The following is a 121,896-nucleotide window of genomic DNA, read 5'->3' on the forward strand; positions in this document are numbered from 1 at the left end:
TGTTTCGGTTCGTTTTCGATCGGGTCTGTTTTCTCGATATCCCTGTCTCTTTATCAACCTGACAAATAGTCATTTATACATTATACATTATACATACTTATTTGCATTAGAAACAATGTGATATGAACTTTTTTCATGAACCCATAAACTAAGTCCGATATCTTCAGATCAGTCCATCAATTTATTATTGAAGTAAGACGTTTTAACTGATCAAATCATACAGTGCTACCTCTAATTCGCACAGCTATATTACCAGTGATTCCGACTTTAAATACCTCAGATTTATACAACTATCATGATTTAATCTTCTGACTACATGTCATAGCATCATTTTTCATTAGATATCATTGTTCTCGTCATGATACTGTTTCATGCACCTGTGTAAATATATATATATATATATCGGACTAATGTTGCTCGCTAATAATCTACACTACCCATCAAAAGTTCGGACTCGCTTAAAGCACTCTTCATATGTGTATATTACATACATACATGCACGCACGCACACACACACACACATACACACACACACACGCATACATACATACATACATTTATACATACATACATACATACATACATACATACATACATACATACATACATACATACATACATACATACATACATACATACATACATACATACATACATACATACATACATACATACATACATACATACATACATTATGTCTGTGTCTATGTGTGTGTGTGTGTGTGTGTGTGTGTGTGGCTACATTGAAAATGAATTTCTCCACTATCTTAGGGAAACCAGCTGTAAACCTTAGCAGATGTATTATGTCAGGATAATGCACAACGCTGCTGTAAAGCAAGTGAACAGCTGGTTTTGGTGTAAACTTTTGTCAAGAATTCGCCAATTTTCAAGGTTCAATTTTTTACAAATTTGTTTTACAATACGTCAGTTCATGTGCAAACACTACCTTTAAACAGTATGGATGGTTTAGCGAAATCTGTCAAAGGCCATTCATTCCTTCTTGCTTCGTCAAGACAGCTCTGATTTATACTTCTCAAAAAAGAAAATTGTTATCTATTTATACACTTATGGTTCAGTAGTACAGGACAGTCATGAAGAAAACATGAATGGACATTAACGGTCCAATGCTGCAAGAAACTGTGCTTACAAATGACAGGTGTTCCAAGGTCAAGGTCCCAATGCAGTCATTTTCTTGTGTGGCCACCATTAGCATCAATGGTTCCTTGGCATCGGCGTCCCATAGACTGGACCAGATTCCGGATGAAGTGTCTGGGAATGAGTTGGTGCTCTTCCGTCCAGGCCACAAACAGGGCAGGTAACATCTGTGGCTGAGGGTCACGCTGTCGCACACGACGATCCAATCCGTCCAAAAATGTTCAGTAGGGTTAAGATCCGGTGATCGTGAGGGCCAATCAAGAACCTGAACGTTGTTCTGGGCAAGGAAGTCTCTGGTTATTTTTGCTGCATGCGGCCGAGCGTTATCACGCTGAAAAATGACGTTCTACCGGTTTATGAAAGGAAGGGACACGAGGCCTGATGATTTCCTAAAGTCGAGCTGCCAAATTGTCCTAGAGCTGAATGACATCTGTGCTGCCACTGTATGAGACTTCAGCCCAATCCATGACACTGTCACCACCAAATCTGTCCTCTTCCGGTACAAGGTTTACGTTACGACGTGCTCTTCCGTCGGGATGTCGCAGCATGTAACGTGACTCATCGCTGAAGATAACAGTTCTCCACCTTTGCAATGGCCATGGAAGATGTTGGCGACACCACTGCCTGCGTTGTTGGCGATGTTGACGTGTAAGGACAGGTCCTCACAAGGTCTTCTGGAACGAATACCAGCCCCACGTAAGCGGTTCCTCGCTGATCAAAAATTGTTCTGAGTCCTGGCACTACCGATGTTGTGGAGGATGCTCTGGTGAACCAGCAAATGTCGAGCGGGCGTGGTCACACGGGGTCGACCTGACCTGGGCCGTCAACGTGTTGGCCCTTGCTGCTGGTAGCGATGCCAAAGTCTTGCTATGGTACTCCACAACCTCCAAATGACCAATTGCATTGTTGAGCTGAGCCAGAGTAAGTCTAGGCATGACTTTAACACCAAATTTGAGATCGTTAACTGTCGCAAGACCCGACTTTTATTGGAATTGATGCATAGAATGGCCATGCAAAAGAAAACGCATGAATTTGTTCACGTTCACAATTTATTGTATTTATTGAGGTATGTTTTGGCGAGTTGCCCTCAATGACAATAGATTCAAATGCGGAAATATTCGCAGACAGCGTTTGCCATAGATATACTGATTACATAGACACCAGTGATTCAAATTCGAAAAGTTACATGGAAAAACACTACCTTTTTTATTATTATTTTATTTTAATGTTATATTCTAATTTGTTTTTTGAGTCGTTATATCATGGTGTGAAAGATAGTGTTCGTTCTATATGTTATATGTGCTAATGATTACTATTTCTCTATTTCAAGGCTGTGAGGTGTATGGAACACGAATGATGAACTACAGAGGGTACAGAGTGACGGCACGTACCACCACGACATTCTACGGCGTTGCTAAGCGGTCCTGTACCAGAAAATGCATTAGAATTGACATGTTTACATGCATCAGTTACCAGTACCAGTCCGTAATGCGTAGGTGTCAGTTCTACGCAACATCCTGGATTGATATCCCCGAAAGCAAACGCGGCAAGAACTCCACAATATGGGTCTATGCAACGAGAAACTGTGCTTAAAAAGCCGTCAGAGGTACGGGTACGGCCACAAGCTCATTTCCTACATAGAAAATCTTTTTGAATCAGATTCCCATGCGCTTACTTGAGTATGCTGTTACGAGAGTGTGATTTCTGCAATTTGCATTATCACTGATTACGTGACATTCATCACTTGGTTACAGTGTTTAGAGTTTTGTGTGTGAATTGCGGTTTTACCTTCACATCATATATGTTCAATGGCAATAGTACCTTTAGCGGCAGACCTTCTTGATAGCTCTCCAGTTACCTGCCCTTGGCAATCTATTGTTTACTTCCTGTTCGCGGGCACCCGTGTCGAGCCACCTCCTCGTGGTGGGTGCTAGTAAAGCTAAGAGCTCGCCGACATCCCCGTTGGGATATTTGGTCCACCAACCCCTTTGCCGTGGGTTGCGGCCCTGTGCGGGATCCTGGTGGTTGAGGGCAATAGGGGCTTGCAAACGTGCTCCTGTTGCTCAATACACCACTTTGGCCCTGACTTCGCCTAGACGGGTGGTCGAATGGGCCCGGTTCGACCAATCGGCTGGTCATGCCAAGCCCTGTGCATGGCGTATATATATCATTGCACAAATTTTATTTGGATTTTTCCTTTCATTGAGCTTTTCTGATTATACAATGCATTTTTGAAGTTCTGAACTTTTGCCTAGAGTCTTATGCCCAGAAGGCGGTGGCTCATGGGCCAATCTGGTAGATTAATTATTTCTAATTCTTCTGCTGGAGTATATCATCCGGGTATCCTTGGTGCTGCAAGCTGGATGCCAGCTTGCTTTAGCATTGTCCTTGTGATTCTCCGTGGTGGGTGGGGAGCTCGGATGACGAACCATATTACACTAACCATGGCTTATGAAACTCCAACAAAAAAACAAAACGTCCACTTGATATTGACCCTGTTGATACTGACCATAGACCGTCTATATCGATTGAGTATTGGCCACGTTTCATTGTGATTGAGACTCCTGACAAGACACCTTTAAAGTTGAACCCCTTTGCTGTATCCAAAGGTATTCAAGGCATTGCTGGGGATGTGAAGAACATCAGACGCTTACGTTCGGGTGCCCTACTAGTCGAGTGCGGGAAAAAGCAGCAAGCAACAAATCTGATGAATATTAAATCTTTCGTGGGCATTCACGTCACAGTTTCTGCACACAAAACCTTGAATACAAGTAAAGGTATCGTGAGAGATCGAGATCGATTGTTTGATGACATGTCGGAAATTGATATAGGATCTGAAATGAAGGATCAAGGTGTACTATATGTCAAGCGCTTTTCAACTCGCAGAAACAACTAAACCATCAAAACAAATACATATCTGTTCACTTTCTCATGTCCAAATGCTCCGAAATCAGTGAAGGCAGGCTACTGCAACATACAAGTTGATACCTACATCCCCAACCCGCTCAGGTGTTTTAAATGCCAGAAATATGGACACGGTGTAAATACTTGCACATTGTCTGTTGTGTGTGCCCACTGTGGTGAGAAAACGCACACAACAAAAGATTGTGACAGTGGTTATAAAAAATGCACCAATTGCTCAGGCGACCATTCCTCATTTTCTAAGCAATGTCATATTTGGAAAGAGCAAATGGAGATCAATAAAATCAAATTTACTCAAAATATCTCTTTTTCCGAGGTCAAAAAGAGATCTGATCTTCCAGACAGTTATGCTTGAGTAGCAAAAACATCATCGGGATCTAACTCCAAAACAACATCAACCACAGGCTGCCAAACTACCTTGACTTGGGTAAATTGCGATTCTCCACAGCTTTTGTACCCAGCTATATCATAACAGACTGAGGAATCACTTCCTAGTACCCCAAAGTCTTCTTCTGATCACAAATCATCATCTCAGTCACATTCGAAGTCTCAATCGACATCTGATAGTCAACAAACGGTGAAAAGTAAACCGAAGCCAAAGCCTGATGCTTCAAAACAACAACGTGGTAGAGCTCCTAAAGGGACCAAAATTCAGTTGTTCAATAAATATGGGTCTCTTGAAGACATGGACGTTTCTGAAAACGTCCATTCTAGGGCACATAGCTTGTCGCCCTCCAAAAGAGTGCGGGGTAGATCCCCAATAAATCCCCATAAAAGATAGTTTATTCCAATAATTTTCTACAGTGGAACTGCAGAGGATTGAGGACTAATTTACATGAATTACAGCTATTAGTCCAAGATTTTACACCTTCAGCGTTATGTCTCCAAGAGACATATTTAAAACAAACAGATACATTTGACCTTCGTCAATTTAATAAATATCATTGTTTTTCACCTCCGGGTGATAGGGCCACTGGCGGATCATCCATTCTAGTCAGACAAAACGTTATTCAAAGCCCTATTTCACTTAATACTAATATGCAGGCTGTTGCAGTGAGAATTAATTTACATGTAGCATTTACGCTATGCTCTCTTTATATTTCGCCGTCTTTGACGTTTGCCAAAACTGATCTTCAAGCTCTATATGACCAACTCCCGAAGACCTGTATTATAATGGGAGATTTAAATGGGCACAACCCACTCTGGGGTAGTGTAACTACAAACACTAAAGGTAAATTGTTGGAGGACTTGTGTTTTGACAATGATTTATGTATTTATAAAGATGGTTCCAACACATATTTACATCCTGGTACAGGGACCTATTCTGCTCTTGACTTGTCATAGACAAATTCAGAACTACTAAATGAATTTGAATGGTCAGTCCACGATGACCTCTGTGGAAGTGACCATTTTCCTACGGTATTGAAAGCTGTAACTCCATCCGATGTTCCTCCATCATCAAGGTGAAATTTTAAAAAGACTAACTGGGCTTTGTATGAAACATTGTGTGCTGAAAAGCCTAAACCTGAACGTTTTATTGACGTACCTGATGCTATTAAATGCTTTTCTGATGAAATGAATTCCATAGCTGATGAGTCTATACCAATTTCCTCTGCAGTTCCACACATAAGAAAACCATGGTTCAACGATGAGTGCAAACAAGCTAGGAAGGCAAGGAAAAAAGCAGAACATTATTTCCGTCGCCATCCTATGGTGCATAATTTAAATAAATTTAAAATTTTAAAGGCTAAAGCGCGGCGTACTTTTAAACAGAACAAACGCCAATCTTGGCAAAATTATGTATCCAAAATAAATTCTCGGACACCTATGTCCAAGGTATGGAATATGATCCAGAAAATTAAAGGTAAAGGTACTAAATTTACTGTCCATCTTCTTAAACATGGAGATAAAGTACTTACCGATAAATCAGATATCGCAAATACACTGGGTGAAACCCTTGCTAAACACTCTTCCTCTTCTAATTATTTACCTAAATTCTAGCAGTATTTACCTAAATTCTAGCAGTATCAAAAACAACAAGAAAAGAAAACTATTAATTTCAACTCAGATAATGGGGAAGATTATAGTGAAACGTTTTCTATACATGAGCTCCATACTGCTCTTGATCAAGCTCATGATACTGCTACAGGAGCTGATAACATACATTATCAACTCCTGAAGCACTTACCAGAATCCTGCCTTGAAACTCTCCTAAATATTGTTGATGATATTTGAACATCGGGTAACTTTCCTCCATCATGGCGTGACGCCATAGTAGTACCCATACCTAAACCTGGACGTGATCATACCGATCCATCCAATTATCGGCCGATTTCGTTAACTAGCTGTGTTTGCAAGACCATGCAACGCATGATAAATAATCGACTTGTTTGGTACTTGGAAACAAATAACCTTCTAACTGATATACAGTGTGGTTTCCGTAAAAACAGAAGTACTGTCGATCACTTAGTGCGTTTAGAATCATTTGTTAAAAATGCACTAATTGATAAACAACATGCTGTGTCTATCTTTTTTGATCTCGAAAAAGCATATGACACAACCTGGAAATATGGTATTTTAAGAGACTTTCATGACTTCGGGTTGCGAGGTCGTTTACCTCAATTTATAGCCAACTTTTTAAATAACAGACAGTTTCAAGTTCGAGTGGGTTCTACCCTGTCTGATCAATACAATCAGGACCAGGGTGTTCCACAAGGCAGTATTTTCTCTGTCACACTTTTTAGCATCAAGATAAATAGTTTATCAAAAGTTTTAAACGATTCAATTGATGGATCGTTATTTGTAGATGATTTTAATATTTCTTGTGGGAAAAATATGCATACTATTGAACGGAGCTTTGTTTAAACAAAATTAATAAATGATGTCTTGAAAACGGCTTTAAATTTTCTAAATCCAAAACTAATTGTATACATTTTTGCGGAAAATATAAGCCACATAAGGACCCTGAACTATCTCTAGATGTCACTCCCATGAAAAGTTGTAAAGGAGGCCAAGTTCTTGGGCCTAATCTTTGACTCACATTTAACATTTCTGCCTCATATTAAGTCGCTTAAAACTAAATGCCTGAAGGCTCTTGACTTGTTGAAAGTTGTTTCCAACTCAAAGTGGGGAGGGGATCAAGCAACCCTCTTACACCTATATCGATCACTGGTCCGTTCGAAACTCGATTATGGCTGCATCGTATATGGTGGAGCCTGCAAAAGCAACCTTAAACTTCTTGATTCTATCCACCATCAAGGTCTAAGACTTTGTCTTGGGTTTTTCAGAACTTCACCTATTGATAGTCTCTACGTTGAGGCCGATGAACCATCTCTTACTCAACGTCGTATGAAATTGTCTCTACAATACATTACTAAATTATATTCTAACGAATCTAACCCTGCCTATAACTGTGTGTTCAATCCGCTTTATAAGGATGTGTATAACAAAAAGTCTTCTCTTGTTCCACCTCCGGGGCACAGAATTAAACCATTTATTTCTTCTGCCGGCATTGAGCCGGAAAGTATATCGCCTTCCCTTCTTCTCTCTTCTCCTCCTTGGCAATTGGTTAGGCCACAAGTTGACCTAACATTAACATCATTTAAATAATCAGAAACAAATGACTTACAATATAAACAAGAATATCATCAATTAAAACATCAATATATCAATTACAAACCCTTATTTACAGATGGATCCAAGGACGGTGCCGCAGTGGCTTGTGCCACTGTCATTGGATCCAGAACAATATCGTCTAGATTACCAGATAATAGTTCTATTTTTAGAGCAGAAGCTAACGCCATATTAACAGCTCTTAAATATATCCAAAGACACCCTAAACGTAAACAATATAAAATCTATTCCGACTCTCTTTCTTGCTTTCAGGCTATTAAAAATATTTCTTGTAAACATCCACTTTTAATTGAAATTATAGAATTGTATAATGAACTTGCAACTGGCCAATACGACATCGTCTTTTGTTGGATACCCAGCCACGTGGGCATTTCTGGTAACGCAATGGCAGATCTTGCTGCCAAGGCATCAATCAACAAATCTGTGACACCACTTCTTAGTCCATACACTGATTATAAAGCTATCATTGGATCTTATATCCGTGATCTGATGCAGAAGAAGTGGGACACCCAAGTGAGTATCAATAAATTACATGAGACAAAACCTTACATTGGTTATACCCACTTGGGTTGTCAGTCCAGATCTGAAGAGGTTATTTTACGACGATGTCGTAAAGGACACACTAGATATACTCATTCATACCTGTTAAAAGGTGAGGATCCTCCGTTTTGTATCCCTTGTGATGAGAGAGTCACGGTCAAGCATATTCTGCTTGACCGTGTTGAATTCACCATCACAAGGGATATGTATTTTACAGTTAAAACAATGAAGGATCTTTTTAGCAGCGTTAGTTTTCATTTAATTATTGATTTTTTAAAAGAAATTGATTTTTTATTGAATTGTGAGCAATATGTTTCTGTAAAAAGATGTATTTTAATAATTGGTAGTTTGGATTAGTTACTAGAATTGTTAGTGGCTGTACCCTCAAAGGGGCTTAAAGTAATGTAAAATTATTGTCCTCCTGAGAGGGTACGTAAGTCCAAAAACATACATAGTAAATTTAAGTCTACCAGGGTTTTTAATCATAGTATTCGTGTTGTTTTAATTTTGGCTAGCATATTGTACACTCGCCAACGGCTGAAGGGATGGTGTAAATCCATCTAGGGTCCATGTAGGTAGCAAAGGTACTGTAAGTCCCCATGGTCCCTAGTATGGTAGTCTGCCTTCAGTTGTTGGCGATCTATAGCCTGATGTTATAGTGTATTGTCCAAATGGTAATGCTGTTTTTAACTTTCCATGCTAGTTTTAATTCCATTTGTGATATTCTAGCTGTTTTACTGTCCTTCGTTGACAGGTTTTATAGTAGACATATAATTGATTTTGATATTAGTTGTTCTCGTCACGATATGGCTGAGATATTGCCGATGTGACGTAAAATATTAACTCACTCACTCACTCCTGTTCGCGAATGTTCGGATTAAATGGCTTTGTTCGAATGTTCCGACACTGTGTCAATATATATGAAGGCTGGTTGTTGTGTTGACGCACACACACGGACTTAAACTCGGAAATACTGGAGTTGTGTGCCTTTGCCTGTCGTCGACTGTCAACAACATCCGACCTACACCCTACAGGATCCGGCCTGGATGCTCTGCGTAAACAAGCTTCATTTAGAATTTCTGCTCTCGCTGTAAAATGCCTAAATTCTGGTGATTTAATATTTGCCGTGCGTGACCTGTTACCTTAGCCTTGTGACTCAATTGCATTGTACTAGAACGATCGAGTGAGTTTAACGTCACATCAGCAAAATCTCAGCCATATTGTGACGATAGCAAAACATTTTAAAGAGTACAAAATGTCGACGATGGACAGTTAAACAACTAGAATATCACAGAACATAAAACTTGCATGATAAACTGAAACAGTATTATTAAATAAGACAAGACAATGTAAAACACGGGCTATATATCACCAACAACTGAAGGTATATCACCATACTATGATCCATGGGGACTTACATTACTTTTGCTGCCTGCATGGAAACTAGCTGGGAGGACAATAATCTTATGGTACTTCAGCCTCCCTTAAGGATACCGTCACGAACAATCTGAGGTATATACACTTCCTATCATAAAATATTTATCTATGTACAAATCAGTCGATAAATGGTGGGGTTTTTTTTCAAAAATGCAATAATTATATGAGAACCTATATTATTAAAAAGATCCTTCGTAGTTCGTGAGTGAAAATGCTTATCCCTCGTGATGGAATATTCAAAACAATCAAGCAGAACATACTTCTTTCATCACAAGGGATACAAAACGGAGGACCTTGGCCTTTCAATAAATATTCATAAATATTCATTTTGTGTGGAAAAGTACAACATCGTCGCATAATGACCTCTACAAATCTGGACTGACAGCCCAAGTAGGTGTTATCGCATCTAATTTATTAATGCCTACCCGGGTGTTCCACTTCTTTTGTATCAGGTCAGGGAAGTTCTAATGCTTGCTTTGTAATCAGAGTATGGGATAAGAAGTGGTGTCATAATTTTCTTGAGCGCAAAATCAATCAGTCATTCCCAGAACTACCAACATGGCTGGGTAACCAACAAAAGACGATGCATTGGCTAGTTGCAAGATCATTACAAATTTCTCTAAATTGTTTACATGGTTGTTTATGTTTAGGATGTTTCTGAATATACCTCAGTGCTGTCCTTTTTGTTTGTTTGTTTTGTTTTTTGTTGTTGTTTTTGTTTGGTTTTTTTGGGGGGGTGTTTTGTTTTTGTTTTTTGTTGTTTTTTTTGGTTTTTTTTTGTTTCTTTTGTTGTTGTTTTTGTGTGTTTTTTTTTTGCTTCAGCTGTGAAAATGGAGCTGTTATCCGATATTATTAAAAGGTATTTTTCTGGATCTAATCATAATGGCACAAGCTACTGCGCCACCCTCCTTGGACCCATCTGTAAATAAAGATTTGTAATTGTTATATGTACTTTTTATTTGATTATATTCTTGTTTATATAATTGTTATTCGTTAGTTCCTGATTTTTAAATGTACTTAATGTTAGGTCAACTTGTGGTCTAACTTGTTACACCTACTTGGGTTGTCAGTCCAGATTTGAAGAGGTCATTATGCGAAAGTGTCGCATTGACCATACTAGATAATATGCTCATGAATATTTATTTATGAGAAGATTCTCCGTTTTGTATCCCTTGTGATGAAAGAATCACAGTCAAGCATGTCCTGCTTGACTGTGTTGAATATTCCATTACAAGGGATAAATAATTTCACTCACGAACTACGAAGGATCTTTGTAACAATAAATCGTTCTCATTCAGTTATTGCGTTTGAAAATGATTTGGATAAATGGATAAATATTTTATTATAGGAAGGTTGAAATAGTAAAATTATTGTCCTCCGGAGGGGTACGTAAGTCCACAAACATTCAAAGTAAATCAACACTTTCCACATTTTTAATTTTTTTTTAGAACACCTGTCTTTTTAATGAGTGGCTAGATTTCCTAAATTGCTAACAGTTGAAGGGATGATGCAAATCCAGCTAGGGTCCATACAGGGGGCAAATCTATTATAGGTCCCCATCGTCCCTAATATGGTGATCTATATTCAGTGTTTGGTGATGTATAGCCCGTATTTTATATTATATATTTATATGTTTTCCAAATAGTGCTACTAGTCTTAACTGTCCACACTAGTTTCAATTATATCTGTGATATTCTAGTTGTTTTACTGTGATTTGACGACAAGTCTTTTTATAATGTAAAGATATTTCTTTTCAATATCAAACACGTTTTCGTCACGATATGGCTGAAATATTGCCGATGTGGCGTTAACTATTAACTCACTCACTCACTATTCCAAAAGCTTACCTTTGGAAGGTTGTACCACCCCAGAGTGGGTTGTGGCCATTTAAATCTCCCATTATAATACAAGATTATTTCGGGGGATTTTAAAGTTCAGTCTCCAAAAGCTAAAATACACATAGAACATAATGGTAGCTTAACATGCAAAGTGAGTCGGACGGCAACTACTTAAAGATTACAAATAAGTGTAATTGGGCTATGGATAACATTCATTTTGGCTAGGATTGAAGATCCTTGGTGGCTCTTTCACCCTAAGGTGAGAAATAATGATAAGCACTGAAATGCCGTTGGTCAAAAGGATCTGTGTGCTTTAAATAAGTTGCCTGCAGACAGAATGCTGAACTAATAACAGTAATTCCACTAGTAACTAGTAACTGCGATTCCACTGTACTATATTGTGGGAATAAATTATGTTTTCGGGGGATTTATTGGTGACCCATCCCGCACTTTTTTGGTGGGCGACAATCTATGTACCCTGCAATGGACATTTGCGGGCACGTCCATGTCCTCAAGTGATCCATATTTGTTGTAAAGTTTCATTTTATTCGCGGACCATTGGGGGCTCTGCCACTATGTTTGGTTGAAGAATCGGGAAAAGGTTTACTTTTGTCTTTAGTACTTTGTTGTACGTCACACACCAATTGGGACCTTGTGGTAGACTGAGAAGACGTATCATGATCACGATTTGGCTCTGGTTCTTCTTGAGACGTGCCAGGAAGCAGCTCGGCGGATTGGGTAGATACTGCAGGTGCACAAATCCCAAGACCCAGATGATGTCTTCTTTTTTGAAGCATACGTTTCTGTCAGTTCTTTCAATCTCTGGACACCCTGTTTTGCTTCAGAAAAAAACTATTTGTTTTTCTACATCTGCTGTTTCCAAATCGGACATTCGTTTGAGAAAGACGAATGGTCTCCTGGACAATTAATACAGTTCTTATTACTACTGTCACAATCTTCTGCTGTGTGTATCTTCTCACCACAGTGAACACACACAACAGACACTGTGCAAATATTTACCACGTGCCCATACGTTTGGCACTTGAAACACGTCAGTGGATTCGGAATACGCGTTTCCACTTTGACGTTATAGTAACTAGACTTTATTTAGGAGTAGTTGGAGTGGAGTAAGAAAACAAATAGGTGTTTGTTCTTTTTTATCCCATCGTGTTTCCGGTTAGTGAAACGTTTTATGTATAGCAGACCTCGCTCCTTCATATCTGAGGCAATTATCAATTTCCAGCATATCAGGAAAAAGGTGGCCGTGGTCTCTCACTATACCTTACAGGTGTTAAGCGTTCGGTGGGCAGAGACTGATACAGTGAACGCTGACAAAGGATTTAGCTGACAGGGGGTTAGTTGTATGTTGTCTCTTACTACATTCCCCAAACGTTTAACATTTGTAACATACTCTGTTATGCCTCGTATGCCTTTTGAAACCGTTACGGCAAAAGGGTTCAGCTTTAAACGAGTCTTGTCAACTGTCTCAAGAACTATAAAACGTGGCCAGTAGTCAGTAGGTGTGGACGGTCTTTGGTCATTAATATCAGGATCTGTGTAGAGAGGACGTGGGTTTTTTTGCTGGGAATAGGGGATTCAGAAGTCATGGTTAGTGTTTAATGATTCATCATCCCAGCTGCCTACCCACCACATCACAAGTATCACAAGGACAATGCTAAAAACAAGTTGGTCTCCGACCTGCAGCACCAAGGATACTCGGGTGGTATACTCCAGTAGAAGAATTATAGATAATTATAGATAATTATAGTTAATTATAGATAATTAATCCTCCAGATTGGCCCAGTGAGCTACTGCCTTCTGGGCATAAAACTCTACATAAACTCAGAACAACATATTTCAAAACCAAAAAAGGTTTTATAGGAACAATAGAATTAAATGATAAATATATTTATAATGATCCATGTACGGGACTTAGCATGACCAGCCGATTGGTGAAATCAGGGCCAAAGTGGTGTGTTAGGCAACAGGAACACAGTTCCAGACTCATGTTTCCCTCAACCTCCAGGACACCTTCCTCCACCGACGCAAGGACACAACCGGCGGCAAACGGGTTGGTGGACCAAATATTCCCCCGGGTCCACAACAGGGGTGTTGGCGAGCTCTTAGCGTTACCCAGCACCCACCACGAGGAGATGGCTCGCCACGGGTGCCACATTGTACTAGAAATCTGTATTGTGATTTGTTGTAACTTAATCATTGTTAGCACAATATATTATTCAATATTGTAGACTTGTCTGTGTTATATTTTGCTTGTTCAAAGGGAATCTCTTATACCTTTTGTCAGGGCAACCGTAACAACGTGTGGACGTGTGTGCCTTCACCACAACAAGGAAAATATGTAAATCATCACAGAAGAGCAGCCCATCACTGAATCTTGTATAATCCTTGACAACCTATACATTCACATGCTGAATAATGTAACATACAAAATGCTGCCTTGATTGTAACTGGCGTCATCTGACAGGGAAGAACAAACGCTTACTTCAGAGAGTAAAAATTGTACATCGTGTTGGCAACATTGCAATGAAAACAAGTTGAATAATATTAAACGCCTGTCTACAAAGGACAGCGAATCACACTTGAGTATCACTCTTTAGGTATAAAACAAATCAATGCTTTATGAAGAATATACTCAAGGTAAAAGTTAATGTGACTGACTTCAAGTGAGATGTGTTTCCTAATGGCACATTTTAAACTTTTCTGGCGGACACATGCTAATGAGGTCACAGTGAGTGGTATAACTGACGCAGTCAATAACGTGTATGTCCGCCATGATCATGGAGGTATACTTGACGTCTTTGCCTGATGAAGGAAAACAAGACTGTGTAGAGACCACTGCTGGAGTTCGTAGTGAAGGTACCGTCAGTCCCCATGGTCCTTAGTATGATGATCTATCTTCAGTTGTTGGCGATATGTAGCCTCATTTATATTGCACAGTCCTCTCGAGTTAAACTGTTTTAAATCTAATTCCTAGTTTTACATGCCTGTCTGTGATCATGTAGTTGTTTTACCGTCCTTGTTGACAGATATTTACCATTTATCATTCACTGTTGTGTATAAAATTGATTGGCCTCGTCATGATATGGCTGAGGTACTGCCCATATGACAATAAATAAACTCTAAGCGTTACTAGGGGATTTGGTGAATGTCCAAATGTCCATTTCGTCGCCGACGTGTTTGTCAAGAAAGGTAAAGCTCCGGGTTATAGTAGCATCAATATTTCTATCGACAGGTAAATAATTTCGAAAGGACTTAGCAATATCCCAGCTATATGGCGGCGGTCTGTAAATAATCGAGTCTAGACCAGACAATCCAGCGATCAACAACATGAGCATCGATCTGCACAATTGGGAACCGATGAGATGCGTCAACAAAGTTCAGTTAGCCTGACCACCCGATCCCTTTATTCGCCTCTTACGAGAGGTCATAGTCGCCTTTTATGGTAAGCATGTGTTGCTGAAGGCCTATACTACTCCGGACCTTTTCACGGCTCTTCGCTGTCTGGAGAAATAGGATAGACATTATTTATCCGTTGCTCCACCACTAACCTCTGTGTCAACTGCTGACAGAGATGTGGATTAGGGTCCCTGGATTTGTTTTGATTTGTTACCTGTGTTTACTATTTATTCATTTGTTCTTCAATAGTTCCTACAGTGAGTGAGTGGGAGGGACGCAGTGTTGTCAACGTGATCGTGGCTGGTTTGCTGGCTCAAGACTCGATTATTAGCACACAACTCTCTATATTGCAGCATATATAGCAGTTAACTGGTACCCGATAGAACGAAATGCTGATGTTGATGCACCACCCACTAGCGACAGAACGACTTAACCATTATTTTTATTATTATTTTCACTGACTGAGCGCAAGGTCACAGCGCAGGCCGCGACATGATGTCCGTGTTGTGACCCTGCCTGTCTGAAATAATACTGGGGTAGTCGGTTCGTTGTTGGTACACTACGTCTAAATCGGGTTTCCATGTTAAACTGCTTCCGGGTAACACCTAACTAATACCCTTCCAGCAGTGTAACGACATTGACAAAATCATTGAAGTTCTGTCTAACAAATTTAACATGTAGCATGTTGTCATACTTTGCTTTTATCATCAAGTATAGCTTGCAAGGGACCACAAGGAGTGTCTAGGGACCAGAAGGAGTGTGTAGGGACCATAAGGAACGTCTAAGGACCATAAGGACTGACTGCCATAAATTCGTGGATGGGAGAGGACCGAGATCGGTGAGCTCAGTTAGCAGACTTCATCCATGTCACATCGATCTGGCATTATGTGGCCAAAACATATCCCTGGAGTCACAGTGTTTCATCATATCGTAAGTGCTATCAGTATCTAAATTAGGGACGCTTTTCCTGGATGGGGCGGTGGGGTAGCCTAGTGGTTAAAGCGTTCGCTCGTCACGCCGAAGACCCGAGTTCGATTCCCCACGTGGGTACAATGTGTAAGGCCCATTTTCTGGTGTCCCCCGCCGTGATATAGCTGGAATATTGCTAAAAGCGGCGTAAAACCAAACTCCCTCCCTCCCTCCCTTTTCCTGGATAGGCATATAGACACTGACAAAATCGCCATCAATATTACGATTCTGAAAAACGTAACATGCCCTGTTGTGTCATACTTTGCTTTCACGATAAAGTATGACATGCTTCGTCAGGGGACCATAAAGAGTGTATACATTCGTGCAAGCCTACAGACTGAAAGTCTAGAAGTCGATGACATCCGACCACCAGAACCTACTGCCATATATTCATGACTGAGAGAGGATCGATAGCGGTGAGCTCAGTTATCAGACATGATCCTCTCTTCCTTCTATCAGTAACTGACACATACATATATCAGCAAATATACATGTAAAACATTTAAAATTGTAAAGAGCAGCAAGTCCATTATAGCATTATAAGTAAACACGGTGTAGGTGTCCCAAATGTCAGACAAACATATAAAGTAGATGTAAGTGCTTTGTTAATTTCCCAGACTCATTCCAAGTAGAGACTTCCCAGTCATCTCACAAGGTTAACTGTAATCGACTAATGTATTGCACACAATCAGTTACATACAGTTTGTCGTGCAGCACCAGCAGAATAGCTTCTTGTCTCATGATAATTTCTTGTTTGCATGTCACATCTATCTGGCATTCTGTGGCCAAGAGTCATCCCTGGAGGCTTTGTCTGTCGTTATGCAATAAAAACTATCAGTCTCTATAATTAGGGACGGTTTTCCTGGATAGGTTAAGATGCCAAGACGTGGGACATTCAGGCTGGAGTTCAACAGCAGTTTTATCTCAGTTGCATACATCGCTTTAGACCAAAGTTATGCCTGTCGTAATGGTCATGGTATCTTGGAATTTTGTTTAATCATCGGATGTTTGGCTCTGTTGTATATTTGTATCCCTCATCAACAATTCGTTGTTCCATCGGATGGTGAATACATGTATTCTCTGAAGCACTGACGTTGTGCACCACTGGCAAAACAATCGCTAGTTGATGCGTGATGCCTGATATTGATCTTGTATGATTTTCTACCCAGCGGGAAATATAACTTGTCTGATAATGTTAAAAACTGAAAATCCGATTTCATATTTTATGAATCGTAAAAACAATTGCTATGGCCACTACTTTCATGCATAGCAATATATGTCTACAGAAGGTAATGTGAATCTAAGTGAAGTCAACACTTAACATCCATGAAATTCCAATCCTAAATTGCCTGTAATAGTTAAGATCGAGCTAACGCTGTGACCACTACGCTACCCCACCGCCCCAAATCCAGTTTAGAATTGATCTTCATCAAGCCATGCTCGTCGTAAGAGGCAACTAACGGGATCTGGTGGTCACATGTCATCGTGTCGACATCCCTATTGAAACAGTTTGTTGACATTTAGACTAAACACTGAAAACATTTAATATTGACAACAGCAAACATCTTTTAACGTGACAATGAGAACAATCTCAACAGGTGTTAAATAACAAAAGTGATATTTTGTCTCGGAGTAGAAGGTAATTATCGTAAAAATGGACAACCTTCTGTTTACATGTTAAGATCCAATGTTATTGTGTTTAGCCTAAAGAAGAGTGTGTTAATCGAGACATGAGGACAAGAGGAAAGTTTCAAATCACATCAAGGGCAGATCGCAGGTAAAACCGTATTTAATCCATAAAATAGACCCATATATCAACCGGATTTGAAAACTGCTGTCTCAGCAAATGAAAATCATAACATCCAAGCAAGCACGTCCAAGAATGCTTAAATGGAGCAATGTGACTTTTTTGCAAATATTAAGTAGTTTGTTAGTACGGGAGTGACAGAGTTAGTCCCTGTGTGATTATGGCATAACCTACAGAAATGCTTTATCGACCCTGGTTTTTCCTTATTGGAAATGTCATGTCGACTTATTTCAGTGTCATAGAATGACATTTAATTAACTAAGAAACGTGATGTACATTTAGCATTTTTATTCAAACTAATCCCATATAGAATAGTTACATTGCCTGGATGAGGAAAACTAGAGATGGTCGGCTTGTTGCCAGTATGCCGTGTCTCTACCCCACCGTAAAACTGTGGCGAGGTATCACAATCGTTGCCCTGAGAGAACAGCATGTTTTTAATTCCATGTGGACATCTCTTTGCATGCCGTCCAGCAGTACAGCATCATCAAAATCAAAATCAACACTGAAAGTCTATGAAGACGGTTCAACTGTTTTAGAGGCATTTTAGAAGTTGCTGAGCTGAAGGTGACGGAACAAATTTTATGGATGATCAACTTCTTTATTTTCACAATAGCGACGTTTCGGTATGGATTCGTATACCGTTTCCAAGCATATGGGAGGAGAAGGTGTAACAGTTTATATATAGGTACATGAGATGTTGCTGAGGAGATTGACAATAACAACAACATAATTGAGGAGATGAGAACATCAAAGGATATAACTTGAGTTGTTGACATAACCAGTAACTATTGTGAAGCCAGGGGTGGGGGATTACAGCGTTGGGGAGACCAATTAATAGAGGATTAGTGACGGAAGCCAAAGATTAATTTTTCTTGATTAAAGTGTCGAATTGGTTAGGTAGAAATATATCTACCTATCCAATATATAAACTGTTACACCTTGTCCTCCCATATGCTTGAAAACGTTATACGAATCAATACCGAAACGTCGCTATTGTGAAAATAAAGAAGTTGATCATCCATAAAATTTGTTCCGTCACCTATGAAGACGGTTGGCATCGGTCGATGGTTACACTCACTGTTACAACTTGGTGGTGGCGGCCTGTATCTAACCGTGTCTGGTAATGGCAATCCAGTGATCAACTGCATTAGCATCTGTCTATGTACCTGGGATACGATGACGTGTCATCAAGCCTGACCACCTTGATCTCGTTGGTCATCTGTCAGTTGCTGATGATCAATGTCAACCCGGATCTTCACGAGTACAAGCAAAATCTACAGATAACTGTCTTTACATAGGTTTTTCAAACTGGAAAATCGGATTTGAATTTCTTTGATAGGAAACATGTAGAGGGTCGACTTCATTGGTCGAGTGGTTTTTGAGGTCAAGATGTCATTCCTTGTTTGATAACAGTGTTAGTACCTACACCGAAACGACCCATTCACGACAATAAAGAAGCTGACAATGCATGCAACATCCATACATTGAAAAGATCAATGGATTATCAAGAACCAATATGCTCTCAAATATCGTCAAGGAGTACGGAAGAAAGTTTTCCTGTGAGCGGAAGTAGAGGCCTTAGCAATTTTCTAAAATATTCCTGATGAAATATCGAATCCGATTTTCAGTTTTTGTCTTAAAAATCACATTTTGCCGCTAGGCATAAAATCATATTACACAACCAATTCCACGCACCACGCATCAACTGTTCTTGCGAGTTGTTTTCCAGTGGTGTGCAAAGTCAATATTTGAGAGATGCCATATACATGTATTCACCATCTGATGAAGGAACGAACTGTTGACGCGGGATACAGAGGAGGTGCAACGCAACACAGAGCCAAACAGCCGATAATTAAACACAAATTCCAAGATCCCTTAACCATTAAGGCAGACATTATTTTGGTCTGGAATGATTTATGCAGTTAAGACAAAAGTCTTCTTAAACGACAAATTAGTTCAGTGCTGCACGGCGTCCATACTTCAGATATTCAATACTCCGATGGAGGACAATGTTGACGATGAGGGATGTAGAGGAGCCAACCAAACCACAATACAACAAAACATCAATGATTCAACACTAGTTCAAAAATACCCAGCCCATCAGTCACCTGAAGAAGGGACAAGAATTAGCCCAGAAACGTCGTGTTACACAATAAAGTAGAAGTTGCCATCCATACTCTCTTCTTATATATTCACCAACTTCTAAATACCTCCCCAGGGTCTCATCAAGATAAACATAAATTAACATTCTGGTCTGAAGTGAGGTATGCAATCACATAAACTGTGTCGAAGGGATGGTGTAAATCCAGCTGGGGTCCATGCGGGTAGCAAAGGTACTGTACGTCCCCATAGACCCTAGTATGATGACCTATCTTCAGTTGTTGGAAATTCTATAGCCCATTTTTATATTGTATTTGTCTCTGTAGATAACTGTTTTAGAATTAATTACCCGTGAAGGTCCCGGGTTAGAATAGGCCTTCAGCAACACATGCTTGCCATAAAAGGTGACTATGCTTGTCGTAAGAGGCGACTAACGGGATCGGGTGGTCAGACTACCTGACTTGGTTGACACATGTCATCGGTTCCCCATTGCGCAGATCGATGCTCATGTTGTTGATCACTGGATTGTCTGGTCCAGACTCGATTATTTACAGACCGTCGCCATATAGCTGGAATATTGCTAAGTGCGACGTAAAACTAAACTCACTCACTCACTCACTCATTTAGATTTAATTACTAGCCGTAAATGGATATCCGTAGTAGTTGTTTTCTGTTCTTCGTCAACAGGGTTTTAGTTTCTCATATTCTTGATCTATAATGTAATTATTACTTACTACAGCTTTCAGCCTGTGTTTTATATCGTATTGTCCTCTTTAATTGCAATGTTTCAGCTTTCAATGCTTTTTTTATGTTCATATCCGTGAGAGTCTAGTTTTTGACTGTCCTTTCCAGACAGGTTTTTACCTTTTCAATGTATTGGTAATATTGGTATAAATAAAATTGTTTTCGTCACGATATGGCTGCAATGTTGTCGATGTGACGATAAATATTAACTCACTCACTCACTCACTCACTCACTCACATAAAACTGTTACTGGACTAGCCTAGATGTCCCACTTCTGGGCATGTCACTATCTTCCAGGAATCACGTAAACGTTGCGTTGTTCAGTGATGCACAACGTCAATACTTCAGAGGTCCTGCTCCCGAATCGCTCGCGCATCGCTCACGCATCGCCCAACGGAATAAGGGACTGCTGACGTGGGATATGGAGAAAGTTGACCTCAAGCAAACCATAACACAACAAGACATCCATCATCAGACAACCCAGAACGTCAAGGTAGACATAAGCAGGGGCGTGGCTACCTTTATGGAAACTAAAACCTTGCTTATACATAAGTGCTGCAGAAAATGTTGGACAACCCTCAAAACTATTTAAACATCTTTGCATCTTTGCACCTAATCGGGCTTACTCGAATAAACCTGACTTGGTACGCGCCTGACAAGATATTGTTCTGGTCTGAAGTGCTGTATGCCATGACACGAAATTGTTCTTAAACTCCAGTCTGGATATCTTACTTCTTGACAAGCTACTCTCTGTCTGGGGATAACATCCCTAATATTTGAATACTGAGAGCATGTATTGGATGGAGATACACAGTGACTCTGGGGATATATATATGTTTGGCCACATAATGACAGTTAGATGTGACATGCAAACAGGAAATTATCATAAGACAAGAAGCTATTCTGCTGGTGCTGCACGACAAATTGTATGCAACTGATTGTGTGCAATAGTCGAAAGCCTCTACTTGGAATGAGTCTGAGAAATTAACAAAGCACTTACATCTACTTTATACGTTTGTCTGACATTTGGGACACCTACACCGTGTTTACTTATAATGCTATAATGGACTTGCTGCTCTTTACAATTTAAAATGTTTTACACCTATGTTTACCTATGTATGTCTGTGTCAGTTAACTGAGAGGAAGAAGAGAGAATCATGTCTGACAGCTGAGCTCACCGCTCTCGATCCTCTCTCAAAATATGCCAGTCAGTCCTGGTGGTAGGATGTTAGGATCTTAGTCCTACACTTTCAGTCTATAGGTTTGTACAAATATATACACTCTTTATGGTCCCCTGATGAAGCATGGCATGCTTTATAATAAAAGCAAAGTATGACACAATACGGCATATTGATTTTGTTAGACAGAATCGTAATATTGACCTATGTTTACCTATGCATGTCTGTGTCAGTTAACGGAGAGAAAGAAGAGAGGATCATGTCTGATAACTCAATGAGTCCTGGTGGTCGGGGGTTAGGATCTTAGTCCTACACTTTCAGTCTATAGGTTTGCACGAATGTATACACGCTTTATGGCCCACTGATGAAGCATGTCATACTTTATAATAAAAGCAAAGTATGACGGCATGTTAAGTTTGTTAGGCAGAATCGTAATATTGATGGTGATTTGGTCCATGTCGTTACACCGCTGAACAGGTATTAGCCATGACTATTCTTGGCAGCCACTGAGATACCCGTCGCAGTTTACATGGATACCCGACTACTTATCAACAAAGAGCGGACTTACTTTATTTCACTGGGCAGGAGACAGGGTAATAACATGTTCCATCGTCTTACGTCATTTGGTATGACGTGGTCGAGCATTGAATAGCCAAAGCTACAAGTCAGCCACTACAAGGTGCTGCGCTCACTAAAATATTTACTACCGGGTACCCATTAGCGGCTAGGTTCCATGGTACACAGAGTCAGCAATATTGCAACTGCGATCTGAATGTATAGTTTAATGTCTTAAGCAAACAAGCTGGATAGAGTGATCAGAGTAATGGAACAACGATGATACTTAGAAGTGGTGTTCCGATTACTTGAAATAATCGAAAATTGGTCGCAGTGTCCAAACGACCAAACAATCGATCGCATTTTCTCATAATCGAACACAAACGATTTAGTCTTTGAAACACTTTCCCAAGAAACATATTTTCGAAGTTAACAGGGTCTGAAAACGTCTGCAAACTCACTTCACTAACTGAAAAGTCATGACTGAATATTTCTATAAGACTTCAGGAAGTTATGTTAATGATATATTGGTCATCACTTTAAAGTAGCGAGATACATTATGTTATACCTATCTGCAATAACAACCTGGATAGGAAAATCTGAAAAATCACGCTAACCATTTTGTTCGATGAGTATTCCTTTAGTAATGAAGCTGTCATAAATTGTCAGATTTCAGTCAATAGCGAACAGTAGTAATTAGTCATGTCTAAGTCTGCGAAACTCAACACTTCCCACTTCCCACTCACTCACTGGCTGAGCCTTTAAAGAGTCGAAAGTGTGGCTGTAAGCACCAGTAACAAATCAACGCCATGAAATCAGCCAAGTCATTCATACCCTGGCACCCTTATCCTATCTTAGTCAGCGTGAGATAAGTTCGACACACAGTTTAGTGGTAGAGCAATAATAAAATATTGTCCATCCCATTTTCTCCAGACAATATAATATTTCAACCTTTTCCATTGTGGTTGTTAACGCTGTAAATGTAGCTCTCCTTCCTTCACAGTTCAACAGTTATTGGATTTCCAAATATCAGTCATCTGCAATAACATTGATATGACTTTATTTAGCTCATTTCACATTGTGTCAGATTTTACAAGTATCTATTTGATATCGTTCAAAATTTGACAGCCTGTGCAGTCCAAGTGTAACAAGTTGAAAATATGATTCCGAAAATATCAGGTACCAGTATATTTGGGACCTTCGAGTGCCAAGGTCGAGCGGCATTCTTGCCCATTTTCCCAAGTGTCGTGAAAATAATGATTAAACATTGAGTTATCGGTAATATTGTACACACTATCTGACATTTCAAACAGACAGCCAGACCAACTGACGACTGTTGAAAGGGAAGATCTCACGATGTAATCTCTGATGTGTAGAGATTATTACACTTCATTTTTCGTATCTTGCCCGGTATATCCCGCGACATCCGTATCTGACCGAGGGCGTCAGACCGAGTCTTGGGATAAGAATACAATGTACTGAAATTCAGGATACATTACAACTCTTTTAATCATGGGTACTTTCTGATAGTTCGTGGTAATCGGGGTCTGGCTGTGGATAATCTTGCTTGGTGTTTCTGTTAGAAGCGTTTTGGGTGTGGGTGTCCATTGGCCAGATGTCAAATAAGTTTAACCTCAGCTTCAGATAAATCGATGATTTGATATCGAGGAACTATTAACTGGAACCTCCTCCCACTGACTACCCTCAAGTAGAAGACCTCTTTTCACGGCTCCTCTCTTGTTAAGAAGTTGTTTGATCATGGTTTCTCTATTCAAGGTTTCAATAAAGCTTTCAAAATGTGTTACAAATAGTACCCGTGAAGATCCCGGGTAGAAAAGGTCTTCAGCAACCCATGCTTGCCCTAAAAAGGGACTATGCTTGTCGTAGGAGCTGAGTAACGGGATCGACACATGTCATCGGTTCCAGATTGCGCAGATCGATGCACATGCTGTTGATCACTTGATTATTACATACCGTCGCCATATAGCTGGAATATTGCTGACTGCGGCGTAAAACTAAACCCACTGACTCACTCACTGTTAAAGATGGCACGTGGAGAAAATTAATTGAGGCACCAGTGACAAACACTGTCGCCAGTGCAGTTCCCTATTTTGATTTTTTGTGATTTGTTTCAGGTGAACAGAGGACTAGTTCTAGAATATTTACCTGACGGGTGCCACCGGTGGGAAAGGATACGCTAAACTTTTGGCCAACACCAACTGTCATCACTATTTTGATAGTAATTAATAAACACATGCTCTGATATCGTATCTCATGGTGTCAGTCACTGGATTGTCTGGTCCAGATTCGATTGTCGTACACTACAGTATAGATGGATGCAGCATCAAGCAAGGACATGATCATGGTATTGTCAGAATTGTACAAGCGACTCATGGATGTGGAAAGGGTTTTGTTGTTTTTATTAATGTTTGTGAAACGAACACAGCACAACACAACACAACCCATCCCAGTGAAATGTCACACAATTATGAGACTGGCCGAAATTAGTTTCGAGATATGGATAGAAAAAATTCGAAAACTATGAAACGTAGCATCGTCGATAACATTTACTGCGGAGCAAAAGAAAGCACAGACTTGAAAACATGATTTGACTAAACAATTGCAGATGTTATCAGAGTTTTAGTTTAGTTTTACGCCGCACTCAGCAATATTCCAGCTAAAAATAGTCACAAGAGAAGTCTTGTATATAACATTTCAACCACTTCAAACATTTCCTTTTGCACGGCAGTACCCACAAGTCCAAACCTCCTACATTCTCCTACATCTTTAAGTTAACCAATAAAGATATAGACGCGTTATTCCATTACCCGAGGCCCCCGTCATATCATCAGGCTTGAAAATAGTCACAAGAGAAGTCTTGTATATAACATTTCAACCACTTCAAACATTTCCTATTGCACGGCAGTACCCACAAGTCCAAACCTCCTACATTCTCCTACATCTTTAAGTTAACCAATAAAGATATAGACGCGTTATTCCATTACCCGAGGCCCCCGTCATATCATCAGATAGAATATGTCTTACAAGTTCATATCTGTTGTTAAACCAGAAATATGACATTTGTACTCGATTGTGATTTTTTTTTCATTCCCGAAAGGCGAATGGTTAACTTTAACATTTCGGTTATATATATTTTACATCATGCTATATATTCACGAAAGAAATGACATGTTGTTGAAATGCGGAGTTTCCTATTTCTTTGAAATTGTTGATTTATTTTTCTGAAGTTTCTCCAATGCTATTTTCCACATTTAGTCCTTTGGGTTTGTTTGGCTTTTGTGTTCTTTTTTCAGTTTCTTAGTTTTGGTTTTGGGTTTTTTAACGTCAACCTAGCATCATCCAGTTGTCAAAAGAATAGCAAAAAAGCAAATGGCCCCAAAAGGCTTCCGTAGATAATGTGCCAGGAGGGATGAGTTTCAAGATTTTCAGGAAGCGTTTTTTCTGGGGTTTTTGTTTGTAACATATACATGAGAATATGATAGTTTAATACATATAGGAACACATAGCGCAAGTACGAGGTATAACTATAGGGTGATGCGTCAGTTCACCCACGTGTTCCAAAGATATTCTACTCAAGTAAAGTTGAAGAACACCCGATACTTTCCTCTAACGATTGGTAATTTGCCATGAGATGACAGGCTAACCAATGTAACACGAAAGAATCGGATATCCATTACCTTCTCCAAAGTCTTATGCATGAGATGTAAAATGAAATGGTAAAATACTCCTGTTTAAAACACAACTTTCGACTTTGTTTTCCACGAACTCAATCTCCTAAAAGCTAAAAACATGCTATTAATGTTTCTAAGAATCATCTCCTCGTGGAATTATGTATTAGAAATCAATCCACATTGTCCGTATTAACGAACATTTCATGAAAAAAAATAACATACGTGTTTTCTTAATTTATCGTCATTGCATGCAAGGAAACGATATATTCTCTGTGATTAGTTACAACATGTCAACCTTTTTGCCTTGAAAGTTCCAAAACCTATTGATCGCCCAGTATTTAAATAGACGGAAATGGCTGTGCGTCAGTGCGTCTGTACTTGGATCATACTTGGATAAACACGTGTGACACTCACAGAGTCAGTTGTATCTGCTCGTGGTTATTACTGTGTACCTTCTTCAAGTCACCTTACCTTCCAGTCTGGCTGTGGCTCAGTTTGCAGTTTTACAGACATGTGATGATCGTGTGTAGGCATTCTTCAACTGATCCTAACTTCCAGTCTCACTGGGCCTTGATCTGCACTCTTACAGACATGGGGCGGTGGGGTAGCCTAATGGTTAAAGCGTCCACTCGTCACACTGAAGACCCGCGTTCGATTCCCCACATGGGTGCAATGTGTGAAGCCCATTTTCTGGTGTCTCCCGCCGTGATATTGCTGGAATATTGCTAAAAGCGGCGTAAAACTAAACTCACTCACTCACTCTTACAGACAAACGACAATCGCGTGTGGACATTCTTCACGTCAGCAATGTCACCCTATGCAAGTACTTCTATGGTGGAGTTTTACCAAGTTTAAAGGATCGCCATTTGGTTTCCAGGATGTTGACACGATGGTCTGCATTATTTATAGACGCTCCCGCTCCGTCTCATCCTTTTCGACTTTTCGACACCGATATGTTTATTCCAGAATGAGTGAGTGAGTGAGTGAGTTCAGTTTTACCCCGTACTCAGCAATATCCCAGCTATATGGCAGTGGTCTGTAAATAATCGAGTCTGGACCAGACAATTCAGTGATCAACAGTATGAGCATCGATCTGCACAAGTGGGACACGATGACATGTTCCAACCATGTCAGCGAGCCCGACCACCTGATCCCGTTAGTCGCCTCTTACAACAAGCATAGTCACCTTTTACGGCAATCGTGGGTTGCTCAAGTCCTATTCTACCCCGGACCTTCACGGGTCTCCAGAAGAAATGTAGATGCATGTAATGTATCTTTATGAATGGCACTGGGGTTGCTTGAGGTCGATTTCTGATATGGGCACAATGTGTTTGCCAATTTGCTGTGATGTGGATGGAATCAGCGACACCACTTTACTCCGGACAATGTGCATGTGTGTGTTTCTGTGCGAGTGAGGTTATTTCTCTGTGTGTGTATGTATTTACCCTGTGTGCGTGCGCGCTGTCGTACTGTGTGCATGCAGTGTCTGTGTGTATGTATGTATGTGTCTGTGTGGGTGCTTGTACATGTGTGCGCGTGTGTGTATGCTCTTGTGTCTGTCTGTATGGTAATATCAGAGCTTCCAACCCCCCCAAGAAAATAAGCTTGAGAAGCCGGGGTCCAGGGCGCAGACCTGGTTGGGGGTCAGGGGGGCTGAAGAAAAGTAGTGTTTTTAACACCCTAAATGTCGGATTGATAAGCGAAAAATGAGTGAACAAGTGGCTTTGATTAATTTATGTTGAGTTTTTTAAAAGCGTGAGCTTATCAATGTCTGCCGTGAGAAATGCTTAAAAGCCGTGAATCTCAAGCCAAAGGCGTGAGAATTTTTCAGGTCTGTAATGCGTGCGTGCGTGCGTGCGTGCGTGCGTGCGTGCGTGCGTGCGTGCGTGCGTGCGTGCGTGCGTGCGTGCGTGCGTGCGTGCGTGCGTGCGTGCGTGCGTGCGTGCGTGCGTGCGTGCGTGCGTGCGTGCGAGTGTATATGTGTGATATTAACCACCACACATTCAGACAAATCTGAGTGACGGCCAAAAGAATTTAAGGATATTATATATATTTAAGGATTAAGTTTCATAGATTCCTGTCTCACTCATGATCCATTTATAGGGGGTTAGATCATTAGTTCTAGTAGCGTTCACGGGTTCTACTCCCCACATAGTGACAATGAGGGATATGTCTGTAAAATTGCTAAAAGCATCGTAAAACTATACTCAGTCACTCTCATTCAGCTCATATATATAACAGATATATACTAATATATGCCCAATCGCACACCTTGGTCAACCAAATAAGCTTCACTATATATGAGTGATTAAGTTAAGTTGTTTCCCCGTTGCGGTTTCTTTTAGTTTCCTTGTTTTCATAGAGGGTACGATTGACAACTGATTCTTCAGTCAGGGTTTTCTTTAATGGCGGCCAAAACTATACCTGTATCTATCTTACGATGTTATAAAAAGTATATACCAAATATAATCTCTATGATAAGCAACTATAAGGTAGACAAGGAATAGGACTCTCTAGCCTGTGGTCTTCTTGACATAATGTATATTACGAAAATAAATCTTAATGTTGTGAAGGAGTTTACAAGGTTGGGTTAACGCCATTTACCCTAGCTAACGCTTCAGTACAAAACAAAGAATCTAATCGTGGATTCGAACCCACGGTCAGTGGTCCCTTGGGCGCCTGAAAGATACAGTTGTACACGCTGAGACGACGCTTGTCACCCGCTCTCTTAGAGAGTATGTTATCGGGTATTTTACGACTGATTCGTTTGCCCGTGTCCGAGGTTTTTAAGTGAGTGAGTTAAGATTTGAAGTCACGTCGGCAGTAGGTACTTTTAAGAGAAAGAATAATTTACAGTTATACAGCACGCCAGTTTTCTTTGCGAAGAATAATTTGTTTTCAAAACAATTCATTACATTCAAAGCTGTGTTTGTTTATTCCACAGGACCCGTGAAGGTCCCGGGGTAGAATATGCCTTCAGCAACACGTGCTTGCCATAAAAGGCGACTAAGCTTGTCGTAAGAGGCGAATAACGGGATCGGGTAGTGAGGCTTGCTGACTTGGTTGGGAAATGACATCGGTTCCCAATCGCACAGATCGATGCTCATGTTGTTGATCACTGGATTGCATAGTCCAGACTCGACTATTTACAGACCGCCGCCATATACATGTAGCTGGAATTTGACTGACTGCGGCGTAAAACTAAACTCACTCACTCACTATTCCACAGCCCCAAAACATGTGGTCAGTCAAAATGAACTGTGCAATATCCATGAATTTCTATTTCCTGTAGGGATGGTGTGGTAGCTTAGTGGTTAAGGCGTTAGCACGTCAGGTTGAAGACCCAGGTTCGATTCCCCACATGGGTACAATGTGTGAATCCCCGTGGTGACAGCAGGAATATTGCTAAATGTTGTGTAAAATCATAGTCACACACTCTCACTAAAAATATAATAAAATCCCGTTTCTCAGTATTAATATATTGATTGAAGCGAATGTAAAATCACCGGTTTTCACCTGAAACATGACGTTAGCTATACTTCACCAATGGAGGGGCGAAACATAAGTTGTGCATTTAATTAAAAAAGCAGGTTTTGTTTGTTAGTAACGCTGTACTCTGCAATAATCCTGCTTCATCCTGCTATGCGAAAGGGTCTGTAATTGATCGACTCAGGACCAGACAATCAAGTGATCGACAGAATGAGCATGGATCTACGGCAGTTGGGATACGGTGACATACGTCAACCAACTCAGAGAGCCTGACCACTTGATCTTGGTACCCGACCCACAAAACGTTCGCAACGGTACTGCATTCGTGAGCCTACATAAGGCCTCTGGCCCGTATACGTAGTATTATACTGACAGGCAAAACATGGACATTGCAGACAGAGGAAAGCATTCAACACTGTGAAATTAGTTGACAGGAAGAATCAGACCTTCCTTAACGATAAAAAACAGGGTTGGTTTTACGTGGACAGATTCATCTTTTGATGATAAAATTCTTATACGTGTTTCCCTTGTAGGGTGGATCAGATATTTCTGTACTCCTTTCTTAAATCTTGAGCTCATGCTGTGGATGTGATGATTTATGCTACATAGTTCTTGTCTGGTGTGCTTGCTTATATAAATGATGTACAAGAACTGTATGCGTTTGTGGGGTGGCACGTGTTGAGTGTTTCTACAGGGACTCCATCATCTGCAGTTACTGCCCGTAACATAATCTTTTCATGGCCATATTTCGCAGCACGAATAACATAAAATATGACGTGAATATCGGCTTCTTTATGACAGCAGGAGACAAGTAAAGACATTCAGCAAATGTTTTGACAGTACCAGGTTTAAGCTTTTGAGGAGAGCCAGTTCAGTCAATAATTAAAGTGGTAGCAGTTGCATGGTTCTTCCGATATGGTTGAAGCACATACTTCTATATGTGCCAACAGGTCACAGTTTGCGCTGATGCGAAAGTATCCATTTTCTAATAGAGATGGTGTCTGCTTTTCTAAATTTCCCCGCGTGTTGATGCGCTTAATGTACATTCTGATAATAGTTCTACGTCGCTCTTTTCGCTGATTTCAGCTCTTCTTTACCCCTCTTTCGTCTTTTTGTAATCAATCTGAATTAATTAATACGTAATAGTTACTCGCTTCTGTTCTGGCCAGAAACTTTCCTCTGTAAAGCAACCAGTAAAGATCCTGGTTAGAATTGACCGTCTGTAACCAACACGTGTCGTAAGAGACGATTAATGAGATCGGGTGGCCATGCTAACTGACTTGGATGACACATATCGTCGTATCCCAACTGCTCATGAAGTTGATCACTGTCTGATCCAGGCTCGATTATTTATGGACCGCCTCTCTCTCTCTCTCTCTCTCTCTCTCTCTCTCTCTCTCTCTCTCTCTCTCTCTCTCTCTCTCTCTCTCTCTCTCTCTCTCTCTCTCTCTCTCTCTCTCTCTCTCTCTCTCTCTCTCTCTCTCTCTCTCTCTCTCTCTCTCTCTCTCTCTCTCTCACACACACACACATAGTCTGTTTCTCCCGTGCACACACACTAACGCTAGCACGCACCAACCCACCATGTATTTCCCAGATTGTCATATAACATACTCGGTTGGGTGGAGATAAGACACTCAGCGACAACACAGACCCCAGGTCCCAGATCCTTTGTTCGCATTTCAGCAATGCTTCTCCCCTTCTCTTGTGTCCTTTTCAACCCAATATATCAACAAAGCAGTGTTGATACCAACGGTAGTCACGTGACACAGATACGACTGCATGGCGTGTAGACGGTCCAGTCTTCACGTTTACCTTGGTGTCAATCAATCAAGGAAACGTGTGTATATCTTTCTCAACGCGACAATACAATAGTGAACCGAGATTGATAGTACCCCCTGTACATTTCCACCGCACTGCTATACATGCAGTGTGTGACACTAGGGGTCACACTCGTTATTCGATGAGACGTGCTTACCGTAAATTTCAATGAGATTAGGAAAATTTCAGAAAAATATCTCATGGGCGAATCCAGAGCTCCACAAACCACCTTTTTTCCCGAAAGTTCAGTAAATGGCCATTGAAACGCCCCTGAAAACGGTTGAAAATAAACTGTGCGCCGATATCCCTCCCTTTCTCCAAAAAAGCTGTATCCGCCCTTGTACTTGTATTTTATCTATGTCATTTTGTTTTTAGAACACGTTAAATTATCCATAAAAAGTTTCAGATAAAAAAAACGCAATTTTCGCATTTATTTTATTAGCAACGATACGATATGCATGTACTTCTTAGATCTCCAGCCGTTGCTAAGCAAGGCCATGGAATGTGAACACTGTTCAGAATATCGACTTTTTCACAAATGTTTACTAAAAAATGTCTGTCCCGATATATTGCCAATTTAGGAGTATCTAAGCACACTCGCCTCGGACTTCAAGTTACCAGTATATCCCATTTTAATAGAGGTCCACTGACACTTAATGACTGTGTATGGGTTTAAGGACGCTGTAAATGTCTCCACAAGTGACTTATATTTCACCCTGGCACTAGATATATACTCAGTCCCTGTCTAAGTGAGTGTGTTTAGTTTTACGTCGCTTTTAGCAATACTCCAGTAGTATCACCTCGGGGGACACCAGAAACGGGCTTCACAGATTGTACCCATGAATCGAACCCTGGCCTTCGGCGTGAAAAAGCGAACCCCTTAACCATATGGCTATCTCACCAACCCCGCTGTCTAAATACAGTTTAATCTATTTTGGTATTAGACACCACACCAGCAATGTTCCTTCTATGTCAGGGCAGTCTGTAAATAGTCGATTCTGGACCAGACAACCCAGTGATTGATATCATAAGCATCAATTAGCTCAATTTGGATAAGATGTCATGCACCAACCAAATTACTCATCTCTTGTACTGAAACTTGTTCACTTGCACCGCGTGTTTACACACGCGTATTCGTGCGCATTTATGGGGTGTGTTAATGACTTACTCATCTATAGCTGACCCATATTCTCGACATACCATAGTATTTATTTGTTGCGAAACACCGAACTCAGAAATATTCCAGCTGTTTAACGATATTGTTGTAATACGATGTAATAAACATTGAATAATTAATCGGTAGAAAATACTGCATTTGTTCTCATGTATTAAAATATATTTGAAAAAAAATAATTAATATGTTTTAATAATATAAGTATATTCGTTGTAAAGAAATCGTCATTGCTCCGATTGTAAAAGAATTCGACATCTAAGCTGTGTCAAGCTAAATCATTGAGATTAACTCCCCATACAATAAACTACCTCTAAAACAAACACGCATATCACGAATGGTACTACAATAATGTCATGCTATAAGTGTTCAACCACAGTAATACGACCTTAGCGTACCTTAGAGGTCCGCTTATAAAATATTTTAAAAATTGCAAAATAACGCGGGACTTCGAAGATATCATTGTCTGATCCAAATCTTAAGGCTCAGCACGTTGTTAGTATAGATGCACGGGTTTGATAAAACAAAACTGCAATATATAGCAATTTAAATACAGTATATCACTTTAGGGGTCTTCTTTAAAAATCAATTAAAAAATGCAAAATAACACGGGCCTTCGAAGACATTCTTGTCTCATCCCAAGCGTAAGGTTCAGCACAGTGATACTATACCTACAAAGGTTTGATAATACATGTTAAAGCACGTCTCGCGCTGTGCATTGAAAGCGTTTGTGCTGGACTAATATCTGTCATTCAGTGTCTCCGCGCAGAACATGTTATTCTTAGCGTACACACAGCTTGGACACTCCTACCGACACTATTGTGTTAATAATCCGTTCTCTTATAAACATACCGCTAAAACACACGAAGAAATTCCTAGAAAGATTTGTCCAGGCTTGATATTTTAACCGGATAATTGTCTACTGGACTATCTCAAGCGTGGGTTACGTCGCTTGGATCGTGGTGTAATTCGGGTATTGACAAAGCTGTTTGTTTGTGAGTGACACTGCCGAGAAACAGTTCGTGATCAGGGTGATAGCCACCATTACTACTGTGTACTTTTAGTGTGATACTGGAGAAACATTACTGACACTGGCGTTTCACATGTGGAGCAAGCTCTATCGACATGGTATGTATGTTTATGTTACATTGACGGCTGTGACACACCTTGAGGGTTTAAGTCAGGCTTAGTCAAAACACAGACAAATATGGCGCACATGTCTTCACAGGACCTCATGACTGAGGATGACTTAATGAAAAGGCTGGGGAAGCTATCTCGTCACTATGACTTAGCGACCATGAAGATATTCATAGCAGTGGAAAGTTTAGGTGAAAATTTAGTATACAGTACTTACAACAGCGAGCGAAAGAACAGATGGGAGTTTTTTCTCTCTCGGAAGGACGCGTGTCGGTTAGATTTCAACCGACACGAGCGAACGCAAGAGAAGTACAAACAGTTCCTGATCAACACCCCGAGAGAGGAACAGGGTCGACAGTTCCACGCCGCGGTGCTCACCATGATGAGGAAGAAGGGGGCCGTGGATATGTTCCGTCAGCTTAAGGCCTACGATGACATCGAGACGACGTTTAGTGGGCATCTTTGTAGGCTTTTCGACCGGAAGGTGGAGACATGGTTTGATAGTTTCGCAGCACTCTCTGTGAACCTTATAGCCCACGTCAAGGTCTCCAATTACACAAGAGTCCTGAATGGTCAAATTGATGCGCTGTGCAGAAGAGAAGGTCATCTCTACGTCGTCAATGTGAAGGTCACTGGACAGGAGACTCCACGACCTATAGACGTCGCTGAACTGTGCATGTGCAAGGTTTTGATGATCCAGAACGGACTGGAGACCCCGGACAAGATATGTCTGTCTCTTCTGATCTGTCATCTGAACGAGAATCGTCCAGTTCTGCGTCTTTGGTCATACAGACCCTCGGAAGAGATGGAACAAGCAATCAGGGAAGGTGATATTGACAAGATGATCGACGGAGGGAAGACGTCTCAATATCATGAGTTCTGGAAGGCCAACGTCCATCTTATTGGCGAGGTCAAAACAGACCGAATTTATAACTTGTGTTGATGTTTGGGCTCAAGGGTGGAAGATGGAACATACATCCGGGCAACACCACATCCGGTATGGTGGAACGCAGTCATTTGTCTGTGACTTACCAGTGTCGTCAATCAGATTAAAGATAGCCGACAGTGATACAAGAACAATGGGTACTTCGGGTGAAGGTTCATGTTTTTGTTTGCATTCGGAACTTCCAGTTCATATTTCATTAAACAAGGATGGAAATGAACAGTGCATACGAGGACCTTGCACATGCTTCTGTGAAAATGTAGAAAAACTATCTGTCAGCATGGATACGAAATGCTTGGTACATAACCCAGTTATTAAACGTGAGCAATATGATCCACGATATTGTGTTAAATAAACCTGTATCGAAGTGCGTTGTTAGTATTTAAATATTTGTGTTTTTTATTATTTATGAATTTGAACTTTTTTAAAATGGGTGGTCAAACTGTCTCCAGTAGATATAGAACCATGTATAAAGTATTCCTATATGAATGTTATTTATTAGTACATCAGTCGAAAAATAACATGTAACTTAGTTAAATATGTGATGTATATTTCATATTATAGAAGTGTCCCGTAAGACATTTCACGCACATAATAGTGGCTGATTAAAGGGAAGAATTTGCCTAATAATGTTTGACTGATTGCAGTTAGAAGATTTAAAAATCGATCTTTAAATATTATTTACAAAATATCAATATTTTGAAGCATTGATTCGACATTACTTCAGATTTTGACAACGTAACAATTCACAGTCACTTCTAGTGTGTGATCCGTTTCCGCACGCCAGTCTCAACAGTTTTATATGTGTTATTTAAAGCTAGTTTCCTTTGTAGATGTGTGTCCTGGTACAATCCAGTTGAATGTTTGTATGTACTCCATGTCCGTCAGAAATATTGTCGTTTAAAATAAATACTTCATATCTTTGAAATTGTCATACACGCTTTGTCACCACGGATGTCGTTATGAGAAGGGAGACAACTGTGTCTCATCCACAAGTTAGTGTGACCGTAGTGGATGGGTGAGTATTGTCTTATGCCACTTTTGGCAATATTCCCGTAATATCACGACAGGGGACACCAGAGATAGGCTTAACACATTGTACCGGTGTAGGGAATCGAACCTGGGTCTTCAGCATGATGACGGAAGGCTTCTACCATTAGCCTACCCCATCACCCCTCAAATATCTTGAACATGTTCATATTGTACGATACATATCCTGAATCTTGACCTGCATATCCTGCATATCCTGAACTATGTATTTTGGAGGCTTGGACTTGTCATGAGATGAAGGAGTGAGTATAGGTTTACGCCGCACTCAGCAATATTCCAGCTATATTGCGACGGTCTGTAAATAATCGAGTCTGGACCAGACAATTCAGTGATCAACAACATGATCATCGATCTGCACAATTGGGAATCGATGACATGTGTCAACCAAGTCAGCGAGACTGACCACCCGATCCCATTAGTTGCCTCTTACGACAAGTATAGTCGCCTGTTATGGCAAGCATGGGATTCTGAAGGCCTATTCTACCCCTGGACCTTCACGGGTATGTCATGAGATGAGATATATTCCAACATAAAACCTCATATTGTAATATGCAAGTATAACCTTTGTTGAAATATTCAACTGGAAGCGCAATAAAACTAGAAACAAACTGAAGCTGGAAGTAGAATAGGGACAAACTTCTTTTTTATTTCATGAGTGTGGTGTCTCGATACAGAATCTTCTACCTTTGTCAATGGGGAATGACATAGATTCTTGATAAGAATATGTACTGTGGAAGCTGTCTTATTCAGCGCTCATTGGGACTGAGGAAACAATCCACTTTAGACAATGTGCTGGATTGGAGAGCTGATGATAAATGTGCGTGCCACGGAAGGGACTTGGATTTTATGCTGGTACTGACAACTTGCTGGATTATGCAGATGCCGGTTTTGACAACTTCCTCTGTATATCGCACTCATGATATATAGAGCTTGTTATCCACTAATTTTGTCTATACTGAACTTCTGTCTATATCTTGAACACCATACTCTCATGCTATACCCAAGTACCCTAGAAAAGCAAAAAGTTCTTATCAACCACTGCCCAGATCAACATTTACCTTCAGAGATAGTGACATGCCTTAATCATAGGGCATTAAAATGCAATTTAAAGCTATCAGGAGTCAAACAACCTGGATATAGTTAAAGAACAAACACACACGAACGTCAGCAGTTTAATCGCAAGAGAAGATAACATAAGTCAGAAAGCTTTCAAGTTTATGAGTTATAAGCCATGGTGGGAAGATTGGACGGACTCAGGACAGCTCAAAGTCAGCCCAAACTGGTGGTGATAGATGGCAACAGTGTCAAGGGAGGTAACCCATGCTAGTGACAGATTTAGGGGCATTGGCTCATGGCACATTGCCGAGGTGCTGGGGTAAGTGTTTATACAATGAAACACTTTCTCTTCAAACAGGTAAGTTACCACAGCTGGTATTAACCTTTCCTGAAAGGGTTACAGAAATATTGTTGTAACAGTCAACGAACAGTCAATATGTTACAGTAGTAATGTAGATGAATTAGTCACTTTAGACTGCAGGAATTCAACATGGTGGCACTTAGGTGAAGGGGCAATCTTGGGTGAGATAACACTCTTTGTCTTTCCACTGAAAATTACAATGAGTGAGTATCTATTTACCCAGCTTTTAGCACCAATCCACCATTATTACCAAAGGGGACCCCCAGAATTGGGCTTCACATATTAGTACCCTTGTGGGAAATCCATCAGGGGTGATCGGTGAGATACAAGCAAAACGCTTTAACCACTAGGCTACCCTACTGCCCTTTTGTCCATTGAGGCTTACTGTGACATGCAAGGTAAGCTGAAATATACTGGACTTTCGGGATACTGTAATTTTCCTGATTGTTATTTCATCAGACTTTCAGTGAATACATAGATCATTATTCAAAATTGATCAAAATTTCAAAATTTACATCAGAGACCATATACAGGTATATGGTCTCTGTTTACATATATCCTTAACTATTTTTGTCCAGTATACAAACTGAGTAAGTTAGAGTGAGTGAGTTGGGGTTAGCACTTTTAGCAATATTCCAGCAATATCACAGCAAGGGACACCAGAAATGAGTTTCACATTTTGTACCCATGTGGGGAATCAAACCCAGGTGTTCTGTGTGATGAGCGAACGCTTTATCCACTTGTCTACCCCAACACGTCGAGCAGGTTAGATAGACAACTTGTGCTAATGATGTGGTGCCAAATCCCTGACAGTACTATAATGTGTACTTAGTGAAAAAATGCAATCCCAGTATAACAAATATTAGATTGGACCACACCTGTGAAGATGCTGGTTAGGCAACACCCTCTTGGTGATTAACAGGATCTGGTGGTCAGGCTCGCTGACTTGGTTGATTTAAGTCATCGTATCAATTGCACCTGGACCAGACAATGAGCATCATTCCCTGCAATAATCCTTCTCGGTGTATCAACTAAGTCAGCAGCCTACCCAACTGATCCCGTTAGTTACCTCTTTTGATTAGCCAGGACTGCTGAAAGCCAATTCTGACCCCGATTCTTAAGGTTTGGGGAATGTACTGAACATGAAAAATAAGACATACTTGAGGATGAGTTTATTTTCATTGTACCAGATGAACCTCTGCCACGGTGAACACCTCCACAATGTAACAAGTTTTGACAACAGAACAATGTCAACATAACAATAATCACAATGTACAAAGTGAATTTCATTGAATTCAAAAGATCCTTAAGGTATTCTTCACAATCATTACATCATACTAATATAGACACCTATATAACCTAACCAGTATAATATCTATAGAAATAGCAAATAAAACTAAGTACATCAAATCAAATTTGCCTAAGGAATAATTTCCTTATAATTTTAATATCATGAAAACCACTGCTCGTCAGTCTTTTCATTTGTAACCAAATACAGCCGTAGAAATTTGGGGAATCGTTAAGACTAGCCCATAGGACGAGTGGAAATGTTATTTCACTTCCTGTCAGAATTCATAGCTAGTCTTGCTTGAAAGAGAACATTTTACTATCAGTTTTATCAGTAAAAATACCTTGTTCACAATTACAGCTGTCAATGGGGACAGCCATCAATGGTTTTTATGCTTATCCTCTGTACAATCTAGTCGTCTTGGTCTAGTAGACGAACATGAATTTAGGCTGAATGTATACAGTGATGTCTTGTAAATCTGGTAGGACTAAACCCAGTGAAATCTTTTCAGATTATCAGATAACAATCTTCAGAGTAACGAATCATCAATGAGAAGAAATACTGCCATAAATATATACTGATAAAAAGAAGTAAAGGAACACCTGTTTCTTTCATATTACTCCAATTCAACCGTGAAGTTTCAGGATAGAATTGATCTTGAACAGTATTGAACAGAACAGAGTTAAACTTAACTCCCTAACGTATGACAGTACCATTCCTTATAAGTATGTGTGTTATAACATTAGATTACTGTATGAATGAGTGAGTGAATATTTTATGCTGCAGTTAGAAATATTCCAGCAACACCATGGCAAGGGACACTAGAAATGGGTTTCATACATTGCACCCACATGGGGAATCGAACCAGGGTCTTCGGCGTGACGAGCAAACGCTTGATTACTGTATGAGCGGTTACTCTTTATGATCTTACCTGAAAAATCCATGTTGATCTCTCATATATACCAATTACAATTTTTTCTAAAAAGACCATAAGATATTTTTAAACATATTGATTTTTTTAAACATATTAATTTCGTGGCATGTCAGATTAACCATAATAATATGAAAGAATTGGTATTTAACAACTTCATTTAGAAGTATTTCTATATACTGGTGTGAATTACCTAAAGACAACCATCAACATTTACCTGTGTAACAACAACTTGTGGCAACTTAAATGATCATATCAATATAACTTGTATATTAATATATTTAGACTTATATATTTAATTGTCATAAATATATCATCACAAACCATGTGCATTCACATTGCTCAACAAACTCTGGAAGCACATTTTACTTTGAAACCAAATCAGACAGGACAAAAAACAAAAGTATTTCAAGCCTGAAGATCCCCAAGATTACTGTATATCTGTATAATCAACTCACATAATTTTAATCAATGATTTGTTGCGAGTTAAGAGTAATTTTTTTTACAAAATAATTCTTTCTCCATTGACAAAATTGAGATTCCTCACTCAAAACCTTGAATGTATGAGATTTATGAAGTTTTGGCAGAACGACACAACCAAGCACCAAATGTTTTACTGGCGAATGTGGCTAGGAAGAAAAAGAAATTGTTACAAAATGATTAGGTCTTAAAATATACCTTTCCACAAAATGTGGCTAGGAAGAAAAAGAAATTGTTACAAAATGATTAGGTCTTAAAATATACCTTTCCACAAAACCTGCATCCTCATTTAATCTGAATGAATGATATTTTATTGCAGTTTTAACAATACTACATAGTGTATATCATACCCATTACGGGAACCAAACTCAGGACTTGAAGGTGACAGCTCTAACCACAAAGCCAACCCATCTTAACTTGTTTCATCAGAAAACCTAGTGAAGATATTCAACAAAACAAATTAGGGACATTTTGGGGACAACTTATGAAGTGAAAAAAGACCACACAACTCCCCAAAACTATCAAAAAGATGGGATCAAATAAAGATGAATGAATCATCTAATAATGCAGAGCTGTCTCAAAACTATCATAAAATGTGTCTGACATTATCATCACAACCGCAAACAATTAAACTTAAAAAGTAAGAGAAAAAATTATTCCCTTCTTTTGGCAAAATACTACCTTAATTAAAATTTTCAAAAACAGAAATTATGAAAATCAGCCCATAAAATATGCTGATTGTGCAAAATATCTGGAAGGTGGAATGTTGATTGTATACTGGTGCACAAAAAAAACAATAAATAAACATGCAGTCAACAAAAAGGCAAGACTGAAATAAGTAATACAAAATACCCTCAACCAGGAATGTATTGCACACAAAATCCATCCTGAAATAAATACTGATGAAAGGCCTGTTTCACAAAGTGGTTGTATATATGTAGTCACCATGGTAATTAAATGTTGTAGTGTTTGTATATTTTAGTGAAATATTATTTGTACCATTCTCTAAAGGCACAATGTCAAACCTTTTTGACAATATGTTGGTCTTCAATATACATATTGGGGGATATGCATTCACTTTGGCTTCCTATTGCTACATTAACAGACTTATCATCCCATACCACTTGCCTGAAATTGATAATTGAAACTTTGTGGTGAACAGCTTCCAAACAGAAAAAACTTCCCATGTATGTCATGTAAATGATAGCTCTGTACATTGAAAACTGTCATACTTGGTGTTGTCAGTGTTTGCCAAACTGGCCTCAATCACAAGTTGTATTCAAGGATATTTATAGACCGTCCCAAGGGACACAACTCTGTGATTTTCGCTGGAATAATGCTCAGATGGTACAGGGCAAGAGATTCGACTGCAATGTTGCATTATTTCATTCGAACTTTTCAATTCATATTGTAATCTTAATACATCATTTTTTCAGAACATACAATATGGTAGCTTTGGAGGCTGATAAATACTATTAATGAGAGAACTGCAAGACTGACTTTTAGAGAAATGTGGCATGATAGTGCACCTTCAACTTCTTTGAGGGGCATTTAAAAGTAGGATCAGTAAGTAAGGATGACAATATACAGATAAACAACTTCCTTCATAATCGTGTTAGAACATACACTGAAGCATATCCCTCACAGTAACAAAGAAGTTGTTCATCCGTATCTGGTCCCATACGCATCTCTTGTTGACTTAGTGAATGAAAAAATTTGGTTTTAGGTCATTTACAGCAACATTTCAGCCAACAGTTTGACAGGAGACACCTGAAATGTGCTTTACACAGCGTACCCATCGAACCCAGACCTTTGGCGTGATGAAGGACCGCTTTAACCACAAGGCTACCCTACCACCCCTTCAACAATGAGACTGACTGAAAGTAAGCTCACAAGTGAGATTGTCATTGTGTAGACTCAACCAAGGCACTAACTGAAAAAATAGTGGTCTAACAACTGGTTTGTGAAACAGAGCCCTTACAATTTATACTATGAAAAACAAAACTGCATCAAAATATAACCAAATTAGCATCATCAAACCCAACTTAATGTCGTGACTGAAGCGGATATAAATATTAAATAATCAGTCATGGGTTAATTTTAAAATAATATATTTACTGTTATAGTGTGTTTGTTTTGTTTTAATTTTTACATTTTGGCAATGAATTTACATTTACATGAGATTAACAAAATCAGCTTCACCCTCATATATACATGATATTATACAAAGACATGTGGTAAGGAAAAAAAATCAGCTATCAGCTTTTTGGTCTTGGCAAAATCATTTTTTTCCTTAATGTGAATGCAGAACAAAGCCTACAAGGAAAGTCTGCATATGATTAAGAAGTGTTGCTTTAAATGTTTGATGCCTATGATTGAAACTTAGTTTCTGCCTAGTAAATACATAGATTCACAATTAAAGTATCAACCAAAGAATCAACAAAATAGGAGCAAACAATGAAAAAAGAATAAGGATTTAAGTAAGACATAATATTGCACAACAGTTGGATTTCTCTAGTTATCAGAAATAATAAGTAAACTATTCAAAATCAACAGAAGTATTTCCAACAAAATCTGAAGATGTTGCAAAATAAACCTTGCAGTAAAGAACCAATCACCAATATCAACAACTAACTCACATACATAAATATCTTACACTTGTCTTGTATCAGCAAAACCTCACAATAACCATCTTAACACAACACTGGTGTAGATATCAGTACATCTAAAAACATAAACACTTGAAATATTTATCACAATGACACGTAACAAAGGCAAACATTTACAAAAAACAGTTCAATGACAATCACTGCTAAATATGTTCTTGATGATGATCCAAGAAATATTATGAATGTCACAGCAACAGAGATGAAGGGACTTATCACAATGGAATGAAAAAGTTGAGATTAATGTCCTTGTGTCAATTCTCCCACTATTGATGTCAGTATTACAATGATGTCTCTACCTCGCAGGGATCTCTAATAAAGGTCCCTTGAAAGTATCAATGACAGGGGCAATGCGGTAGTCTAGTGGTTAAATGGGCCTCACACACTGTGCCCATGTGGGAATCGAAACCGAGTCTTTGGCCTGACGAGTTGAACTTCAATCACTAGGCTACTCCACCTTCCCTTCACTGTGAAGACAGACATCTTCATCCCCTCACAACCTCGGTGCCGATGATACAGTACGGATGATGTTATGTGATACCGCTACCTCTAACATCTAAAGTATCAAACAAAAACTACTGAGCAGAAATATGACGCCATCGGGATAACATACACTACACATACATACATTACAACAACATACAATAGGAAAATATACTTTAAAATAGTTTCATGAGTTCTTCATTTGTCGTCAATTGTGTCACATGACAAAGCTACACGGAATGTAACATAAACCAACTTTACAAGATGTAAGCCATATTGGATATCCGTCAAACATTGAACTCATCAATATTCCAGCTATGAGACAGCAGTCTGTAAATAACCAAGTCTCGAACAGACAAACTAGTGATTGATATTATGAAGAATGACTGATCTGGGCCATGCACTAAGTCACTAAACCTGACCACCTGAATCAGCATAGGCATCAATTTATAAGCAAGGGAAGGAGTTTAATGTCATTAAGACACACTCAGCAAAATTTCAGGTATGTGGGGCCGGTCTGAAAATAATCAAGTCTGGACCAGACAATGCAGTGATCAACAACATGAACATGACCTGCGCAGTTGGGATACGATGAAATGCATCAACCACATCAGTGACCCTGACACCCGAACCCAATAGTCGCCTTTTACAACAACCATTGGCTACTGAAGATCAATTTAATCCAGATCTTCATGAGTTTCAGTTTATAAGCAGGGGATTAATATACCCTGTAACATGTTCTTTAATTAGTGACTAATGGCAATCAAGTGGTCGATAATGCAAACGACCAATCTGAGCCATCAACCAAGTCACCGAGTCTGGCCACCTGATCAAATTTTCGATCTCTTAGAATCAGGATAGGTTCAAATTCTGAGCAGGAATCAGATATCCCGTAAACATGTTCTGTAATCCGTGCAAGATGCTAATGCTATGATCATTAACATTCCAGCAATCACAGCAGCCAGTGAACAAGAGACCTGGCAATCCAGTGATTGAAAGCATGAGCAACAATCGACTGCAGGAAATGCTGTCAAGAACCTATCCATGCTATCAATAGCTAAACATAAGCCTTCACTTTCTGCTTATAGAATCACAATTCAAACATTTGGCATTGAAATCTGACTATTTGATCTTCCAAGAAAATTTCCAAATGTCCATGAAACAGGAATCCAGACACAGGGGTTGCTCTGACATTTTGTACAATACATAAGCTCCAGATTCTCTTTGGTATCTGATGTTTTCCATCAGTGTCGTTCCAGTAATTAGAAGCTGGGTACCTGGAATGTTCAACAAATCTGGTATCCCAATACTGACATTTACCAGTCTTGAATGAAAATGTCTGAAACGACTGTCGTATTTCCAAAGACCTCAAAAGGAATCATGAATGCTATGACATACCAACAATAAAAATGACTGATAAAATATGCAAAACAGATGGAACCCTCTAAAAATACATCTTGTCAAATGATGCAGAGTCTCAGTCAATGTTAAAATGGATATTCCGCATTACTAAACTCAACATTTAGAACTTGCACATCCTTTAAGGCTAAAATTGCAAAGGAATTAACAGAAAGTGGATTATTTCATCTGAGCATTTTACAGACTGCTGAAAACCTATGTCTTCTCTGAAGCCTTTCCCTCCTGCACTTTGTGATGCGCTGTTGAACAGCTTCGAGTTGGTTTACAGGTGCCAGAGAAATCCATCATAATTATAAGCCTTTAAGCCTGCACCTCCAAGCAACCCTCATCATTTTAAGCCGATTCCTGGCGACCAGCATGTTTTGTGTGCCATGTTCATCATATCACAATTAAAATGATATCACAATTGATAAATACAACCAAATCTTCCAATATAGTCTCCCTGCTAGCACGTGCTGACATCACTCTGTGCTGGCTCTGAATCTTTCGGTTTCAAGTCAACAGGTTTCTCTAATGAAAAGCCATACATGCTCCCAAGTCTGTAGAACCAGTCTGCTAAGGTTTCTTTCAGCCTTGGGTCCTCAGCGTGACATATGAGCTGGTTGACACAGTTGAAGACAGCAGGAAGCAGGGCACGGAACTGGGGCTGCGGAAGCTGGAGGAACAGACGGAGGATGGTGCACAGCATCTCTGACCACGACATCACATGTGCCTCACTGTCCTGGAACGGACAAGTTGTTACGTGATAGAGGATCTGGTAACTGCGCTGTGATAAAAGTCCATACAATACTAGGCGTTGAATATGCAAAGTGACGGTAAACAGAAGATACATGATTTTGTGTCTGTGTCTTTCCTCACAGGTAATTGCTGCTTTCTGATTGGCTGAGACAACCAATGTACCCCTATGTTATCTATGTTACCCACTGGAAATGCAAAACTGTGAGAAATTCATCTGGTACTTCATGTAAGTAGTGTTTGCACTGTTGCCTAACTCCTGTGTTCTTTATAATGATCCAATACCCATGCTTCAAACAGTTCAAACATAACACTGAGGTGTCCGATAAGATAAATACATTGTTCACTGGTCGTTCGGGGCCCACAGGTTGATGTACCCTCTATGTTTGTTCACTACCAAACATACAGGATACCTCAATCCATGGCCCCCTCGTGACCAGTGAACAACTTATTAAAACAGACTGTTACATAACACCTCAGTTGGAAACAGAGGTGTGTGAAATAGCAACTGGCACCCTAGCCCATGTATAGTGAAAAAATCCAGATTGGCTAGTGAATTTTCATGATGTCATTTTGTAAATATATATCGCTCAAATCATACCAATTTTGTGTCTGTGAAATGTTTTGTGATCCAGTAATTTAAAGGCATGGCAACTGGCTAACAAAATTTGGAAACCATTTCACACTCTGAGTGAGTGAGTGAGTGAGTGAGTGAGTGAGTGAGTGAGTTTAGACTAATGCCACACTCAGCAATATTCCAGCTGTATGGTGGCGGTCTGTAAATAATCGAGCCTGGACCAGACAATCCAGTGATCAACGGCATGAACATCGACCTGCACAATTGGGAACCGATGACATGTGTCAACCAAGTCAGCGAGTCTGACCATTCGATCCCGTTACACTCTGAATGAACACCCTCACCTTTAATATGGAGTTCTTCTGCTGCTTGTCAATCTCTTCATCCACTGCTTCCTTCCTCCCCAACTTGGACAAGTCCTTCTTCCTCTTGGTGAACTTGACAAAGGAGGGCATGGAGTGCTGTTGCTTACGTCGCTTGTATTGGGACATCAGGGACTGGATGAACTTGTCCGTGGCCACCGTGTACACTTTGCTCTCATGCTCCTCTCTCAGTTCCCGCTTACTGCGGGTGTGCACTGGTGATGGGGTGTCGGCTCGCTCCTCGACCTGGGGAGGTGTTGTGGCATCCACTGGACAGGTCTCGACCTGGGATTCTGAAATTCAGAGCATTTTATGCCACATTATTTCAGACACAAGGAAGCATTTCATTTATTGTTTTACACTACAATCAACAGTGTTCCAGATATGTGGCAGCAGTTTGTAAATATTCAAGCCCTGAGCAATCAATCCAGTGATCAACACCATCAGCAACAATCCACAAAATTGGGATACACTGACATGTGTCAACAAAGTCAGTGAGTCTGTCCACAAGATCCTGTAAGTCGGATCTCATGAGAAGCATGGGTTGCTGAGGACCAATTCTAACACTGACACAATGTTAAGTATGTAATGAAATGAAATTCAGACCTAAACGGATGAGGATCAAAGTAATTGTTCAGTGTACCAAAGGAACATTGTGTCCACTCAGTCACACCAATGCCCTGATCTCATTGAACAAGAGCAGGATCCAGCATAAGAATGAGGAAGTTTAGTCAATTTATACTAGAGTGTAAGAGCTACAATTATTGGTGCAATATGATTGCTTTGTGCAAGCAGGCCCTGGATTACTATAGCTGAGAAATGAATACTGTCATCGATGTCTTCATTGCCACATTGTTGTTTGTTGGTATTTACACCTAGTTCTGTTTTGGACTAATTCCCTGTAAAACTTATAGTTTCACCTTAAAAAGGGGTGGTCGGGTAGCCCAGTGGTTAAAATGTCTTCATCACACTGAAGCCTTTGGTTCAATTCCCCTATTTCTATGATGTTTGAAGCCCTTATCCGATCTCACTCACCATGATATTGGTAGAATATCGCTAAAAGCTGTGAAAAACTATGACATACAACTTGTGGAAAATCACCACATACCAGAAAAAGAGGAGCATTTTTGGAGTCACCCAAAAGAAACAGAAAGCTCTAAAGAATGTAAATTCACACCTTCCTGTGTCTCCACACCAACTGTTGTCATGGTGACAAATCCATCCGAAGTCACTTCAGCCTTTGTTTCCTCCTCAGATGTCTTCCTCTCGGTTGGCTCACCGAGGTCATCAGGCTGGGCAATAAGGAAGAACAAGGACTGATCAGCCATACGGTCAAAGCAGGACAACCCGTCCTTGTCCAGGAGGATATCGACATAGGTCTGACACAACTCGTCACAAGTACTCTGCAGCAAATGGATGAAAGCTGCCGGGTTGGCATCGATCGGTTCCACAGAGCTCCTGCTTTTGATCTTCATATCAATCTCTCCATTGTCAAGACTACCCTGTTTGAGGACTTCATCCAGGAAGGAGCGTGTCCTCTCATGGGTCAGGCTGTTGAGATTGGCACAGATCTCCACGAGCGAGTGGATGTAAAAGATGATGCTGGACCCGGCCTGCTTGTACAGGTTGGCTGCCACCTCCAACCCTGCCACCTTCTGGATGAGGAACTTGAGACCGGGCCGCGTGTCAAAGTCACAGGCCAGCTTGTAGGAGCTGTACAACATGTCCAAGAACTGGAGTACGTTGCGGGTCGACATGCAGGAGATTAGACCTGGAGACAAGGAAATGGCTGCAATCAGTTTCTGAATAAACAATTTGAATGCTGCCTACCACTTGGTTTACCAGTGATATACAAATCTACATGTAACTGACGATGACATACCTACAAAAAAAAGCCCTATTCCTTAACATATCTTTCTCAAAAAGGACCAGAGAGTGAATACACAAACACATGCAAACACCTTGTTATGGGTATAGTAGCATGCAATGTCATTGGATATAATACTGTGACTGTGTCCCAGCGCACTCACTTGCAAATGGGATAACTTGTGAGGATGAGCCTGAGTGAATGAGATGAATACTCCCCAAGGAGTTGAGTTAATTATAAGAACGCCAGAAAAAAAATAGATCAAAGGAACACTCCAGTGCCTTGAGCGTGTACTTTGTGCATCATCTAAAATATCCTATAATAATGAAAACACTAACGTCAGAACAGCTTAAGGCTGATTTGAAAACCTGGAAACCTGAACATGCTCCAATACATTTGTTGGGATTAATTCACATTTTAAACCTCTAAACAGAAAATACTGTAAGTTTACTTATTTTACTCATTTACACACTCAAATACTTGTGCTGAGATCCAAATTACAAATTATACACAAACGGATTAATCCAGGATTAATAATTTGGGGCAACTCGGAGTACCTGTAAGGCCAGTGCCTTTCCTGTTTTCCGCTGACCGGCCTTCAGTGCCCTCTAGCAGCAGGTAGCCGACAGTCTGCAATAAAAGTTGGTGGGACAGCAGGCCGACCACCACGTTCCGGAATGGCACCCTGGAAATAAACTCTCTCTCAAAACACGCTGACACCTTACTATGGAATAGAATATTTGTGGTTAGTACCTGTCAAATTATTCTCTTTCAGAACCTACAGATATTTCTGGGAACATTTCACTACATGGAAACACTTCCTGTACAGATGCAGATCCAGTCGCTAAATTATGGTCTCAACAACACTATTAAACTGCAGGGAACTTGAGATGTGTCATCAGGGTACTGGGTGTTTCCTGGTGTGAGATGTGATCAAGGTACTGGAGATGTGTGATCAGGGTACTGGGTATTATCTGATCGAGATGTGGTCAGGGTACTTGGTGGTTCCTGGTGGAGATGTAGGAGTTACATGGTGGAGATGTGTTACCTGGTAGAGATGTGGTCAGGGTTGAGACTGTCCTTGTGGCTAGGAGGGTAGAGCAGGAAGACGTATGACTGGTCCTCCTCTGTGTCAAACTGTATCTGCGGCATCTGGCACATCTGGCTCTCCAAAAGGAACACCTGAAATGTGGACAGTAAAGTCATACAGAGATGTCGGAAAATTAAACTCACTCACTTACTTCAGTGACTACTGATGAGTGCATTTCTTAACACAAACATCAGTTCATATCATTTAGCACTTAGTGACAAATGGGGCCTTTTTGTCACAATTGTATTAGTCTTAAAAAATTTCAGTCTGTGAAAGTGTCTTCTGTTGGCTGTGTTGATTATGCAGTGCAGGGATACTTCTCACTACAGTTCAAAACAAGTCACTAGGCTACTGTAATGTTCATCCTAGACAACAACTTCCTCCCTACCTGCTGAGCCAGCTGTTTGAGCCGGACACATTCCATCTTGGTACAGTCCTTCCTGGTGGCGACCTTCACCTGGCCGATGTCACCGTAGAAGTTCTCAGAGTTCGCATGGAAGAGCACCATGAGTTGTCGAATGTTGAAGGTGGTCACATCCAGCGCCCTCTGTAGGGCTGCTGCACTCATCTGCCACATCTCCTCAGTCAGCAAAGGGCCCCCGCTCAACATCACATGCCTGTAACATTCATAAACACAACTAGTGAGTCAAGTTTGATCCTAGTTTGTATTTCAGTAATGGCATTCAGTGAGGGAGAGTGTCGAACTGAAGCAGGTCTTAGACTTCCCCACATGGTGAAACCCACTAAATGGAATGGAAACAAACACTTTTGCTTATGTAAATCCATGGATAAAAATCCTTAAAAATAGCAGAAATGTACCTGTCCAATATTCTTAACCCCAGTCCCTGTGCTCAAAATGAGAATACAAAATCTGAAATATACATATGATGGACTTCAGAAAGCAACAGTCCAAACTGTAGACGTGACCATCAGTAGTGACACAGGAAATCGCAATGACGCGGGATGTAACATGAGTCACATTGTGACTAAAAGTATCATGAGATGACCCCTCTTATGTGGTCATTCCCTTTGTGCAGCATGGCTGAGTTTGCTCTAATCCTTCTTCTGTTGTTAGGTACATGGTTATTGACTGAATTATACTGTGTTAGCATCAGCAGACTATTTTTAGTCATGTGACAACTGGTCTGTAATAGTCCGATCAACAATGTAAACAGGACTAAAGGCAGTTTCTCTTGCTAACAAGCATGCGTATGTTTACAAGCCAAGGATCACAATCAAGGGGAATCTGATCAGAAGTAAAGAAGTATTTAACTTGACTTGTTATGAATCACAGTTTGGGTAACTTCTTTGACTAGCTTGAAAACGATACAAGAATCTGTACCTCAACATCACATCATCTGAATAAAGAATCTGTTAATCCGTAAAGCTTGTCCTTTGTTTCTATCACAGGTTTGGCCCACACTTGATAATGTGGACAGCCAGGATACAGCAGGTATATCGTGACTCACCTAAGACAGGAGCACCCAAGGCGGGAGATGTTCTCCACAGGCTGGGCAGCACACTCTGTGAGGACGTCCAGGGTCTGCTTCAGCATGAACTCCAGGTGTGGGTGCTCCTCCTCCCGACCTGTCACACAGTTGTGTGTATGTGTACACAGTCATACATGTTATGTACAGTCAGCTGTACGTATAGTCACATACTGTCATACACATGTAACATACAGTCAGCTGTACATATAGTCACCTATAGTCACACACATGTAATGTACACTCAGCTGTACGTATAGTCACATACAATAACACACGTGTAATATACAGTCAGCTGTACGTATAGTCACATACTGTCATACACATGTAACATACAGTCAGCTGTACATATAGTCACCTATAGTCACACACGTGTAATATACAGTCAGCTGTACGTATAGTCACATACAATAACACACATGTAATGTACAGTCAGCTGTACGTATTGTCACATACAGTCACACACATGTAATGTACACTCAGCTGTATGTAGTCACATACATGTAACATACAGTCAGCTGTACGTATTGTCACATACAATAACACACATGTAATGTACAGTCAGCTGTACGTATAGTCACACACATGTAATGAACAGTCAGCTGTACGTATAGTCGCATACAGTCATACACATGTTATGTACAGTCAGCTGAACGTATTGTCACATACAGTCACACATATGTAATGTACACTCAGCTGTACGTATAGTCGCATACAGTCATACACATGTAAGGTACAGTCAGATGTACATATAGTCACATACAGTCATACACATGTAATGTACACTCAGCTGTACGTATAGTCACATACAGTCACACACATGTAATGTACACTCAGCTGTACGTATAGTCGCATACAGTCACACACGAAACGTACAGTCAGCTGTATGCATGGTCATACACTGTCATACACATGTAATGTACAGTCAGTGAGTGAGTAAGTTTAGTTTTACGTCACACTTAGCAATATTCCAGCTATATGGCGACGGTCTGTAAATAATCGAGTCTGGACCAGACAATCCAGTGATCAACAACATGAGCATCGATCTGCGCAATTGGGAAGCGATGACATGTGTCAACCAAGTCAGCTAGTCTGACCACCCGGTCCTGTTAGTCGCCTCTCATGACAAGCACAGTCACCTTTTATGGCAAGCATGGGTTGCTGAAGGCCTGTTCTACCCCAGGACCTTCACGGGTCTAATGTACAGTCAGCTGTACATATAGTCACATACATGTAATGTACACTCAGCTGTACATATAGTCACATACATGTAATGTACACTCAGCTGTACGTATAGTCACATACAGTCATACACATGTAATGTACACTCAGCTGTACGTATAGTCACATACAGTCATACACATGTAATGTACAGTCAGCTGTTCGTATAGTCACATACAGTCATACACACGTAACGTACAGTCAGCTGTACGCATAGTCATACATGGTCGTACACATGTAATGTACAGTCAGGTGTACGTATAGCACATACATTCACATACATGTAAGGTACAGTCAGCTGTATGTATAGTCAGAAAAAGTCATACACATGTAATGTACAGTCAGCTGTATGTATAGTCAGAAACAGTCATACTTACACATAGTCACATACATGTAATATCCAGTCAGCTGTACATATAGTCAGATATAGTCACACACACACATGTAGTCACATCCAGTCACATATATCTAATGTACAGTCAGCTGTACGTATAGTCAGACACAGTCATAAACACATATATAATCACATCCAGTCACATATATGTAATGTTCAGTCAGTTGTACATATAGTCATAAAGTCATACAGTCATACGTACAGTTAGTCACATCCACTCACATACATGTCATGTCTATACATGTCATGTCCAGTCAGTTGTATGTGTAGTCATACAAACTCAGACTCATACAAACTCAGAGAAAGCTATTCATGTTTGAAAACTAATTTCAGCAAAACAATGACTTACCTATAAATTTAGACAAATATTCCACTACTAGGTCTGACATGTTTCCACAACACTGTTTGAAGTTTACAGCCCCTATTTCCCAGTAACCATGGATACGAGAGCCTCTTCGGAGCCATGACTGCAGCATGGGTAAGAGCAGATGGTTGATGTTGTAAACAGCAAACCGAGGACCTGAAACACGGAACACAAATCAATTTTTTTTTTTTTTTTAATATTTATCCTATATCTGCTGAAGCTTGACACAAATGAACACATTAATTCCTAGATTTAGTCAGAATAATGAAAACTTTTATGTTCATCAAAACATATTCAGAAAACCATGTGGTCTACAATGATTATAATGAAAACATTGAAAATCAGAACATCAGAAAATCAGATTGATCTCTTGTACAATTACAGTGGCCAGTATTTCCAAAGACAGAAAACTGTAATTTTGCTACCTTAACCATGTGATACACTTTCACAATATATTGCAGCAAATATTGCATAATGCCAGCACACATCGCAATAGATCACAATACGAACATTTTGGCAATATCCAACCCTATTGTAAACCTGACCTTAGCCATTTGTCTTAAGCAATGTCCCTCATCGCTAAACAGTGGGAACATTCCAGAACCATGTTCCATCTTTAGCGTCTTCTCTGAGGTCCAGATTTCATACAATGCTGTTCAGTTTAGTTATGTCAACTATTAAGAGTCCACAAAAATCCAAAAACAATGCTTTATAACTCAAATATTTTTGAATTTTTGAAATCCCTACCTGGAACATCAGCAGCAGACCGGAGCAGCTCGAAGAGCATCTCCATGGTCTGTGGTTGGAAGGTCTTTGGGCAGCTTGATATGGAAGTGGCCAGACCATCCAGCAAAAGAAACCACACATGGAGGATCCGAGATGGATTGTCCAGCTCCTCCAGAGGCACTGGCCGCCATTTTGTGTCAGCAGACGTCAACTTAATGCCTGAGTCAACCAGAGTGGGATCTGATTGAGACTGATGTGTTTCTGGAGACAGGGCATCTAGCATCCCCGAATCGGCAGAAGTTATGCTTTGTGAGTCAAACACAGGGTCTGACAGTTCAGATATGTGAAGTCCTTTTGGCTTCTCATCATCTAATGAGTTTTCTTTCTGGAAGACATGTCCTGTTTTAGCTTCTTCAGACTCTGTGAAGCTCTTGGAGAAGGACTCAAAGTTCATGTTGGGGATGACCGGGTCAACGAGCCGCACAGTGGAGCCCAACTGTATCCTGGAAATAACCAATATTTCTAAATACTAGGAACAGTCTTTAAACAAAAATTTTAAAGCTGGTTAAAAGAAGTTAACAATACTAGCGCTTCTTGTTTCAGCAGTTACTTTTTTTGATCTGTATGTTGAGTAACATAACACGCAACAGACAAAATATTCAAATCTCAACCAACAATCCAGTGACAGATATCAAGAGCAACGATCCATACTATTGGGGTAAGATGGCATGCAACCAAGCAATCGGGTCTGACCACCTAATATATTATGTCACTTCGAACAACAAACACAGGCAGCAGAATACCACTTACACCCTAAATCCTCTCGTGACATATTTAGTAAAGGTATTAAAATTTACTTGACCTTGGAAACATGTCACCAACAAAGTAAAGATCTATGACCAGCATCCCTATAGATTTACTTTGAACAGCATACAGCAATGCTGTGCTATAGTCTGTAAAGAGTGGGGATACAATCAGGAGATAAACATCATGTGCTGGCCAATTTCTGGGTGTTATTGAGTATTTGAAGCGTGGAAACTTGGAACTGATGGCGTTGGCCGTTATTCCAACTTAACTACACATGACTTGAATGACCTCAGTACTGCAGGCGAAGCAACAAAACAATTGTGTGCAATATTTGCATGTGTCAATATGCAGTGAATAGTCTTACATTTTCCGGGAATCGAATACCATTTGATCATGTCTTTCAGCCAATCAGATTAACGAACACGATGACTTTTGATTTACAATCAGAATTCAGCAAACCACGCTTGCCGTAACAGGTGACTGACTGAATCGGGTGGTCAGGATTGCCAACTTGGTTGATATGTCATTTTATTAATCGCCCGAGGAGGATACTGCAGTGTAATACTTTTACAGCAGTATCACACTAGTGTAATAAAGCTAGAAGTATGACGTCATAAGGGTTCAGAGTTATGACGTCACAATGCTAATGCCGCTGTTGCATTGGTACTAAACCTAGTTTGACTCATGGAAAACTGGGAGTCCTAACACTGTAGCCGCAGTTTCTATCAATTTGTTTTGGAAGTAATAAACAGAATACTAAACTCGCTTCCATGAAATATCATTTTTATTAAATGGAGTGAATGATTTGGTATCGAACAAGCGAAATCATGACATGTATCCTCAATGTATCCCATCTGCACAGACCAATGCTTTGATGTTGATCACAAGATTGTCTGGTCCATATTTGATTATTTACAGACCACTGCCAAAAAGGGCGGATATTGCTGAGTGCAGCATTAAATGACAAACAAACCCTGGAATACAGTGTCAAACCTAACTGACTCTACATCGCCTCACCTCTGAGCACCTTTGAAGTTTGGACATGCTGGCATCTTCCACATGGATGCCAGGATCTGGCAACAGCGGCGGAGATACTGTAAGGCAGGGATACACAAGTTCTCCCCTGTGGATCCACCCAGACCCATGTCACTGCCAGAGTCAGACTCATCGTCACTCATTTCCTCAAACATGCCTGAAAATACAGACTGATTGGACTGTTGACCTTACAAGAACTCCTACTAAGGTCCTTCGACCTTCCTACAGATGCATATAATCACAGTAAATGATCTGATTTTAATGAGTATGTAATTTTCTGAATAAAATTGATATTTTATACTTTATATCTTCCTGGCGAAGTTAGTGGAACACCTGAAATCCCTTGAAGTTCCCTTCTAAAAGAAGCGGACATAAAATCACACTCACCTAAGTATTACCTGCCTTTTCCCGTGCACATGGACAGCTGACCACCATGCTACTGCACTCTCTCCTGCAATTGCCTGACACAAGAATGTGAGAATTCAGCGTGTCTGTGAGGGGCGGTTGGGAGGGCTTCAGCCATGAGTCAGGATAAGTATAAAATATCAAATTTATTCAGAAAATTACATATTTTTCCTTATCCTGACTCATGCTTAATTGCTTACAGCGGTGGGTCAGGCCACACTGGATTCTGCATATTCGGTGTAGATTTTAGGGGGAATCAGAAGGTGTTGTTGACTGGTACATGATGACACTGATAAAGCTAGTGTCCTGTTAGTTTCTGATGCAACTAAATATCACAATATAACAATCGAAACCAGTTGGGACCTTTTTTCATGTATAATTATCTTCATAATGAATGCAAGGTCATAATCACTTATGCTAGTCTGTTCAAGACGTGTGCATGGACTTTCCACCAAAATACTCCGCAGAGCGTCTGGTTTCCATAAGTCACATGATAAATCAGGTGAGTTAATTCAGCGTCGTCGGGGAACTGTTAGTTGCTGAGCAACGACAAGTGGTCCAAACTGATGAAAGCCAGTGACGCCCTCCATGACTATGTCTCACAAATAATGGTTGGCGAATACTGTATTTGACTTCCAAAAACAGCCTTCCATAATAGCAGATAGCAAGCAATTACCATGTAGCGCTAGTGTCGAGGCTAGAGCTCTGACTTCATGTGTGTTAGAGGCTCATGGAGGGTCTAATCCTGCTGCTTTATATGCTCTAAGTATAACAGCTCTGATCCAGACTTAGATAGTGTTGCGTGGTACTTCCGTGGGTGTCTCAGTAGATATAGGAATAAACAGGCGCTTGAACCGTTGTCTTCTAGACTGGGTACGTGCAATGTATATTTTCAACGCTCTCACATGACATAATGATAAATCTTGAGTATCATACAGTCCTAAGATTGAAGACAAAGCCAGTATACAGAACTGTCTACCCGGTTGACCGAGCAGTTGATTCTTTGCTATGAAGTCCCATCTTAGACCTAAATGAGCTGTTTCTAGGTGACTTGTGTCGAAGCTCGTTCGATTAAAGTCTAGAGCATGAATTTCTGATATTCTTGCCGTTGTAGCCAAGGCAAGTAAAAATAATGTCTTTTGAGTGAACATTTCAATTGAAGTTCAATCAAGTGGTTCATATACATCAGTTGTGAGATGTTGGAGTACAATATTTAGATCCCATGCTGAGCTCTAAATCTGTGTTGTTGATCTTCAAACTTGAACAAACGTAATGAGCTCTGGTACTTTAGTCAGTTTGGTCCCTGTTCCAACGGTGATGACTGAGCTGAGAGCAGCTAAATATGTAGATAATTTAGAACCCTTCAGACCTTTAGACTGACATAAATAGCATAAATAATCTGCTACTTGAGGATGAGTTGCCTTGTTCGCCGAAAATCCCTTTTTCTGGCGTACGTCTCAAACCATTTCCACTTGTCGTCATAAAGTGTGTGAGTGGATTTCCATAAAGCTACGGTTACTGCTTTTATCTCTCTCTCTGAATATCCTCTGCATTTCAAACAAAGTTTTAATATGGTATATACATGAAGACAGAATACTGATGGTGGGCCGTGTATTTGTTTTGTGTAGGGATGAATGAGAAGATTCTTCCACTCTGGTAACTGTATTGCTGGTTGTCCTAGCTCTTCTTTAAATGCTGGAAACAAATCTCTCATTGGCCAGTAAGACGCGACCAAAATCAGTTGTAACCTGATTGTTTGTCTGATTTTCTCAATACTTTTGGTAGCAGTACTGTAGGGGGAAACACGTACGTGTTTAGTCCTTCCCATGGAATGCTGAGAGCGTCCGTTGCCCAGGCTAGGGGATCTGGTACCAACAATGGTTGTTGTCTGTTTGTTGAATCTCATCCAAAGGTTAGATTGATTAGTTGAAACGCTTCCTGATGCAGCATCCATTCTGTTGGAGATGGGCGTAGGGGACAAGATAAGCCATCTGCCATGACATTGCAGGCTCCTGGTATGTGACATGCTTTTACTTGAAGATTCAGACTGTCGACTAGGTTGAACAGTTGAAATGTTTGGCGTAACAGAGATAGTGATCTTGTTGATCCTTGTTTGTTTATATAAAACGCTACTGCTGAGTTGTCCATGTGGATCATTAATAACTTATTTCTCAATGCTGTCGACCAGTGGTGGATGGCATGAATGACTGCTTTGATTTCCATGGTTGATGTGAAGATCTTGTTCCTCTTTGTCCCAGATTCCTGCTGCTACCTCGTTTCCCATATGACCTCCCCATCCTTGTAGGGATGCGTCTGCGTATAGGTCGTTGTTAATACCAGCTCTAACATATAGGTCGGTGAGTCCACCACATCAGAAAAGGCTTCACGCTGTCTGGTAGCGGAATCTGTCCTCTGTTGTTGAGATGAAGATTCAAGAAATGTTGTAAGGGACGTAACTGCAGTCTTCCTCTTTTGGTCATATCTTGTGCTGACGTGAGAAGGCCTAGTAGACACTGCCATTGTTGAAGTGTTCGTGGAGAGAGTAGAGCTTGTGTTATCATTTCTTGAATCTTGACCCACCAGTCCTCCTGAACTACAATCTGATTTAACATAGTGATGAAACGAATCCCAAGGAATTTGATATCTTGTTGAAGTTCCAGTTCCGACTTTAGGTGATTTACTAACCAACCCAGTTGTGTTAGTAGCCTGATCGTGAAGTCTAACTGTAGTCTGAGTTGACTTTTCTGTTGATGCGCTTGTATCCCATCGTCCAGATAAACCGCACTGCGTAGCCCCCTGAGGTGTAGATAATTGACAATGGGCTTGGTTATCCGTCTAAACAGCCATGGGGCTGAAGATAATGCACTATCCATTGATAATGCTGACCGTTGAAAATGAAGCGTAGATATTTTCTGGATTCTTGATGTATCAGGATATGCAGGTATGCATCTTGCAGATCTATGCTGGATAGATAGTCGGCTGGTCTGATGAGGAGTCTTAATTGAGGCAGATGTACCATCTTGAAATGTTCTGGCTTCCGTACAAACTTTTTGTTGAATTCCTTCATTTTGTAGATGAGACAGAATTCTCTCTGAAATTCTTCTTCGGTACTAGGAAAATTGGAAAATAAAATCCGGCTGTTAGATTCTGTGGCTGTATTACTTCTACTGCTCCCTTCTGCAACAGTGTTGATATAGCATCAGTCAACTTGTCTTGTTGATTGTTTGCGTAGAAGATGGGAGTTGGTTGTTTTGTCAGCAGTGTATCCTCCAGCGGGATCTTGTAGCCATCTCATAGAATATTTATGACATAGTTGTCGTTCAGGATTCCCCAATTTTCCCAGTAGCGTTGAAGACGTCAAAGTGTCGTTGGATTTTATCATCATAACTTCCCTTGAATCTTGAGTATACCGTCGAATACCGTAGGTGCAGACCATGGGGTTTCATCATGTATGTGTTGAACTCGTTGGTATCCTTAGATGGGACAGCCAGGTTTACACCATCTGTGATCCACGATCCGAGTCCGAAAACAAGACTTCCTCCGGTGACAATTCATGCTGATGTCTAACTTCATTCTTCCTGGAGAAAGATGAATCCATAGATCGCCGACGATCCTGACTGCGTGAGTCTAAGTCCGAAGGGGAGGATGACTGCATACGACGTCTTCTATATATAGGAGAGACTGAAGGAGCCCTTCTCCACTGGTGCGTCCATCCACAAGTGCACTTACATGAGCGTATGACGTCACTCACCCAAGTATAGTTACTCGTGTGAGTGCACTCACTCGGCATGGGTATATCCTTCTCTGTGCTGCAATCTGATGATCTGGACCTGGATCTTCTGGAATGGGTGCGTGCATACACCTCCTCTTCATCCTCAGATGTGAGTGTCGGTCTAGATGAATGCTCTCGTTGAATCACAGTCAACACAGTTGACGAGTGCAGTCAACTTTCCTCTTCCAATCTTCGTTCTATGAGTTCATCATCTGCGTTGTAAATTGTTGCATGAAGATGCCTGCGTTGAATGCATTTGGTGCGTGCATTGACGACTGTGTTGAAGAGTTGTCTACGATGCCCGCGAGTGCATTCGACATCTGCGATGTCTGTGGGAAGATGAGATGTGTTCTGAGGTGTTGAAGATGCCGTTGGCGTCGATCTAGTTGGCAAAATCCTATGCATGGTGTCTTCACCCTGTATCATTAACGGAGACTCATCAAAATATTGATGTTCTTCTAAGGGGACTATCTCCTCCCCAAATGAGTTCTTTATCTGCAAGGGATGATTCTGAGATGATCTAGCAGGTGACGACTTCAACTTTTTAATTTTCTTGGTCTGTGACAGTCCTGTCTCAGCAGCGTCTTGGGAGGGGACTTGCCCAACCCTGGACACGACCTTGGAGATACGACTGGCTTCTCGCTGGAATGAATCTCAGCATCAACAATTAACCAGTTACCTGACCTTATCTCACTAGACTCAGACATGGCTAATGCGAGCCGATGTTGCTTGTCTCTAGCACGTCTATGAACACAGCGTAAATATAATAAAAATTCTGCTTCAGACAATTTATTGCAAAAAACACAACAAATGTGAGCAGAACATAAAGGTTTACACACGGGGCAAAGTATGTGCGGGTCAATCACCGACGACCATATTCTGCACCAAAAACACGATTTCATCAACTGAGACTAAGTCTCAGTTGACGAAATACATGTTAGAAATAGACACAATAATTACAAAATTGTATCATAATAAAAAATATAACAAATATATACAAGCCAAAAACTGTATAAAGCACAAATTTAATTAAAAAATCCAGGAGCCCGGGTGCCTCCAGCCGCCTTTGTCAAGCGATAGGCGATAGGGAGAGAGTGAAGTGGCATGGCGGTCTGCTGACCATGTGCGCGGGAAAAAGCAGGTAATACTTGGGTGAGTGTGATTTTACGTCCACTTCTTTTAGAAGGGAACTTCAAGGGATTTCAGGTGTTCCACTAACTTCGCCAGGAAGATGAGAGTAAGCAATTAAGCATGAGTCAGGATAAGAAAAAATTTACATTTTGTAAATCCACACTACTGTAAACATGAGTAAGATTTATTAAACCCTCACCCCTACAAACATGAGTTTACAGTTTTTTAAACCCTCCCCTCTTCAAACATGAGTTTAAGATGATTTAAACCCTCAACTCTGCAAACATGTGTTTAATATTTATATATTCTCACCCTTTCATACATGAGTTTAAGATTTTCTAAACCCTTATCCTTGCAAACATGGGTTTAAGATTTTTTTAACCCTCAACCCTCTGAACACTTAATTATGATTTTTAAATCCTCAACCTTTGGAACATGAGTTTAAGATTTTTAACTCCGAATCCCCGCCTACATGCACTTATCTCACCTGGGCCGTTGACATATTTCAGAAGACAGAGAATACAGTCGACTGTAGCATTGGCAAACACCAGCACATTGTCTGTGTTGAGATAAACCTCAAACACATCGAGCACAGCCGCCACATGTCTCTGTCTAGCCTCGTTCACCTCCTCATTAGCTGTGTATTCTATCTTCACTGAACGGAGAGCTCCAAACAAGGGCCGCCACCCTGACTGGATCTGTGCCGTGCACGCCTCTACCAGTTCACAGATAGAACACACAATCTGGATGAATAGAATACATAGTTTTCATTCACTTGATCACATGATCCTGATGAAAATATGCTAACAACACTCAATAGCAAACAAAATCAACTTGAAGAGAACACAATGCCATCTTTAAACAGAGTACACAATTCAGATGAGTAAAACACAGTGCCTTCACTTTGAATGTTCTAGTTTAATAGAACATACTACCATCCAGTAATAGAACACATGACTTGGATCAACAAAACACACTGACATTATTCAATAGAACACACACATTGAGATGAACAGTGCCTTCTCTGCTTGATCCAACAGAATATGACATCTTGTCAGCGATCAATAGAACACATGATCTAGATGAAATGAATAGAACATACTGCCATCATTTGCTGGACGAAGAATACTGAATATTCAATGATACAGGACACTACATCAAAAGATGAACTTGAGTTGTATTGAGGAAAATTTCAGATTTATCATTGGACTCTTTAGAAAGGATAGCCAAATGAGACAGACCATTGATGCTCACATGCCTAGTAAAATTCAAATTTGGTTAAGCTGACCAAAATATGAAAAAATCATTTGACACAATACATAGATAGCATTCACAGACTAATATCTTGATCCAAATACAGAGGAAACTGTCAAAACCAGCACTCGACAGGGCTGCATAAATAATTCCATTTAGACTACATTCTGGACCTAGATTTTTGACAGGCCTTAGATAGTTGAAAGTTAATGCTAATGTATTGCACTTACGACGGTCTTAGCACTGAGAGAGCTTCAAAACTCTGGGCCCTGGATTGTAGAGCTGACACTGATACCTACGACTAGAACTGAACCAATTTGGTGATTCTCATATACATTGTTGTATCACATGGTTCTCTCAACTACTGCACACATGACTGAAGCCACTAATAACATGTACAAGTATACCCATACTGAACTTCCACAGTAGTCACACCTGAAAATACAACCATGATTACCTGGTCTTGTACATCCCCATCACACAGGTCTAGACACAGCATGTCCTCAAACGTCTTACACAGGAACTCGTTGATGTGGAAGTGGGGCCGCTCCTCGCGGTTACTAAGCATTGCCACAATGAAATCATGGATGCAGGTGACGGCCATCTTGGATATGCTTCTGTCCCGACTTCCAGTTGCCTGGCAACAAAGAACAAGTATTACCTTGTGTCTACACATAAAGCACACTTCCATATATCAAAATGCTTTTTGCTACGTACAGTTCTAGAAGATTAATGACACTGGGCTAAAACATTAAGCAGGTCATGATGAAATCATCGACCTGTGTGACAAATTTTTATAAATTCAGTGTGTCACAATTCATTAGTGTATTACTGTATCACAAATTAACCCCAATTAACAATATCTCAACTCTTGTCGAATTTCTGTATCAATTTTCAAAAATGTAAATCTAAAAGATCTTGACACTGATCTCAGCCAAGTAGTTGCCTAATTAACCAATCACACATGACAGACAAAAACATCTTGTTAGCCATTTCACTGAAAAATTTTGATCAACAATTTCGCACCCTCACATATACATGTTTCCATGACTTAAACATAGCAATATACAGTCAAATCCCAAGGAGTCGAATCGCTGGGAATCAAGCAATAAATCGATGTATTCAAGACATAGGTATGTCTACGAGGGTAGAAAAAAAGATGATCGAATATCGAAAAATTCCTTTCATCAGCACATCATATCAAAATATAGCACACCAATACATTAGGTGACATAGATGATGAAAACAAGTAGTGTATACATATGGACACATTCCAATACTAGCACGATGAAATGCAAAATACATGTACCTCTCAAATCCATAACAAAATCTATCAGCAATGGACAAATATACATTGCACCATCTTGAATCTTGTTGAAACAAAAAGACAAACTCACTTCTGGAAAAAGTCTGACATTAATGTTTGCTTCTAGGAATCACTCCTTAATTTATCCAAAAATTCACGGACACTTGCCAGTATTTGATTTATTGTGACTTGTCTGTATGTATATATACATGAAGGAGGCATATTATGTCATCCCTAAATGCTGATAAAAAGTTTTGGGGATCACTTCTGTCCATGACTTACCTATACATGGCCTAAAAAGATCCTTAAAACACACAAAGAACAGAACATGAGAGCTACTTACATCGACCAGATATGGTGATATAACGCTCCACACTCGGACAAGATGCTGCAGAGGTCGTGAACTGTGGACGACCTTCATAAGAACCTCCTGTAACCTGTAAAGGTGAAGGGCATTGGTAGGGAGTCGAGGGACTCCTCCATCCATGTCTGGGCCAGCATGTTTCTTCAACTGAATCCGACTTGCTTCCCCAAGCTCTGCCAGGAAACTTAGCAAAGCCTGCAGGTTGAGCTTTTCGGCTGCATCCTCAAATATCCTGGTGGGATGAAAAAGTCTCTCAGAATTGTGTGTTGTGATGATTGGTTCACTCCCCAAGTATTGGTCCATTGTTTCAAGAGTGGCAACGTTTTATATTGGAATTCATTTATTGACATCAATAAACTTGTACACACTTCTTGTTTATTGATATTATTGTTTACTTTTTGTGATAAAGTGAGTGGGTTTTGTTTCATGCAGCTTTCAGCATTATTACAGCAATATGATGACAAGGGGACACCAGAAATCGTCTTCACACAATGCACCCATACCCACATGGCCAATCAAACCCAGGTCTTTTTGAGACAAGTGAAAGCTTAAACACTTTAGAACATTCGTGCCTAAACATCAGCATATCCCTTCACTCTCACTCAGGAAATACCAACATTTAGGCTCTCATGTCGTAAACATAGTATGATATGGACACTCATATGATATCCTCTATATTAACCAAAACAAAGTTAATATGAATTTTGAAAAATTCACAACCTCAACCCAGTTCAGTTGTTCTGCATGAATAAAGGATGAAAATCCTCTGATACAAGAAATAGGAAACAAGGCTTGGGAAGTGACTTTCAAAAGTTCTTTTACTCTGGACAGACCGGTAATTCCACACAGCACACATGTTATTCTTCAAATATACATCCTGAAAACCTCTTATCCTCAAATGTCATGCTCATCCTATTCCAGTATTCTGACATCAAACGTCCCGTGAAGGTCCTGGGGTAGAAAAGGCCTTCAGCAACCCATGCTTGCCATAAAAGGAGACTATGCTTGTCGTAAGAGGCGACTAATGGGATCGGGTGGTCAGGCTTGCTGACTTGGTTGGCAAGTTATCAGTTCCCAATAGTGCAGATCGATGATCCTGTTGTTGGTCACTGGATTGTCTGGTCCAGACTCGATTATTAACAGACCACCGCCATATAGCTGTAATATTGCTAAGTGTGGAGTAAAACTAAACTCACTCACATCAAACTGTTAAAATGTTTCAGAAAAAGTTCAATATACTTGGAATGTAAGAACAAAGTTACAAAGTTATTTCATAACTCTACCTGTCGACTTCTTGTGACAAGCCACACAAGGCTTTAGATGCCTGAGCAGGAGTCAACACCCCTCCTCCTGACAATGCACTGTCCCAACCTGACTCTATACTACTCTGTCGGATGAGCTCTGCCACGTTGATACGAGGGGCCACAGGTATAACAGAGGCCACAGGACTGGCATACAGGTCACATCTGTAAACAACGCCCGTATATGATGTGTGACAGTTAGTTGTTTTACATCTAGTAACACAGAACATAACTCAAGACAAGGCATGGAGGGATAGCATCAAAGCCTAGGGTGATATTGTCCCATATGGATTCCTAATTTCAACCATTCTCAGCTCCCTGGGAAGGATACAGACTTAGCTTCCTGTGAAGATTTTGTATTCAAATTGCACTGGGTACAAAGGTGCATTTTAAAACATCTCACGTAAGGAAACACATCATGTGCTGAAACAAAGTATAAAAGATACTTAGAAGTGAAATAAACACAACAAAAGGTCAATATCAGATTGCTGTATCCCAAACACGCTGATCAGATCACCACAAATAGGGTTTTATGACATGCAGACACTTACAAAACAACAACTTCTCAGATGACCAAGATATTTTATGACAAGCTTCTTTATTATTCTTAGAATAAAGAAGCTTAATCTACAAAATATCTACAACAACTTTTAAATGTCGCTAAAAGACAACTTACCAGTATACTTCCCAACAATTACTCTACTTTATGATTTCTTTCAGAATAATCCATGTATATGAACAGGTGACTTATTCACCATGACATCACCTTGGAGATACTGACATTAGTTGGCAAGATTACTGTACTTACTCAATCTCTGCACTTGCGTTGAGTTCTGGGTTCTGTTCCTGGTGCACCTTGGGGAGGCTGGACTGGTTGTTGCCGCCACTGAAGTAGGTGTGCTCCAGCTCAGAGATGTGGGCACAGCACCTGCAGTCACAGATGTGCTCAGTCACAGTCACAAATGTATTCGGTTACAAGTACAGTCACAGATGTACTCAGTCACATGTGTACTTAGTCACAGTCACCCATATACTCGGTTACAAGTACAGTCACAGATGTACTCAGTCACATGTGTACTTAGTCACAGTCACAGTCACCCATATACTCGGTTACAAGTACAGTCTCAGATGTACTCAGTCACATGTGTACTAAGTCACAGTCACAGTCACAGATGTGCTCACTCAGTCACACATGTACTCAGCAGTGATTGAAATAATTTTTCAACTCAACCTGACAGCCAGGCTGGTGGCCCATACATATTGCCTGCCCATCTTGAAAGTTGCCTGCCCACCTTTTTAACTTACTTTTTAGCAATAACTTACAAAAATGCCGCCATTTTGTAACAAGCACAAACAAGCAAGTAATTCCTCCAAACTTAAAACATTTTGGTTTCAAGACATTTAACAAAGTATGTATGCAACAATTTGATTTCTAGGGTTATTATTATTATTGATGCTGCCATTATTTCTTTCACTGCCATGTTGTTTGGATAAGTTAATCTAAGATTGTGTCTATAAACATGATCAACTGATTTACATAGTTCACTATATAAACACTGAACCAACCTGAACACATGTTTCCAGCAATCAGCAGCATGGCTGCCCATCTCCAACCCCGTTGTCATGACAACATCCATACTGAGGACATGAGCTGCATGGAGTCGGACCAGCTTTGGTTTCCCTGGCAACACAGAGGTCTTTCCTGGAACCTTGGCATCAGTGGGCTTAGGTCCTACTCTCAAGTCCTCCTTCACACATGAAGTGTTTGCCAGCTGGGTGAAGGCGCTGCCACACCGTTCCTGTAGACCTGAAGTGAAGCAGCCACAGAATGGTGAAAACAGTACTTCTAACATGATATTTCCTTGTTAAATATATTAGGTTCCACAGCATGAGTATGACGCTCTATAGATTTATGCCAGGCATGTAACTAGCAAATTATTTTCATGCAAGCCCAATGGGTTGCAACACCTTACGTTAAGAGAGTATTGAGGGCTTGCCGAAACAATCATGTATCAGCCCAGGCCCCCTTTGAAAACATACCCAGAATGCAGCAGAGTTTGGAGGCCCTCTGGAGTCCGCTGAGGCTAAGACAGATGGCGTCCCGGGCCCTCATGCTCTCCTCCTTGGCCCCCTCTGTACCAAACATCAGGGCCAGGCTGCTGGACACTCCACAGGAACTCTTGCCGTTGAGTAACACTGACAGCACATCCAGCACCCCCTCCCAACACACATACAGGATGCGTCGTGACAGCTTCTTGCCTGCACACAAACACAACAGTTTACTTGTTCTAACAAGGGGTAGGAAATTTCTCAGATATTGATTGGCTCTGTGCGTATCTGTCCAGGTACAGTGTTAAAACAGCAGATGATTAGCTCATGTGATTCTGATCCCTGAACCCCTTAGTCGTCTGTTACAAGCTTAGTTGCCTTTCGTGGCAAGCATGGGTAGCTGAAGACCTATTCTGCCCCTGATTTTTCTTTTTCTTTCGGTAATGGTATTATATTTCTGAGTCCCTGTTAACATGCAGAACCAGACATCCTGGGTAGTGCTTGACAAAATCATAAAAGAAAAGACAGGCAACTTTATAAGAAGCAATAAAGATTATACAACAGTACATATAGTACACATAGTTCTGATACTAAGGTCTAGGGCTGCACAATATAACGGTTTACAGGTATTTACCAATTCAGATGTGAAACTGATACTTACTGCGATACACTGATCGAAAACCAGTATTTTGACATTCATTCAGAAAATTTCGTAGCACTCAAATCTATTCGGATATTTTTCACACCAAATGTCATGTGAATGTTGTAAAATGGTGACCGCCCAACAATGAACAATTTATTGAGGTGCCAAATGTTGGAGCAAAGGCTTTGAGTATGCCAGCATTTGGGGTTGAAAGGGTTCACGGTAATTGGAACTATTGATAGGAGTCATGTTAAAAAGTTTTTATCAAAGCTTAATCAAGCTTTGTGATTTTGTTGTATTTTTGCTTTAAAAATCTAGCAGTAACTTGATTGTAAGTAGTTGTTTGTTTAAAAAACTCCTTGCAATATACTGAGATACATATCGCAATATATGCCTTCACACTGCAATATATCACAATATGAAATTCTCTGCAATACCTACTCCTACTGGGGTCACATTAAGAACGACATACATTTTTATAATGATGGAATAATTTCCAGAATGCAATTTATTGGTAACTTAAAATCTTAAAATCTTCTCTAAATCTAAATCTCTAAAGATTTTGGTATTAGAGAGTAATAACTTTTGTCCTGTGACAAGATTTGAACTATGCACCTCATCCACACAATGCAAGGATATCATCTGTTGGCATAATCTTTACTGTATGGATGTACTGACCTGCCTCAACTTGGGTACTGTTAACCTGCTCATGTTCCACACTGAGCATGTTGTCCCCGCCTCGACAGCTGCTCATCATCTGGCCGCCCATCTCATGGCTGCCCAAACCATCAATGTCTGAAACAGTTACATGTAATAACAGGATACTGGCAACAAGACATCACAAGTTTAAGATGATGAAATTAGCTAAAGAACTTCTCTATTCACTTTACCAAAGGAAGGAATTTTGCCAGGGTTGTTACCATGACAAGAAGATACACACCATCCTGGTGTTCAGGTGAGAATATCATCCATATCATGATACACCAACATTTGTGAACTCCATCTTGATAAATATAACACAGCATGGTTCCAAGGGAAAAGTAGAAAACACATGCTGGTTAATACTAAACTTGACAGGATTAGTCGTTCGTTCGTGAGTGAGTGAGTGAGTGAGTGAGTGAATTGAGTGAGTGAGTGAGTGAGTGAGTGAGTGAGTGAGTGAGTGAGTGAGTGAGTGAGTGAGTGAGTGAGTGAGTGAGTGAGTGAGTGAGTGAGTGAGTGAGTGAGTGAGTGAGTGAGTGAGTGAGACTTCACTCTCTCTGTGTCTCCATACAACTGGAAAATATGGCACCCACTGCACTCTGGAGTTCATGAGCTTATTCATGACCACGTTTCTGAGTTCGTTGGTTCGCAAGTTTTGTTCTACACTTCACTCACCAATATACCAGCTCTATGGTGGCAGTCTGCTAATGTTCCAGTCTTGACCAGAAAACCCAGTGATCAACAGTATGATCATCAAACTACCTAACTGCGATACTACGTCCACCACGCCTGGTTGTACACCTACCTCTCAACATACACACTAGCTGTGTGTCCTGCCAGCTGGAGTGTGTTCCTGTGTCCAGGATGTTCCTGTAGGTCACCTGCTTGTACACTTCACTCAACCAAGATGGAGACAGAAACAGCATGACCCCACAGCTGAGCACATCATCCATGAACTCTTTCTGCAAAAGAAGTTTACTACGTTTTGACATACTGAAGAACACACACCTTTCTTGAACCTAATTTCAATTTAGAAATTACTCCATCCTGATTGGTTAATCAATAGGGCTGTAACACTGCATCAAACTACTAATGGATTGCAATTGTTGAATCTCCAATAGCAATTAATCGATGGTAGAAACAAACAATTATCAATGCATCAGTAGTATATGTGAATATGGATAGTTCAGTAATTGACTTCCACTGATAAATGTGCTGTGCAAAATATAGAATGTTTGGGTGCACACTTGCAGCTTCACTGAGTTTATGTTTTATCTGTTTACGTGATCTGGGTTTCAAGTTATTAAAAGAGACCAAATCTCCTTCAGATTGTTTATATTTCAAATAAGCAATACATGATATAACTTGCCACTTTAAAGTGATAACTGATATATCATGAACACAAGCTTACTGTAGTATTAAAAAAATATTCAGTCATGACTTTTCAGGAAGTTAAAAGAAGAAGAAAATACAGAAATAAACACGTTTTCAGACCAAGACACCACTGAAAACACGTTCCGTTGTCAAGTATATTTAAGACCAGTAGTCTCAAAATCGTTTGTGTTTGATTGTGAGAAAATGTGACCAACTGTTGGGTGATTTTTCTCTGCGACCAATCTTCGATTATTTCTGTTAATCGGTGTAAGGGATAACAATCAAGGCGCCGGCCAGCACACAAAACATTTATTCATGATGACTGGACAAGACAGAAGACAAGACGAGACTGATGCACACATGTAGCACAGACACCTCGCTTACAGTAGTCTCCTCTGATTGGCTCCCCACGTCACGTGCGATGCACGGGTATTGCACTATTTAAAGGGACCGTCCGTCTCACGTTTACATCTCACATTTGAAGACTATTAATAAAGTTGTACAATTACTATGATCACTCTATCCAGTTTGCTTAAGATATTATACTATATATTCAGATTGCAGTAGCAATATTGCTGACTTTACCGTGTCACCTAGCTGCTGATGGGTACCCGGCAGTAAACATTTTACTGGATGCATCACCTTGTAGTGGTTGATGTGCAGCTTTGGCTATTTGATGCCTGACCACGTCATACCAAATGACGTAAGACACTGAAACATATTACCCTGCCTAGTGAAATAAAACTGGGGTCAGTCAGCTCATTGTTGATATGTCTAAGTCTAAATCGGAACACCACTACATCTAATGCTAAGATAGCTATGTGGGTTCTCCCATCCTTCAAAGCGATCTTAGCACTAAGGTGACTCCCATACCACAACATGAGCATAAGGTAGTCTTCCCACCAAGATTGTTTTGTATAACGGCACCTTGGGCCCATTTGTACAAAACTACCTTAGCGTTAACATGATCTTGAGTCCCATACTTTATCATAGTCATATGACAATCTTAGCACTAAGATCAGTATGTGCAGCAGGGGCGACTTTCACAAAGCAACCTTAACTAAGGTTAACCTTAACTCCCATTCGTTGACAGTGTACTAAGGTTGAGGTAACCTTAGTGCAATGTTACAGAATGGCAGCGAAGGTTAACCTTAGTAAAGGTTGCTTTGTGAAAGGACTCCAGGTCCATAGGGTAAAAACATTCAGTGAATTCCTCGATGTGGAATCTGGGGATATATTTTCAAAGACATCCTATCTGCATGTAGCTCCCTACCTCAGACAGGACGAGACTTGCAGGATCCCGTGTGGTGTAGTAGCCACTGACGGAGAGTCGAAGACTGAGGATCAGTGTGACCATGGATGCGATGTAGACACCGTCAGCGTTCAGGATCACGGCCGAAATGACTTCAGGATCATCTTCAGCTCCTTCTTTAGACATCAAACCTGAAACATTAACCATCCATTGAAACTGACATAGTCAATGATGTCAACAATGATACTGAGATAGTCAATGATGTCAACAATCCTTGAGGGTCCATATGGGAAGGAGCAAATACAAGTCAGAAATTTTAGGCAATTTGGTAGATGCACATAATGCAGGTGCTAACCATTTTCCTTGTACAACATGGTCACCATGGCAACAGCTGGATGGGTTTGGATGAGGTGTTTTATTTATGCTGGAAACAGGTCAGAGTTTTCACTCACATATTGAAAGAAGAAGCAGAAATATAGTGTGAGATTAAACAAGTTTTTAAAAAATTGGGCATTTTTGTAAGTTGTCATTGTGAAAAAGTTGTGAACAAATTTTTCACATAATATTTTTCTCATTAAAAATGTGTATGCAGATAAGGATGTTTTAGAGACAATTATCTTAGTTTTACAAGAACCAAAGCTCAAACCTAGAATTATAAATGGTTATTCCTGACACAACACACATTTAATATCAGAACCATTTTACATCTGTTAAGCACAATCATTTCACATCTGTTAAGCACAAAAATTTTACATCTGTTAAGCACAACATCAGCACACATGTTAGCATCAACAAACACCAAGGACCTACCTGCACAGAAGTCAGATGCAAACTTTTGCAGTGCCTCATCCACCTCAAACACGCTATCAAGAGTCAACAGATGTGGCAAGATAGTCTGCAACTTCTGCATAAACTCTAGAGCATTCTGTCGTTCCACGCTCTCGAACCTGTCTCGTAACAGCTTCTGTCGCCTCACCATCTCCTCCTTCAGCTGCGTCTCCAACTGGGACTGAATGGTGGCCTGGATGTCCATCTCGCGATCACTCTCGTTCTCGTACTCCTTTACCCCATCCGACGTCTCCGAGCTGGTTCTCCTGATGACGTCAGTCTCTTCTTTTTCCTGATCAGGTTTTTTAACAGCAGCTGAAGTATCTGTTGTTTCTGAGGCTACAGGTTCTTTGTCTGGTGTACCTGGTATTTCTGCCGATCCTCCGTCACAACAGCTTGAGTCCTTCTTGTCGAACACTTCTGTAGAAGGAGCATTTATACATGAAATTTACACCACCATCATCATCACAGAAGGAAAACCAACATTTGCACCTATTTGGTCTGTATTTTATTTAAGGCTGAAACAAGAGTTACAACAACTCAGATTTATTCATTCTCATCATCATCATCATCGTCACAGAAGGAAAACCAAGTTCCATGGATAGTCAACTTCTTTATTGCAATGAGTACGACATTTCATTTTGATAACAAGCACCTACACCAAAACATGTCTCTCAAAGAAATCATATTATCTATTATTATGATTATTGGCTTGCATAATGACATTACAGGTAAGTTGACTGTGGTGATGCTTTCCTAACAAATGTTACATGTGCCACTGGGATATTTTCAGTGTGAGAGGCACAAACCTTTTCTGAAGGTGGGGTAGAGTTTGTTGATGTCTTCAGCCACAGATAGAGACAGGTTCTCTCCTCGACTTAGCCTCTCAAGAGATCCCAAAAGTTGATCTACGCACATGACGCTGGTGAAACACACCCCAGAATCATTGCAATGGATACATTCCTGCACACTGTCGACTATCCTGCAACACACAGTGATGGACCTACATTACAACAACCCAAAACCTACCTCGTGATGCATGTCAAAAACGCTCTCTTTGCATACAGTATATCGCTCAAATGCAGTAACACTTTATGCCAAATCATATTCTTATTGTCTGTCTGGAAAAAAAACATTCATTTTCAGAATGAGCAAGAGATTTGGCTAAAAGCCCAGACTGATGCAGGTCTGACATATTTAGCACTGGTTGAACCCATGAGTGCGACAAACCTAAGTCTAGGGTATCAAAAGTTTCTGGCATGGAGCAGGATTGCAACTCTCCACACCTAAACAACATGGCTACACAATGTGCGAAATTTTCCCTGGCCCTCTAATTCTACGGCCAGTAAATATTCATCAGGACCACTAAATGATCAGTTTGCAATGACCAGTGAATTTTGTATTGATAGTTAAAATAATCTATGAATGTTATTTTGGACCAGTAAGTACAGACAGGACCAGTAATTACAGTCCACTCATTGGTCTTGTGGGATATTTTGAAAGGTCTCTTTCCCTGGTACAATACCATTCCAGACCTGAAACACCACAACACTGTTATGGATGAGCAAACTCAGACACAGTGAGTGAGTGAGTGAACAAGGATTAAGCCACTTTAGCAATATATTCAGCAATGTCATGGCAAGGGGCACCAGAAATGGTCTTCACACATTGTACCCATGTATGGAATGAAACCCAGGTCTTCAGTACGAAGAGTGAACACTTAAATCACCAAGCTACCGGCAGGCAGGTACAGAATTCTGCATTCTTCTGTACACTACTGAATGGGCACCACAAAAGAAAACATGCATGCCCTCAGTGAGCCGTAAACAGATTTAAAACAGGGAGAAAGTTATCCTTTCAATGTGTGTTCACAGGTCATATCTAAATGTACCATCCTTAACAGAATCAACTTACAGTTTGAGCAGCGCTATATCGGAGTGGGCAGCCTTGCCTGATGGCTTCACTTGATTGTCTTCTTCTGCCAGTGGTGCTGACAAATCTACCACTCTTTCAGGGTCTCCTAGCAACTGATTAACAGAGTAGAATAACACTCATTGAACTCTGTAGCTCACATTAACCAATGGGTGGGTTCAGTGAGTGAGTGAGTGAGTGAGTGAGTGAGTGAGTGAGTGAGTGAGTGAGTGAGTGAGTGAGTGAGTGAGTGAGTGAATAATATTTTCTCAGTGGAAGAGAATACAACACTTTTCATTCTTTCTTTTTGGTATGTCAATGTGTTGAAGACAACAGATTTCAGAAGTGGTCCAACCAATGTCTTCACTGAAGTACAGAACCAGTGCTTGGTGGCAAAATTATGCGATAAACATACCGTATTGGAAATTCAGAGGCATATAACAAACTTATAACAGCTTAATAGCTACAAATTTCAATAAAAAATTTAAAGCTTTTATAATTTTGCTATGGACCTCTGATTTTCCAACACAGTGCATTTATCTCTGCATTTTACCATAACCATGTTATTATGATGTAAAAAAATACACACTGTGTTGGAAAATCAGAGGTACATGACATGATTATATACCTCTGAATGACTTGGATTAACCAATCACAATCCAGTATTTTAATGAAGTCATGGTAGAATAATGAATACTGGACAGACATAAAATATGCATACACTCACATACTGTCAAACAGAATTGTCAAGTGAAGGGACGTGCGTAAATACCTTACATTATCCGAGGTTTGAGATCAGTGCAACATGACCACATAAGGAATCCACTGAGGCAAACCTTTTACTTTCCTACATCCAAAAGTTGCCAAAACAGTGTTTGACAAAATATCAACAAAGGAAAAAAGTCGTAATTCTAGGAATCCTTCCATATATCTATCATGTACAATGAAGCACCATGACTGTAACATACTTCTCAAGAAACACATAACGGTATCCGTGCCTTTACAACTACTGACCTCTTTCATGACCTTGAGAGCATCGTGTCTGTGCTGCGGAGGCGGGTACAGCAGCATCCTGTGGAAGAGGGACTCCAGCACAGGTCGCAGTGACCCGATGTTGCCCACCAGTCGAACAAGCTCCGCAGCAATACTGGGGAGTTGACATTAGCGAATCACAAATTAGTCAGACTATATGACAGGGATGGAGTTCCAGTGTGCTGAGTATTGAGTATAGAACAAAATGATGGTAAAATCATGGTGTTACATGTTGAAACAAGCTGGATACTAGATTAATAAAATGCCACATGTTCATATATGTAAGTGTAAGGTAAAACATCATTTTCTGACTGAGCTTCACCAGCCACTGTTTCCGCAAGAGAAATAAATCTTTATGTATTATTAGCTGACATGTTTTCACCTGTATGCCATTCCTTATTGAGATCATCAGGCAATGTAAGACATTTGGAAAAAGTGTGCTGTCATATCTCATGGTATACATGGCCAGGTACAATTTTACCTATAACAGATTCACTTACCTGCATGTAACTTTATCTTCTAGAATTTTGGCCAGATGCAATGCTACCAATAACAGAATCACTCACCTGTATATAACTTTATACACTGTGAATGTTGGCCAGGTGTAAACGCAACCAATAAAAGAATCACAAACCTGCATAATGGCTTTATACACTGAGAATGTTAAGCAAGTGTTGGCCCAAGAATATTTACCTTTATTTGACTTGCTACACTGAGAATGTTGGCCAGGTGTCATGTCACCAATAACTGACTCACTTACCTGTTATCAACGTTACCAATAACAGACTCACTCACCTGTTACCAGTGTTACCAATAACATGACTTACTTACCTGTAACCAATGTTACCTAAAACAGACTCGCTCACCTGTTACCAATGTTACCAAAAGCAGACTCGCTCACCTGTATATGACTTTAGCTGCTGAGCTGAGAATGTTGGCCAGGTGTCATGTCACCAATAACAGACTCACTTACCTGTTACCAATGTTACCAATAACAGACTCACTCACCTGTTACCAGTGTTACCAATAACATGACTTACTTACCTGTAACCAATGTTACCTAAAACAGACTCACTCACTTGTTACCAATGTTACCAATAACAGACTCGCTCACCTGTATATGACTTTAGCTGCTGAGCTGAGAATGTTGGGGGCTGAGGAAGAGCAGCCTGAGCCCCGCCCCATCTCATCTGCCTTCTGCAGGAGGGAGCTCTTCTCTGCCTTGGGGGTGCCCAGCAGGGAGATGATGGTAGGGCAGAGGTTCTTCCTGGAATCAGAGGATGGCAGCTGAGGTACAGTGAAATTTGATCTGTTAAAGTCCATATCCAGTTACAAATCTGGCTGATTCATGGGAACAATTCAGGGAACCAGATAATGGAACCAAATAATTAATTCAATTCAAGGGGTTACAAAATCAGGGCATCTTTATCAGGTGAATTCTCATAGTCACTGCTAAACTGCTGTCAGACCTAGAACAGGACTCACCACACCAGTTCCTGGAAGCTGCCGTTGTTGCGGATTGTCTGGGGGGCCTGGCTGAGGATGGCGTGGATGCCCTCCAAGAGAAGGGGCAGAGACTGCTTTGTCTGACTGCCACTGCACAGGGACACACAGAATAATCTCATTTAACCAATCAACAAAAGCCAATTACCACAACACAAATCAAAATGTCTCAATATGGATTGCTGACAAACTCAAATGAAAAAGCCATGGAGCTGAAGAGTTCTTTAGTGTGACTACTGTTCATCTGCCATGCAAAAAATACTAAGCTTTGTTTAACTTTGTTTGTGTTATAGAAATGACAGGCTATCATCTGCTTTCAGATAGACAATATCTACACTTCACCTCATGGCTTCTAAAATTCTTATTGAAACAAAAATGCTTTAGAAATTCAATTGCCTATTCAAATTATTGAGCTACAAATACAAAACTGGAACGTGTAGTGTATTTGATCCATCTATTAGTGGTATCAGGCTAACTACCCCCTGAGTAACTGCCCCCAACCCCAGACAAATGTGTTCTATGTGAATCTGAAGATTGATATATTGTTTGTATTATAGTGATGAAAAATTTAAAACTATTACTTTTAGTTTGTTTTTGTTTTGATGGGGGACAGTGGTCTGGGGGGCTATCAACCCAGGGGGTGGTTGTCCCAGGGGGCACAATGGATCAGGGACAGATATTGAGGGGGCAGTTGTCAGAAAGGCAATTGTTTAGAGGGGCAGTTGTCCAGGGGGCAGTCAGCCCAGACCCCAAATCAGTAAGATGTTTAAAAGAAATTGACTGGGTTAGAGTCATATGAGTATAAGCAAGGATACCTCTGCAGCCCTACAAGCTTGTCACAAAGATATTTGAGAATAGACACCACATCATCCATCAGACTCTCCGTCGTGCTCAGCTTCCCTCCGGATGGTCTGAAGTCAGCCAACACATCATCTCCATCCTCTTCCTGGAACAAAAAGTATGACAGATTTAAAGAATGAGCTTACCCGTGAAGATCCAGGTTACAATTAGTCTTCAGCCATCCTTGCTTGTAGTAATAGATGACTTAAGGGATAAGATGGTTAGGCTCACTGACTCTATGTCATCATACCCCAATTGCATAGATCAATGCCCATGATGTTGATCACTGGATTGTCTGGTCCAGACCTGATTCTTTACAGACTGACACCATATAGCTGTAATATTGCTGAGTGCGGTATAAACTGACCAAGAAACATGAAGGCGTGTATAGAGTCACCAATATGTCATTTTGGTCTACACCACTTCAAACAGCATTTCAGTTCACAGCATGTCAGCTACATTCAGTTTAAAAAAAAGCCAGATGTGATGCAGATCTTAGATATTTTGGGCATGATGCAGAGAAGCCAGGCATCTCAATGATGGCAGGCATGGAAACTGAACATATACCCACAAGATTCCGGGGCACTAAGGGACACAACTGCACGGCAAAGTACTGCATTTTGGTCAGTTCATTATTAGGTCTAGAGGTTGCAGTTGTGCAGTAATCATATTTTAGTGCAAGTGATAAATTAGTATGAATCACACAACATAAAGTATAAAAATGAATTTGAATATTTTGAACAGGTTGAACTTACCACTGTTTCCTCAGCATCAGAGAGTTTTTCAGAGAACCTGGAGAGCACCTGCGTCATGTTGGCCTGAATGGCCCCCTTGACCCCCTGGGAGCTCTGGACATGGGTATCAATATACACCTGCAATCAGCAGCATCAATCACAATGCAACATTTGAATGAGTTTAACTTGCACAATATCTAGATATATTTCTGAATTAGCATCAATATTCCTGCCATAATACACACTGCTTCCTATAAATTTGGAAAATAATCAGTATTAATCTGACGCCAACCATCTGGGACATTAAATTAGTGGTTGATATGAAGAGCACCAATCCATGTCATCTGGGAGTGTTGAGAAACAATCAACAAGGTCATACATGAAGACTGAGCATCACTATATGTCTTTTGCATAATTTGCATCAATAATGATGGTCCAAAATATTTTAGTGCAACAAAACTTAGATGAATTATTATAGAAAAACAGGCTGGGTATAATTTCACGGCACTTTTAGCAATATTCCAGCAATACAATGGTGGGGGACACCACAAATGGGCTCCACACATAGTACACGTGGGGAATCAAACCTGGGTTTTCGGTGTCATAATTTAGCCTCACTACCTCTTCGCCATAGTTATACTAATCACATGAAAAAGTTAAACATAATACTGAACATGTAGAGTGTCTTGATTATTATAAATAATTGCAATGAAGGGCATACTATTATCTACATAAATTTAAACTAAAAACAATTAAGATGCATCCCCAAAACATTTTGAAAACTTGTTTCAAAAACATTATAATGAAAGACTGTTTACAGAAGTAAAAACATAAGCCCACAAATGACAACTTGACAAAATGGAAATAATAAACAGTTTTATTATCATTACTAATATTTTCTAAAATCAGAAAACTGAATGCATTCATTCAAGATGCATAAAAAACTGATGCATAAAAAACTCCAGTATATGTCTTCCTGAAAATTCTATTACAAAAAATTTTGTTTTTAAGATTTAAAACATTAAACCTCAGTTACCAACATAATTTTAACAATAAAGCAGTAAGCAAAATAGTTTTCAAAATTTGCTAGCTAATTATTCTAGATATGCCTTAAAGTTACAAGCCCATAAAATAATTATTCACTAGCCTGAAGTCTGAATGTAGAAACCAGGTAAAGGATTTCAAAAACTTATGAGAATAAGATACGTCAACACGACACGTGATTCATTATTAAGCTGCTAATACGATGAACAGACATAATCTGGCTTGATCTGAACCTGTATTTTAACATAACAAGTCAGAGAGAGTGACAATTTTTCATACTTACCACATAAAAATTCACTAGCTAGCTGCGCAAGTGACTGCAGAGATTTACTGGCCTGACTGGATTTTTACTAGCCACAGGCTAACAGGCCAGTTGCTATTTCACACAATGCATAAGAGCATTCTATCACAAGACAAATTTCCATCACACACACAGCCTGAGACATGAGAACATGAGTAATATTCACACTGTTGAACAGTACATTAATGTATCCAGTTTATTACTCAGCAAAATGAAATAAATATAAAGGCGTCTTTGTTGCAGAAGAAATGACAAGATTATTTGCTCAGCCAGCCATTATCTGTTCATTCTCACAATACATTACAGTCTGACATTCAACTGACACTGGAGTTGATATTATACTAACTTGTGTGATATGCTGAATGCTGAACTAATGCATACACTGTCAGGGTCTCTGCAACAATCAACTGGTAACAGCTGACATGAGTGGTTTAGAATCCATAATCCTGTGGATATCAGCCCGCAGATGGTGCTATAGCCTTTCCTTATCAACGACACATAATAATTTGCAAGCTTTGCTGCTCTGCCTGACAGAGCATGTTCTAACGACAACCATTACAAAGCCCTAAGGTCAAAGGACACTTCTGCATGAACAGTCAAAATAACCATATATGCAACACCCTATTTTGCTTGGATGACAAAATTAGAAATGAAATTGGTTAGAATATTATATGGATGTATACACATTTCAATTTATTTTCTGAAATTTGGTTAGTCATTTTGGCCTGAAATAGACTGTTTCACGGCATGGCAATTCCAGTCTAGGCCCCAGGGTACGATGTCCATTTCTCTGTGCAGTGAGCAATACATCCTCAATATCTTCAGGGTATACGTTCCAGTAAGTCTCCACTATACCCTGGATGCATCTACAACTGATAAATTTATTACTTCCCTTGCCTGTCCCTTTATTCAATCAAGTGTATATGCTGGGAAGTTGAGCAAACCAATCACAACTCACTTTCGCCTTTTAAATTATCTAACTGATTAAACTTGACAACACAAACCATGCAGACAGATGGATTTCTTGCATACATTTTTTTTAAAATTTTCAGATCTATTAATGAGTCTGTATGATTTTCCACACATCTGAGTCGCACTGCGAACAAACATCCGCTACCTGTGTCGACACACTGGCCAGTTCAGTAGTAACGGCGGCTTAGATGATTGACTACTGTGAGAGTGTGGAGCCAGCAAATATTGACAAGTTTTCAAACTTTACAACTACATGCAGAAAATTCTTAATCTCAAGAAAAGAGCATTTTCATGAAAATAGTAAACAACCTTATAAATTACCGTCACTGTGACCGTGACCTTATATACAGATAATTCATTCATGAATCAACTTGCGTGCCTTTATTGAAGTATAAACTTTCTTAGAGTGGGGGCATGACATAAAAAGATAAATCCTAATTGACCAAATGACCTTTCCTTTAGGCCTTGACCTTCAGAATGACCTTGACCCTTGATGAAGACTACTTATAATGTGTAAAGCTTTCCCCAGTCTATGAAGCAGATATATAAGCCGGAAGTGCACTTCTAACTATATATTAGGTCATCTCCTGTTTTCCCAGAATAACCACATGAGGTTTCTGTTTGCAGGGACAGGATTTACGTTTTGTTAGTAAGACCTCTTCCGGGGTTTTACTTTTCATTAGAAAGACCTCTTCTCAGGTTTTACTTTTCGTTAGAAAGACCTCTTCCCAGGTTTTACTTTTCGTTAGTAAGGCCAGGTCTTACCTTCTACAATCATCTTTTCCTAACTCTATATGAACATCGAAATTCAAATAAGATATCGATGTTGAATCAACTGAAAAATATCATCCAAAAATAAGCTCAAAGTATAAATGTTTTCCCTAGCAAGATTGGAAATGCAGCTCTCAGATTTATAGGCAGACGATCTACCACACAGCCACTAGGCTGATGAAGGAAATGGGGTTGAATTATCTAATTATCTGTTTACAGTTATTGTCATTAAATTTATTTAACCTGCGCTTTAGTTATTATAATGTAGCTTCATTGAATGATCATCTACACTGTAATTATCCATCACTGAGGGTACATGTGAAGAGAAAATGCTTCTCCTCAGCTCCGCCCCTTGGGATTTCCCACCCCCTGCAGTTTTACTTTGTCTACCAAAACCTCAGGCGCGTGTTTTCTCCTATACATTAAATGATATTATGATACAGCAGATACCCATCTCTGCACTTTATCATTTCTTCAACAACCATAAGCCAATTATCACTGATGAAAGTCACAGTTTCTTGAAAGTGCCTTTTCAGTGTTCTATATAAAATTATTGTTGACTCTCAAGTTGGGCTGTGAGGGAGACAGCCTCCATCACAACATGAACAGATTATTGATTGCTGCATGTTTTAACCAGCTGGCACACCTGTCTGATAGGTGTCAAGTTGTATTTGATGTATGTTCTAATCATTTCTGCTCCATCTGCGCAGCTCACGTCTGCTCCCAAATGCATTATACGTCTGCATTATAAACAGTTCTGGCCACTGCCGTCCTTGTGTGTACTGTACAGTATTTGCATCTGCCACAGAGCAAAAATTTTTTCCAATCATTTTATATAAAATAAGTCATGTTACACGCCATCTGTATCAGTGAATGAGCTTAGTTTTAAGCCACATTCAGCAATATTTCAGCTATTTGATGGCAGTCTGTGTTGACCTGATCCAGTGATCAACACCATAAGCATCAATTTATATATGATGACATGATGAGTCAACCACGTCTGCGAACCTGACCACCAGATCCCATTAGTCTCCTCTTACTATAACCACGGGTTACTGAAGATCTATTCTATCCCTGATCTTCACAGACAGCTGGGAGAGAAAACACTAATTAATACACATTGCAGACGTTTACCACTTTGGTTAAACCCAAGTTGACATGGATGATGCTGATAAACCAAAAAACATATGAAAGAAAAGAATTCAAACCCACAATCATCTGAGAAGCACTCTGCACTTCAAATCATCCTTGGACAACATGGCTGCCTGTACGTCCCATTTTGAACACCACTTGATAAATTTCAAGTCGTGTTAGATGAAGATGAAAAAAGTAAACCTCTAGGGACAACCTATAAATGCCTGAAATTCTACTAAACCTCAGGTTAACTTCAATGGTAGGCTAGAACGCTAGTGTGAAGTTTCATTCCTGTTTTCTTAAACCAAGACGTAAATAACATTTACACAATAATGCTTCTTCTCCCTGTGTACTAAACAGTCACAGGAACACTACAAACTCCATGACTGAATTTCAATGTTCCCTGAAATCCAGCTGAGTGAGTCAGAATTCATGCAGCTGTCAGCAACATTCCAACAATATCATGACAGGGCACACCAGAAGTTAGCTACATTGTTCCCAATTTGGAATCGAACCCAGGCCTTCCATGCGACAATCAAATGCTTTAAGCACTTGGCAACCCCACATCCCACTGAAAAACATGTCACCATATCGGAACATGTCACAATATCATGTCTCTTTAATGACACCTTGTCAAACATTCCTTCACCAGTTGTAAGCTGTCCCACCCCTGCAAAACATCAGGAAACATTGGCTCGAAAATTAGCAGTAAGCGTAAGCACCATCACCAGCCTGCACACCCGTGACAGTCGCAGTGAATTCCCACTTGTGCATACCCACATCAATCTGTCATGCAACACCAACCAAAGCTAGGTCCCAACGCATCAGCTGCTTTGTCAGATGCAATTCAGTTTGTTCATGAACGTCTTTCTATTTATTAACTTGACTTCTGGAACTATGTGACATTTCATAAATGATTTGTATGAGTGGCATCGTAGAAGTTGCAGCTGTACAGATGACACCAGCGATCAAGAACTTTATTTTAACAATTGCAACTTTTTGGTATAAGTTCTTATAGCTTTTTCATGCGTGAAAACGATAAGAACCTATACTGAAACACAGCCATTGTTATAATAAGGAACTAGATCATCCATCAAGTTGTGTCATCTCTACATTACACAAACAATGACTATAACTAAAATTTGTATTAGTCTCATTTTCTTTCTCAAGAGTTTCAGAATTTGGTCATGAAAACGAATTTTACTTGGTATGGATAAACAGTTAGTTCTTTCACTTTATTTCTGGTATTCAATCTATTATTTAATAACAATAACAGAGATACAAGTATTAACATGTTGAGAACTGTGGAGTGTTACAACTATCCTTGTTTCGGTTTTTCTGTTCACTATCAACAACTGAATAACAGTATTCACTCATTTGATCATGAAAAAAAATCTGAATCAATGGAAAAGAAATGAAACATTTTTTATTAAAAACTCAAATTTATAAAACTTGAAAAAAAATAATGTAAAAATATCAAAATGATAAATTCACATAAAGAGCAAAATATTGTAAAAAATTAAAACTGTATAATTAAACAATTTAAGAATGAAATAAAATTCCCAAATTGACTTGATTAAACAAACATGAATTGCTGTTCCTTTTTACACCCTGCAGCCAACAAAGGGAGGGGAGGATACCAGGAATTACCCACGTAACCAAGGTTACCTCCTGTGCGTGGGTGGTCATGCTGGATTTGTTTTGAAGGAGGGCAAGTTGTCGGCCATAATAGCCTCCCAGAATGTGTACAAAGTTGGAGGCTGCTGCTTGCCCTGCTTCGCTTCTAGGGGAATCTTTATAGCAGTCTATATACAGCTGTCAATGTAAAACAACAACTGGTAGCTCACAAACTTGGCACAGGACAAGAAACACAGCCAACGGATTGGTATTAATGAAACCCTCCATCCAGAGAGGAACATTCTGACTAAAATTGTCTGAGTGACATTACACATCTTCAAATAAATACATTTGAACAAATAAGTAATGTCTTTGATATACACTTCTCAAAAGAAGTTGAAGAATATCTGATTTTTCTTAATCATAATTACACCTGTCACATCCTGCAGGTTTACAATATATTTATGAAAACATTTGGCACTCCTTAACCTCTTTTGAGTGGTATACATACATGCTTATAGCTAGAAAAACATGGATGCCAGCCATTACACAAACAAGCACAGGGTTTGGTTCAGTTCAGATACAGGCCTTGAACCTTCTTGTGACCTCGACATTGACCTTCAGTGGAGGTCATTCTGACTCATAATCAGTTTTGTATGAAAATTACAAGTAGTATGAGCTCCATAACAAAATCAGGTGTAACCTTTCAAAAGACACAAGCATACCAAGTTTCACCTTCTTCTATCCTCTGGTTACCAAGGCAATAGTGGCAACAGTCGATCCTGGACAAGCAGGCAAAGCCTGAACTCACCTGACCTTCAGTATAGGTCGGGTGAGAAAATTCCGCCTTCACCTGTAAGCTGCCATTGTATACTACCCAATAACAGTGAAAGAGCACAGATTCATTCTTATTATGATAGCTGATTTGGGGTTTTTTTTAACTCTTTTGAGTAAGACAAAATTAGATAAATATTCCTAAAATCTAATGTGGTTTTCACAGAATTTCTTTCACATCTATATTGTCAGAATTATCTCCATTTGATTAACACAATTATAATTTCAAAAGAAGAAAAATTGCAATGAGCAAAATAAAAAATAACATGCAAATAAACAATAAAAATTCTGAACCCATGCAAATGGCACAATCAAAAAGGAAAGTTAATTTGAAAACATTGAGGAAAAACTATTTCTTTCAGATTGAAAGTACACTAACGCTTTTATCATGCTTCAGATATTGCTAAAATTATCTACTGAAGGTCCAGTTTTCAGTTGTCTTGTTTGCCATAAGTCTTAACATAACTTAATCATAGAAAATGAGATCCACACATTGTTCATGTCATAACCCTGCCTTGCATTTTGGAGATCAAATGGCGAAATATTGGATATGGTGCTCAAGAAACAGGAATCACAAATCATGCAAATAGATCAATGCAAACCATGGTAATTGGATCCTGGGATACTAAGGGAGGCAACTATGCACAGTAAACAGCTTCATGTGAATACTGGTCAGTGTGAATTCATAAAAGCTTTCTCATGGTCTTCTGGTGTAGGTCTCCTAGGACGGATGTACTACATAGGATGAAATGACAACTCACCTGGCAAACTTTGGTGATTATTTTGGCATTCATACACCAGGTGGTAGAGAAAGTCATATTCAGCAGCAACTGAAACAGAAAAAATACAGAGTAATAATAATAAGTTCATTTATACTTCACAAATCCACACTGACTGCATGCTTTTAGCACAGACAATTATAACCCTGGCTAACCCAAGCTGTCTGAGGCACTATGAGGTAATATAGTTACATAATTTATCCCACCAGATATCCATTTTCTGCTTGGTGATTTGAACAAACTCACTTGCTTAAGGTGAGACCACATATATCTCTTCGTTGTGAAACAGGACTAAGGTCCTAGTTAGTCTCAGGAGTCAAGCTACCAAACATGGTCACCCATCCAATGACTCTCCGCACACAATAGTGCTTAACTTCATCTGATTTGTGAGCTGAGCTCTTAGCAAGGACCACAACAGGCTGCATCTCTATCTCCTATGTTTTAATGCATGTCACTCTTGTGATTAATTGTGCTAATTCAGAATGAAGGTCACAGTAGGACTTCAACTCAGACTATGATCTGGTAACACTTGTCTTAGAGATAACTATGTTTGTTGCATGACTAGACTAACAACTAGTCTCTGAAACAAACATATTTTACTGAAAAAGGTCATAGTGAAAAAACATAATAACATGAAATGTAACCCTGAGACTTTCTTCATTTTCAGATAGACTTGCCACATTTTCTAGACTTGAATGGGAATATTTGCTTGGCTGGCTATGAAAGGACACTAACAGGATCATGTGATCAGGCTTAAAGACTGATGCATGTCGATCAATGCTCATCCAACAAAAACTAGACAATCCTGTGATCAATACTGTGAACAACCCTTGCCCCTATCTGATGACCCACAATAGTTAACTGACCACCCAATCCAATAAAATCGTGTTATCACCTAAGCCTACACAGCCTTGAACATTGTAGTGACCTTGACCTTCAGTGAAGGTCACTGCATGAAGTTGGGTTCAACAACTCATAATCAGTTTTTGTAAGACACTTACAAGTAGCATGATGTAAATGTGGTTGGATATTCTTGAATCTGTATGTTATAATCTGAAGACAAGCAAAATTCACAAGTCGTCTTCTATATAAATATGTCATTAAATTCTTATAACAATATTTCCAATAATACAACAGCAAATATACTGACCAGCAAAAGAAATGCAACTGTATTTTTTATTGGTCAAGTTTTTAAAAAGAAGATATATATACGAATGTTTACTTTTATGAGATTTCACTTTTTCAAAACTCTCTTTTGCTGTTCACAATACGTCTCTTCTCATACCTCATGGCTATGTTAAACAATTCGTCAATAATCATGTACATCATACCTTGATGATCTCGACCTGTATGTCCTCGGGAAGGTTTGGTGTGCTGTACACTGCATTGAGGATCTGAACTGGCAGCAACTTCTCCTCATTGTTGTCAGACTCCAAGTTGGATTGGAAGCGCTCATCAACTAGAATTTGCTGAAGGAAAAACGATGAAAGTTCCTGAATGCAGAGCCTTTGCTTAAAAGATTTATCAAATCAGAATGAGGTCGTCAGGCTTGCTGAATTGGTTCACACAATCCATCCTATCCAAATTGTGTAGATTGATGCCCATGCTCTTGATCATTGGACTGTCTGATCCAGACCCGATAATTTACAGACCACAGCCATATAAACTGAACACTGCTGAGTGCAGCGGAAACCAAACTCACTCACTCACTCTTATCTAATATATACAGCAAGGGTCATGTATGGACCACACAATCCACGTTATGGCAAAGGATGACTGTATACAACTGAAATTTTTGTCTGACATGGGATGCATATGGTCTGAACTTCCACACATTTATTCAGATTCCAGACTTCCACACAAACCACTGACACCTAATAATCAGATGCATTTTATTTTTGGATTTTTTCACTCCATTTACATGTATGTTAATAATTGTAGAAATATAAAAATGGCTCAATTCTGAAAATAGCCTTTCCTTATTCATCTCAGCTCTGTTAATACTTCAGTACTTAAAAATATCATTGTATTTGGTCTTTACCTAACCTGACCAACAACACTTAGAAAAACATCATTTTTCAAGAATTTGGAAACATTTTATTGATGCTCACAGTGTTGTTCACTGGATTGTCTAGACAAAACGTGATTATATACAAACCCCCTCCATATAGCTGGAATACTGTTGAGAGTGGTGTTAACAAACAAACAAACAAACAAATTCATAATTCAGTTCACTAACCACAAATAGGTTCATGTCCACTTTATTTTATACCTGTAGCCCTGCTACTGCATGTCCAGCCAGCCTCTTGGCTCTTGATTCCAGTGCTGTCTGCAGAGGCTCAAGACATTTCTCCCGCAGGTCTGAGGCAGGGGTGCATGCTGTGATCCCTCCATCCTCCAGCAGAGCTGAAACATACAACAGGGGAATTGTATGGCTTTACTTGCATCATTTCCAGAGTCAAATCTCTGATCTATTATCTATTTTTTACAAACTAAAGATGAACATGCAGCAGAATGGGTATTATTATTGTGTTTCACAGATTTGAGACAGAAATGCAGCAGAGAGGGGTCGAGTGATCCTGGCACAGTCAGACTGGTAAGGCTCATCATCAGCTCAAGGCCCTCGCCTCGCTACACACACCCCAGACAGCGAATGGGACTTCTGCCAGGAAACGCTGCCTCGTCGAACCCACCAAGAACTTTCCATAGAATATGAAGGCTCCCCAACACTGCTACCTCCTGCATTACCCAGACAGTCAGCAGGACTGTGCACCAGGTGGAGAACCGGGCCACTCTCCTGATCTGTGCCAAGAGATCAGGAGATTCCAAACCAAGGGCACCAAGAACAATGAGGAGCCTGTTGACAGTGTACTTGGGATGCAAGCGAGACATTTCAAAGGCAAGTATTTTTATCATTAATATGCTAATATTTGTATGTGCCAATAGCCAGTTCAGCTGCTCAAAGATGTTTTGTTTTTTCCCTTGATCATTGGACGTCCGTCACAAACTTCCAGTGTTGCAAACTTCCATCTGCCCGACCATTGAACACATAAAGCAGTATCCCTCCTCTTGATTACCTTCTTAATCTTATTATTTTTCTTAATCCAGAAAATTCGGGACTGGCAACTTTCCAACCAGTCTGGTTACTTTTGAGAGGTCAAGACCAATCATGTGACTGAAAATTTGGAGAGTTCACAACATTGCATAATGGCACATCATACTTTCACTCTCAACTCCCTGGGGATCATACAAATCTTCCTGCCTACTAAGTGCATCGAGTTAATGTGGCTTTCCAATCCTTATGAAGTGATCTATGCATCTGTTTGTTACATATACTTATTCTATGGCTTCTTTTTCACCAACCACCCAGAACAAATGTAACGTCCCAAGAAGATGATGAAAAAGATAAAACATGCTACATGTGGGATTACATTATCCCAGGAAGGTACTGATTCTAGAGGCAAATGAAGTCAGCAATCTAACCCACTCAGCCAACACAGCTTAGTGAGTGAGTGAGTTTAGTTTTACGCTGCACTCAGCAATATTCCAGCTATATAGCGGTGGTTGTAAATAATCAAGTCTGGCCTCTGTTATACCTGTGGCCCCTCGTATCAACGTGGCAGAGCTCATCCAACAGAGTAGTATAGAGTCAGGTTGGGACAGTGCATTGTCAGGAGGAGGGGTGTTGACTCCTGCTCAGGCATCTAAAGCCTTGTGTGGCTTGTCACAAGAAGTCGACAGGTAGAGTTATGAAATTAACTTTGTTCTTACATTCCAAGTATACTGAAGGTTTTCTGAAACATTTTAACAGTTTGATTTGAGTGAGTGAGTTTAGTTTTATGCCACACTCAACAAAATTCCAGCTATATTAAATAATCGAGTCTGGACCAGACAATCCAGTGACCAACAACATGAGCATCGATCTGCGCAATTGGGAACCGATGACTTGTCAACCAAGTCAGCGAACCTGACCACTCAATTACATTAGTCGCCTCTTACGACAAGCACCACCACAGCTTAAAAACACGGAAGTCTGACAACTGTTAGTCTAAATAACACACTCTTGAGTACTGATACCCCTCTGCCATGTTGCATTTGACCACTTCTTCAAAGAAATTGCGTGTTGATGTTTTAAGTGTCATGTAAACAGCCAGTGAGAACAATTACAGTACAATGAATGGTGTCTAGCCTTAGAAACAATCTGTTCACCTGGGTCAGTAACAAACACTCAAACATGCTTCACAATTTTTTTAATCTAATTCTGTTTATTATATTATGTATCACATGACCAACAAATATTCAAAAAAATAAGTTTTCACATTCTATTTTCATTTCAATTACCAACCACAGACTAATGGAAAAAATTATATGATGAATCCGTATTTAATAACTAGCTATATGAGATCTCAATGTCTATACTGATTTTGTATTCTAACACCACCATCCACATCATCATCGTCATCCTCACTATCCTGGAACAGTGATACTACAAGAGCTTCCATGCACTACTTATTTAGCATTGTCAGGGACAGAATATATTAATAAAATTATAAATAGTTATTATTCAGATGTTACTGTTGTACTGGCACCAAGAATATCAGTTTCATGGATTACTGATCGGTTTTAAACTCTCTCATCAGTAGATCTGGGTTATGTGAGAATCCTAAAACTGTTGTCGTTGACCATTTATTACTGTTTTTTAACAAGTAAATAGTACCTTGCCAGGAAATTTCAATTACTATCACTACTGGGATAGTAATTGCCTAATACACAGATTAATCAGGTCAGGTAGTCTATTCTCGAAATGTTTGTGGCCAACCAAACTCCTTAAGCCCCATCTTAAAACAGTGGCTAAGAATTCTTAGGGCTACAAACATTTGAGTAGAAGGGAGGGGTTCAAATTTGTTTTTTTAAAATAAAATTGCCTCTGTTCACCCAGCAGAAATGGGTACCCTGTGGAATGAGTCATGTGACTACTAACCTTTCAGCACCTGTGATAATAATCAGATTGTAGCACTTTCAGCATGCCCCTCCGTGGTGTGACATTCAGCGCATTACAAATGCCCTTATTATTACAAGGCATCAAACATTCATGTTCCTTCTTTACCAAATTTTTCAATCAATATTTAGTATATATTGTGATGGTCTGGTTAATCGGAATAATCAAAGGTTGGTTGCGGTGACTCAATGACCAAGCAACTGGTCATGTTTTCTCATAATCAAACACAAACAATTTTGGAACACTTATTTGCATCAACAACATTTTCTCTGTGTCATTAAATTTACATTTCATGAGCACTACTAGCTCCATCAAAGTCTTGACTGAATTTATCTTAAAGACTCCAAGATATTTTGTTCCTAATGATATCACAGATGTGAAATTTGCTGATACATTTTGCAAAATTTATTGAAAAAATAGACAAGAAACTTTTGTGAATTAACAAACATAACAGAAACTTTTTTAACACCAACCAATTATTTTCAATGACTGATCACTTGTAATGAAGTAATCATCAATTATTACGTTTTAACCAATTCCCTATTTATGTCTAGTGTACCTGTATACAGTCAGGCCGCGTTAGTCCGGACCCCGACAATCCGATTCCCGCGATATCCGAACAATAGCTAGCTGTAACCAATCTTGGTTACTATGTAAACTCATTACCTGTTGATTCATTAATCCAGTGCATCACTCTCCGTATCCGAACGTTAATCAGCGGTAACAGATTAGCTAATTACACATAGTTTTGCTTCATTAATCCGGTGGTACATCAAAAAGGTTCGGATAATCCCTTCACACCATGAGCCCCATTCAGTGGTAATTGTTAAACGACACTTGCGAGTTGAAGATGTCGTTAGTTTGTGATTTTGATCAATTAGTAGGTCTCACTCTTGGTTAGTTGGAGTAATACCTGTCATGCTTACTTCCTGTATAAAACAGTGATCGTGTCAAAATGAGATCACCTGACGCTTGTCAGTCATAATGGCAAGTCCCATCCCCAACTTTCAAGGCCCACTACAAGAAATATCTCGTCAAGCATTTCATCCAGTGTGCCGACCGTCCACAGACGCTTAATCTCCGTGAAGCACTGAGAAAACTGCCTGGTCCAAAGTAAAAAAGCTCCACCATTCAGAACTGTTACCGTCATGTAGATTTCTTTCACAAGTGAGTTTTGTTACGTGTATGTATAATCTATCCAGACATGATTGTATGCTTTGATTGATTATTATATGAATACTCAAGTTATTATGTCTACAAAGTGTAATAAAGTCTTTTGAAACTTGTATACGTTCGTATATTTTTGTATTGCCATGTCAAAGGGAAGTAACCCTACTGTAGTTGTGTTCATAAAAGTTCGTTTCAGTAGTCTGTACGTTTCACTATACGAACATTTTTGATGAAAAACAGAAGTGTCCGGATTAACGCGGCCTGACTGTACATGGTATATCAGTGTGCATTCTCTTGTGGATAACGGAGCATAAATCTTGTATTAAGAAAATGACAATATAAGCTTCTTGCAGTATGTCACAACAGCGTTTTATGACAACAAATACACTGACAAAATCCTAATCTGGCAACAGGAGATGGAGTGGCACACACTAAAATGGTGGCACAACAACTCTGTCAATATAGGGTGTGAACGTAACATGTGTTGATGCTTGCCAGGCTGAGTGAGTGAGTGAGTGAGTTTATTTTTATGTCGCTTTTTTAGCAATATTCCAGCAATATCACTGCGGGGATACCAGAAAATGGGCTTCACACATTGTACCCATGAGGGGAATCGAACCCGGGTCTTCGGCGTGATGGGCGAACGCTTTAACCACTAGGCTACCCCACCGCCCCCAGGCCAGGCTGTGATGGCGCATCAGATGACTGGAAACCACAATACTGTTCCAAATATCAACCAAAGCTTTGTCCAACAGAGCTAGCATAACAGGCTGGTTCTGATTCTATTACAGATGTCATTCCATCTCAGTGCACAAAATTTACTCTGGTCTTGTGGGTTGGCTCTGCCACTAAATAGACGCTAATCTGTGAAAGCTATTATGTACCAGTTTGGTATGCATTCCATCAATATTCTGACCAAACACTATTGTCTCATTGACATGACATCAAACATAGACAACTGACTCATGACAATTCATGATAGCTGCCCAGGGCTCCGTGTTACAGGTTTCATATCTCCAATACTGTAACACAGACATGCCAGTCGCAGCGCCCCCATAGCTTTGTAAAACGGGTCCCTGTTGCAGATAATGTTTCAGTAGATACTAGTGCATTTTGATTTGCAATTAGAAACAAGCCAACTTCATTTTCCAACATTACCATAGTACACATAGTAAGTTACTTTGTTTGCTGTTCAAGGCAGCACTGAGCAGTATTCCAGCTACATGACAGCTGTCAATAAATCTGAAGAAGAAATGTATTTTAAATGAACATCAATTGAAGATCAGTAACTTTTTTCTGCTATGCACAATTTACAGATGTTATGAAAGGTAATAACATTAGATATAATCTGAAATTGTCCAAAATAGTCAACGCATTGAAGAGCATTTACTGATTTAGCAATGAACAAGTAATGAACATGATCTGAACATGTTTTAGCCATCAATTTTGTTTATGTTACGATATCTACCATCAGGAATATAACCATATCTATCTCAAAATCTATAATGTCTGGATTATGAAAAATGTTTCCTTCTCATTAGAAAGTAGTATAACAGTACTGTAGGTCAATGACCTCCTTAGTATGACGATACAGCTTGTGTTAAGTACGGTCAAAGCCATTCACAGGCATATCAGTTACTTGAACTGCATCCTTTACGAGGTCAATTTGTTATTCAAAACAACTAGAAGAGAATATTCATGAATTACCTTCCAAAGGAAAGTTTTTACTTGAATTCAGATATTACCTATCAAAGTAAAATATGGAAAAACATTAAACATATCGAAGGGAGGCAAGATAATATCCATTACATTTATATGCATAATCTGACAGTCATACAGTCACAGATTAATATCACGACTTTCATAAATTAACCCTGCAAACATGGTCAAAACATGTAAATCAATATACGTTTTTACTGTTTCACAGACTATAAATAAGTATAATGAACCACAGGGGCTTGTATGCCAAATTTTAGTAAAATCTGCCACACATGTAAATACTGTCAGTCAGTGTCACAGATCATTAACAAAGAAACATGTGTTTTTCACGCAAACGAAAAAAGATAAAAACATGCAAGCTATATATGGCATCCATGTTTTGGATTCATAGATTCTGATCTAGTTAATTTGAAAAAAAGACTTAAAACATGAACATGCAAAGAACCAAAACATTTTGAAATGAGGCCAGACCATCTTTATTTCTTGTTTTATGAATCCGCCTGCCCTAATTTTTCAAGAATAAGAAAAAATATAAAACTTAATTTTCCCTGCTTAAAAATTAAAATCCTGATGCTTTTATTGGCTAAAAATGTAAACTCACAAGAAAATACTTTTTTTACCCATATTCACTTAATAAATTGCCAAAAGTAAAATACTTTGAGTATTTAGAAGGAACATTACTTGGATTGGAAATTATATTTTTATTTTTTTTCCCCCCCTGGAAAACATATTTGCAAAGATGATATGATACAAGCCTATGAGTCATTTCATTGGCTCAGGTACCAGTCACATGCAGTCATGTGAGCCAGTCAGGGATCTCACAGTTATGTGCTTATAGGCTTGTCCTTATTACGAAATATTGAATTACACAACCTGAGATAGATACACATGCAGTGATGTAAGTCCTAAATGTACTAAATGTGTACAATTCACACTGAAAACAATGTTAATACTTACTGGCTTACATTACACAAACGTAGGTGTATATTTAGGAGATAAACATACTGTGTTGGAAAATCAGAGGTATATAACGAAATTATAATAGCTCTAAATTTGATTTAAAACCAAACGCGTAGCATGAGGTTTTAAATACAAAATTTAGAGCTATTATAATTTCGTTATATACCGCTGATTTTTCAACACAATACGTTTATCTCCATTGTACCATAATTGTGTTATTCACATTTTAAACAAGTACCTAAAGTGTTGGAAAATCAGAGGTATATAACGTGATTATATACCTCTTAATGACTTTGATTAACCAATCACAATCCAGTATTTACTGAAGTCATGATAGAATAACCAATCATGATCGATCACAGGCATTATGATGGATTCCTTGATAACTATGTACTTTCGGTCAATCATCCATGAGATCGATTAATCTTTATTATGATAGACATATGTACAGCGCTGATATCCAGTTCACCAATTCACCTGCTCAAGGGAGCTTTGTATTCTTCCCCCAATCACTGGATGTCCATCAAAATGGCACATCGAATTTTCAATCTCAACTCCCTGGGGACCATACAACTCTTGCAGCCTACTAGGCACACTGAGTTAATGTGGCGTTTCCATCCTTACAAAATACCCATTCACAGCCGGGTGGACTGGCACAGATAGTCACAGTACTTTATGCACGTTGTGTTTGCACGTATTCATGTGGCCACCATCTGGCCATCTACAATTGGATTCTTGGGTTTTTTTAAGTGCTGAGGGTTGTGTACTGCACACTGGGAGTTGTGACAACACTGATAGAGTCTGCTCACAAATTAGACTCCAAGGTTTTTTTCACATCCAGTCACAGATGGGCTCGATCCCAACACCTCCAACCTCATTGGATTACTAGCCTGGCACATTACACACTTCAACCACCGTGCCCAACCGGAACACAACTACTCATTTCAGTAATAGTATATTGTTTTCAAAATATCAGAAACTACCCAGGCATGACTTATGTGATTCTTCTGATTTTTATCTCTAAACAATATACCTTACATCAACATCAGACTTCATAAGCCACAGGGGCTAGCATGATTCTGTGTGTTTAATGAGCCAGAATCCGGCCATCTAATGATAAAGTTATCCTGAAAGCTAATATGATTTAATGTTTCTTAACATGTGTCAGGTGTGTTCTTAAATGTGAGGGGGCGGTACAATATGTGAAGACCATTTCTGGTGTTCCCGGCCATGATGTTGATGGAATATAGCTAAAAGCATTGTAAAACTAAAACTCATTCACTCTCAAATATGTGAGGCCAACACCACTTTGGTTAGAGTTCCAGTTAAATAACGCCACTTTGATTAGTGTTCCAGTCATATAACAGCAAGTCAACTTGATGTGTGAGGAAAAGGACAGATTTTGCAAGCTTTATACCATGATCATTTTGCTAAAATCCATGAGTACATGTGTGAATGTTGACATTGCTCAAAACATAATTAAGGCGAATCACAATCCAAAACCTATGATCAAAACATAATTAAGGCGAATCACAATCCAAAACCTATGAACAAAGGTCTCCAAAGGGGCACAACTCTGAACCCTCAGAACAACAAGTTGAGGAACATTTGATGATTCTGCCAATGTTGTTGCACTGTCAATAGATCACTAGACATGCACTTTGCATAAGCATACAAAGTGTGATGCAGATTTGGATTGGGGATCTATTAACAAACCAATGTGGAACAGCATGTAGCTGTATGTAGCAACATGTCAATATTAAATTATTCACAGGAACCAGCAAAGCAAGTGGCTGAGCTTAGTTTAACAATGTTAAAGCTGCCGTTAGCAGTATTCCAGCAATATGATAACAAGAGAAACTAGAACTGGGCTTCAAACTCATGCAGGGAATCAAAACCAGGTCTTCCTCATGTTAAGCAAACACTTAAACCATCAGGCTACCCCAACGTCCCTACAAAAAAGAGATACAGTTACAACTGCTATAATTATATTTTGACACTGACAAGGATCCCTTCTATATTCATTTTAATTTCTATATATGCCAGATTAATAGTTGTGACTGTGTCATCACATGTCACGATTTCGACAGACAGCACAAACAGCTACTACAGGACATACAGCTACATGTTACCTACCTAAAGCTGCTTCACAGGACTGTCTTAGTGCTCCCATCTTTGGGGCTGAAGCGTCCCTGGCCAGATGGTTCAACACCTCCTCCATTGTCCTCATCTTGTGATGTAGTCGTATCCACTTGAGTTACAAGCAAAGACTTAGGAAACTCGATGTCTGCATTCTACAGCTTTGTGTGAACAGCTGTCTCCATATCGTTTGTTTCAAAACGGCCGACAAACTAGTATTAGGCTCATATTGTTATGGACGCTGCGGTGCTGTTTATCACACTGCTGACTTCTTCTGAAACTATGTTCTAAGTCAATACATCCACATGAATGACCCAAGCAAGAAGATATTTGTCAACTCAGTTCTACTCAGTTGGGAAACTGCCCGTGGTCACTCAGTCACTGACCACTCGTTTTGACAGTCACAGAAAATCAATGTAAAATCGATTAATTAATATCAAAAACGAATAAATGCCATCGGTTCTTACACTAACACAGAAGCATTCCACTTGCTTTGCTGAAATAACACAGCAGTGGATGTCACAAGAAATGCAATGAATATGGTAACAATTACAGCGGAAACATATTTCTTCTGCTAGAAATTTGCCAAATCGCACCGGGTCGCTTACGATATGAATAAGTTCGATTTGATGCCGCTTGTATCATAAAGATTTTCTTTTTTTTGAATTACCTCCCTTTGACCAAGCAGAGATGTAGTCTCTCTTTCTCAACGCCAGAAACCAAGACTAAATATCGGCATAACAAAATGGGGTTGTGCATTAATATATATTTGACACAAAGTGTATTGCTTTTGCATACGCATAAAGTGTCTCCCAAGAAACCATTTTGTTTGAAAAGATGGACGTATATACGAAATAATAATAATTAGGTATAAATAATAAATAATAAATGCCGATTATTCATAATGCAAAACAAGATATAACTACACACACTTCAGGAAGTCATTTTTACTTTCCTTATCATCGTGTTAGGCTCAGGGATTCCTCTAAGGGATTTAGAGTCATAGTAAGTAACAAAATCCCGTCTCAAGAACAAGAAATCACATGCATTTCGGATCCAGTGAGTATCTTCGTTACTCATGCACAACTTTGATGTAGTCGTGAGTAAAGTGATATATATTTGGGAATGAACAAAACGAAAGGAAACGAGAGTCCTTACAGTGAGCACACAAATGATATTACTGTCATGACTAGACATGTTGCATTGATACTCAGTAAAAAAAGTTACATTACGCGCATTATTGACATTTCGTTATCGAATTATGTCTTCATTAAACACTCGTGAAGATCCGGGTTAGAATTGATCTTCAGTAACCCATGCTTATGGAAAGAGGCGAGTAAAGGGATCTGGTGGCCAGCCTCGCTGACTTGGTTGACACGTGTCATCGTATTTCAGCTGCGTGTGCTCATGCTGTTGATCACTGGACTGTCGGATTGAGACTCGATTATTTACAGACTGCCGCTATATAGCTGGAATATTGCTGGGTGCGGCGTAAAACTAAATTCACTCACTCTTCTTTAAGCTCCTCTTAGATATCACCAGATTACACAACTGACGAGAATGACTATTTGGGCATCGACTAACTTGTCCTTGATGCATGTCATATTTCAAGTAATTTTAAGCATTTAAAACAATTAGGAATTCATAAGTTCTGCTCGCCTCTTTCCGTGACTTGCCTGCCGGAATGATACGAGTAGTCACAGATGATGCGTTTATTTACCTGAACCACATTATTTTCCCTACTGCCAAGTCCTCTTTGCAATGCTGAAGAATTAAATGGAGTAAGTCTAGATTTCCTCAGGTTCCTGAATCTATGGTCTCCCTGGGGCTATTTTCTAATTCAAATAGGTTTATTTGCTACTATTAACATTATATATTTTCCGAGACTAGGCATTAGTCTATTATTTACCGAACGTCTCTAGAGCTGAAAAAGCACTGAGCGTGTTAAATACCTAAGAAACGCCATTATGAACTAATTGTCCGCACAATCTGGGAATGACTTTACTTGCCGACCTTCAGTTACACCACGGTCGGGTTGTTGTATTTTTCTGAGCGAAAATTCCCTTCGAATGGATGCATTGCCCGACGTTGAAGCATGTCTTACAGTCACTGAACCATATTATTTTCCCTACATCCTAGCCCTTCGCTGCAGAGCTAAGGCTCTAAACGAAGCAAGTCTAGATTTCCCCATGTTCAGGTTCTGAATCTCTGGTCTCCCTGTGACTCCTTTTCAGTTTATACAGGCTTGTTTGTAAATGAAATATATATATTCAGATACTGAGCGTTTGTCTACCCGTCGTGGTATTGCCGGGGTTTTACAAAATGCGGTGCAAAACCGTACTCGCCCACTCGAATGCATTCACAATTAATTTCTCAGGATCTGACAACTGCTGAGTGATTCCTACTGGCGACATTGCTATCGTTGCAATGCACAACGTTAACGCCCATTGCTGTTGCAGCGTGTCCGGTTCCCCGAACAGCTCACACTAAGCGCAGAATGCCGAGGTGTGCTAATAATTCGAAACAATGTCACAACAAATTATTGTTTAGGAATCTCATCCCAGCGAACATCCGACCAATGGTTTGAGTAACGGGCAAGTTATTAAAGCTTTGAAAGGCATTTAGAAGTGGAATGTGTACGGAAAACAAGATTTAGGGATGTCAACTTCTTTATTGTGAATGACACGACGTTTCGGAGCGTATGCTTGCTTCTTCATCATTTACCTTCATCATTTACTGATGAAGACGCAAGCATACGCTCCGAAAACATCCATAAATCTGACCTTTCCTTAAGTTATTGAATATATTCTTTCAATAGGTGACGAATTAACGCGATCCTGTAATAGTCAATGAGCATGGCTTGACGCCGTTTTCAGCAATCTCCCACCAATATCACGGCGGGGGACTCCAGAAATGGGCTGAACACATTGTACCATTTGTGGAATCGAACTGAGATTTTCGGTGTGACGAGCCAACGCTTTAACCACAAAGCTACCCCATCGTCCCGGATTCTATACCACCCAGCACAAGTTTAGACTCTCTAGTGTAAATGTAGATAGACACTTAAGTGAACTGTTCTAAACTTGATTTTGCAAAATATTCCATTCTGCTTAAAGGTAGGCGTCTCAAAGTGAACTGATGAATTGTTAAACAAATTCGTAACGTTGAAGAGATTACTGTCATGAGCATAGTAATCGATGAAAAACGCAGCTGTTCACATGCACGATATTTGCCATGCTATTTAGTAATTTGATGCAATGATCCTTCAGCGATTCATCTGCATAAAGCTTGCATTTAGTTTCAAGTTCGTGGAGAAATTCCTGTCTGATGTAACCACATGTGTGTACATAACATACAATGAGTGCTTCCTTGTCCGTGCATGGCTCGTCTCTTTCCGTCTGTATGTTCCTTCTCATCTCGAAGGTTTCATTCTTATCCTTAAATTTCACTTCAAGATGTCTCATCCTAATCCAATATACCTATCACGAGGGCAACGTAAAAGCAACTTTGGGGTCGCATTTGGACATACCCTCAAGCTAAACACTCTTCTTCCTGGCATCGTATGGTGCAACTTACCTTTCGTCTTTGACAAGGTACACTGCCGTCACCAACATGTAGACTGTTCGTGTTGGTGAATGCCATGAATCTTACCAAGATGGCAGTTCATTGGAGGGTCATTACAAATGCTTTCAAGCACATCACGTCTGCCCCAAAATACTCAGTCAGCCACAATGCAGACATGCTTCATTTCTGCATAGGGTGACCAAAACAAATATTCATTCACTCAGGTTCTGTTACAGGTTCTCCAAAATATGCAGATGCTTGAGGGCCTTGAACAGGGCCTTGAACATACTTTTTGTTAACTGGTGTAAAGATTCCTTGTCTGACGAGGTTCTACAGTTATGTGTCCTTCTGTCAAAATGACAACAGACATATGCTATCTGTTTTGAAATATTTATTGCCAATCGTGATAACATAGCATACTCGATGAGACATCTTATGACTATATGGTTATGTAGAATGTTCTCAGTCAAACTGACCCAGTACCAGCTTTTAACTTCCACGTGGTCAAGATACAGTCTGACTCATTCTCATATTCTGTATAGCATGGGCATTAAGTGGCGCTTCTAAAGAATGACAAACAGAGGTAAAAAAATATCAATGAAAAAAAATAATAAAATAATTTCCGCGATAAATTTTGGCATAATTAACATCAAGTCAATAGTTTGTCTTTCTTGAATTTACACAGAAGTCATTCTGGAAGCCTCTAAAGTCTCTGTACAGATAATGCTGAAGACAAGCTTACACAAAAGACAGAAAACAGAAGATATATAGTAATTGGAATTATTGTTCAATTTAATATCATTTTTTTCTTTGATACATTCTTCAAGAATAGTTTTATCCATTTTCATCGAACACTATTTCAAAATTATTCTAAAAATCTCATGTCAGAAATATCAGAGTAAAATAAGTTAGAAAATGTAAAGTAAGCCTATAGTATAATCTGTATACAAGTGCTATGTTACATTACAGAGAAAACAAATCCAAAAGACTTCAAGTATATATAACATTTTTGCTGAATATGATTTCCTTTTGATGGTCCAGTATCTCTTCATCATAGCCACAACACTATTACACCAGATGGCACTCCTTTCAATGAGATCACACAAATGTGGTTTGAAACACAATCCCCAATACAATTTCCATTTAAATTCAAACTGGACAGCCATCAATGATAAAATATATTTAAACGTTTGCTACAAAAATAGTGATTCTGTTATGTTCCCATTCATAAAGCATCACAAGCATTCAAATCAGAAAAGAGAGTCTTTATAAACGTTGCTTTGAGAACAGTTGAGGAATGAATTTTGTTCACCTGCAGAAAAGGCTGTTCTTGCTAAGAAAGAAGTTTATGGTCCAAACAACCACACCTTGACAAAATCATTAAAATAACTGGCCATGATATATTGGTCGCTCAAATTTCAACAAAGAATATCACAGAAATAACTGCACGGAGACACACCACATTCACGTAAAAATATGAACTCCATGCATATCTGTTTTCAAAAAGAAAAACTGTTAACATCGGCACTTTTTCCAAACCTCATTGGTAATATATACATGTATATATATATAGGTATAGTTTTGTCCTTAGAATTCATGAGGAACTGCTGCCGAAATAATGGTGTCCATTATGTGTTTGTCATCAGCTGTTTGCAACCAAGGAAATTCAAAAAATGAAAACAGCTGACTGTGCCGGAAGTCTTTACAAACTTAGAAAAGAACTAGCCAAAGGAATTTGCCGTAGTTTGAACATTTACCAAGTTGAACAGCAAGGCCTGAATGATTGAACCCTGATGAGATGCATGTGCAGTGTTGATTGCATGACGGTCCCACCATGCGTACACACAGCTAGCACTCAGAACTAAAGCACAAACAATGTACTTGGGGTATTAAGCAATTGTTTATCTGTACAGTCTGGTTACAAAATATGAATCAGATACAAAAAGGCATTATTGGATGCCTAGTCAGCTAAACAAGTCATCATTTTACATATGTACTGACAAGTTTGACAACCCAAACATAACCTTTGTACCATGCTGTTTTGTGTAATTTTGATTTCAATTTGAGAAATATTTCTTCAAACATGTTATCTTGGAAAAGTCCTAATGTCTACTAAAAACGCCACTTTGGTGACCTTACAGAATTAAAGATTAATAAAATCCATCTGGAATATTGAGTAAACTTCCAACCAGTGATCCCTGCATGACTATGCTGTCCGATTGTTCTCCGTTCATATTCATGAGGCAAAAATTGCTTCTTGGCAATTAACGCACAGAATTAGCCTCCTTACGATATATCCTGAGTGAAAAGACCTCAGTCTAGAGTGATGGTGAAAGATAGTAGGTCCATAGAACAGTAGATAGAAATGTGGCTATATAAACTGGTACATCAGTTCTTGGTTCCCATAATAAAACATTCAGTATGAGAACCCAATTCACAGTGGTCAAGTGGATTGCCCTCTTGAAGAGGGTAGGAGGTTCCCAGGGTCAAGGTGATGATATTACTTGTTCACATGCTCTCGAACTCATCCACTCGCCGTTTTGTGTTGCCCTGACGGATCTGTTTTAGAGTTTTGTATTTGTCACGGCCAGCTTTCTTGTTTTCAATATGGAGTTGGTCGTTCCTTGTAACTTTCTCATCATGACGAACTTCGTCCAGCTCAGTACTCAAAGTCTGAAATTTCACATGGGATCAGTTGTAATGACATTTGAAATTGAAACTGTTGTAATTTTTTGGCTGAAAAGCAACTGCGTAAATGCTTTTATAGTCATACTGTGATTGTTTTAACATCTATCAGAAAAAATACTGCAGTATATTACTGTGGATAAGAAAACAATATCGTCTTGCTTCATGTGAACAAGCAAAAAAAAAAAAAAAAGAGAAGATGACTGTCAGCAAAGAGATCAAATTTGCAATTAAACATCACTAGACAAGATAATTTACTTAAGTGCTGATTTGTTTTTGCTTGGCATTGTCTTATAAGTCAGGACTATGATTACCCGTGTAATTGTCTTGGGTACAGTGAGTGAGTGAGTTTAGTTTTACGCCGCACTCAGCAATATTACAGCTATATGGCGGTGGTCTGTAAATAATCCAGTCTGGACCAGACAATCCAGTGATCAACAACATGAGCATCGATCTGCGCAATTGGGAACCGATGACATGCGTCAACCAAGTCAGCGATCCTGACCACCCGATCCCGTTAGTCGCTCTTGGGTACAGCAACGGAAATAGCAATTAGCTATGTAGAGCACACTTTTCCCAACTGGTGATTTAGTTAAAACGTTAAAATATAACTAATATAAACGTAATAATATAATGAGATGAATTCTGATGCAATGATCTTAACAACATATGATCTGGAACTATTATTATATAAAAAGAAATATATTCTAGTATGTCCTTTTAATTGTAGGTTTTGCTCTATTAATGTAAAACATTTAGAATCATGACTTAAGTGATGTTTTCAGGTGGATTGCCAAATAGTTTTTATGCATGTAGAATTTGACTTGTGACCGATGTGACCTTGTGTGATCTCACAATTCCCACCTCTAAAAGAGGGTTAGCTTATCTACGGAATCGGCTTATCTACTGTAATATACGGTACTGAAATTTCAACAATGAGGCAAAGGTGTACAATGGAAATCCAACTATTTCCAGTAGGCCTCATAATTCATGAAATCCAAAATCCACACGAAAGCTTACTATGGAAACTTTAGTTAGTGAACATAAAATCTCAATATTGCTTTGAACAGCTACTAAAACTACTAAAATGATCAAGTGAATGAGTGAGTTAGTTTGCTGTTTGCTTTCCAACGCACTCAGCAATATTCCAGTTACATGACAGAGGTCTGGAAATAATCCAGTCTGGACCAGACAATCCATCAACACTATGAGTATCGATCTGTGCAACTGGGGACCAATGACATGTGAACCAAGTCTGCAAGCCTGAAGACCTGATCCTGTTAGTCACCTCTTATGACAAGCATGGGTTGCTGAAGGTCATATTCTAACCCGAACCTTCACAGGCCAAAATTATTAAGTGAGTATCAACATCTTCAAAAGACAGATCCTCAGGTTAGTAAGTTTCAAAACATCCCGTTAAACATAAATCTTAATACATATGTTGCCTAAATCTTACTTCAGTTAGAGTAACATGTGAACAACAGCTGAACGATATCATAGTTTTTGGTTGTTCTGGTCATTTGCTAGACAATTCAGTCAAAATACTAATAACAAATTGTGGGAATAACATTAGTATCAATGGTCCCTCTGAGTTTGTTGTAACAGTCGTTTTCTGTACTGAATGATGTTCTATATATTCCTTCACTGGTTCAAACAACCATGCACCTGCAACATACCTGTAACATTGCGCTGAGAGACTTGTTACTTTCAGCTATCACTACACGAGACTCTTCAGGTCGAGGCATGTTCATGTAGTTTTCTTCTACGTGAAGTTCCGAGCCTAAAAATGCAAGAAGCAAATATTGAGTGAGTGAGTGTTTCTAATTCTATGCCGCACTCAGCAATATTCCAGCTATTTGATGGCAGTCTGTAATAATTGTGTCAGGACCAGACAGTCCTGTGATCAACATCATGAGCATCGATCTGTGCAACTGGGAATCGACGACATGTGTCAACCAAGCCAGCCGCCTGACCACCCGATCCCTTTAGTCACTTTTTGCAGCAAGCATAATCGCCTCTTATGGCAAGCATGGGTTGCTGAAGGCCAATTCTACAACTGAGCTTCATGGGTTACATTTCAATAACAATCATTATTTGGGGTCAATTAATTTGCAAAACGTAAAATATCTTTTTGATTGAAAAGATGCAAAATTTTGAATGGTATCACAAACAACATTAACTGTAAGAGAACAACCAGTGCTTTAGCTAATGGACATGTCACATAGTAGACCAAACCCACATCTGATGATGCTTTTGGTCAATTAGAAACAAGAAGACACAGTCATCAATATCCCCCGCATTACCTCCAATTTCAAGTCACACTTGTTGCCATGGAAACACGAAAAAATATTTTATTAAGGATAAGCAAACTACAAAAAGGCACTAATACACCACCAGATCTATCTATGTGCCAAGTTTGGTGAAGAAATATTGAATGGTTTCAAAGTTCTGCTCCCGAGAAGATAAATGTGCACTGACGGACAGACAGACGAACAAGGTGCATTTTAATGCCCCCAACCCCCACCCAAAAAAACGTGTTGAGGGGGATAAAAACAGTGTGCATATGTTGGTAATAACAGTGATAGCACAGATCTGTTACAGAAACATTCAATTCGGACCACTGTTTACTAACTCAAAGATCCCAACTTACTTCCTTGTTCTTCATTATCATCCTCGTGCTCTTGCACATGGACAGCGGCAGATAGCCTCTCCTCCATCTCCCGACGTATCCTCTCCTGCTCTTCCAACTCAGCTAGCTGCCGTGCCCTCTCTTCCTCTTTTATACGCAGCTGTTCAGCCAGTTCCTTTTCTTTGGCCTCAGCTTCTGCCTTTGTCTTGTCTAGGTCCTCTTTCAAGTTGTTGACAAAGAGCACCTGTTCTTGTAGCTCGTTCTGCCGTGACTCCAGGGCTTCTTTAGCTGCCAACAGCTCTTGTTCCTACAGACAAAAACATCTTTTCAGAAAACCTTTATGTAATTTTCTGAATAAAATTGGTATTTTATACTTATTCTGATGCCTGCCTATTATGCATATCTCCTCCCTCTATGCAAAAATAGTGTAAAAAAATTACAAAATAACAAAATTACTACGGTCATATTATACTTTTGAAAGAGATGATGAAAATACCTATATGATGCGAGTTTCAACATACATGGGTTATGTAAGTGCTAATGCCAGATTTATGAAAGTGAAAGTGGCCTTCAGTCTGACATTTTTGAGTGCAAGTTGAACACCGACTTCAAAATGTACTTGTCTTTGAGCAGCTAGGAAGTTTGGGTATTTGAAATATCCAACCCGTCATTGTTACAAAAGCCCCTGAATATTCGCAAACCTTTCATGACTGTCAACAGGTACTACATACCAACTGTAACCTTTCTTCTTCCTTGAGACTCTCAGCTGCCTGCATCTGCCTCTCAGCCTCCTCCTTCTCCAGTCGGGTGCGCTCTAGTTCTTCCTGGAGACGACGCTCCTCAGCAATGGCAGCCTCCTGAGCACTCATCTTCCTCTGCATTTCCTCAAACACTGTTACACAAATAAAGATTCCCAAATGTAAAAAGCCAATATATTCCAATCTGTACCGCAAGTTAATATTCCGAACTCACTGTTTGCCCTAGACACGAAAATTTAGGAGTCATCGCGACTCCCTGGTGTCGAGAGAGTGTCATGGACATGTTTTTCGAAGTCAACTTCAGTATGGAACTAACATCAATACACCAACTACTTGATTGCTTAATAACGATAAAAAAAGAAGGTAAGGCAGGTCTGGTATTTAAACAGCACTGAACAGTTAACTGGCAAACAATAACTTTAGTAGTCTTTGACAACAGCGAAATACAAACATAGATCATCTGAACTTAGGGTCCAGTAGCATTGTGACCCCAATGATGCAACAATGATACATTGTGCATCATATACGCAGGTTTTACTGCAAACTGTACCAGAAAAAATCTTCTGCACAATTTTGTCCCTAAAATACAAAGGGACATTCTTCTCTGCACTGAGAATAGTCGGCAGGTTAGCACAAAATACAAGTCATCAAATTGTGTCTAAATCTAGTTTTTCGACAAAAGGCATTCACTAGATTGTCAAAACGTTGTCTTGTTGATGATTATTTCCCCTGGTAACCTGAGTTCTTGGAGTGAGGTGTGAACGCTCTACATGCTATCAACAGAGCTACTTGACCACAGTATGTCTTCATCACAGCCAGACAACACATACTTTTCTGTTTCTCAGCTTCATCACGCTTCATCTGTTCCCGCTCTTCTTCCAGTAAGCGAAGTCTCTCTTGCAACTGCTTCTTCTCACGCTCCTCAATCTCTCGCTGTTGCTTCTCTCGCAGTAGCTCATCCCTGCAACCGAACCCTTCATTCAGTCTCTACAGCTCAGCAACATCTGATAAATCTCAATTTGCTGATGACTAAGGACAATCAATGCTATAGAACCACAACCACATTTGCAGGAAACAGGCCATTTCGGGGAGAATAAATCCCAGGTCAAACCAGTTTTTCTATAAATTTCCTGGAATCTACTATACTGCACAGCAAAAAAAAAAATAAATAAATAAAAATAAAAATAAAAATAAAAGTAAAAAAAAAAAGCCCTGGAAGTATTTCAATGGAAGACATAAACATGAATGCTTACTTTTATGAGATTTTATTACTATATTAGCTTGCATTCAGTCATTCAGTATGTTTCAACCAGGGTTCCACACCTGACAAATGTAACTATGTATAGTTCATTCCTTTAACCACAACGACCCATTCTGTCAACTAGTGAGTGAGTTTTATGCCACTATTAACAACATTCCAGCAGTATCATGGCAGAGGGCTCCAAAACTGGGCTTCACACCTTTACCTACGCATGGAATCAGACTCGGACCTTCTCCATTACAAGCAAACGATTTTAATGACTTGGCTATCCCAGCACTCCAACCCACTCACTAACCCCTATTGATAAGAAAATGGAGGCCATCTGAATGCATTTTAAGATGATCTGAAATAGTTTTGACATTCTCACCTTTCCCTCTGCCTGGCAAGTTTCTCATCTCGGGCCTGAGCTTTCATCTGCTGTACTTCAATTGTATCTGGCTTCCTTCTCCTCATGTACAATTCATGATTTCCCATACACAGAGCTAATATCCTCTTGCATATTCTAAGGCGAGGAGCGTAAAAGATGAAGTCCTGGAAATCAAAAATAAGATTTTACCAATCAGTGTTACAAAACTGGACTGAGAGACACTTTCTTAACCAGGTAAAATGCACATCATTATTCTACAGATAAGTATCTTTAATTTTGTTGCGAGTTTAGTTCTACGCCACTTTTAACAATTGTGCAGCAATATCACGGCAGGGAACGCCAGAAATGCGCTTCACATCTTGTGCACATCTGGGGCATTGAACTGAGGACTTAGGCATAACGAGCAAATTCCTTAACCACTAGCCTAACCCATCGCCCATTATCAAGAAGAAAGGATCAAAGCCCTCATTACATTTAAAGAAAAAAATAAACAAGAAAAGCAATGCTTTTGACCTAGATAACTTCTTATCTACAGAAGACCTTCCAGTTTTATGAATACTCACTGGTGCTTTCTTGTCTATTGGTTTAATGACAAACTTCTTGTCATTGAAAGAAATGTTCCGGATTTCACTCCAAGGGAATCCGATCTTAGGTGTTAGTCTGAAGTGAAATTAAAAAAGCAATTGAACACTGATACAGAGCTGAAATAATTTATGAGTCAAATTCCAGAAATGTTCAAAATAAAACATCTTCTATACGTCAATGGGATGTCAACAGCATCATTTTCTCTCCTTCGTAATTAACTCAAAAAAAAACTTCAAATACAACAGTCAGCTTGAATCATAACAAAGTTCCTGTGAGAAGCCAAAGATTTACAGAATCCATAGATTGTAATTCCATGAAATACCCTAAAGAACCCAAGTTGCCTCTTCAACAAACATAACTAAAAATTGACAAAATGAGATCGAGAAAACCTATCTCATCAATCAAATGTGTTACACCAATGCAAACGGGTAATGTTAAACATATAGCCATAAAAAAATAGGTCCTTATTTAAAAATCCTGACACAGAACGTACTCATGATAACAAACTCAACTGTAATACTTTCACAGCAACTCGTGGCATCTGTTTGTTATGATGTTAGTCCATGGCAAGAAACTACAGTGACTTGCAAACTGCAAGCGCTGAAATACTCACTTATCATCTTTTTCATATACATTCAATCCAAGAGCATCTACTCCTAGAGCGAGTTCTGTCCCTTTCTTGTTTCTGATCTCAAAGTAATTCACGCCATACATCTCCAAATCCTGTGCTATTTTCAGGTATTCCATCATGGCATCTTCTCTGTAACAGAAGACAGACACAATTAACTCCACTGTACTGAGAAGCCACTACTTAAAGGAAGTCACCATGAGACAATGTACGCCAAGGGACAAAAAAATGTTTGTGGAGTGTTTGGGTTGTGTTTCTAACAGTAGTGTTGTGTTTATAAGAACTTTGACAATTTTATTTTAGGCCAGACCAATCTTATTTCTTGTTTTACAATTTTGCCTGCCATGTTCTTTTATCAGGGTCAGAAAATATTTTTTCCCAAATCAAAAAATAAAATTCTTATATGATGTAATTAAAATAATGTACACTTGAAGTCAGTGTGAAACCTAAACTCACTTAACATATTTTCAGTTGATATAAACAAACCAAGAGTTAACATGGAAATTTATTTGGGTTTTTGCTATGACTGGTGATCATATCATTTTTCCCCCCTCCTACCTTTTGTTGAGAAACAAAAATCTGTAAACAAGAAATAAAACTGGTCTGGCCCTTGAAAACAGAACTTTGGTCTGTTGGATGTGTGTTGTTGTTGGTGTTTCGTTCAGAGGCTACACTAGGGCTAGGGCTAAGTTCAGAAATGTTTCCTTTGCGATGGTAGTGCTGCTTGTGGGTGTTTTCGGGGTTAGGGTTGAGTTTCTCCTTAGTTGGCAGAGCACCTGATGGGGAAGTCAAGATTTTGAATGGGGAGTGGGGTGTAGTTAATCTAGTGGGTGGGTGGTGTCTGGAGTCTTGCAAGTTAACGTATACAATGGGCCGGTGACACTTATGGTGGGTTATTTGTAAACAAGTGACTTTGGCGAGAGGGTTGCACTTCTAATGGGACAGAAGAGTATCTGCTTGGTTGGTATCATTTCCCATAGTCGGATGTTAGAGTATTTAATGGGATGGTGATATTTCTCCATGGCTGGTGGTACTTCTAGAGGTTTTCTGGATGTTCATGTGTACAAATTGATGGGGTTTTTTTTTCACTAGCAGCTGGTGTGAAGTTGCAAGACATAAATGACGGCCTATGTGTAACTGATTATACAAGTAAACACTTGTCAACTTACGGGGTCATTGACTTGTGTTCACAATACCAGGTTGTGATTCGTTCTTCCCACTGCTCTCGACTCAGCTTGTGTTGATCATATACTCTAGAGAAGTACAAAAACACTCATATGCATTTAACTCAGAACATTCTTGATTGCTGTTCTTTATCATAAAGTGTACATTACTACACACAAGTCAACTACACACTACTTCCCAAGTGTTCAAGGTTCAATTCAAAACTGTTACATTTAAACAGTGATGGGTAAGTGTTTGTAGTATTGTGCTCTCATGCTGGTTTTAAAGTTCCAGCCAATTTTGGTATGAATCCGTCAATTCACCTAGCTGATGGTTTGCAGTTGTATAAATCCAAAAGATGTTTCTTTGTTGCATTGAAAAATGGTTATTTTCTTATTTACCACAAGATTTATGTTTTGGTACCACTAATAAGCATATAAAAAATATTCCAAACTTCACAAGACTGAATGTTGTGTTTAGCGATACTACCAACAGTGGTTCCACAATCAAAGGAAATCATGGTAAATCAACTGCTTATGTAACAACAAATGTTTAGCCTATCTTCAAACAGTAGAACAAGAAAATGCACCAAGTGACTGTACCCTTGGTACAAGAGCGTCAGCTTAATCTGGCAGAGAATGTCTTATGTACACAACATTTAACGATTCTCCAGCAATTATTGAGCCTTAACCAATAAATTCAGTCACTGATATTGGGATCGCGAGTCCATGCCTTAGACAGTGAAAAGGTATCAACGAAATGATATGATCCATTAAGTCATCCATTAGAAGTAGGAATTCAAACCTATTTTACCATCAGTGCATTCATGTTGAGAAGGCCACAGAACAAACTGGACATACCTCTGAGGCAGTAATCTGTCATTGGAAAGGAACCCTGGTTTGTGAATGTCACTGCTGTAATCATGATACTTTGCTTGACAGCTATAGGAAGCTAGGAGGACTGCCGTTTCTGGTGGGCAGTAGATATCATCATTCAAGATGCCCTCTTTCACTTGAAGGTAAAACATTCTCTGCAACATAAAACACAATCAGACTTAAAATTATTGCATGAAAAATATTTACTTAGGATAACTCACAGCCCTGACGGGTAATACTGAACTTTGGGGAAGTTTAACTTTGCACAATAAAAACTCTATATTCTCTGGACTGTGAATAAATACTTTTTGAGAAAAATATAAAAATCAAATTACATGAAAACTGCTGCTAAAAAGAAACATACGCTGAGGAGGCCATTTTAAATCACTATTGTGACTGATCAATAAGTGTCAGTTTCATTGTTCTAAAATTTTAAAAATATATAGCCCTTCATTATCATTTCTATTTCGTGCTCTGTCAAAAAGCCTAACATCTGTATAATAACCTGTGTCATCTACACAAAATGCAGCAATACCTGTGTGATCTCCTGAATAAGTTCTTCTGATACATCTTCTGGGAAGAATTTTGCCCTGAATTTAAACTGTAGAGGTTGTTCCTTCTTAACATCCTGAGTTAGCACCTGCAAATCAAATGACCAGTGTTAACAGGACATATTTTAGATGCCATCATAAAGCTGAGGCAACATTTCACACCAATACATCAACCATGGTGCACAGCTTAGATAAAATGTTTCAGTTTTCCAAACTGTCAAACTAAAACACTTAATGTGAGAGAGGAATTGTGAGAAATTACGCAATAGCCTAGTCATATGCTAAAAGGGACGCAATACCATCAAGCATGTCAAGGCAAGAATTTCAGTACATGCCTCAACTGCAAGCTATTCCTCCCTCCTTGAAGGAGAATGTGTTAAACTGAACATCATTATCTGTTAAATTTGCCCATTCAGCAGTTAATGAGATAAGCTTATTGACAGTAGGGGAGGCGCTGGCCCGTAACACAGATACAACATACAGCACATAACAATTTCGCCAGAAAATTATATATTTGTTCTGCACAATATCTGTATGCACACATACCGATTTACCGCTCTCATCTTCTTAGCATCTCCCTAACAGAGCCATGCTGTAGAGAATTAATACGCTTTCAAATGTTTGGCCCAAAGATTACCTTCCAGTTGATTCAAACCTATCACAAAGGGTATAAGAGAAGGATGTGCATATACACCACACATTTTCCCATTACTTTCTCCTATATCAACATCAACTACCACTTGATGTTCATATTCCACAAGAAATCCTAACTGGCAAACAAGGATAAGTTGAGCATGGATCTCACAAATAACCAGTATCAGCATGTATGAGTGCAACCCACTTGCCATTGCAAGTGAAGGGTCCCTGGCCCCAGTCAAGCATGATCATGCCAGAGTCTTATGAGCATGGCGTGTGCAGCCACGCGCACAATCCATTTTACATCTGCTCTCCCTTTCACACACCAAATGGGTTTGCTCATTGCCATGCACCGCCTACTTCTCGTTAATGCATTCTCAGTGCTAGTGCAACTTATCCTTGTTTGTAAGCATGAACATTCTTATTAACAAAGGGTTCACCGCTCAGTCTCTCAACAGATACATTCACTGAACATAATCTTCATAATCATCAACATAATAGAACCATCAGTTAAATAACACTAATACACACACCAGACAAGCATGTCGTCACTAACAGCTTAACGTTAACATTATGAACTCACCTTCTTATTCAACTTTAACCAAGTAATACAATTCTTATTATCTATGTACATAAGTCCGAAGAACCAAATCTCCCTCAGACCAATTGTTTTCACCACCTAGAAAGAAAAGAAAGGGAAATATTAACTCCATTTCATACTACAAAATGTGTAGAAAACAGTAACTATGTGGTAGAAGAGTGAATTTAGTTTTACACCACACTCAGCAATATTCCAGCTATATGGTGGTGGTCTGTAAATGATTGAGCCTGGACCAGACATTCCAGTGATCAACAGCATGAGCATTGATCTGTGCATTTGGGAAATGATGACGTGTCAACCAAGTCAGCGAGTCTGACCACCCAATCTCATTAGTTGCCTCTTACAACAAGAATAGTTGCCTTGACCACCTGCTGCAGGTCAGGTTATGCAGGCAAGAAACTCTGGACAGAATCATTATCTCCACGGTTCGAATTTAACACTTTCGGGTAGCAAATTTGGAGTTCAAAATCCTATTTTGTTACACTGAAAACTACACACAGTAGCAACAACTTGCTACCTGGTACTTTTCAGTGGAACAAATTGCCGTCATTTTCTATGGAAAGACCTCCACATGTGCACTTTCACTCGTAAACTTACTGACAACAGCATTTAAATTTTAAAAAAAAAGGTGCTCATCGTTGCTTTTCTTGGTCACGTACAGTGTAAGTTACACATCGCAATTCATGCATAATTGTGACAGTGAACCAGTCAGCTCAGTGAGCAAGTGCAGAGAGAAGTTCAAAGAAGTTCTCTGCATGCGCATAAGTTTATCACAAGCGTAAGGGAGATAAAATATTGTCTGCATATACAAGTAAAGGTATAACTTTGTCTGACTTGATAAATACCAGTATTTAGAGGTACTGAACATGCTATCATCTCATTAGGTATATTATGGAACAGGAAAATGCTGCTACCACTAGTACCAGGAAATGGACTTTGCTACCTATTTTTAAAACCAGGTAGCAAATAGTCGCTCATTCATTAAAAGTGTGAAATTAGAAAACTATCTCTAATTGGTGTCAATGATTTAAATACATAGACCCGTATTCTCAAAACATTCTATCCCTATGAACTTCGTAAGTCCATTCATAACACATTGTCTACGATCAAAGGTAAGAATTCTTAGGAATACGAACGTTTCGAGAATAGCTAGCCTGGTGTATTATTGTTACGTTTGTTTCTCATTAACGCAGACTCAGCAATATTCCCACTACTTGGCTGGGGTCTTTGCATTAGCAAATTTAGACCAGAAAATCCAGTGATTGAAACATGCTCTTGGTGTAAGACATGCAATGACCCAAGTCACTGATTCATATCTAATCCATTTCTTCTCTCTTACTACCAGGAAAATGGTCTGGGACTTCAGACAGCATATGACCTGTGACAATGTCATTGAGATAAACACTGTTACGAGAAATCACCTCAAGTCTAATGCCTGGTTCAATAACATTGGTTCAGGTTGAGCATTGAAAAGCCAAAAATAACTAATCTCTGTGTTATGCATAACAAATGACAACATCGGCAACAGGTGAACTTTAACGTTTTGTGACGAGGATTCAACTCTCATCACCATAGAGATGCAGGTTACTAATTTACCACTTAGATGAAAAACCTTTTAGTTCTGTTCCAACCAAACTTGAAACATAATAAATGGGGAATAACGAAGAGTCATTACACCTGCAAAAATATATGTATCTGATATTGTCTAGACCATTAATTTTCTGTACTTCGGCAGTTTAGGTCTTTTTTATTATACTGCAAGAAAGATGACAAAACATACCTGGTCAAATAACTGTTTGCCAGTTGTGTTTGGCTGGATCGCGAACTCCAGTTCCGCGTCCATAGTGACAACACGGACATTGACCTGCAAATACAATTTGTGCTACATCACTGATTTGTTGGAAATGTCCCGTATACATTCTCAAAATAGCCAGAGAAATGTTCACATCTGAACATGTTAGTACTATGAAAATCTCCCGTTTCTCAACATGTTGACACATGGAATGCAAGTGGGCCAACAAATACTTTTATCAATGATATTCTACTTTATACAATCTGTCTCCTATTCTTGTAATCAATACTGTGCTATACTTAGTATCGGGTTAATACAAAATAACAGTCGAATCAAGCAGAGCACTTTCAATACAACAGCTATCAAGAAAACACATTTTATGGTTTGGATCAAGAAGTTGGTGCCGATTCATCCCACTATCTATCCATCACTGATAACCACTCACTGTGTGTACCATTTTACCATGACTTATAAATATAAGCAGTATCCATGCTCTTTCAAACCTGCCATTAGAATTGAAACCATGCCATTTGCACAAAGAATCTTTAAGTTCACCATCCACTTTTCAGTGTTTGAAATAAAGCATGACACTCAATGGGTCCATGACATTAATTCAAGCAAAGTTTAATGATGTAAAATTCCATTGTTCAAGCACCATTACCCATAGATACCCTCAAATACCCACATCAATTCTGAATACTTGGCTACATAACAAATATCTAATCAGGCGGTAAAGGACATGTCCATGCATATACAACTGTGAATGTGAATAGGGTGGAACTCGCTTAAAAAGTATGAACAAACTTTCAAATTTTACACTCCTATACAGCTTCTCAATAACGTCACAAGTCATGACTATGCATTTGAGCAATATTCTCGTTAAATCTATGCTCGTTATTGGAGAGGACATCAAATGGTACTTGTGGGTTGCTGGATCACCGTTATCACATGTGACACAGCTCTGATTCAAGACTGAACAATAAACAACCCAAATATTGGCTATTTCAATAGAATTCGCTTAACACTATTCATCTGAATTTGAAGATTGATTGACAATGTCATTATCATTAATTATTCAGGATGCAATAGGCTCCAGGAAGCAGGTGATGAAGGAGCCAATGGCATGCACATGGATGCTCAAGACTGGGTCATCTCGACCTTAACTAAACCTCAGTAGACGTGCGAGAGCTAATCATAAGTAAACAGTTGTCTGGAACTGCCATGTGCAACATGATGGCCACTAAGGATCAGTAGCCATGTAAGACTTGTGGTAATAACAGTGGTTCACACAAAGTTAAAAAACTGCACACATTACATCAAGGAAAGAATGGGGCAATTCTACTGATCAAATTAAGGGAATGTCTGTGAACGACAACCAGCTCAATGACTATCACATGCACTCAACTTGAAAGGCTGCTGCCACATTTTCAGAATTATCTTCACAGCTGCAGATTTCAGGATGTGGTGTCTTACGGAAAATAGGTTATGCAAGTGCCAAAACGTTAACATGTTTCAACTACAATCAAACACCTGACCTATATTTCTTGAACAAATGTTAAATGCTGGTTTACTACATACTGGTTTATTCACAGCCAAACATCTTTTGGAGAGATTTGAGATTTTGTAAATGGCAGACCTGCCTTGGGAGACAGGGAGCCAGAAGCAAGCTCTTGTTTCAAATGTTCATTGTTGGAGCTATTCAAATCACGGTCATGTGATGACTCATGAACGTCAGCTCAGCTGCCAGAACTTTCAGTTTGAAAGTTCACACAATCACCAGTCATGACTCAATCCGATATAACTCTATTATTTCTCAAAATTAGGGAAATAAGGTCAAACTAGTTTCATTCAATAATGTGTGCATAAATTGTCAAACCAGGATGGTTTGTCTCACAAACTGTTGCAGCTAGACAGATGGTCACTCCCTATGTTTACATAAGGCAACTAGGCCTCACTGGAGGGAGGTATTTATTCTGACTCTGGGTTAGCCATGTTTACATCCTTAGAATTCAAAGATACATTCTTATCTTTACAGAGATTTTGTTTCTTTAACCTTTTTCAAAACACATGGGCATTTCCAAAACATAAATGCATTTTTTTCCAAATAAGCATGGAAATAAAGGGTTTGAAACACTACCATAACATATTGGTGTTAGTATTTGAATCTACATACATCCTTATCAGACCAAACCTCAAAATATCTATTTCATTCAAGCAAGATTTTTTCTGACAATATGGACAGAGATAAATAATGATCACAAGGAAAAACAGGAAGATTACACATGAATGAAATTTAGCTGTACTATGTGGTTTCAGGAGAATAAGTAAACCAGAGAAATAGCTACTATTTAATGCATACCTAATACCTAACATGTACTAAATAGCAGCATGAAATTTTAACGAATGACTACAATGCTATAAAATGTAGAGAACTTAAAATTTTCATCATGCAATTAACAATCCAAAATACAAACAAATTAAACACATTATAGACCTATGTGGGATATATCAGTACAAACTTTCCTTCCAAACTGTCTAAAACCAGTGTAAATATTTAAATGACTACTTACCGGCTTCGGCATTTTGATTGTATACCCTCAGCCGCCGTCTAAAACCAAAGAGTGTTAGAGATCCCCCTAGAAACCAGATTGGTGTTGAAATCCCTGCAAAAGAAGAGTGAACTATTGGAGTGGTACTTCAAACTAGACATACAAAGGGTGTGAGCACATTCCTCCCCCTCGATACACTACAACAGTGACATCATCCTGTGGAGTCCATGTAGACATGAGCATGGGTGTGGCTCTGCTATATATACTGCTGTTCGTAAAACACACATCAGACCCACCTTGAATTGCGTCATTAATCAACTCACAATGGTAATGTTTCATAGGTGGTGTTACCTTGATAAATCTGTCAGTGAAAGGGGGTGGGATCAAGTATGTGATAGCTGTTACCAGTCATTGCTAGCTTCCCGAGAATGAGATTTCTTTAGGCTGGTAGAACATGCACGTTTTTGTTTTGTTGCTCTGTATTAACACACAAATTGAATTTATTTTGGTATCTTCATAAAAAGTAGATAGATTATACCGACCCCATGAAAACGATCATAAGCAGTAAACATAAGATATCTGCTCTGAAATGACATACGTTAGCACTTAAGTTGCAATTTGCAATTATTTTCAAACCAGTGTCACTTTCAAATGACTGCAGATGAACTATGCGATACAATTTAGATGACCGATTCTGTAACTGAATCAGTGTGCCGGCCAGTTGTTGAACGTTGTGCTGTCATAAGAGCTATAGTCATACACTGAAGAAAGGTTGGGACGTTAGCGAAATGGCTTAGCTAGCGAAAATCATTCAAGCATAAAATAGGTCATTTATAAAAGGATCCGGTATAGGGGTGTGTCCACCCTCTCCAAAGGTGTCCTCAGCTACACACATTACGTTTCCTAAATGAATTTCTAAGTTTATGTTCCTTAATAAAATTTGTCGAACGCGAAAATAAAAATATCTTTAGACGCTATTGAGGATGGGGCATGTCTTAACCATGCCTAGTTTTATTGAACCATCCATCCCCTAAAGAAATGTCTTTTCGTTAATTCTATAAATAACACTCAAACCACGATGCATGTTCCGGAAGAAATTAAGGTCCATATAGCTCTACTGCGCAAGGAAGGGATTGTACCGAATGTTTCAACGGGTTAGGAGGAGCCTAGAAAAAACACACACAAAAATCGGCAGCTTTCAACAACTTATTTGCGCCATAAGCCACTCGGCTCAAATTCTGTGTCGCCTCCCTAGAAAATCTCTCACACGATCGTGTGACACGGTCTGGTGGGAGAGTGAGCGACTCCCCCGCCTTAGCTCCAACGGTCGAGCGCTCTAAAGAGGTAATCCGAATAAGTAAAATAAATCCAAAACGAACAGTCAAACACCGCACAGCACGATTTAAACTTTCTGGTTACATCCATGTGCGCGAACACACCTCAAATCACAAGTTATAAACGAGTGACAGCCTTGCCAAGTATCCAGCAGAAAAAAACTAAGCTGTGCACATCGTCAGCAATATTCAAGCATATTCCACACTTGTATCGCAAGAAAGAGTGATGATAGTCACCATACTGCAACTTGTGAGGCCGATTTCAACTCACCCTGCAACTGTCAATGCTGAATAGCCTAGTTTTGTAAAGCACCGGTTCGCAATATGGCCGTCATAGGGTGGGGACCGATGTCAATCAATAGCTAGACCCCTCTACGACGTAATGCCTCGTTCTGATTCACGCACCTTGACTTCCGCCGGAGGTAGACGACGCCCCGCTCGAGGTTTTAAAGGTCCTGTCACTATAAAACATAAAATTTTCACAATATTTTCTATCATGAATGAAATTTCATGAGCTGTTTTATGATTTCGTAAGTGAAGAAAATACAGGTTAAAGGTACAAAAGCAAAGGGCAGCCATGATTATCGAAGCGGTTGGGATGTTTATTTAGCTCATAAGCTTCTTAAAGGCTAAATAAGCTATCAGTGACAATATTTACTTAACAGCATACTGTGCAGAGATTTCGTGTGACGTGCTTTCTAATCCCTTTACACGTAAGGATATCTGTGAATATGTAATAAGCAGGCTTTGCATTATGATACCTATTTATTTTATCGATGATATTGTATTTACTCATAACTGTGACCGAATAATTCTTCATCTTATGAATCAAACCATACTGCAGTTAAAAGAACATCTCACGTCAATAATATTTTCATAATGTTAATATAGTAAGAACTCATGTTATATTTCCCTGGATTATGATTAAATATAAACAAAAGTAAGGGGATGCAACAATTCACCTACCAATATTCCACGAACCGAAAAGCAAGCTTGTGCTCAATCAACTGAAAGTATTACAAGACCTACCGTCATAATTAGTTTAGCAAATGCTGCATGAGTGTCCTGACACCGGGCCTATGTCCCTGGAATCATATGCTGGAAGTATCACGATGTATGTGTCTTATTGAACCCTTGAAGTTCCTGGGGGTAGAACAGGCCTTCGGCAACAAATGCTCACCATTAAAGGCGACTGGCTCACTGACTTGGTTGACACATGTCATTGACACATGTCATTGGTTCCCAACTACGCAGATTGATACTCATGTTGTTGATCACTGGATTGTCTGGACCAGACTCGATTATTTACAGACCTACGCCATATAGCTGGAATATTGCTGAGTGCGGCGTAAAACTAACTTCAATCATGCACTATGTGTCTTATTGACTAAGTTATTAATATTGTTTCATTCAGGGTCGAGTTTTCCTGCGTGTCCGTATCACATCGGACCAGCTCCCGAGTAGCTGCAAAACGCAAGCGGTAATAAGTAACACTCACTCACTCACTCAACGACGCCCATGACAGTTATGTCTTAAAGGCTCACAGTGATGTGTATCGAACACCGCATTAACCCAATATAGTGAGGGAGTGTACCGTTATCTATCGCCACAGTCGTCATTATTCCATATCTAACAGACTATCACGATTGTAAATAATTGAATCGTTACAAGGCATGCACATGGTTGATAGAACGAGCAGTCATGTTCAAAATACACAACAAGCCAGGTCAAGCCCAGCGAGGTAACGATTTGAAGGCGGGTCGGGGTCAACATGGGTTACCAGGGTTAAAAAATGATATTCTACTCCGGACTCCTCCGGATCAGAAATACAATCTCCCATAACGACTTCAACTCCAGGTTTATGACTGAAAACTTAAAATTCCAAAAAACATTAAAAATTGTCTTTGAAACACTGCAAATGTAAGCAGATAAAAGGCATAAAATGTATTAGTATCAAATGCACCACTTTCAAATAGCAATTTCTTGCTTGTTTCATTTGCCAAAATCAAACATTGTGAAAACTTTCTTTCGTCCGAAAATGAACTAAAATGTCTACCACAATATCCATATAATGTCCAAACACATTAGATTTAAACGTATGTTATTTTTTTTTATCGGCGTGTCATATAGTTTTGTCCCTTCCTATTGTTTACCCTCCAGTACATCATAAATAAACCTCATTAATGAGTCTTTGGTCATCCACTCGTCGTTGTACATTTCAACAATGGCAGCGTTCTTTGTCACATTTACCTATTGTTTCTACAACAATGCTGAACAATAGACATAAGTATATTCATCGTCACGCCCCAAGGTTAAGTGTCCAGTTACGTCCTTCAGATGTTGGTCAGCCATTGTGACCTGTTCAGATAGATCCCGTACCTGACAAGACGTCACAACGTTACACTATCCGTCCTCATAGCCCTACCAGCCAGCTGTCAATTACGTGTATATTTGCCGCATAACTCACGTCAGTCTGACAAGCGATCAATCATTATCATTATGTGTCAATTTCGGAAGTACATAACATTACCTTCAATGTTTACGGGCAAATATTTGCCGACTGGCTAAAGCACATTCTTTGTTCAAATTAACATGACTGTTATCCTTAATGGATGGTACATGTATTGTTAAAGTAATGGGCTGCATCTATGTTTCCATGATCAAAGTTGTAGGCAGCTTTAGGCTATGCAATACGCGTGTTATCGGAGTATATGAGTAATATACAAGTCAAGTCATTCGCCTGTTGGTATATGAGTTTATAGAAAGCGCATTGTATATATTGAACCTGGAGAATATTCATTTAAATATCGGATCAGTTATTGCTTGCAGACCTGACTTTGTATCTTCAGTTAATATATCATATAGTTCTTGCTATTCAACAATTAGAATACTCACTGTGATTTTAGTATGAAAGCCCATAATGCAGCCGAAACAAATATTTCCAAGACAGCCCATCCAAGTCTAGAATATATGGCAAGTCTAGACTGCCACAGTTTCACGAAATGCAGGAAGTCTCCGATCTCCTTTTCATGATATTTCATGAGTGTAAGTTAGAAAATTTTGTTTTTGTAAAATATTTTCGTGTCATAGATTATTCGCTAGTCCAACTGTTTCTAAAACACAGCTCGTTCAGTCCAACGGTTTACAGGACATGAATAAAATACACCGAGAGGGTATTTTGGGGAGGAAATGAACTATAACAAATGTAACATTAAGAAATGTTGGAGCATTTTGCCGCAAAACACGTAAAAGTCCAGTTAACAAATGATTAAATCCCCAAGGATAGGGAGAGGCGGTGCCATAATACTTGACTACGCACTATACTCAAGAAAATACGACAATGACGCAAGGTTTATTAAAGAGTTTTGACGGCGTTTCTAGGAATTTTCTTTGATGTTTAAATGGCTTTGTCATGACACGTAACGTTTTTTTCTGTACTTAGACCTTACCGGCGAGATAACACTTTATGCCAGACTGTACAATAACTGTACTGATGACGTGCATGATAACACCGACGTTGCTGTCATCAACGATACTTTGATACACTCAAGTACCACTATATGAACATGCGGCGATGTAATTATGACATCACCCTCAGTCGATAAGCTCGGGCCCCCGAGCCCAGTAAAGCATTACCCATGGGCTAAATGTGACCGGTTCGACATAGTAATGCCCGAGGGTTTGAAGGACATCGGAACCTAAACGTACTGTTCTGCGTAAAGGCAAGGCAAACGTGCATTGAATACATTTAGGATACTAAACGACCTCCCGTGTAATGCCATTTTTATTAAACGAGTGAATGATTTGGCATCAAACGAGCGAAAGCCAAATGCCAAATCTTTCACGACTTTAATAAAAATGGTATTTCATGGAAGCGAGTTCAGTATTCTGTATATAACTCGCCAACAAAAACTGATAAAAACTGCGGCGAATAATTGCTTACAGTGTGACAACTCTCACCTTTCAGCGAGTCAAGCAAGGCCAGTACCATTGCGACGGCGACACTAGCATTATGACGTCATAACTGTGAATCATGATGACGTCAAACGTCTAGCGGTATTACACTAGTGTAATATTGCCGTAAAAATATTACAATGCAGTAGATCTATATTCCACGGGCGAGTAAAAA

General features: G+C 39.5%; 3 protein-coding genes across 4 annotated transcripts; 1 reads left to right on the forward strand and 2 right to left on the reverse strand.

Moving 5' to 3' along the window:
* Positions 1 to 33,222: 33,222 nt before the first annotated feature.
* LOC137286848 (uncharacterized) lies at positions 33,223 to 35,477 on the forward strand. Its single transcript, XM_067818859.1, has one exon. It carries the CDS (start codon positions 33,677 to 33,679, stop codon positions 34,547 to 34,549), a length of 873 nt encoding a protein of 290 aa, XP_067674960.1. The 5' UTR covers positions 33,223 to 33,676; the 3' UTR covers positions 34,550 to 35,477.
* A 2,699-nt stretch (positions 35,478 to 38,176) lies between these two features.
* Positions 38,177 to 96,405, reverse strand: LOC137287161 (brefeldin A-inhibited guanine nucleotide-exchange protein 3-like). 2 transcript variants are annotated; one of them, XM_067819326.1, is made up of 32 exons: positions 95,786 to 96,405; positions 87,074 to 87,207; positions 86,133 to 86,270; positions 84,784 to 84,852; positions 77,371 to 77,487; positions 76,591 to 76,721; positions 75,758 to 75,868; positions 75,387 to 75,539; positions 74,255 to 74,387; positions 73,244 to 73,356; positions 72,139 to 72,311; positions 71,312 to 71,749; positions 70,523 to 70,692; positions 68,681 to 68,837; positions 67,852 to 67,968; positions 66,522 to 66,740; positions 66,048 to 66,288; positions 65,290 to 65,409; positions 64,464 to 64,646; positions 63,160 to 63,412; positions 61,968 to 62,147; positions 60,744 to 60,999; positions 54,931 to 55,105; positions 53,128 to 53,609; positions 52,366 to 52,536; positions 50,384 to 50,501; positions 49,303 to 49,531; positions 48,873 to 49,006; positions 48,382 to 48,509; positions 47,135 to 47,728; positions 45,940 to 46,250; positions 38,177 to 45,004 (listed from the first exon to the last, which is right to left on the reverse strand). In XM_067819326.1, exons 1-32 carry the CDS (start codon positions 95,877 to 95,879, stop codon positions 44,729 to 44,731), a joined length of 6,318 nt encoding a protein of 2,105 aa, XP_067675427.1. In that variant the 5' UTR covers positions 95,880 to 96,405; the 3' UTR covers positions 38,177 to 44,728. The 2 variants fall into 2 exon arrangements, with proteins under 2 accessions (XP_067675427.1, XP_067675428.1); XM_067819327.1 differs by lacking the exons at positions 84,784 to 84,852; positions 86,133 to 86,270; positions 87,074 to 87,207; positions 95,786 to 96,405 and adding an exon at positions 83,240 to 83,427.
* Positions 96,406 to 99,726: 3,321 nt separating this feature from the next.
* On the reverse strand, positions 99,727 to 118,207 carry LOC137287102 (radixin-like). The gene is made up of 15 exons (XM_067819238.1): positions 118,039 to 118,207; positions 116,455 to 116,547; positions 113,873 to 113,956; positions 112,075 to 112,170; positions 110,840 to 110,944; positions 110,290 to 110,459; positions 109,435 to 109,518; positions 108,251 to 108,397; positions 107,616 to 107,712; positions 107,053 to 107,216; positions 106,255 to 106,385; positions 105,398 to 105,558; positions 104,688 to 104,973; positions 103,714 to 103,817; positions 99,727 to 102,025 (listed from the first exon to the last, which is right to left on the reverse strand). Exons 2-15 carry the CDS (start codon positions 116,464 to 116,466, stop codon positions 101,861 to 101,863), a joined length of 1,806 nt encoding a protein of 601 aa, XP_067675339.1. The 5' UTR covers positions 116,467 to 116,547; positions 118,039 to 118,207; the 3' UTR covers positions 99,727 to 101,860.
* Between the last annotated feature and the right edge of the window lie 3,689 nt (positions 118,208 to 121,896).

The sequence above is a fragment of the Haliotis asinina genome, chromosome 6 (genome assembly GCF_037392515.1).
Source record: "Haliotis asinina isolate JCU_RB_2024 chromosome 6, JCU_Hal_asi_v2, whole genome shotgun sequence".
Lineage (NCBI taxonomy): Eukaryota > Metazoa > Mollusca > Gastropoda > Lepetellida > Haliotidae > Haliotis > Haliotis asinina.

Coding starts and splice junctions, on each gene's coding strand:
- LOC137287161 (XM_067819326.1), bottom strand. CDS start 95,879: ATGAGGACAATGGAGGAGGTGTTGAACCATCTGGCCAGGGACGCTTCA. Junction 86,271..87,073: donor ATGCAGTAGCAGGGCTACAG/GTATAAAATAAA, acceptor TTTTTCCTTCAG/CAAATTCTAGTTGATGAGCG. Junction 62,148..63,159: donor TATCACCATATCTGGTCGAT/GTAAGTAGCTCT, acceptor CTTTGTTGCCAG/GCAACTGGAAGTCGGGACAG.
- LOC137286848 (XM_067818859.1), top strand. CDS start 33,677: ATGGCGCACATGTCTTCACAGGACCTCATGACTGAGGATGACTTAATG.
- LOC137287102 (XM_067819238.1), bottom strand. Junction 109,519..110,289: donor GACAGATTACTGCCTCAGAG/GTATGTCCAGTT, acceptor GTACTTCTCTAG/AGTATATGATCAACACAAGC. Junction 103,818..104,687: donor TGATAATGAAGAACAAGGAA/GTAAGTTGGGAT, acceptor TTGCATTTTTAG/GCTCGGAACTTCACGTAGAA.